This window comes from Thalia democratica, chromosome 3 (assembly GCF_965202585.1).
Source record: "Thalia democratica chromosome 3, ktThaDemo2.hap1.1, whole genome shotgun sequence".
NCBI lineage: Eukaryota > Metazoa > Chordata > Thaliacea > Salpida > Salpidae > Thalia > Thalia democratica.
This window is the reverse complement of record NC_139167.1, coordinates 95119628-95263806: the sequence shown is the minus strand read 5'-3', so window position 1 is coordinate 95263806 and position 144179 is coordinate 95119628. Positions and strand designations below refer to the sequence as shown.

At 24.1% G+C, this 144179-nt stretch overlaps 6 protein-coding genes across 6 annotated transcripts; 3 read left to right on the top strand and 3 right to left on the bottom strand.

Annotated features, from left to right (window-relative positions):
- Window positions 1–36164: 36164 nt before the first annotated feature.
- Window positions 36165–37325, top strand: LOC145831751 (oxidoreductase NAD-binding domain-containing protein 1-like). The gene has a single exon (XM_082939076.1). The coding sequence runs from the start codon at window positions 36188–36190 to the stop codon at window positions 36989–36991; it is 804 nt and encodes a 267-aa protein (XP_082795202.1). The 5' UTR covers window positions 36165–36187; the 3' UTR covers window positions 36992–37325.
- Window positions 37326–37770: 445 nt separating this feature from the next.
- On the top strand, window positions 37771–43335 carry LOC145831920 (tafazzin-like). The gene is made up of 4 exons (XM_082939274.1): window positions 37771–38047; window positions 38366–38535; window positions 40029–40157; window positions 42961–43335. Exons 1-4 carry the CDS (start codon window positions 37788–37790, stop codon window positions 43182–43184), a joined length of 783 nt encoding a protein of 260 aa, XP_082795400.1. The 5' UTR covers window positions 37771–37787; the 3' UTR covers window positions 43185–43335.
- Window positions 43336–45029: 1694 nt separating this feature from the next.
- On the top strand, window positions 45030–52536 carry LOC145831753 (gamma-soluble NSF attachment protein-like). Its single transcript, XM_082939078.1, has 7 exons — window positions 45030–45094; window positions 46280–46445; window positions 47626–47777; window positions 49990–50119; window positions 50417–50653; window positions 51114–51214; window positions 51843–52536. The coding sequence occupies exons 1-7, from the start codon at window positions 45049–45051 to the stop codon at window positions 51887–51889; spliced, it is 879 nt and encodes a 292-aa protein (XP_082795204.1). The 5' UTR covers window positions 45030–45048; the 3' UTR covers window positions 51890–52536.
- An 8208-nt stretch (window positions 52537–60744) lies between these two features.
- On the bottom strand, window positions 60745–93044 carry LOC145832057 (H(+)/Cl(-) exchange transporter 7-like). The gene is made up of 21 exons (XM_082939419.1): window positions 92917–93044; window positions 92496–92678; window positions 92167–92211; window positions 91800–91868; window positions 91272–91404; window positions 88315–88424; window positions 87794–87937; window positions 86570–86705; window positions 86113–86150; window positions 85854–85922; window positions 84910–85072; window positions 84222–84418; window positions 81137–81230; window positions 80007–80083; window positions 72157–72304; window positions 71381–71509; window positions 64740–64824; window positions 63400–63571; window positions 62485–62655; window positions 61467–61547; window positions 60745–60975 (listed from the first exon to the last, which is right to left on the bottom strand). Exons 1-21 carry the CDS (start codon window positions 93019–93021, stop codon window positions 60910–60912), a joined length of 2415 nt encoding a protein of 804 aa, XP_082795545.1. The 5' UTR covers window positions 93022–93044; the 3' UTR covers window positions 60745–60909.
- A 16403-nt stretch (window positions 93045–109447) lies between these two features.
- On the bottom strand, window positions 109448–116375 carry LOC145832655 (signal recognition particle subunit SRP54-like). Its single transcript, XM_082939957.1, has 12 exons — window positions 116298–116375; window positions 115901–116077; window positions 115501–115605; window positions 114871–114991; window positions 114352–114500; window positions 113753–113828; window positions 112998–113171; window positions 112220–112377; window positions 111304–111409; window positions 110761–110897; window positions 110229–110307; window positions 109448–109509 (listed from the first exon to the last, which is right to left on the bottom strand). The coding sequence occupies exons 1-12, from the start codon at window positions 116373–116375 to the stop codon at window positions 109448–109450; spliced, it is 1422 nt and encodes a 473-aa protein (XP_082796083.1).
- A 4789-nt stretch (window positions 116376–121164) lies between these two features.
- LOC145832654 (uncharacterized) lies at window positions 121165–141761 on the bottom strand. Its single transcript, XM_082939955.1, has 23 exons — window positions 141684–141761; window positions 141287–141463; window positions 140879–140983; window positions 140422–140542; window positions 139832–139980; window positions 138987–139062; window positions 138132–138305; window positions 137507–137664; window positions 136622–136727; window positions 136083–136219; window positions 135695–135773; window positions 135292–135328; window positions 134780–134858; window positions 129407–129530; window positions 127227–127694; window positions 125238–125389; window positions 124842–125045; window positions 124018–124132; window positions 123595–123674; window positions 123143–123247; window positions 122930–123065; window positions 122525–122720; window positions 121165–121679 (listed from the first exon to the last, which is right to left on the bottom strand). Exons 1-23 carry the CDS (start codon window positions 141759–141761, stop codon window positions 121490–121492), a joined length of 3246 nt encoding a protein of 1081 aa, XP_082796081.1. The 3' UTR covers window positions 121165–121489.
- Between the last annotated feature and the right edge of the window lie 2418 nt (window positions 141762–144179).

Sequence of the window (144179 nt, the reverse complement as noted above, 5' to 3'; positions counted from 1 at the left end):
AGATTAATTACATAGTTTTACAAATTATTTTATTAGAAAAAAAAAACAACTAAAGTAAGTTAAAAAATTGGTAATAAACATAACATAGTTTATTAAAGTTTCAAACTTTAAAGTTAATTTCTAGCACGTAAATATCGTTGTAATACATTTTCAAAGAAGTAATTAAACTTTATATTGAAATCAACAACGGTTATTTAAAACATTTATCAAGTGCATTACAAACTATTTACGGTTTAGAAGTTTAAATTTACGATTTTTTCAATTTTTTTTACGATTTTATCGCTTTTACATTTATAATTATTTGTTTTTATTAAATTTAGTTTTTTTTAAGAGTACATTGTGTATAAATAAAAAATTATAAAATTATTAAAATTGTTTTTAAACAAAACTAAATGCTTAAAAAAAAAAGCTTTAGGCCGTTTTATTTTTGAATGTAGTTATAAATAGGTATGTTGTAAGCTGAGGTTTACAGTTTTATATTTATAAGAGGAACGTAACTATAAGTTAGTAAAAAAAAACAAAACAATTAAAGGGTTAACCATTGGACTTTTTTTTAACTTTAAAAAAAAATTTATTTTAATGTTTTTTGTATAGTAACTAGATAAAAACATTTGAGTTTGTTTAAACTATATTTTATTATCTTAGAAAAAAAATATTTTATTTTAACCCACATTATCGTTTCTTGTAACTATAATTCTATTTCATAACTATTTTTAAACTATTTTTAAACTTTCAATGTGTAAGTTAATTTTATTATCTTACAAACTTTTAGTTATAGAACAAAATTATGTTTTTTTCCTTGTAATTAATTACGTTTAAAAACTTTCAATCAATTACTTGCAGCTTAAAAGTTAATATTTAAAAATTAAAAAGTTTAGTTAAACAATTCTTTTGAACTTACTTAATACTAGTATTTTTTTCATCTAAACTAAAATTTAGTTTTTAGTTGTATACATAAATTTCTCTAGCTACTTTTGTAAATAATTATTTTATCAAATTATTTGAAAAAGCGATTATTTTCTTGCTAACTTTTGTTAACATTTACTCTACTGTTGATTTATTTTCTTCAACTAAACATGACTCTAAAAATATTTCTAACAAATCAATGTTAAATTGTATTTAGAATTTTAATTTTTTTTAGATTTTTGATCTACATTTCATAACAGAGATTTGTTGTTTTGTTGTTGCAACAATTTAAAAATAATGTACCAAGTCTATAAAAAGGATTTTGAGAATAATACCAATCTCAAATTTGTTTATTGCAAATCGTAGTTCAAAGTTCAATTAGTTGTTTATAAAACTAATAAGTAAGGTCAACAACTAACATAATGGACTTTAAACTTGTTATTTTTACAAGTAGAAAATGTTTTCTATTTAGTTATAAGAGTTTAAAAACAAGATCACTAAACATAAAGTTACCACCAATTTAAATATAAAAGTTTGAAATTGTTTAGTTTTTAACTTAAGAATACCAATTCTTTAACTTTTTTTTTTTAATCTTCATTTAAGATAGTGATACAATTGGTTTTAATTAGATTACTGTAAAAAACTAAGTTTTATTTTTGAAGTCAAAATAACTTAAATCTCATTTAATGTTTTTAAAATTTAATTAAACCACTGAACAAAAGCCTTACTTAATTGTAAATATTCTAATAAGTAATATTTTATTATACGATTTGTAATTTGTTTTGCGTTTTAGATTAGATTTTTATAAATCAATCCCAAAAACAAATTATTGTAAATGATAATCATAAGGTCATTTATACTAAAAATTCAATTTAAAAAATATTTTTACGAAAAATATTTAAAACTCTTAACAAAATGTAACACAACACTAAATTTATTTACATGTTACTAGAAAAAAAAAAGTTTATGTGAAATCATCAAAATGTTTTATTAATTTGAATTTTACAACAAAATAATATTTTGTTAATAAAAACATAACAAGTTCTTAAATAAACGTAAATAGGACTATAATTATTAAAATAACTTAGTTAAATTATAAACAGAAAACACAGCATCTATAATTTAGTTAAAACTTTATAGACAAAATTTAATAAATTTTCTATAAAATACAACATATAACTTTACAAAATTCTATTAAAACGTTAACTGCAAAATTCATAAAAATATACAAATAAGCAACCAGGTAATAAATATTGTGAAAATTTGTTTCTATGGTCGTGTTTCAATAGTTTTACAAAAATTTCCGTCTAAATGTTATTAATAAAAAAAACAACTATAAAAAGTTTTCAGATTTCTAAACAATAAAACTTTAAACTAACAAAAGATTAGAGAAAATATGAATTTCAGTAATAAATAAAACAATTAATAACCTTATGCAATAAAGGCAAATTTTGTGATGTTCATCTTTTGCGTCATTGTCAAACAACCGCAAATATAGCATTACTTTATAGATATAAATAGAATTACAATTCAGAATTTGTTCATATAACTGAAAAAGAACATTATGTGTTTTTTTTATTATTTTAAATCAATGTGATTGTGGTTAGTAATTAATAATATTAGTTTATAGCAAAATGTAAACTGTACTTGTTGTAGCACATTTCTAGAATTTAAAGTTTTTTAACTTAAGTCTTCAAAATACTTATAATTTTCTATAAGCAGTAAACGTTTTGAAGAACGATTATGTTAGTTTAAGTATTAGTTTGTAACAAAACTAACTTAATAAAAAGAATATAATTTCAAAACATTTGTTTACGTCACTTGCATTAAACCGGAAATATAATATTTAACAAAAGTTATAAATACTTAACAAAATAAAAATAGTCACCCTCTTAACAAACATCATTGTGTGTTTTCCTTAAGTTTTGAAAACCACTACATTAGTGGTTGAAAATTAATGAACCCTTTTTTAATACTTCGTCAGTTAATTTTGTTTTCGAATATTAGTGTAGTTATAACTTTTTATTTGTCGTTAATGTGTTTGTTTTTTAAAATTCATTTTAATAAAAGTTTATTAAAAAGTTTAAATTCTTATCAATATTATATAACTGTAAAACTAGGTATAAGATTTTAAATATTGGTGTTTCACAAAGGTGTATTTTGATTATGAAAATAAATGACTATTTACGCAAAATTATACTTTTTAAAAGGTATTATGAAATTAAAGTTTTGAACAAATATATATTTTAGAGTTTACTTCAGCTGGACTCCGATTCTTTTTGTGTTTCTCTATTACAAACATTACCTTAACAATAGCATTAGTTAAAACAGTTTCTTAGTTTGTTAAATTTTTATGCATTTTAAGGTAATGAGGAAAAACACAAATGTTAAATATTAAATTGAAATTGTAGTAAAATATACAAACGTGTTTAAAAACAACAGTTAAACAATTTTATTTTGAACAATTATTTAATAAAAGAAGATTTCATGTTGACAATTTAAGTACTAAGTAATTTAACAAGTGTTTAAATGCTGTAAAAAATAAGTTTAACTCTAAAACTCTAAAATACTGAAGAAAAAAACAATTAGAATTGGTATTAAAAGAGAAATTATGTACAAATGTTTAACAAATTTAAGCCTTAAAGTTATATTGTATTTTTAATGAAGCAATTAAGCACTATTTTAAAATGAACAAAGTTCAGTACAAAAATTTTGATAAGTAACTTAAAAAAGTTTTTTATTTAAAAATCTAATTTTGGGTGTTTTAATTTTATATGCAAACCTGCTATATTACTTAATAGTACTATTTTTACAATTTAGTTCCACATAAAATACAATGTGTTTAAATACAAACTTGTAAATTTTTTTTGAAAGCTTATTGCAAATAAACTACTGCTGATATAATTCTCAAAAATGAAAACAACAGTTAAAAGCTTAGACTTTGATCTTGTTTACAACTTTAAGAAACATTTTTTACTTTAAAGTTAAGTTTTTATAGCAATACATTTTATTCAGAGGAAAATATTAAAAGTTAGAAAAAATTTCACTTCTGTTTACATAAATAGCAAGTATTCATAAACTTTATTGTTTACAATACATTTCAATAGTTGTAATTAAACTTAGTAAATAAATAATCAAAACTCAACATCTAAACTTTAAGAATGATAATTAAAACAATGACTAGTGATTTTCTGTTTTTTAGACAAAAGTTCAACGTAAATAATTCTAAGTTGAAGTTTTATAACTGATTCTTTTATTATAATTACTAAATATCTCAAACACTTTAATCAAAAGTGAGTAAAATTATCATGAATTTTTGAATAAAACGAAAGTCTTTTGTTTTTAGGTTTTTGATTAGGATAAAAACTAAATTTTTGATATTTTTATTGTGAATTTAGCATTTTAAATGATCCTAAATTTAATTCGGGAAATTAATATTCAGTTATATATATGTTTTACTTTTTGTTTTTTGTGAAATTGTTATACAAATAAAGTATATATATATATATATATCAAGAAGAATACTTTAAAACCTATATAAACAATTGATAAAGTATAAAAAGTCGTTCTATTTAGTATCGACTTACAACAAAGTGTACAAAATGTTACTTAAAAGTGTAGTATTACATCTAGAAAACTATGTATAAAAAAGTTATTTAAATTACAAAATTTGTTAGTATGTTGTTTATACAATCGACTACAGACTATAAGCGTATAACTCAATAAATAAAAGTTGTAATAGGTTAAGAAAATAACTAACTTCTAATTTTTTTATTTCTGTTTGAAAGTATATATAATTTTTAAAGAAAATTCTAAATTCCGAAAATCTGTTTTACCGATAAAATTTATAAATTTCTTGATAGTTATAAGTAAAACAGAGACAAATAAAAGTTTAAGTTTTCTAAAGGAGCATTAATATCTTTTTAACGTCATTATATTAAAACGCAAGCGTAGGATGTTTTCATAGTTATATTAATATATTAAATTTGTTCTAATTAAAAAAACTGTTTACAAATGTTTGACATTTTAACTTTGAAAACCATTGCAATAGTGGTTACTACCTGCTTTTTAAGTCGTGTCTTAAGAGTTCACAAGTTAGACTAAAAGTTAGAGGTAAAAATTAGTACTAAGTAGCTAAAATTTAAAAAAATTACTTTAATTTTTTTTCTATTTATTGTAAGTGTTTTAAAAAACTGCCGTATAGAAGTTAACAAAATGTATCAAAAATTTACATAATTTATATTAACTGACTTTAAATATTTTTTTGTAAAAATTTTTACAACTACAAAATAAAACGAAATTAGTAAGATCTCAATTTTTTCTAGGGTTTTCAATAATCCATTATAAAATTAGCGTTTCCAGGTTTTGTGATTTTTTTTAATACTTACGTTGACAGTTATCATTGAATTACTTCATAAATGATTACGTTGACAGTTATCATTGGATTTTTTATAAATAATCACGTTGACAGTTATTATTCGAATTATTTTTTAAACTTGTCTCAATTTAAAACTAAAATAATAGTTTACAATAATATTAAAGCTTTAGACGTTAAATTAGTATGTTTTTCAATCAGTATTTTGTATACAAAATTTAAAAAATTGTTGAAGTAATCTAACAATAAAAACCTGACATATTTTACATTCCTTAATACAAAAAATAAAGAAGACATAGTATTTTTTATTAAAAAATAATTTTCTTAAGTATAAAGAAGTATGTATATTTTGTACTGCAAATATTTTATTTTACTAAAAGCAATTTGATTCTATCAAAAAAAGAATAAAACTATAAAGGTTAAATGGTTATTTCATTAATTAATTTATTTAGCTTTAATTTAGAGCTTTTATAAATTTTAAAAACAGTGCTTTTTCGTCTAATATTAAATATTCGCATCGAGTTTACTAAATCTAAAGTAAAACATTTTATATTTTAAATAAAGTTCAAGTTAGTTTTAAAAATTAATCTTCGAATTTTTTTTTAATATACCTTTTAAACTTTCAGATGATAATAAAAAAACAAAATAGTTTTTCCAACACAATTCCCGCTATTTATTAACCACAAATTAAGTAGTCAAAATATTTTAATTAAATAAGTCGTTATTTTAATATAATCTCTATTTAAATAACTGCCACTTTGTATGCATTTGCAGAGTCATACAGTTTGTGATTTTAAACTAAAGACATCAAATAGATGTTTAGAAAAACATTATTTTCTAGTTTAAAATGCTTACTTTGCTTGAATATTTTTAAAATAGTAATCTGTAAGTTGTAGGAGAAAATATTATAAAATTCATAATGTAAAAATGCAGAGTCTGTTTGTTGTTTTACAAATATTATATTACTATGTTGACCACTCACTAAGAGTCTTAAATTACTATTACCTAAATACTTACTATATTTTAGTTGAAAACAGCTATGTTCTTATACATTTACAATTAATAACATTTACGAACTTAAGCAAATGACATAGTTTTTAAATGTGACTTTTTCTTATTTAACACGTTTCTCGTCTTAAAATCATAAAAGAATAATTAACAATAATTAACTTAAGCTTTTGAAACTTTGAAGGCAAATTGAACTATTTTTTTTAAATATTTTTTTTATAAGGATGTTATACACTTATCATATTATTAATTTCAATAAAAAAGTAAAAGTATTCTAAACTTTGTTTAGGTTAAAAACATTAGATAATTTCAATTATGTAAGCTAATAAAAATAATACAAACAATATTTTGAACATATTTTTATTGAAAGCAAATAATACTTAAATTAATCTAAAAGTTTTTAATAATAATTTAATTTAGGAAACAACTTTTGTTAGCTTAATTACGATAACTAAGGTTATTTTACAAACAATATTACTAAAAAAATACATTTTTACCAAAAGACAACTTATAAACTACTTATAAATTAAAAAATTTCTTTAAAAACAGCTTGCTGTTAACTACTGCATATATATTTAACTGAATAAAAAAGTTTTACAAATTTAGTTTTAATTTAGAAAATTTTGTTTTACTTTATAACTAAATTAGTGACAAATATAATAAAATTATTATAATTAAAATATTTGCCAACGTTATTTTTTTCTGTGATTTGTTTGTTTTTTTTTTAGACTAAAGTTTTTTAATACACTTTTAGAATAAAATGTTTGAAACTTACTTTAAAATATTTATAATTTTGTAAAACTTTATAAATTTATAATTCTTATAAGAAAAAACTAAGTTTCAACTGGAACTTTAATAAACTTTAAATTTATATATTTGAAAAAAAGGTTAAATGTAATAAATATAAAGTTGTTTTAAATACAAAGCAAAGGCATACAACATAGTAAACAGACTTAAATATACAACAAGTTTTCGTGTTTTTGTTTTACTTAATTTTGGTTAAATAAGAATATACTAAACTTCAAAGTAAAAATCACTAGTTAAAACTTATAACATTTTTTTTGAGTTATAAATTATTACTTAAAATTTTCTGAAACATTTTTTTTAACTTACTTAAAATAAGCATATTCAATTTTGTGAGACTATCTATGTAGTATGTTATCGTCAAAATTAAAACTTCAAATAACTGACATTATATACTGCTGTGTTGTTTTACAGACGGAAATTTGACACTCTGTATATAAGTTCAACATTTTTGTTTGAAAGTTCTATTGTATGTTTAATTAACTAATTAAATTTTCAATGACATAATCTTTTTAATTTAATTAAGTTACTAGCAGTTGTAAAATCTGTATAAGTTTGTAACTTTCACTGATTTAAACATTTGACATTGTCACAACTTGAAAAAAACTGCAATTTCTACAAAATAATGTTTTGTTTGAACATAGTAAAGGTTATAATCAGTTTATAGCAGTTCATAGTTCAAAGTCCAACAACAGATATCTAGATATGTTAAACAAAAACAAATATCAACCAAAAACAACAACTAAAATATTGGACTTTGAACTTGTTCGCGTTTCATGTAAAGAATGTTTATTAATAGGATACTAAAGCTTAAAAACAAAACAGTAAACATGAAGTTACTTCTAATTTAATTTGAATTTTGATTTTGAACTTTGTTTGTATTTTAGAACAAAATCGGTATTCAAAACTTCGAAACATTTAAGGTGAAGATTAGCTTAAAGTTTTGAAAAGTGTAGTAATTATATTTAAATAAATTAGGATTTTTTCTAAAAAATAAAATATAAGTATTTAACAAGTGTCTGAATACGTAAAAAGAAAAACCTAACCTGCTACAGTATGTTCAAGAGTGTAATTACTTTTGTCTTGTTTAAAAGTTACAGTTCGGTTCTTTAAAGGTTTTAGTTGATTTAACTTTGTCGCAAAATAAAAGCTTGAGACTGACACTTATGATTAAATAAAGAAATACTTTTAAAATACCGTTTCTAACTCTTAAAAATAATTTAGATAAAACGCTTTTAAATCAACTTCTGAAAATGACTTAACAAAAACTTCCTCATAAAATCAGATGATATAAATAATCGTGGGTAAATTAAACTTTGTTTTGTACGAAAAACATATATAACTCATAGTAAAATGTCTCTTACACTAGAATGGTATTAAACTTACTATAGAAAAAAAAATTCTTTTTACAAACATCAAACAGTTTTTTATTATTTTAAAATTTACAATAAATGAGTTTTATTTATAAAACATATAATACCTGTTAAGTTAACAAGGATGAAAATAAAAATCATAACTTTGCGAAATAACGTAGTCTAATAAAAAACTAAAACGTAAATAAAAATTAAAGCAGTTATAATTTGGAAACATCTTTTAAGACTAAATTTTAAAATTTTTCTATTAATTAATCAAACTTTTATGGCAGAAATTACCAATTGTAAAAAATATTAGAATAAACATTTGTTTCGATTTTCGTTTTTAAATAGTTTTACAAAAGTTTTTATTTTTTAGTTTAGATTTATATAAAAATAATTTATTGAAAGTTTAAAGCTTTTTGAACAAAAAGTATTAAAAATTACGTTTTATTGAAAAATAAATGCATGTTTTACGTAATAACTAAAAAATTAAAAACTTTATGCACATAATACAAAATTTATGATGTTTATGCTTTGACGTCATTAGCAAACGACCGCAAATATAGACTTTTATCAAAGTATTATTAAAAAGATTATGTGATAATTGATAAAACTTAAACTTATAAACTTAATTTCTGTTACTTTTTAAAATCATTACAATAGTGGTTTACCTTGAAAACATTATCATTAAATATTTTACCGTCTATACTCGTTATGAATCTTTAGTGTAACTATATATTTTCGATTTAATATATGAAGTTTATTTACTGATATTTACTTAAAATAGGTTTTTAAAAAAACTCTTAACATATTATATATTACCGTAGAACAAAGATAATAAACACGGCTCTTAGTACTAATATTTAAATGAAGTATTTATGTGTATGATACTTAATGTGTAATGTAAAAATTTTTATTTAAAAAAAATGCTTTTCATTAAGATAAAAATGTTTTGTAAATCTAAAGTTTTGAATAAAAACATTCTATTTTAAACTACCTATCATCTTGAATGTATCTTCATTCAACTTTCTGTACAACAGTATTTTCGTGGAATTTTTTAATTTTTAACTTTACCCTTAAAACCTTTTTTTTGAAATAAAAATTATAACTGCGTTTGTTTTGACTATATTGCATTATGTCTTCGGTATAAGCTTCTTACAAGCATTTGTTCATAAATAAATTATTATTTGAAACCGTTTCTAAGTTTTAGTTTTTTAAAACTGAATTATAATTCTTATGGATTTCAATCTAGACATTAAAATCACAAATGTTAAGTACATGATTTCAAATTGTTTTTAAAACCTTATAAAATATGTAGAAATAAAAAAAGTGATGTTTAGGTTATAACAGTAAAAAAGCTATAAATAGTAAGTTATTCTAATTAATTTTTAATAGTAAAAGTTTAAATTTTTTTATGTCATATATTGACGTCATTAGCATTAAATAGCAAGTATAAAGCTTTATCTAAACTACAAGTTTTTCTTAATTATTTATCAGTTTCAAAATTTAAGTATGTGAAACTTAATGTTATTATATTTTAAAGCCACATTAATAGTGGTATTATTTTAAATTTTTGTTAATTATCTTGTCATGGAACTTTAGTGTAATTACACTTTTTGATTTATGTATTTTATTTTTTGTTCATTTACCATTTAAGTTCATAAATGTTTGTAAATAAACGTTTACTATTATTAGTATATAGCAGTAAAGCAACTTACTAAATTTAAACTTTAAATATTCAAAAGAGATGTACTAAGATGCATCAAAAAAATGCTGACTTAACTTAAAAGTATTTTGGTATTTACTTTGTGTTTTTATTGATTACGTTTTACATTTTTAACTTTTTTTATATATATTTCAAACTACATTTCGACCTAGTGCACGTTATATTTTATCTTTTTTATTTAAATTATATTTTATCCTTTTGTAAAACACTATCTTCAGTGAAATTGCTTTTAAAAACTAAACTAAAGACTATAATTTTTTTTTAATTGTTTGTCAGTCTGTCTTTCATATAAGCTTCTTTCAAGCACCAACTTCGTAAATAAAAGCTGTTTAAAGCTGTTTTTAAAGTTTTAATTTTTTAGGCTTGTTTAAAGTTTTAAGGCTTTTCAAACTAGAAAAAAACACAAACTTTAAGTACACGGTTGCGGTTTGTGTTTGACATATGACAAAATATAAAGATAGAAAAAAGAAACTGTTTTTTTTTTTAAAGCAACAGTTAAAATGTTGTACTTGGAGCTTTTAAACATTTTAATAAAAAAAAAATTTTAGGTAATAGATAATACTCTTTTTTTTATTTAATTCAGCTTAACTAAAGAATTAGTCTTTGGATTTATTTGTTTTGAAATAGCATTTATTTTTTAGTAATATATCGCAAACTAGTTAAATAAATTTATGTGATATTTACTATAATTTCGACTTTAAAGCTCCATAAAATTGAAGAAAAAACAATTTTATAAGTAAGTTTAAAGGTAGATATAAACAAAAAAAAATCATTAAGATAAAAAGTAAGACTTAATTTTTTGCATATAAACATATTTGTAACATATTTTAAAATAAAACAAATATATACTAATTTAAAATAAACAAGTTAAGTATAAGAAGTTTAAGTCTGATAAAACGCATTAAAAGTAGGCTTATAGTTTAGAAGTTTTACTTTAGATTATTAAATTTTTATGCAAATTGATTTTTTGCTATAATTTTCTTGTAACTTACGTCAATTTAAAATACAGTGTGTTCAAATTCAATCTTTGAACGATTTTAGAGCTAATGTAAAATAACTACCTTGTGCATTTGTCTTGAATGTTTAAATAATTTAAATTTATTAAGTTCGTAATATAAAAATATGTACAGTAAATTTAAGTACAATAAGCTGGGGTTCAAAGTTTTATAAATTAGGGAGAAACATAATTGATATAATTATCAAAAATGAAAACATCAAATAAAAGGTCAGGCTTTGAACTTTATAAAAAATTTTAAAAACAACATTTTTTTACTTTAAAGTAATTTAAATTCTCAATTGGATAGAAATTAAAGCAATGTATTAAAAGTTAGTAAAAATACATTCTTTATTTAATAAATAGCTAATATTTTTTAAAATTATTGTTTACTATACAATACAGTAGTGTTTGTAGTATTTAAACTTAAAAAATAAATCATCAAAAGTTAACTAACAAACTTTAAGAATGTTTATTAAAACAATAACTAGTGATATTTTGGTTTAAAGATAGAAATCTAAGTTAAATGATTTAAAATTAAAAATTTCAAAATTAAAAACTCTCTTTAACAACTACTAAATATCTAAAACAGTTAAATTAAAAAGAATATAAATGTTGAATGTTTTAATAAAACACAAGTTTTTAATTTTATAATAAGTTTTCTGTATACCGTAATAATTAAATTTTTGAATGTAGCCACAAAACTTAACACTGATCTTAATTTTGAAAACTTTTGATCGGTTCAATACTTATATTTACTTCAAAAGTTTTTTGTAAAATTTTGATAAAATTAAATTATTTTAAAAAGAATGTTGTAAAACCTATATAAACAACACAAGTAAAAATACAAAAATGTTCAGTTTAGCTGCAATTTACAAAACAAAGTGTACAACAACTGCTCAAACGTGTAGCATGCTTTCTAGAAAAATATATACATAAACATTATGATAACTATTAAGTTGTCAGGTCGTTGTTTAAACAGTTGAATTCAGTTTATATATGTATCAGAAAAAATTTTATAAGCAAAAATCATTTAAGTCTATTACACTAAATTACAATAGTAAAAAAATAATTGAAGAAAGTTATAATAGATTAGTAAAAAATTATTACGAGATTTTTTTTGTTCAGGCTGTATATATCTAGAGTTTTAAAAAAAAACTAAAAGTTTTAAAAAACAATTTTACGGTTGAAATTTTTTGATAAACTAATAATTGTTACTAAAACAGACTTGAGTCAATGTTAAAATTTCTAAAAACGCATTAATATCTTTTTGACGTCATTAGACTAAAACCCCAAGCGTAGGCTATTTTCATAGTTATATTAGCATATAAAGTTTTGAGTTATCCGCATGAACCACTTGAATGCATATGTCATTTTCAAATTTGAAAACCACTGCAGTTGTGGTTTCTACGAAGTTAAATTTAGTTGTAACTTTTTAGGTTACAAATTAGAGTTACAAACTAGTAATAAATTGCAAAAATTTTTAAAAATGACTTTAATTTTTGCTGTTTATTTTGAATGTTTTCAAAAAAGTATAAACATAGAAATAAAAAAGTGTATTGAAAAATATTTACAGTTTATATTAACTATCTTTAGTTATCTCATCTTGTAAAAAACTTCAACAACTACAAAAATAAGGAATTAGTAAAAGTTTTGATTTTTTCGGTAGTTTTTAATAGTCCAGTATAATATTAGCTTTATCTATTTAGTGAACTTATCATTGATAGTTACGTTTTGAATTTTTGATAAATTTATCATATTTGAAATCATTCTTTGAACCATACAATAATCAGTTATCTTATCATGGCACTTTAGTGTAACTACGATATCATTTATTGTAATTATAATTTATTTTTTCAGTTTATCAACAGACTATTGAAGGAAATTTTCTTAGTAAAAAGTTAAAAATAAAAATTACTTCAAATAAAATACTGTTTAACTAAAGTTATAGTCTATGAATAATTAGTATTTTTTAAATATGTATTTCTGTTCACTAAAGTATCAAAAACTGCTGTAAAAAAGTTTTTTAAATGCTTTGACTATAATTTCTATTTTTTATTTTCAAAATACTGAAGAAAAACAAGTAAGTTTAAAAGCCAAAAAAATTAAATAATATAAATACTTAAACTTAAGTTTTACCATGTAAACATTATTATAACGTACTACACAATGAAACATAATACTTTATCATAAAGCAAATAAAATTAATTGAAAAAAGATTAGTTTTGTTAAGTTCATTAAAAATAGGCTTATAATTTTGAAACTTAACATAAATTTATCAAATTACCTTTTACACTACATAGTATTATAATTTTCTTATAATTTCAGTATGTATAAAACACAATGTGTTCAAAATATACTTACAACACTTTTGGAATTTATTGAACTTTTTTTAAATTGATGAAAAGTTAATATTTGATAAAACTATTTCGAATTTTATCAAAACATGTTGTAAGTATTGTAAGTTAAAGTTCAAAGTTTAATAATTAAGGAGTTACTTGAGTGCTAATTAGTAAAAACTAAAATATTAGTTAAGTATTTAGACTTTTAACTTGTTTACAATTTAAGTAAAATTGAACATCTTTTACATTAAAGCTAAATTTTAAAATCAATTCATTTTCTTCATAGTAATATCTAAAAATTATAAAAAAATAGACTTCTTTTAAAATATAGAGCCAGGTTAAAATAAACTGTTACTTGTTATCCATTTCAATAGTGTTTGTTGAACTTTAACTTAATAAGTAAATCATTAAAAGTAAAAAAAATATCTGAACATGTTTTTATTAAAATGATAGTTAATGATTTTTTTTTTTGTTTTTTAGTTTAGAATTTAAGCTAAACTTTTAAGAATGAAAGTTATTTTATTGTTTTCTTTCAATAACTAATAAAACTTTAAAACAATAAAATCTAAAGCGAGTGAAATCATGTTGAATTAGTAATCAATTTTAAGTAATTGCTTAATAGAATATCATTAAGTTAACTTAACTAAATATTTAAATTTACCATTCAATAAAAAGTACCAAGACTACTGACTGCTAATTTGGGTAGTGGCAATGTAATTAATTTATATAGTGATTGTTTTAGAACTGGGTGATACAAGTAAAATATTGTTGTATAAATTATATCACCGATATTAAAAGTTTATCAAAATGAATAGGGTAAACTGGTTAATTTAAAATTAGCGTGAAAAATTAACTGGGTGCTACCGAAATATTTGTATATAAACGGTTAAAAGTGTTTACATATTCTTAAACACTAGCGGCGCTAAAGAATGCAAATTGGGTTGATTTAGGGCTCAAGGATTCGAAATATCGTGCTGACCACTGGTTTAGATTACAACAAAAAAATCGGTGATTAGTAAATTATATTAAGTAATTTTAAATATTAAAAACTCAAACTTTTTTAATGATATACTGACGTCATCAGCATTAAACCGCAAGTATAAAGTTTTATCAAAACTACAAATTAAAGTTAATTTGTTGATTGGTTTCAAAATTTAAATATGTGAAATTTAATGTTATTTATATTTTAAAGCCATTTCAATAGTGGTTAAAAAATATTGTATTTAACTTTTTTTAATTGTCCTTTTATGGCACTTTAGCGTAATTATAACTTTTTTATTTCTATAAATCTTTTTTTGTTTATTACCATTTAAGTTAATAAATTTTTGTAAATAAACGTTACTTATTATAAGTATATAGCGGTAATACGATAAACAAATTTTTATTTTATTGTTTATAACAGTTGTACTAAGATTGATAAATAAAGTGCTGACTTATGCAATGTGTATTTTCTAGTTTACCATGTGTTTTCATTTATTGCGTTTTACAATTATTTATTTTTTTAATTCTATTTTGAACTACATTTCGACTTAGTGCATGATATATTTTTTCTATTTTTAACTGTTTTATTTGAATTATTTTTATATTTTGTACAACACTATCTTTAGTTAAACTGCTATCAAAAACTTAATAAAAAAAAAAGATTTTGCTATTAAGATTTTTATTTGTTTGTCAGTCTGTTTTTTATATAAGCTTCTTGCAAGCATTTGCTTCGTAAATAAAAACTGTTTAAAACCGCTTTTAAAGTTTTAATTTGTTAAGCTTGTTTAAGTTGTAAAACTTTTTAAACTAAAAAAAAACACAAGTTTTAGGTACATATTTGAGGTTTGTGTTTGACATCTAACAAAATATGCAGGAGAAAAAAAAACTGTTGCTTAAAAACAATAGTTAAAAGATTTGTACTTTAAACTTGAAAAAATTAAATGAAAGAATGTTTTTTTAGTAATAAGTTAAACCTAACATTTTTTTTTATAAAGTACAGTTTAACTTAGGCATTAGTTTTTTAATAAGTATGTTTTACAATATTTAATTTTTTATACCGAAATATCAACGACTGCTAAGGCAGTTTATATAAATTTATAATGATGTTTACTATAGTTTTATTTCAAAGTTTCAAAAAATTGAAAAAAAATTTTTGGCTTTAAAAAAAAAGTTTAGACTTAAATTTTTTTATATAAACATATTTATAAAATATTTTTCAATAAAAAATATACGTACTATTTTAAAATAAACAACTGCGTTTTGTTTTGACTGTGCGGTATTCTTTCTTCCGTAAAACTTCTTAAAAGCATTTGCTTCATAACTGAATTATTATTTAGAACCATTACTAAAATATAATTTTATTAAATTTGGTTTATAATTCTAATGCATTTTAAGCTAAACAACAAAATCACAAATGTTAAGTACATGATTGCAAATTGTTTTAAAATCTAGTTAAATATGTAGATGTAAAAAAGTATTCTTTAGATTACAACAATTAAAAATCGGTAAAAAGTAAGTTATACTAAGTAATTTTAAATATTGAAAACTCAAATTTTTTTTAATCATATACTGACGTCATTAGTATTAAATCGCAAGTATAAAGTTTTATCTAAACTACAAATTAATGTTAATATGTTAATGAGTTTCTAAATTTAAGTATGTGAAATTTAATGTTATTTAAACTTTAAAGCCACTGCAATAGTGGTTCGTAAATATAGTTTTTAAATTTTGTTAATTGTTTTGTCATGGCACTTTAGTGTAATTACAATTTTTTTATTTATATATTTTTTTTTTGTTTATTTACCATTTAAATTAATAATTGTTGTTAATAAACATTGATTATAATTAATAGATAGCGGTACAACAATTATCAAAATTCAAATAATTTAAATAGAATTACTAAGATGTATAAAAGAATACTGACTTAACCTATGAGTATTTTGAAATTACGATCAAAAAATTTTTTTAGGTTTTATTTTGAACTATATTTCGATTTAGTGCATGTTATATTCTATCTTATGTTATATTATTTATTTGAATTATATTTTATCTTTTGTACAATACTATCTTCAGTGAAACTGCTTTCAAAAACTAAACTAAAAAAAATGAATTTTGGATTTTTATTTTTCTAATTCTTTGTCAGTCTGTTTTTCATATAAGCTTCTTGCAAGCATCTGCTTCGTAAATAAAAACTTTTTAAAACCGTTTTTAAAGTTTTAATATTTTAAGTTTGTTTAAAGTTGTAAATATTTTTAAAGTAGAAAAAAAAAGTTAGTACATAATTGCAGTTTGTGTTTGACATATTAATGAATATGTAGAAAGAAAAAAAAACTGTTTTTTTCTTTAAAGCAACAGTAAAAATTTTGTACTTTGACCTTTTAATCAATTTAATAAAAGAACTTATTTTATTAGTAAGTTAACACTAAGTCTATTTTTATATAACTCAGTTTAACTAAAAAATTAGTTTTTGAATTCATATGTTTTTTCATTTTTATTTGTGTACTAATATATCAAAAATTGGTAAAGTAGTTAAATTAATTTTTTACTGATATTTGCTATAATTTTGACTCCAAAGCTTTGTATAAATAAAGAAAAAATACTTATAAGTAAATTTAAAAGCTAGGTATAAACAAATAAAACATTTTCTTTTAAATATAAAGTTCAGACTTAAGTTAATGCATATGAACATATTTATAACATATTTTAAAATAAAAAAATATAAACTACTTTAAAATAAACAAATTAAATAATAAAAAATTAATCTTTATTAAGTGCATTAAATAGAGGCTTATAGTTTAAAAATTTCACTTAAGATTTTTTAATTTTTATGCATATTACATTTTTAACTATAATTTTCTTATAACTTACGTCTATATAAAATACACTGTGTTCTAATTCAATCTTTTAACGCTTTTAAAGTTTATTTTTTGAGCTGATGTGAAATAAATATTTTCTGCAATTGTTTTGAATGTATTGAAAATAAGTTTAAGTACAGTTAGCTGCGGTTCAAAGTTTAATAACTTAGGTAGAAACATGAATGATATAATTAGTAAAAATGAAAACTACATTTAAAAAGTTAAACTTTGATCTTGTTTACAAATTTAAAATATTTTTTTTTTTACTTTAAATAACTTGAGTTCTCAAATCGATAGAAATTTAAGCAATATGTTAAAAGGTTAAAAAAGTACACTTTTTCTTAAATAAATAGCTAGTATTAATTAAAATTATTGTTTACTATACATTACAATAGTGTTTGTAGTAGTTAAACTTAAAAAGTAAATCATCAAAAGTTAACTAACAAACTTTACGAATGTTTAATTTAAACAATAATTAGTGAGTTTTAGTTTTTTAGACAAATATGTAAGGTAAATCATTTGAAAATAAACTTTAATAACTGATTCGTTTTAGTAATTATTAGATATCTAAAACAGTTAAACCAAAAGTGAATATAGGTTTGTTGAATGTTTGTTAGTCTTTTTTAAGAAACTATTAAGTTTTCTGATTACGAGAAAAATTATTTTTATTTTTATTTTATTTTGAATCTAGCCTTATTGAACCAAAGCTTTAATTTTAAAACTTATAACCAATTAAATACTTACTTTAAACATTTTTTGTTTAATTTTTCTTAATATATATTTAACAGAATGTTGTAAAATTTATATAAACAAACGATAAAAACACAAAGTCGTTCATTTTAAGAATAACTTACAACAAAGTAAGGTTTAAATGTTTAGTATGATATCTAGAAAACTATTTGAAAAAAAATTATTTGAATTATAAATATGTCAGGTTGTTGTTTATACAGTCGAACACAGTCTATAAGTGTATAAGGTAACAATATTGCGAGTAAAAATAATTCAACTTAACTTTAGTAAGTAGCAATTTTTAAAAGTAAATAAATAAAGGTTGTAATAAATTATACAAAATATATTTTCTAACTTTTTTTTTCCGTTTGTAAATATCTAATATTTTTACAGAAAAAATATAACTTTAGAAAATAAACTTTACGGTCAAAGTTTATAATTGATTAATAATTGTATCCAAAACAGACACAAATCAAGACTAAAAAGTTTTAAAAAAGTATTAATATCTTTTTGACGTCATTAGAATAAACCTTCAAGTTAAGCTGTTTTAATAGCTATATTAACATTTAAAATTATTTTTTTTAGCGGAGAACATAAATGTATTCGACGTTTTTAACTTTGAAAATCAATGCATTTGTTGTTTTTACATGTTTTTTCTTTAGTTGTAACTTGAGAGTAAATTAGAGCTAAAAATTAGTATTAAATTGCTAATGACTGAATTAAAATGACTTTAATTTTTGCTATATATGTTAATTATTTTCAAAAATATGTATACCTAGAAATAAAAAAGTGTCGAAAAATATGTATAACTTATACTAGCTGTGTTTAGTTTTCTTATCTTGTAAAAAACTTCAACAACAAAAAAAAATGAGTAATAAATTATTTATTTTTTTCTATAGTTTCCAATTGTGGATTATAACATTAGCTTTTTCCAAATTTTTTTAATTAATGATTACGTTGATGTTTATATTCTAAATCTTTAATAAATTTGTCTAATTATTTAGCTGATGTATTTAATTGAAATTTAGTTAGAGCTTTAGACCTTAAATTTGTATGTTCTTAAATTTATTTTGTTTATAAAATTTTGAAAAACCGTTGAAATAATTTAACAAGTTTTTTAATGATGTTAAATATAGTTTTAACCATTAAGTTTCAAAATAAAACTAAAAAATAATATAATTAAATATAAAAGACAAAATACAAACTATTATTAATTTATTTAAGTTTCGAGGTTAAAACTTAATTGCTAGCATGTAAACATGAATAAAATTATTACTTATTTATAATAATTTGGTACTGAAGCAGTTACAACCTTTCTAAAAGAATTAAAGTTCATTAAAAAAAATTATTAAATACATTTAAAAAATGTTTGTAGATTAGAAATTAGTACTTGGGTTATTCAACTTTAAATACTTATTTACTGTCTATAACACGAAATACTATATTCTCTTATATTTTAAGAGTAAACAAAATAAAAGTTGTTTAGATACAAGTTTATAACACTTTCAAAGTTTATCGAAATATGGTTTTAAACTTGTAAAAAATCAAATGAAATAGTTTTAAATGTTTTAAGTACAGTAAGCTGAAGTTCAAAGTTTAAAAACTTAGGGATAGAGATGATGATATAATTATTAAAATAAAAACAACAATTGTAAAATTAGACTTTGAACTTGTTTACAAATTTAAGTACGAAACCTTATTTTTTAATGTTATAAACTTTTCAAACCAACTTTTATTACTAGTATCAAGTACAAGTTTTGTAACACACACAGTACAACAAGTGTTGTACGTTATATATTTCAATAGTGATGTATAAGAATAAGTTAATGAGTAATACAACAACAGATATATTGTTTATCCTCTGAACTTGTTAATAGTTAAAACAGTGAATATTTTACGGTTATTTTTTTCGTTTCAAATTTTGTTATATATAAAAAGTTATTATAAATAATGCTATAAAAGATACATAAAGAACACGATATATAATTTTGAACTTTTTTTTTAGTAATAAAAGAATGGATTTAGAATTTAAATGTAATTTTAATACGTGAAATAAGATTTTCAGAAAAGTATAAAATATAGGGTTATCTAAAATTTAATTCTGTCAGGTTTTATATATAAAGTCGAGTACAAACCATAAATGTATTAAATAACAAGTTTGTAAGCAAAAATAATTTAGCTCTACTAAAATAAACTAAAATTTAAACATATAAATTCATAAATGTTCTAGTAAATTATTGGAAATGTCGTTATTAGTTTTTTTCAACTAGTTTATATCTACAGTTTTTACTGAAAACTTCTAATTTTTTAACGTTAGTTTACGAATAAAGTTTAAATAGTTGAAGTATTTTTTAGAAAAATTTTAGTTATTAATTGTAACTAAACAGAATCAACTCAATGTTAAAATCTAAATATTTATAATTATCTTTTTGGCGTCATTGTAATAATACTCCAAGTGTAGGCTGTTTTCATAGTTTTATAAGAGTATACAAGTTAAATTATTTAAAAAAAACAGTTTACAAATGTTTGACATTTTTAACTTTGAAAACCATTACAATAGTGGTTACTACTTGCTTTTTAAGTCGTGTCTTAAGAGTTCACAAAATGTAGTTAAAAATTAGAGCTAAAAACTAGTACTAAATTGCTAGAATTTTATAAAATAACTTTAACTTATGCTGATTATAAATGTTTTTAAAAATTGTCTGTATAGAAATTTTAAGAGTGTATGAAAATTTAATCAATTTTTATTAACTAACTTTAGATATTTTATTTGTAAAAGTTTTCTACAACTATAAAATAATACGGAACTAGTAAGATCTTAATTTTTTCTAGAGTTTTTAATAGTCCAGTATATTATTGGCATTTCCCATTTTCGTGAATTTTTCTTTAATGATTATTTTGACAGTTATTATTAGAACTATTATTTACATTTGTCTCATTTTAAAACTAAAATAATAGTTTAAAATTTAGTTAAAGCTTTAGACATTAAATTTGAATGTTTTTGTTTACTATTTTTTTGTTTACTAAATATCAAAAATCGTCGAAGTATTCTAACAACTTTTAAAACGCTGTTAAATACACATAATGATAGCATACTGCTACTATTTAAAAAACTTGACCAATATTAAAAGTTTAAACTGACTTCAATTACAACTGTTTGTACAACTAATTAATTTTTGTTTTAAACAAATACTTGGTTAATGATGCATAACGAGTAATTTAAGGGTATTGCCCGATTAGCGAAGTACATTTTGTGTTATGTAATTTACTTAACGAATATATGTGCAAAAAGAATACATTTTTACTTGAAAGGGTATTACCTGATTAGCGAAGTACAGTTTCGTGTTATGTTATGTACTTATAAAACGTTTATTTTATAAATAATATATTCATCGTTTATATATGTAATACTTTGAATTATTGCTTTTACGATAAATACCTGTTTCACAAACTAAGTAACAATAGTTTTATAGTTTGCTACAGCTAATTATATTAAAAAGCAGATATCGTTATTTTTATGAATTGTAAACATAATAAAAGTAACTATAAATTCTCGTTTTATTTTATTCTTGTAATAGGATATTGCTGATAAAAAAGCTTATTAAGTTATACAACAGAATTAGAAAATTTATTAATTACGATGACATGTTTTATGCAATAAAAACAAAAAGTACTCTTTATTTTAAAACAAAATTTTAAAATAAAACTTAGTTGACAACTGACAAGCCCTGTTAGCTGTAACTAAAAATAAAAAGTGAAAGATTAAGTCATGTACATTTATTTCAATAATGAACTTTTAGCTGCGGACGGTAATTTTTAGAGAATTAAAAGCAAAATTATTAAAAAGTACCTTAAAAATATAAATGTAAACACTTTATTAGTGACCATATAAATATCAAACAAGTGTAAAAATTAAATTTTCATAAAAAAACGTGAACTTATTTTACAGTCTGATTTAAAATACCACGTAAACACCTTTTACGTTTTAAATTCAGAGAAAACATTTTGGTAATCTTTTAATGTTAAATGTTTTTTTTTGTATTATTTGTTTTTATGCTATTTTGTTCGAAGTATTTTTGTTTTATAATATATCTTAAATATTCTTTTTAATTCTTGTATAACAATTGGTTATAAATTTATTGTCTGATTTAGAATAAGATGTAAATTTTTTTAATGTAAACTAATCTAGGTAAAGGTTAATTTTAAGTAAGCATGTGATTGGCGTTTTTTTAGTTATTTATTTGCTTACATTACTTCTAATTACTGAAAGAAAATAGATATAATAAGAGCTTATAAATCTTTTTAACTAATTGCTAAAAAAGAACACTTAAAGTTTCTTCAAACTCAATTAGTCAAACATAAATTGTGTTTAAAAATGGTTAAACCATTCAAAATTCAGTTACTTTTTTTAAGCATCAAAAATTGTTTTAGAAAACTAAATAAAATAATAACTTGATTATTGAGCTTTAAGTATTATTTGTATTTTAAACTTTTAATATTTAATATTTCGTAGTTTCTTAAATAGAACTTACGCAATAAAACTTTTGTGAGTTTTAACAACTTTAGTTAAAAAACAACTACGAAGTAACGTTTGTTACTATTTTTTAATTGAAACTTTTTAACAATTTAAAAATTTAAACGTTTATTGTTGACTATTTTGAGTGTGTTTTACTTATTCTTGCATAAATTTTACTTTTAGTCAAAAATATTAACAATAAAATTTTTATTTACATAATATATATATATACAATTGACAGTAAACAAGTATAATTTAAGGAAAAGTGTAAACATGTATTTGTTTAGTTTATTTGATTGCAAATAAAAATACGAAAAACAATCAGAACTGTAGTTTTGTGTTATTACCAAACTTAATTGAGTAATTGGATTAAATAAAATTATTGAGTATACATTAAAGAAAAAAATAAATATTAATTTTGTTTGTTTTGTCAAAAACGCTGTTTTTTTTTGGTCATCTGAAAAAACAGCGTTGTCAAAGTATTAATTAAGAATGTTTTTTTTTCGAATTAGAACATATATTTAATTTTTAAAAAGTATTAGTTATTTATTTTGAATCTGAAATTTTTTATTTGGAATATTTAAAATCGAATTTTTTTTTCAAAGACAAACATTAGTCTAAAATATAAAGTGTTAGTACATCAAAATTTATAAAGTGTAAAATAGATAAAAAGTTAGTAAATATTTAAATTAAATGCAACATTAGATCAAAATTGAAGAGAAAACAAAATATACATTTAAATAAAAAAATCTGTTGTTATAATATAAGATAAGTAGATCAATTATTTTAAGAGCATTTTGTAATCGATGAATTTTGTAAGTTGGCATTGACTAATTTGTAACCAATTTAACAGTCATATCATAATAAAAAAAATTTGATATGAGCTTTATTTTTTATATAAGAAAACTAGTCATTTATACTTTTAAAAATTGTATAACGTTTAATTCTTTCAAGATTAACCATAACAAAAGTAGAAACTTCATTACCTTCACTAAAATAACCATTTTCATTTATTGAATTAATTTCAACTACTTTACCATTTTTTATGTTATCAATATTAATCGCTCTACAACAAAACATTGAAAAAATATTTTTCTTTACAATAGTTGATTCAAAATCAACAACAAAACTATCATTTTGTAATAAATTAGATAGCATTTTCCCAATTTGATTACTTTCAGTTAAATTTTCATCACAATGTTCGTAATAACAATGAAAACTGTTATCATCTTTAAACAAAACAAAATTTTTGTAAGAGTTGTCGAAAATGATTACATTTAGTCGTTTGATGTGCTTTTCTTTATTAAAGGTAACACAATTTTTACAAAGTTCTTTAGGCTGAAATGAACTAGTTTTACCAAAAAAATAATCTTTAATAACATCTATGTTTTTTGTTACGAGTTTATCAATATCATCTCGTCTGTAACTTATGTCTGAAATGTTTAAAAATTCATATTTTTCAGAAAAATGCTCAGTTAAAGAACTAAAATATTGTTTTATAGGCACATTAGTGGCAAAGTAAAAATCACAAAAACCATTATTAAAAGTTGATTTTACGCGTTTTACAGTATCAAAGTCAATATGAGTACACGAACATAATCCAGTCAATACTTCGAACCTACTTTTTACTTTTTTAAGATTTTCTGGAAACGTATAGACCCCATATAAATTTCTATTTTTGAATTTACACAGAGCAACTTTTGTGAAAGTTGGGTCTATCATGAACACGGCTTGGTATTTGCGTTTTTTTGATGTAGACCTATAAGTTAATAAAATATTTAAGTACTAATAGCACTTACCTTAAAAACCTACTTTATTTAACTCTCATTATTTATTAATGCTAATTGTATTGTTAGCTAGCTTGAAATAATTGACCAAAATTCTAAGCCTAAGAACAAAAAAAAACTTACTTTTTAGCAAATTCTTCATAGCTATTTATTCCAAGTTCCGCCAAAAATTCTGAACTTTGCTTGATCATTCCTCGAAAGAATTCATCATTTTTGTTGATTTTTTTCCAAACTAACACTTCTTCATTGTTTAAATACCTAGTAAATTTGTAATTTTTGGTGTTAATCAAGTGTTTTCTCAAATCACTAGCATCTTTTACTTCATGTAAATAATCTTGCATGTATTTCCTCCATAAATATTTATAAGGAGGCTCGTAAGTCTCCTCCATTTATTTTAACTTAAATAATTTGGTTCTGGTAAAATATAGTATACAAGTTATAAGATTATTAAATGTGTTATTCAGTCTACTTTAACAGTTCAATTGATATTTACCTAAACATAGTTTAGTAAAACTATTAATTTTTTAAGTATATAATATACAAGAAAATTGATAAATATTATAGTAGTAGTTTTAAAACGGTAAAGGATATTTATTATTTATTCTTTTTTTTTACCCATTAAGTCATAAAACAACTTTTAAAATTACATTTATTGTTTATAAAACTAAAACTTTAAAAAACTGTTTTTTTTTTGCTATAAAAAAAACTGTTCGAAAATACAATATTGAACTTTAATTATTTTTAGTAAAAACTAATAAGTTCCGTAAAGCTGTATTAATTTTTTATCAATTATTTCACTGCTCTTTTGTCTAACATTTGTGACGAAATATAAAAAAATATAAAGCAGAATAATATATGCTTGTTTTTATTTAGTAGTACATTATATTTTTTTGCATATAACTAACTAGACGCTTGAATTTTAATATACTTCTTATTTCGTCACCCAATTAAATTGGCTAAAGTAAACAAATATTTTTTGTTGTTTAAAACTTTTAAAACTGTATTTCATTATCAATTTCATCTGGCTTAAAAAAACATTTATTTATAGTTATTTTTTTATTATATGTGTTTTTTTCAACAAAATTTAAATATATTATACCACTGATTGTTCTTATTTAACAAATACTTATTGGAAAACACATGTTAAGGAAGATAATAAAAAACATTTATCTTAATATATTCTTACAGTCTATTTCTGTTGAAAATAACTTTTTTAGAGTATTTTGTATTGTGTATAAAAGTTTTTTATTTACCTTTTAACATACAAGCTGCAACGAATCTTTTAAACATTATTTGTTAACAGTTGTCACTAATAAACATTTCTTAAGTAAACAATATAGAAACATCGAAGAAAACTTAATTAGAATTTCAAAAAAGATACTTATTACTTTCTATTATAATTTTCCATACATATATGTATAAAATAAGATTTTTAACGAGTTCTTCAGTGATAGTAGTTAACTTATATACAGCAAGTTTTAATAAAACTAAACACTTATAACGATAACTGAAGTAAATGATATAAACTTATATATTAACACATTCTAAAATCTAACAACAGACATAACTCAAAACTATATGTTTTAAGCACTGTTTTTTTTTTTCGTAAAATTAACTTCTTTAAATTGAATAATTAACTGAGAAGTTTTATTAAACTAAAACTGTTCACTACAATTTGTAAAAGATCTAAATTGTGTACTTACACAACTTAATTGATACATTACTGAAGTCAAAAAATAAAACTTATTAATTATTAATTTTGTTAAGAGCAATTTCAACATTTGAAATATTTGTTTGTAACATCTACCTATACTATTTGTACAACACTGATATAAATTATTTGATTGCTTTACTTGAAATATGACGAAAATCAAATAATATTAATCGAAGCTGCAGTAAAAAAATTTAGATTTTAAATGTTTCTCTTTTTGATTTATTTAACTTTTAAATTTTATTTCATTTTGTAAGTTTTAAGAAATATATTTCTTGATTTGTTAAACTGAACTAATAAAAACTTCTAATAACCCGATTAGTAAAACATAGACTTTGTTCAAAAAGGTTTTATCTTTTCTAAGATTTAATTTGATTTATTCAAGATTTTTTAAGTTCTGACAAAAGTAGATCAAAACTAGATTAAGAAGAGATCTTTTACTTGTTTAAGTATTTTCAGTTCGGCTTGTTCAAATATAAAGTATTTACATGCATTTAAAAGATTACTTGCTAATTTTTTTAATTATTTTTTTTACATCAAATATTCTTGTACAAGTTTTAATTTAAAATTAAAGTTAAAACTCTTAAAAACCCTTAAACAACGAAAATGATTAAGTTCAGAAGTAACTTATTAAACATGACCAAAGTAATGTTTTGCTTCAAATTAATTACATAACTAGCATTGAAGTATTTAATTTAATTACTATTAAAAAGTAATGTTTATAAACATTTAAACTCTCGATTCTTTAGAACTTGTTTTCTTTACCAAACAACACATCAAAACTGTAAAAAGTTTTTGAACGTGAAGTTTTTCATAGGTAAGTTTTATATAAAATTAGTTTAATTGTGATTATTTACACAACTACTCATAAGTTGTTTAAAGCATAATATTTGGTTGTTGATGTAAAGCAAACAAAATTATTTTTTATACGGTTTTACCCGATTTTCTTTTATTGTCAGTTTCTTATAAACTGCTGTACACTGCTCTTAAAAACTTTTATTCTAGTTTATTATAACTATCGTTTTAAATATTTAATATTTTACATATATTTCTTTTAATATAGATATACCTTTTATACTTTTCTAGCAAGGTACATCTTTTAAAAACTTGCAAGTGCTAGTGTAGTAAAAAGGCAAAAAAAAAAAACGAAATTATCAAATTTATTATTTGTTGTATATAAAAATGTTTAAGTTATAAATGTTTATAATATTGTATTCTGATAAGAGTATTTTGTTGATAAAAAAGCTCATCAGACTAGACAATAACAAATAATTATTTTACAAGTATGATGAATCAACTTTTACAATAAAAATAAGCGTTTTTATATTTTAAAACTAAATATTTCAAAAATCACAATTTTTAACTTGTAAACATTGCTGGCTGAAAATGTGTTTTGTAAAATAAACTGAAAGATTAAGTTCTATAAAATTTTCCATAATAATATTTTCTGTTGAGAACGGTAACTTTTCGGGAGTTAAAAGCAAAACTGAATAATAAAATTTAAAAAAATAATGTTTAGAATAGATATAAACACTTTGTTAGTGACTAAATGAAATTCGACGAAGTATAAAAATGTATTTAATTAAAAAATACTACATCTATCTTAACTAAAACAACATTGCATATAAAATATTAATAAACTTGCATTAAAAAAAATTAATGCCTCTTTATATTTAATTTTTAATACAACTATAGTAAAAACAATCGCTTAAAATTTTCAAAAGTTGTTTCAATGCAAAGTTGTCACAAAACTTTAAGTCATTTAAATTTGAAATAAGCAATTAAAAAAATATGATTTATTTAAGATTTAATGAGTAGAAAAGTTAATTTAAGTTTATTACATACCTTTTTAATACCAATTCAAAAAAGGTTAACTAAAAGTTTTGAAATTAAAGAAAAAGTTCTTAATTTACTTTATAAAAGTTAAACTCGTTTAATTTAAAAACTTTTAATACTTTACAGATATTCTTTATAAAAGAATTGCAATAAACAGAAGTAATCTACTAATCAAAAAAAATATATATGTAAAATTTTAAAGACAGTTAATTTATTTAAAAATAATTGTTTATAAAATATAAACTAAATTTTTTAAAGCTTTAAATATTATTTTATATTTAAATATTTTAAGCATTGGTTAAATTTGAAAATTTAAAAAGTGTTTAACATATTTCTAAACGAAATTTAGTTTTGTTTTTAATGCAGCTTTGGTTTTAGTGTTTTACTTTATAACTAAATAGTAATTAAGTTGTTAAGATAACGATGTAGAACCATGAAATCTTAAAATAAGTTAAATAAAACTCAGTACACTTATTTTACATCACTTCTAATAATATTTCTTATGCTTTCAATCTTGTTAAGAACGTCTTTAAAATTTAAATAAACTGTAAATAATACTATTATGAACTTTGGTATTCTTTTGAAGAGATTTTCAATGGTTTTTATGCAACTTTGGTTTTCACACAATTTAGTTTTACAAAGCTTTACTAAACAACAAAAGTTTATGAGATAAAATTCAAATGAGTTAAAAAAAAATATTAATCAAAATCTCTTTTTATATAATAAATAGTTGTACATTAGTTTTATATTTCAAGAAAATTCTTCAAACAAACTTTTTTTCTAAGTTCTGTTGAAAATCTAACTTATATAGGCTATATACCATTTAATAAACTTTTAACATCCTATTGTTTAATCTAGTAACATAACAAGTATTACAATTTTTGTTTTTATTCTATTATTTATCTAGTTCTGAAATTTATTATTGATTAAATGAAATAATATAAAGTTTAAGAATGTTACTAGTTACTGAGGATTACAAAAAAAAAGTTCACTGAAAACTAAAAAACGTAAAAAAAGTTATTAATTAAAAAATAAGTTCTATAATTACAACGAACGTATTAGCTGAGCTTCTATACTTTTTTATGTTTAAATTTTATTTTGTATTTAATTATTAGTTGCGTTAGTAAAACAATTTATGTTGAAGTGAAATAATTTTCGCAGTTTAAATTTCTTTAAGTTTAAATAAGGTGCTAATTAAAAATTTGAATACTATGTTTTACAACTGTTATAAAAAAATTGATCATAAACTGTATTTTGTAAGCTAAAATCTTTAATAGTCATTATATTAAATTATTTAGGTTTTAATACTTCTAAGATTTTAAAGCACTTATCTAGTGAAAAACATTTTATAAATAAACTTAATAAAATATAAGTTTTTCAAACACTTTAAAACTGTATTTCTTTTTAAAACAATTATCTATTATAAAGTCTCAATTTAGCTGAATTGCATTTTCAAATTTCTTCAACTAAAACAAAAAACCTTAAAAACTTTAAACTGTTTTTTTCTAAAATACGTCACTTATAAGAACTGTTGTTATTTAGATTAAAAGTAAAATCTGTTGGAAACAATATATATAAACTCTATTATAAGGTATACGTTGATATCATGAATAAAATAAAACTTAAATTTTAAATACGTACTAGTTTGTTATTGTTTAGTTAAATCTCTATTTTCGGTAGGATTTATAGAACAAGTTAAAACTTTGATAACTTTCATATAAACCTTTTTAATTAACTTTTATGTTTCGAAACATACTATTTTGTTTCTAAGTAAAAATAGATAAGTTTTTTAAATATAAAAAAATATAATCTAAATTTGAAACGTTTTTTTCTTAGCTTGTGATCGAAATACAATTTTTTAAACAAGCAACATTGCTTTTCTGTATTTAATTTAATTTAATTTGTTGTGTTTATCTTAGTTTAATTAATTTTTAGAGTTTTGTGAAACTTTAAAGTCAATACGTGTCAAGCATTCTTTAAAAAAATTCTTTTCCTTTGTCTTTACACTTTTTTCTAACTTAACAATGATCGTTGTAATTTTAACAAAAAATTATACAAATATAAAATTTAGAAACCAAAAATAAAACTTGTACTAATAACATACAATTCAACTTGCTTTTACAAAAAATTCCTATTAAAAATTTCTTTTATAATAAAGTGTTTTTTTAAATTATTGTTTAACTTTTTAACATATTTATATACTAAAACTATGATTATTTTTAATGTTTAAATGAAGTTTTACAGCGAAGTATAAGCATTTTATGAATATTAATTTGAATAAACCATGTGGTACTAATTTAAACTATTTTTATTTAAACTAATTAAAAAAATATAAAAAATTTTTTTAGAGCCCTTTTACTTATTTTAAGTTTAATAAAAAAATTGTATAAGTAATTAAAAAAAAGTATTTAAATAATCGGTATACATGGATAACAATTTTTTAAATAATTTTAGCTCATTATTAGTAATAACGTCAAATTTATTAACTGACTCGTTTTGAGTATTAAAACTTTTTTTAGAAAACAAATCTTTCTAAAAAGCTTACTTCTTTTAAGTGAATATTTTGTTTCAATTTATTTACAAAATAAATAAAAGTAAGAGTTAAACTTAATTTATCGATTTTACAATTGAAAAATAATAACCTACACGCATACAATAACTTAGTTAATTCTCTGCTGAAGTTGAACAACAAAATTTGTTAAACATTAGTGTGGTATTTGTGGGTATTTTTTTATTAGCATTACTTTATTGTCCAACTTTTTTTGATAAATTTACTACTAAGTTTTAATTTTCTTGCTTTATTTCTTTTAAACAATTGATTATAAATTTGATTTTTAATTTAAAATATTACATAAACCATATTCCATTAATGTATACTAGTCTAGATAGGATGACGTTTTAGGTAAATATCTAAAATAGCTGTTTTTTGCTTATTCATTTGCTAAGTTATAGTTTTGAAATACAATAAAGTTTATAATTTTTTATAAACTTCATCATATATACACAGTATATTTGAATATGAAATCCCTTATATAAGAAATATGAGGAGTTTCATGTCTAAATAATGATAATTTTAGTAAAATGTACATTGGTAATGTGACCCATGTCTTACAAAAAACAGTTTAGATAAAAAAAAAGAGTTAAACTTTTAGAATAGTCATAATTAAGTGTATAAATATAAATAAATTAAAATGTATAAATAAAATAATTTTTTTGCTACAGTTACCGTTAGAAAATTGAAGGATTTTGAAATTTACATTCGAAAATATTACTATATATTATTAAAATATTAGAAAATTGAATTGAAGAGCTACAACCCTTGAGAACACAGCAAACTTAAAATACTAAAAAAAAAAAAGAATTGTTTATTTTGGCTAAAACGTCCGTTAGAGTGAAAATTCCAAAAGAAAAAATTCTTCTATGGGGCCCCACTTAAAAATTCAAAACCAAATCCAATGTATTTTTTCTTTAAATTAAAGGCAAATGAGCGTTCTCTAGAAAAAAAAATCTTAGTTAGCTTTAAAGATAAATAATATAATTGTATCTTAAGTTTGGACATTTTTTAAAAATCGCAAAAATTCTAATCGAGCTAAGTTAATGCTCGTAAATTAGGGTTTGCAAATTATAAGGCATTAAATAGTATATGTAAGTCATCCGTTTGTTAACGACATGAAACATTCAAAATATTATCGTCAATCGTTTAATAATAATTTTTTTTTGCAAAACAGGGTTTCAATTTTTCTTTTAAAACAAATAGCTTATGAGTCCAAGTAAAGTTTCCTAATTTGTTTTAGGAGCTGTTGACGCTCGCTATTCTTGTGCAGTTTAATTTTGTTCGTGTTTTAACAGATTTTTTTAATTACCTTCGTTTTAACAACAAGCTTTTCTAATATACAAAGAAAGTGCAATTAAATTAACACAAACTACAAGGTTTTTTTTTTCTATAAAAAAATTAAATTTAGTTAGTTACTGAATTTTTTTTTGTTATATTAACAAAATGATAATGTTCGTAATTTTTTTATGCCACCAAAACCTAGTAGTAAATAAAATATTTAATAATCACAATATAATTTAAAAAAGCTCTTTACTTTTAAGTAAATTCAGCAATTGTTTTTAGTTAAGATAAAAAACTATAGTATTAAAAAGATGAAAAGAATTAAAAAATAAATTTAGAGTTTTCTTGTAGTTTTAGATAAGGCAATATATTTAAAAAGTTAAATATTAACTATTCTTCTGGTCAATTAACGTGTCCTTGTTTTAGATTAAAATTATCATAGTCTAACTTCATTTTTATAAAACTTATATATTTTAATCAGTCAAAAGAAGTATTACTTAAATCATGCATCAGTTACTATTACTAATGCGAAAGAATTAAACAGAAAATCATTATTCGACATTTTATTTAATTCAGTGTTTGATAAAGTTTTTATTTGAATAAAAAAACTCGCGAAATATAAAAAGTATTGTTTGAATTTTTTTTATCATTAGCAAAAGGCTTATCAAAAATAAAGTTTTCATAAGTTTGAAGAGTTGTTTAAAAATGATGCTATGATTAATTGTTATAGCTGGATAAAATTGTCATATTTTTCTTTTTTAGTTGTTTAAGTTCCTACTAATCGTTTCCAATGAAAAAATAAAAAAATAAAATTAGTTAAACACTATTTGCATAATATTGATTGTTGTAAAAGTAGCATAAAAAAATATATTTGTTTAAGTTGGTAATAGGGCGAAATTGTAAAATATGGTTATTTTTATGAATACCAACAAAACAGGGAATTGCCAAGATTGGAAATAGTAGTGTAGAATAGTAAATTAAATAATTGCAAACAGAATAACAAATAATAACAACTTAAATTGATTATGCTACTCATATGCATTTAGATTTATGTTATTGTATACAACTGCAATCGTTTTCAACTCTATATGAAAAGTTCACTTTTAATTTATCAAACTGATAATGTGTATAATGAGTTTTAATTCCAAAAAGAATCAAATTAGCTTGCAAGCTGGATCAAGGCCACCAAAAATATATATTAAGCCCATGACATATATTTTTAACTTAAATACATTAATTTTTTACAAAAAGCAAAAAAGTATTTTAGTGTATTTCTGATTGAAGAGAGTTTTGTTAAAAAAAAAACTTTTTAACCACTTTTTTTTTAACAATGTCTTGGTTTAAATTTTTCTACTTGGTAATTATAAAAGTTAGGACTTCATAACAAGAATTTTTTTTTTAGGTTAATAGCTAATTTTTTTCTAAAACATCATGTAGTTATGTATAATGTAATTATGAATAATTTAAAAAGAACTAATATTAACCTTTATTTACATTATCTGAAGTTCAAGTCAATCTGTTCAGTATTTATTTATAACACTCTAATTTTTCAAAACTAAACTTAAGCATAACCCTTAAGTTTTATTAAGAAGTTTATACATTTTTATAGAAAATAGTTCAGGGTTGCTACTCGGTCAGGAAATCAGGAAACGTCAGGAAAAATTAAAAAAAAAACGACAAAAGTCAGGAATAAATGGGGGGTTTTGAAAAAAGTCAGGAAAAGTCAGGAAGTTTGATAAAATTAAAATAAAAAAACAGGTTTTGTCAGTTTAAGTTTACAAAATTCCTTGTTTTCCAAAACCTTCAAATGGTTAAAATTAATTAAAAGTCCTTTAAAGTCTGAAAAAATTCCAAAATTTTCCTTTAAATTTACAAAAATATTTTATTTTATTTTCAACGCCTTCACCTGGTATAATTTAGTAAAATATCATTTATAAAACTGCAAACATCTCTATTAGCATACTGAACGAGTACCGTACTTGAACAAGCAGATTTTGTAAGCTTTTTAGTATTGATGATCTGTAGCAAGGACACTGATATAACTGATATATACACAAAAGTTTATCTAGCATAATTTTAGAATCAAAGTGTTTTTTGTTCAAATAATTCAGTTCTTTACAACTAAGCAGTTAGTTTAGTATTTTATGTAACAAGTTAATGTGTATACTTTACCTCTTTATAATTTTTCAAAGTTGTTAAAATTTATAAGTTAAGTTATAATAGAGGTATATGCCAAGATTAAATTTACTTATTGTTTGTATTTTTTGTAGAGTAACTTAAGTTTTTAAAGTAAATAAGAGTATATTTATTTGTTACAAATTTTATACTAAATGATAAGAGGAAATATTTAATACAACAGATATATAGTTTACTTTTTTATGTCTTTTTTTACAGTTAATTAAGTATATTCTTTTTTAATAGATTAAATAGTTCGGTTAGTATTTTATTAAACTAAGTGAACAATTTATATAATTAAAACTGATTTTAAAAAGTCAGGAAAATTTTGGTAAAAAGTCAGGAAAAGTCAGGAAATTTTTCTCAGCTTGGTCAGTGGCAACCATGATAATTTTAAAATGGGCTCTTACTTTATTTTTCATTAAACGGTAGTGCATGAAATAAATCATTTACATACATTTTTTATAATAAGAGCTTACAATTTTTTATTATATTTTTATAAGCTATGTAAACAAAAAAATTGGGTAATTTCCTAGGATGATGTTGCATCAATATTAAACTGAAAAAAGGTTATATTTATGTCTTTTTAAACTAAATTTTTAGGCTAAAAATATATATTTTACAAATACATAAATAAAATTTAACATGTTTATCATTAAATAATAAAACTTTATTTTTTAATCTCTTTTATTTGACAATGTAAAGTGATTATATCAATACAATAAATTATATTGATTATGGTATGGTAAAATAAAGTTGATTAAATATTTTAGTTTATCATAAATAAATTTAATTCTTAGTATGTATTTATATAGCTTGTTTAAAACAAAATATATTTAAATATTAAACATATTAGGCTTAAACCATTGATTTTTAGCCTACAATTATGGTTAAAAAAGACATCAAATATAATATATTTTCAGTTTGATATCGGTGTGACATCATCCTAGGTTACTACCAAAAATTGCTGGTAAATCTCACTAAATAAAAAAGAGCTACCTACCAATTTATTAAAATGTGTATTACTTCATTAAAGTTAAATTACAAAACAATCAATACAGATGTTTCTTTTGTTGTCTAAACTTAATATTTTTTAGTAGTAGAAAATCATCAGTCTAATCTTCTCTCTACCTTTTTTGAATGTAAACCAAGTAAGTTACATCAAATGTATTTCTACCTGCCTCTTTATAAAATTACATTAAACTAACCAAAATAAAAGCTATCTATTTTAATTGAAAAAAAGTCTATGCACTTGTATAACAAAATTGCAACAAGTCTTAGTTTTTATAATTTAATTAAAACCTATTTATCCAAATAATGCTGTATAAATTTAGTATTTGTAAGTTGAATAAGCACAAATATGATACGTTATGTTCACTTACACATTCAGAAAATAAAGTGATAATTCACATGCTCTACTAAAAAAACTCTTTTTTCAGTTTGCTAAAGTGTGTAAGTAACTTCTTTGATTTAAATATTTTAGTAAAACAGATAATATTATTATCAAAAAGTTTTAAATATTAACTCTTATTCTTTATTCACTCACTTAGAATGTTTTAGTTTTTTTTTAAGTTAGAAGAGCAACTTGAAAAAAAAATTTCAGTAGATCAGTGATTAGGTGAAGATGAGGTAAGTTAATTATCAAGTATAGCCACTGAAGTATGAAGAAGCAACTTGAATAAATTTATAAGATTAAGTAGATAAGTGATTAAGTGAATATAAGGTAAGTTAACCAACATTGCAAACTAAGAAGTTTAGCTACTGAATTATGAAGAAGTTTTAAATTCCATGCAGCTTGATGGCATAGGGGCCCTAATAACTCTCTGTGTTGAATGCCAAAAGATTGAAACCCAGTTGTCTACACAAACAGGAAACAGAATTAAGCAGGAAGAATGTGTGAAAAATTTAAAACTTAGCTTTCAAAGTAAAAAAACAGAGTTGTTGGTTTTTTGGCTTAGCATTTATTTTCATATGTTTTCACAGTTTTTGCAATAAAATTAAACATTTTAAATTTATTTAATACTAGTCTATTTGAATAATAATACTTGTTTATTTTAGTTGAAAGAAACATTAGAATAATGTATATATAGTATTTAAGTCTAATAGATTTATTTCATTTATCATAGTAAACAATTGATCAAAAAACTAGATAATTATTTTTATGTATAAAAAACAGACTGTTTTTAAGAAGAAACATATTTAATTAAACAAATAAAAATTTTTAGACAATCATATAAATAACAAACACCTAAATGACTACCAGTTTGAGAGTTTTAAGGCCACTGAAGGTCATTGACGTCAAGTCTCTCTCTCCCACTGTGAAGAAAATAACTTTCCGGCCCACAAACAAAAACCACCATGATGACTTGGCCTTCAAAGCGGGTCAATGGGTTGACATGAAAATCCCGCTTGTTGCAACAATCGGAGGTTTTAGCATCTGCAACTCACCCGAGGACTACAGAAGGAACAACAGGTTGGTGTTGGCGATCAAGACGAGCAACCACCCTCCTGCATTGTGGTGTAACACAGTGTGCAAGGTTGGAGATGAAGTTGACATGAGAGTTGGTGGTGATTGCTGTTACGAGCAACCAGAAAACCCAGAAGACTGCAGACCCATGTTGCTGGTTGGAGGTGGGATTGGTATAAACCCACTACTGTCAATGTTCATGCACAGAAAAGATTCAAAGTACCAAAACATGGCAATAAAAAACCCAACCATGACCCACCTTGTTTTGTCTTCTAGGACCAGAGAAGAACTGCTGTTTGAAAAAGAAATCAGATCAGTTTGTGAATCAGACCCCTCCTTCAGTTGTGACTTTCATATCACTCAAGAAGTAACCAAACAAGTTTTTGATAACTCAAAACCTAACATTAGGTATAAAACAAGAAGGGTAGGAACTCAAGATTTTGTGGAAGCCATTGGAAGAATTGGTGTGGATGGAATGCAACCAGACGCATACGTTTGCGGTCCGCCACAATTTAATGAGTGGGTTGCAAGTGAACTGGTTAGAGCTGGTTTGGACAAGAAAAGGGTACACTATGAGAAGTGGTGGTAAAATAATTATGATTGTTTTCTGATTATGATGGCATACACTAGCTGTGAACAACTTAAATAAGTTTCATAATAGGCAGTTTGATCATACGCGTTTTTTTTTGTATTATAATGATTAGGTTTTTGTTCAAGTAAAAATGTCTTTAAAGCTTTTATGTTAATATACTTGACTAGAATAGTTTCCTACAATCATTTATATCTTTGTTAAATAAAACTATGCATATTTTTTTTTAAACACACAATTTTGAAAGTAGCTTAATGTACTAAGAAAAAAACTGGTTAATGATCTATAGATTAAAAAAATAAAGTTTTACAACAAAAGTTATGTATAATCTAACATTTCGTTACACCTTCACATGTTAATTTTTTATGCATATTTAATGGTGTTTTTTGCATATTTTTTAACTAATATTTTAATACTTTTTTGCAAAATATATTATTTTAAACAAAATACATTATTAAGTTTATGAGTAAAAACAATAGTACTGTGCTAGTAAATATTCAATGTAATGTTATTAAAGTTTACTTATAAACTACAATTATCCTTTTATCTATAGTTTATAGAGCAGTTTTGCCTTTTTAGATATTTTTCAACTCTTGTATTTATATATTTTTTATAGTTTTTTAGAAAAATACTGTATAGATTATGTTATTCAATTTATAAGAACAAATTATTGTGCGGGTAAATTTATTTAAGTAATATTCAATTTATTTGTATCACAATTGTATTCCTACTATACATTAGTTGTTAAAACTATTATCAAAAATTTATAGAGCAATTTATTAAAACAAACATCCACATGTGCGATAAAAAAGACGAAGTTCCATGGCCGTTCTACAAGGAACCGGTGCCGCTTTGGTGGAGAGTGGCCAGCACGATTGAGATGAACATTGTCGGTTCTTTGTGCAAGTTCTGGTGCAAGTTCCTCACCAGAACCAAAGTGTACCACCCGGAGAGACTGACAAAACTGATTGAGGAAAACGACAGGCCCATCATCACCGTGGCCAACCACCACTCGAACGTCGACGACCCTCTCATATTTGGAATGCTCGGTTACAGGTATCTTTTACAGTTACAAGTATTTGTTATGATAATTTATGTACAAAAGTGTTATTATGTAGGTAAGACTAACATTGTAGAAGTGTAAGTTTTAAATGTTTGTTAAAATGAACATTTTTGAACTTTGTTATTCTAATAACTTAATTTCTTTTAGTTAAAAAATTCAGCACATTTTTTATTTCAAGGTAAGTTAAATATTACTTTGCTACATACCAATTAATTAATGCTTAGCTACTTAGTTTTAAAAAATCTATAAAATCAATGAATCCATCAACAAAGTGACATACAAGTTTTTCCATGTATCAAACGAAATCACAGACACATCAATGCTTCTAATATGAGGTGGTGTTTAGGTGCAAGCGATGTTCTCTTCACCAACAAGAGGCATTCCATATTCTTTGCATTGGGGCAAGTCATTCCAATCGACAGAAAAGCAACCAGGGATCAGATTGGAATGCAGTTTGCTTTGCAAAAACTAAACAACAATGGTTGGTACTTTTTGTTGTGTTTAGTGCATGGAAAACATTGTATAGTGTGCTAATATTAAGTTTAATTGCTAATCAGTTATTAAGTATTTTTAATTTACACCTCTTTTATTTTATATTTTTCTAAAACTGATATTTTTGTATGTCATTAACTTCTTACTTAATTTTAAAATATTCTAATTTTTTTTATAGGAAACTCCTCTCCATTACAAGTTCAAATAAAATTTAGTTATTCATGTTTTGATACCATGTAAAATGTGAATATTTTTAGCTCTAGCATACAAAAAAAAGTTTTGTTATGTAAAAAGTAGTTGTTTTGGTATAAGATAAATTGATTCTAGTTTGGGTTTTTTGTGCTTGAAAAGTTTTCAAATACATTTTTGTTAAAACTTTTATGGTCAGTTACTTTGATTTAAAAACTGTTGCCCTATACTTGAAAACAATAGACTTTCAGTTTAGTAAAACTAAATTATAATTTACCTCTTTATAAAACTGTAACAACAGAATAAGAAAATAAGTAGAATGGTTCATTTATTTTCAAAATATATTTGTGTTAATAATAAAAAAATTGTCTAAAAATACATACAAACAGAGCGTAACATAGTAATTTTATATAAAAGAATAAAAACTATATAAGCAAAAAAATTTAAAGGATTGGTGTCACAAAATTTAAAAAAATAATAAGGAATATTATTTAAAATCTAATCAAGTTTGTATCAACAAAATAAAATTGTAAAATAAAAATGATACATCATATACACATGCATTTGACATCCTTATTGAAATTATAAGCTCGAATAAATGATAAAAAGAATAAAAAAAAGGTTGGGTCCACATACATAATATACTAATTTAAACTTTTAACTATAATAATTTAAAATTTAGGATAGCTTTACGTAAATATACTAATTTTTATGATAGAACTTGTATACCAATTAAAAAGCAAATAAATAAATAAACATTAAGAAAAATTTAGGTTGGCTTCACATATTTCCAGATTTTAGAGTTGATTTGAAGTTAATTTTAATAATTCAAGATGTTAAAATATTTTTATTTATATTTTAATAAAAAATTAATTTAAACAAAAATATTATTAAACTTGTAAAATAAAAACAAAACATAATATACTTATGCATTTAAATTCTAATTGAAATAATAAGCTACAATGAAAACAAAAGGAATAACATATATAGGTTGGGTTCACATACTTTCAGAAGGAAGAGTTGATTTGATGTTAATTTTGATAGTTTTAGATTTATTATACTATAATAAAAAGTTAAAAAGTAATAAGGTTGGGTTTACTTAATTCCAGAAGGTAGAGTTGATTTCAAGTTAATTTTAGTAATTTTAAATGTACAATATTATTATCATTATTTAATAAAATGTTTACTTGAATAATAACATGCCTTTCCCAAAGGTAGAGTTGATTTTAATATATTTAAATTTTAAATTGTTATGTATTACAATAATATTAAAATTTAAATTAAAATATTCAGGATGGGTTCACATCTTTCCAGAAGGAAAAGTCGATTTGAAGTTGGAAAGTTTGAAATGGAAGACGGGAGTGGGAAACTTGATTGAGAAATGTGACAGAGTTCCGATTGTCGTTCCAATCTACCATCTAGGTGTGTTATATTAATAAGTTTTAAAATTTTAAGTATTTAAATACCATTTAAGAGAGATACACATTGTAAATTTATAAACTATGATATAGTATATTAATAACTTAATTATAGCATAGATTTATATATAAAAATTACTTGTGACGACATTTTGACTTTTTATTAGTTAGGTGTGTTATATTAATAAATTTTTGGTAATCATAATAATAAACACATCATTTCTATGCTATGTGTGTCTTATAAGTACTAAAATTTTTTATTAAAACTTACAATTTTAAGTAAATTTGATTGAAAATGTGATGAAATTCCTATTTTAGTTTCAATCTGTAATTAGGTGTGTAAAGTTGTTTTTTACATAATATCAAGGTTGCCAAAAAACCTGAAATCTTGGAAAAACCTGGAATTTGAGAGTTTAGGCTAAAGATATAAATTGGAATTAAAGAAATTTTTAACTACAATCATTAATTATACCTGGAACTTTAAACAATTTTTATATTTTAAGTAGTAAAATTTCGATGTGACACAAAAAATCTATCAAATAAATAAAAATTTCTGTCTTCATCAAGAATTTTTTATGCATGAATACATCTAAAGAAGCTTTAATATATCTTTTCTATGTTTTTTTACTATTTAACATAGTTTTTTTACTTTAAGCTTAATTTTAAACAAAAAAAAAACTTAAAACGTGTAATGTAAAAACCTTGAGATAGTTTCCCAAAAGCATTTGGCAACCCAGTAATACTCATTTTCTACATTTGAATATGACAAAGTTCATATCGTCCTTCTAATTTACTATTTATATAGATATATTAAGATGTTTTGCATAATACTTGTTCACCTCATTGAAATTAAATAAAGTTCCAACTGTTGTACCAATATATAATAAATTGAGTTAGTTTTTAGCAAGGAAAAACCTTTTTATACACATTATGTTAAGTTACATACTAAAGTTGTAATTAAGGTCATAGGGAGGGTAACACACTTTTTTTTCACAAAAATTAACTTTAGCTTTTATATGAAAGCTTTAAATACAAACTACAAGCCAGTTTTTTATAGAATTCAAAAATATCATTTACCTTTTGAGATATTTTATTTTTTGTAAAAAGTTTCCAATCCAAACGTATGGACCGCAAATTTTTTGGGATCAATTCTCTTTGAAATTTTAAAATTTACATTCATTTTTTAAGTAATCTTCTTCAAATTTTCAGGAAATGTTCCTTATATTAAAAGAAAAAAGTTTTGCTTGTGAATTTTAATAAATTAAAAAATGAAAATTTTATCACAAAAAAAAAAAAAAAAAAATTTTTTTTTAGACATATTTTTACAAATTTTTTTTTAATTTTAAAGTACCAGTTTTTTGTTATTGTATAAAGATTAAACTGTGAAAGTTTTAAGAAGATTGCTTGAAAATATAGGAGGAGATAGATTTAAAACAAGATAGTCTTTTTTCACAGTTTTAGTTTTCCCTTCTCATAGGGAACCTATTATGCGGCACGACTTTTACTGGTCATATCTCAAAAACTAATTTGAATTTTTTTAAATGGTAAAAATATCTTGAATCTTTGAAAAAAACTCTATAAAATAAGATCAGCTTGTAAAAAACATGGTAAACCCCCCTATGACCTTAATAAAGTGTAATAAAGATTTTTTTTTGAAAGGCTTTCTTAATATACATATTACTTAAATTTACATAGTTAAGTTTTATGTATACTAATTGTTAGTTTATACACAACAAGTATTTATTTTATATGAATGCATTATATTATGTTGAATGATAGGCCACCATTTATATTACACTAAGTTACTTGATTAGTTTATATATTTCATAATGAATGGTTAAGAAAATTATCATGTTTTAAAATAATGTATTCACAATAATTATAAAAAAATATAATAAAACTTATTTTTATAGAAATGCATGATATAATGTTTAGTGAGAAGCCTCATTTCTTTTGCATAATGATAAGTCACTTAGTTTGTTATTAAATATGCTTTTATGTATAGTTATTAATGAAGTATATATCCAGAATATTAGTTTTTAAAATTAAAACTTAAATAAACTTATTGTTATAGGTATGACATTTTGTTTATTTAGAGGCCCCCCTAACATTTATATTAAACTAAGTTACCCAATTTTTTTAGGGAATGGGTCTAAATTGCACAAACACAAAATTGTACGAGAAGACTAAATTGCACAAAGATACTTATGCATTAAGTCAAATTTGGACAAGGGCACAAATTGCACAAAGATGATTTTGCACGGGTCAACTTTGTACGAGTTACATTTTTGCACAAGAGTAAAAAAATTACAGACAAAATAAAAAAAAAACAGAAAAAAAACTAAAAAATTATTTAAGAAAAAAAAGTTACTGACCGAGGGTAAGTGTTAGAGATAACAGTGATGTAAAAAAAGATAAAAAAATAACTAATAAAAACTATCATAAAAAAAAATTATATAAAAAAAAAAGAAAGCTACCAACCGATGGTAAGGGTTAGGGGTAACGGTGATAATAAAAAAAAAGTAAATTTAAAAATATAATAGTAATTAAGGAAAAAAAAAAAATTTAACCTGTGCAAAATTGTCTCTATGCAATATTTTTTGCTCATGCAAAAATGGCCCTCTGTGTAACTTTATCCCCTCGTGCAAAAGTGTCTTTGTGCACCCGAGGAATTTTATCCCCTCGTGCATGCTACCCATTTTTTTAATATCCTATCTGTCAGTTATAATCATTACTAATATATTATATTATTGTGTGCAATATATTTTAAAGCTTTTCTTTTTCTAAAAATTCATTTATTTATATAGGTATGCACGACATTATGTTCAGTGAAAGGCCCCCTTACTACCTGAAACCTTTCAAAAGCCTGACGGTTGTAGTCGGTGAGGCGATCGATTTCACCGAATACTTGGACGAACTGCATAAAGAAAACAGAAGCAGTGAAGAGATACAGAAACTATTGACCGAGAAACTGCGTGAAGCCGTGGAGAAATTGAAGTTGGAAGCTGAAGTCATGAAAATAACTGATTAGTTAAAAAACAATAAGAATATTTAATATGAAGTCTAAAGTTTAAAATTCTTTTAAATTTTTTATTCTATGGCTGATAAAACTATTATAATTTTATAATATGTTACATACGTAAAGTATAGTTTATATAGACAGACATAAAAAAATTATCAATTGAGACTAATGACACTAATGGTTAAACAATAAGAATATTTAATATAAAGTCTAAAGTTTAGAGTTTAAATTTCTATGTATTTTATGGCTAATAAAAGCTAATGTAGTTTTATTATGTATCATATACATAAAGTAAGATTTATGTGAATATACATAAATAATGACAACTAGTACAAAATACATTAACAATTGATTTTTGTCATTTAAAGAAGCTGAAAAGTACTATTAAAATGATGACAAATACTGCTGTTTTTAGGTATTGCAATTTCGTTATTATTTGCACAACTTGTGTTTTGATAAAATCATAAAACAGTAGCTTACATGATTTATTTATGCAGTTTTTTTGTAAGCATTTGTGTAAGTTTTTGTAAACAATCTTTGTAAACACTTTTGACAAATTTTTAAGTTTGTGAATTTACAATTAGCCATAACTTGTCATTTTCTGTTATTTAATGCTGCTATTTGTTAACACTGTAACTTAATTTTTGTTAAATACTCAATTTTTTGTTTTTATATTGCATATACTTAAAATTGAAACGAAATGTTTTTACCATTTGAAAATGGGAATTTGGCAATTTAATTTTCTTATAACGTTTTATAGTTTCAAATAGTAGTTGTTGCCATAAGTTTTAATTTACTTGTTTTTATAAAAGAATTTTATTAATTCTTTAAAATTACTTTAGTTGCCTTTTCTAGCTGCACAGTTAATTTTTACATTATTAAGTAGCTTTATAAAGTTTAATTTTCAACTGTTTAGTTTTGTTACTCTATTTAAAATTAAATAAATTGTAACTAAAAATTCACAATACATTTTTATGCTGATTAGTGCATAGTTTAACAATGATTTAAGTATAAAGTATACATGTTTAACTTAACTGATTTAGTGTTCAGTAGAATGTGTTTATTGCTAAAAATGCATTTAATTTATTTATATTTAAAAAATATATAAACCAATTCCAGCATATATTGCCCTGAGTTAATTTTTTAGGATGTATTAATTCATAATTTTTAATACAATGTTTTAGTTCCTAACAACATAAGAACTTTTACCTTTACTTAAATCAATCAACAACAGAAAAATTTTAAACAGACAAACTTATAGCTGTTTAGACTGTTTTCAGCATGTATATACATGGTTGCCACTTTACCTGGAAACCTTGAAAAACCTGGAATTTGACATTTTAGGCAAAAATAACCTGGAAAAACCTGGAATTTGAGAAATTTTGAAAAAAACATGGAAAACCTTGAATTTTGAACAAAAAACCTGGAATTTTAAACAATTTTCACATGATCAGTAGTAAAATTTCGATTTGACTCAAAAAATATATCATATAAATAAGAAATTTTTGTCATTATCAAAATTTTTTATTATTATAAAACATATTTAAAGTAGCTTTACAGTATCTTTTCAATGTTTTTATACTATCTAACACAGTTTCTAACCTTAGACTTGACTTTAAACTAAAAATAGACCCACAAATGTGTTTTTTTTAAACCTGGAATGAATTTGGAAAACCTGGAATATTTTTTGAAAAAACAAGTGGCAACCCTGTATATAAAACATAAAAAATATCAAAAAAAAAAAAAATTTGGTTAGATCTTTTTTTTAGTTTTTCATTCACCAGTTTTTTTTTTTTGATTTTTAAAAACCTAAGTCTCATATATTTTTTTTACAGTTTATATTATTTCAGCTGATATATTAAAACAAACAAAAATGTCATCATCAAAGCTTGTTGAGGCAAACAAACAAATAGCAGAAGGTAAGAGATTTTATAATACTCATTGTATTTAAATTATTTGTAGTTTTTTCTTAACATTTCTATCAACTTTATTGTGACGATGACAAATATTTGACATATAACTCGTATTTGCATCATTGACAAGCGAAAATATTTAAGTATAATTTTTGGTTATAAATTAAGTATATCATTTATTGAAAAAATGTGTTTTATTTTAAAGGTGAAAAGTATCTGAAAACCCCTTTAAAGTATTTGAAAACATCGTTATTTAAATAGAGGGCAGATTATCATAATTATTTCATTTTAATAATATTTATTAATTGTGTTTTATTAAAGGTGAAAAATACTTAAAAACATCTTTATTCAAATGGATAGCTGATTAATTATATACATTTAACATTTAATTTTTATATGTTCATAAATTAGGTGAGAAGTTTTTGAAAACATCTCTGTTCAAATAGATAGCTGATAATTTATATACATTTTTCTTATCATATTAAACATTTGTTTTATACATTAACGAATTAGGTGAGAAGTTTTTGAAAACATCTCTATTCAAATAGATAGCTGATAATTTATATACATTTTTCTTATCATATTAAACATTTGTTTTATACATTAACGAATTAGGTGAGAAGTTTTTGAAAACATCTCTATTCAAATAGATAGCTGATTAATTATATACATATTTCCAATCATATTTAACATTTAATTTTTATACATTAACGAATTAGGTGAAAAGTTTTTGAAAACATCTTTGTTCAAGTGGAGGGCAGATTATTATAACTTTTTTATTTTAATGATATTTATTTTATTTTAAAGGTGAGAAGTTTTTGAAAACATCTTTATTTAAATGGATAGCATATTACAATATATATATTTAATTTCAATAATATATATTAATTGTTTTTTATTTAGGTGAGAAGTTTTTGAAAACATCTCTATTCAAATGGGTAGTTGATAAATTATATAATTTTTTCTTATAACATTTAACATTTAATTTTTATGTGTTTATAAATTAGGTGAGAAGTTTTTGAAAACATCGTTGTTCAAATGGAGGGCAGATTACAATATATGTTTAATTTCAATAATAATATAATTTATTATATAATAGGTGAAAAGTTCTTGAAAACTTCTTTGTTCAAATGGAGAGATTATGATAATTATTTAATTTGAAATGAAATTTATTAATTGTTTTTTATCTAGGTGAGAAGTTTTTGAAAACATCTTTGTTCAAATGGAGGGCAGATTATGACAGCGCGGCTCCGTGCTTCAGAAAAGCTGCAATCGCGTACAAGAACGCAGAAAAGTTTGAGAAAGCAGCAGAATTGTTCACAAAACAGGCAGAGTGCCACTACAAAGACGGTTCTAGGTTTGTATTTGTTTAAGATTACTTAATTTAAAACTGGTAGAAAGTTCTAAGAGTCTGCAGAATTATTCATTAAAGGTTCAGAATGCCATTACAAAGACGGATCTAGGTTTGTATTTTTATACATTTAATATTATTTAGTTTAAAATAACAAAAATATGATAAAGCAGAAATTATTTACAAAAAATTATAAAAATGGTTCTAAGTTAATAATATTGTTAATTTGTTACTTTTAATTAAAAAACTGCTTAGTTGTTCACTAAATAGGCAGAATGCTATTATAAAGACGGTTTTAGGTTTGTATTTGTATAATTAACATTGTATATTCTTAATATTTCACTGCAGGATTTTTCACTAAACAATCCGAACGCCATTACAAAGATGGTTATAGAGTAATTTTTATATATGTTTAATATTATTTAAGTATAGGGGAGGGGTTAAAGACTTATTAAGAAAAACTATATTAAGAAAACAGGGGGTCCATTTTTTTTAACTATTTTAATTTTAATAACATTGGATTATATATGAAAACACAAAATACAAACCAGTTTTTATAAAACAAAAAAAAAAACAGTTTTTTAGGTATAGACGTTTTTGTAAAATGTTTCTATACTAACTGCGTATTAACCACAATTTTTCATTGTCAATTTTCTTGAAAATCAAAAATTTCACCAAAATATATCTCTTCCTTATTTTTTGAGCTAGAGACCTCAAATTTTCAAGAAACATTCCTTTTATAATTTGAAGACTTTTAATATTGGGTTTAAAAACAAATTAAAAAAATAGTTTGGTAAAGAATAAATTACCAATATAAATATAAGTAATGGACTTAATTAAGAAATTTCAAGAACAATGGTTAAAAGTGAAGGAGAAGATAGATTTCAGTGAAATTTTTTTTTTGCGTTTTTGGTTTGCGCCTTTCACAAAGAACCTATTGAGCACACCAACTTTGATTGTTTATACCTTGAAAGTTATTTTGGATTTTGTCAAGCGGTAAAAAATGCCTATAGATTAGATTAGACTTCACAAAATAAGATCAACTTGTAAAAATTAAGGTGGACACCCCTCCCTATGGCCTTGATAACAAAGCTACAGTTGTTTTTTACAAAAAAAAACACAGTTTTTAAAGTATAACCGATTGAATTTCAAAAATTTCATACGTTCATACGTATAAATTTCACAGGTTTCACGCTGCCAAGGCTTACGAAGAAGCGGGACTGATGTCCATGAAAATGGGCAAATTGGACCAATTCAGCTCAAATTTCGACCACGCTTCTAACTTGTACCTTGAAGATGGCACTCCAGATACCGCTGCCATGTGTCTTGTTAGGGCAGGTTAGAATATGTTATTGTTAACATGTTAACAATAAGCCAGGGTTGCCCCTAAAAAGTGAAAATTTAGGAATTTCGCTTAGTTCATTTTTTGTAGGTGACAAATCTCATAAACAGACAGCACAAAAAATTAGCTTCCTAGCTACAAGCCTGTTAGAGTTAAACACTTTCAAAATTTTAATTTATATCATTATAATTAAAAAGGCGAAAAAAGACTGTTTCACTAAAAATATATTTTCTCCTACATATTTTGAGATATTATTTGAGATTTTTCGTGCTGTCTATTTATGTGATTTGCCACTTAAAAAAAAGAACTAAGCAAAATTCCAAAACTTTCATTTTTAAGGGGCAACAGACGCACCCTACTGTACAATGTACATGCATAAAAACAAATTATAATGAAAAATTTATTTTAACTATTTTACTTTTATCAGTAACTGTATTATGAGATAGTAAACAGTATTCTGTATTAATGAAATAGTATATTTTGTATAAAAGTATATGGTGAGTATATATAGAAATTCAAGTAGCTTGGTATTAATAATGTTGTAAGAATATTAACTATTTGTATGCTTGTCTCATCATTAATTTTTGCTTGCTACTTGGAACGTTATTAAACGTGAACAGAAAAAAAACATGGGTTTTAAGTATTTCTTATATTCTTTCTTTAGTTTTTTATATGGTTTCGCGTAATTTTCCCCGTCTTGTATAATATTAAAAACGTTTATGTTAAAATTCTTCTTTAAGTGTAAATTCACCTTTACCTAATTGATTTGTCTTACTTGGTTAATGCTGTAAAATAAGGTAGAGCTACAAAAAAAATTGGCATTAGTCGTATACTTTTCTAAACTGTTTAGGTATTATTTTTCTGCTCGAAGCCTTTTCCAAAATTCAACTTTTCCGCGGAAACCCTAATTTAATTTTACATAAAATGTTTAATAAAATACTTCCTGCAAAAAAACAAAAGAATTTTAGTGAAAACGAACTTTTTAGCAAAACTATATCATATATATAGTTAGAAATCATACCAATTGTAATAGTATCAAGACGAGTCAAACTCAAAGTGCGCCAGAGACAATAGGTTTTTTTTTTCAAATTTCCTTTTTAAATTTTGAAAGGCTTCGCGGAACCCCTTAGAGGCGTCGTGGAACCTCATTTCAGAAGCACTGATTTAAATAATAGAAGCATACTATTTGTAAATAAGTTATTTTATGTAATTTTTATACCTCTGCAGTTAGTATTATGCGTTTTGGTTTAAAAATAACTGGCAAAAACTCAAACTTTTGTAACCTGTTTTTATGTTTAAACTTGTATAGTTATTTGCCTTAAGTAAAAAAGAATGCTCAATTTACTGGGATGTAAAGAGCTTATTTAAATAGATTTATGCAAGTTGTATATTTTATTCGCGACCGGTTTCGGTGGCAAGAAACAGGACATTTGGCTTAAATTGAAAAAAAGTTTTTTAGAAAGTTCTGTATTCAACTTCGATAAATTTTTAGAATTTTTTTAGATAGTTCTTAAATCCGTTTAAATTTTGACTGTTATCTTAACTTAACACAAATTAGATTTTGAAATCTTCAGCGACTTTGAGTTTTATTAATGTTTTGTTGACTCTTGGCTTAAAACCACAATTTTAGACAATTCTTAATTTCATTTAGATAAATTTCAAGGTATAAATATTTCATTATTATTTTTTTTTTTTAAAAGCTCTGGATTCAGTTTTTTTATTTGACTTATAATATTAATATTAATCCAATCCGTTCTTTTTTAAACTACTACCAATTTTACCTAAATATACCCTGATATGCTTGAATTTTCGAATATGCAACATTTTTGTTTTTGTTTATATTCTTCACGCATGAATAAGTTTTTAAACAACAGTATAATTAACTAACATTGTTATGTGCAGTTTCATATTTTATTTTTGCTTGAAAAGGTCGCAATCTTTTGCTACTGAAACCGGTCGCGAATAAAATATACAATTTGCATAAATCTATTTATGTTTAAACTTGAAAAAAGGCAAAGTAGCTAATGAAATATTCATACTGTTTACATTAAAATGAATTTCTCCAAGTTAAAATGTACCAGACATACCTGACAGATTTAATATTTCTAAATGTTTTCCTTAATGGCCTTTTCTAGGGCATTGATATTGTTCAATCAAACAACAGATATTTATTATAAATACAAACAATTTAAATGATATTAATTAAAGGTAAAAACTTGGAAGAAAAGGAGCCAAGTTGGGCGCTAAAAATGTTCAATAAAGCTGCCGAAATATATTCAACTGACGAGTCAGAAGGTAGATTAAGAGAAGCTGTCAATGTTGTCGGAAGAATATCTAGGTATGAATATGTACATGATATTTACATTTTTAAGGTTATCTTGATACCGTTATTGTTTCAAGTTAGTGTAATTTGTTTTTAGAAATTGATTTTTTGCTGAAAAAGGGATAAAACTAAAAAGTAATAAGAATATAAGTGATAAAGAAGTTAAGAATAAATTGTAAAAAAAAAAGTCATAATGTTTTATTTAAATCGTTCAACAGGCCACTTACAAAGATTAAAAATAGTTTTTTTCAAACACGTCTTTAATCACCTAAAAAAAAAAACTATAAAATTAATAAAATTATTTCAACACAGACTCTTTACGAAGATGGGGAAGTTCAACGAAGCGTTGAAATCAATCGACCGTGAAATCGCCTTATACGGTCAATGCAACGGCGATCACGGGGCATCAAGCAGACTGCACTGCTGCAAGGTGCTGGTTTGTTGCAGTTTGGGGGATTTTGTGAGGGCGGAGAGGTGTTTGGATGAGGCGGAGTGCAACGCGGAGGACCACGGAGTTCTTTCAGAATTGTTGGATGCTGTTAGGAATAGGTGATTTTTTGTTTATGTATTAACTGTGCAGTTAGGAAAAGGTGTTATATATTTTTATTAATTATTGTTTTTATAATAAATAAAAACTGAAGACCACGGAGTTCTTTCAGGGTTACTTGATGTAGTTAGCAATAGGTGTGAAGTTTTATATATTTTTTACATTTATTATTATTATATTTAATGCTCAAGATTATATATTTAGATTTGAGCTAATTGCTTGATGCTGTTAGAAATACATAATAATGATTATTATTTAATCATCTATTTGTAACTACTAGGGGTTCTGAATATATTACTGGATGCAGTTAGAAAAAGGTGATTTTTATTTAATATTATTACAGACATGAAAAAACCTAAATATTACAAAAAGATTCCCTCTGTTTAAGTGTATGGATGTAGTATAATAAAAAAAACTTAAACAATTTTTATGTTATTGTGTGTAAAAATACTTGTTTTACAGAGATGAAGAAAAACTGAATGCAACAAAAAGGTTACCTCTTTTCAGATACATGGATGTTGTTTACGCAAGATTGGCCAGAGATCTATCAATTTCTAGCGGAGGTTATTTAATTTTTGTTGTAAAAATAAAAGTTTAAAATTAATATACATTTAATAAACGTATTTATTGTTAAGGCCATAGGGAGAGTAAAACACTTTTTTTTCGAAATTTGATCTTATTCTATATATTTTTTACTAAGCTACAAGATGCTTTTCACAGATTATAAAAATTCAATTAGTTTGCGCCTCCCATAAGGATCCTATTGCTGCCTCCGACTTTGACCGTCTATACCTCAAAAGTTATTTTGAATTTTTTAAATCTGTAAAAAGCATCTTGTAGCTTAGTAATAACTATACGAAATAAGATCAAATTTCGAAAAAAAAAGGTAACCCCCATATGCCCCTAAAACAGCAATCTCGCAAAGGTAATTATTCTTTTAAGAAGTTTTGTGCAGTTCAATATAAATTTGAATTTTTATATACGCTAAGTAATAACGATCTTATATATTTTTTTAATATTTTTAAGCTTCAATGTTTTATTTGCAATTCTAATGTTACATAGTTTTTTTAATTATTTAAAACTTTTGATAAATGTTTATTAGTTAGTATTGTTGTAATAATTTTAAGAGAAGTTTAATCTATTAACTTTCACTAACTATTTTTAATTTATCAACTTTCACTAATTTTTCAGGAGGAGATGACCCAAATCTAGAAGAAGGTGACGAAGATCTGTCATAAGTTTCATTGTAGGGGATTTTTTATGATTTTGTTTGGTCGTTTCTAACAAATAATGCATGAACACCTAGTTTATTACTAAAACTATCATTGTAATTGATTTTCTAAAATTTCATAAAAACATGATTGGATACTCAATTCATTATAACATGTTTGTGAAAAAGTTAACTATTTTTTAAAGAGGACATTAAAAATGAGATTTTCTTAAAGCTTTTGATTGTTACTGATTGTCTTATGTCGTAATGTATCAAATTTAAAATTATTTTCCTGATTTTTTTTTTGTCGGAAAACTTTATTAACCTTTAAATTTGGATTCATCGATTCGAGTGTCTATACTTTTAGAAAAAACTTAGTATTTTTGTCATGATTAAAGGCTTGTAATTTAAAAAAGATAAGTTAAATATTGATTTATGTTTCTTAAGCAAGTTTTTGTATACAGAAAAGTTTTTGGGTTTTGATTTATGTTCACTACTCGAGAGTGTAATTTAGAGCTTGTATTTTTTTATGTAGGATGTAAAAATATAAATTAACATTATTATTAAAATTAAAAACTAGATTTATACAAGTTTAATTTTCATTTACTTTTACATAGCTGAATTACTTGTACTTTCAAGTTAGACGCCCGAAAATTTGATTTGAGTATATTTAAGCTAACTGCTATATATATATATTTTAAATTACAAATCTAGGTTTGTAATTGTACTTAACTCTTTTACAATGGTTAGTATATCATAATTTTTTTTTAACTTCTTACTAAATATATACAGTTTCATTTCAAATAGTCTAAATTATAGTTTTAATATTATTTTGTTTTTTACTTCTGGTGATTTTAAGCAATGATGGTTAACTTATACTTTTCTACATTCTTTATTATAATTGTTAAATATAAACTTTTTTCGTTTACAGTTAATAGTAAGTTGATATTTTATTAATTTTTAACCAAGAAAGTTATTATATTATTTAATTGTCTTTAATAAAATTTAATTAACTTGAAGTAAAAATCAAGTCTTTTTTACAGTATTTAGTTATTGTTTCATCTTGAACACTTACAATATTATAGTAGTATGTTACTACATTTTATGATATATACTTATTTGAGTTTGTACTTGCTTAAACTTGTTCTTTCATATCTAAGTTTTGTTTTATTTTTATTTTCAAGGTGCAATTTGTATTAAGTTTTCGTTGCATAAATTGAAATAAACTCGTTTTTATTTATTACTAGTTTCGTTTAGTTTTTTGATTATATAAGTTACAATATAAAATATTTTATTAATAAAAGTTTTAGAAATAGTTATATGTGTTAAATTATTCATATTGCCTTGTTTAATTATTATTTGCTCCGTGAATGTATGGAAAAATTATTGATTTTCTATAGTAGAATTTTTCAGCAGTTTTTATGCTTATATATATCAAGGTTTAATATAAAAACGAATTTTAATGTTGATATTGTTGTTTTTCAATAATAGCTTTAGTTTAATTGGTTAATGATTTTAATATCAAGTATTATTTTTATTTTGAACTATACTTATAATAGCTTAAATATTTTTTTTACAAAACTTAATATACTGTTAGTAATAGTTCACTCGAAAACATTGAAACTTATACATTAAATACTATAATTTTAAGCAAACTTTACTAAATGAACTTTTATTTGTTGAAAACAAAAACTATTATGTTCCATATATTAACTCTAACAACGTAAAACATTTCATAAAAAGTATTTCTGTTTTACCATGACTCATGAATTTTTTAATTTGAGGTCTTGAAATTTATCTAAAACTCATGAGTTTAAAAATTTGAAAATAATACTTATTGAGATTTATTAAACTGGGGTTTAGCTTTTCCTGATAATAAAAAATGTTAATACAGCCTCAAGATGTCTAAAAACATATGGAAATTAACTTTAAGAACATTAATAACAACTATCTTGAAAGTTACTAAAAACAATGTAAATATACTTTTTGACTATGAAAAACAATTACTAAACAAAAAAAATAGTTTTCTGTTTTGCACAAAAACGCAAAGTTTCATATTTTTCTTACTTTGTTATAAAGAGTGTTTTGAAACTTGACTAACATAATCATATTTTGATAAATTACCATCAAGATTTAAGAAAATATAGTTTCAAATAGCATAGGTGACTTTTGAACATACAAATATATTTTAGAATAAATTAAGCTTTTAATAATTAAATCACTATACTGATTAAAAAACCAAAATTTTCTAATATTGTGTGCCGCTTTATCAAATCTTTAAAATAAAAAAAGTTTTGTATTTATAAAAAAAAATTTACGGCAAAAATTACTATAGTTTTATAGAAAGATTTCTTCATAAAAAAAAACGAGATATGAAAACTACTAAAACAATAATTAATTTTCAAAACGATTTTAAAACTAAATTACTCTTACCATAGATACCTTCAGGGTTAAGAAATCTCGTTGTTTTACTATACATTCTAAAATATATAAAGTAATTGATTTTTAATAAGTATTAATGCAAACAAATACAACTTAAGCCATAACTTTTAGCTTACTCTTACATATTATTAATGTTTATAAAAAGACTCTTAGTGTTAGAAATGTAATCTGTTTAACTATAACTTTTGTTTGTACTTGCTTGACAGGCATGTTTTAGTCGCAAACAGGGAAAATTTCGGGAATAAAAATCTTTGTGGGCCGCATTTGTAGTTTTAATTACAACGTATTTTTATGTTGTTTTCAATTCTTTACTGAAATATATCTATGCTTTTTTATTTTACTTTCAAAATTTTACATGTTTTATTAGACTTACAATAAAAACTGCTCGCGGGCCGCACTTTTACCTTTCATGATCTGCATGTGACCCGCGGGCCGCAGTTTGCCGATGCCTTGTTTAGAATAATTCAGAAGTAAGCTCGTGATAAATACAAAGTGCTTTGTTTTTCTGTGTTTTATTTGTTATCTACTAGGTAGAAACTCATAATCGTATCTGAGTATTTTTTATCAGATTTAAAAAAATTTGATTATATTAACATGAAGTTTTTTAAAGTTTTTTGAATAATTACTTACTGAAAGTGTTAGAAGTACCTTTTTTGAAGTTTTAATTCAATTTTATTTTAGATTTCATTTAGAAATAAATCACAGCATTAAGAGTTTTTAAAATTTGTTGTAAACTAAATATTCTTATTAAAGTTTGTGATTTTTTGTATAAGTCTTGCTAACACAATTTGTTAAAAACTTTTCGAATATAAAAAACAAAAAATAAATTAATTTAGTAGATCAAAAAATGCAAATCTATTAAACACATATAAAGCAATTTAGTTAACACAAATTAAAACTTTACTAAATGAAAACTCTCGTTTGAACATTTAAAAGTTTATTATTGAAATATCAAAAGGTAAAGAAAATGTAGCTATGTATTCATGCTTTTATGATTTAATTAATTGAAAAAAAAAAACACTATACTTGTAAATACTTAGTTTTAAATAACAGTTAGTTGAAACTTTTAAAAAGTTGAAATAGCAATTAATTATAAGGCTTTCAAAACTTGCTTTTATATACCGATGAAAAATTCTTAAGTATAAAATGAAACACAGCATTAACTTACCCATATTTTTTACGTATTTAAAAGCATATTTACAAAGTATAAGTTAGATAAATATCTAAAATAAGAAAATTGAAACTTAAAAGAGTTAAAAGTACTTTTATAAAGTTGTTTTAAATTTATTGTTGCACAAAAGTAAAGTAAACACAAAAACTTTTTAAAGTATTAAAATCTTTAAAACTAATAGTAATAACAATTTCTGTGGACATTTTTCATCGTTTTTTTGTAAGAAAGTATTTTGTTAAAGTTTTTATAATGAAGTTAAATGACTAAAAAAATAATATATTTAGTTTTTTGCTATGAGTTCACAGATAAAAGTTAATTGTTTCAAAAACTCTAATGACAAAAAACTACTAAACACGAATAATAGCTGAAACTCTAAATCATTTATAATTGTGTAATAGCTTTGAAAAATTTAACCGATTTGACATTTAACTACGCGTAGCATAAATTTGTATATTTTTCATGAAAAGTAGTTAGTTAATTTTCTTAAAAATGAGAACAAAACATCCTTGCATTAAACGAGATATGCTTTTAATTTTTGTGTTATACAATAGTTTTTAAAAAATCAAATTAAGGTTTTAACTATAAAAATATATGTAAACACTATTTAGATACCTTAGCCAGCCAAATTGTAACATTAAACAGAAACAATAACATAAAAAGTGAACAAAAAACTTAAATTTACTCAAAATTTTTTTTGTTTTTAAATGAATTGCTTTATTCAAAAACATAGTATTTTGATAAGGATAAGTGTAAAAAAATGTTCTATATATGTGAAAAATTTTGCTATTAAACAGCTAACTAATAAAAACAGCGTTTTAATTAGAACACATCACTAAAAACTGACTCAATACTTACAAAAATGTATAAGTGCAACAAAACCTTGTTTACAGTTTAAGTAATCTTAAAAATCTTAAAACTATAATGATACTCAGCTGTTAATTAACAATTGTTCGAAAATATTCTTGCGATTAAAGAACTACTAAAACGAACAGTAAGTACAAGTTAAAATTTAAACAAAATTTAATTTTTTCTTTGTTATGACATCTGTTACAAGCAAGTAAAATATTAATTAAATATTTACAAGAAAAAACAAGCTGAATCTTTTGACAAGCGTGAACAGAATCTACTTATACTTAAATAACTTGTGTTTTTACTGTTTTATATTATACGTAATAATTTTTTAACACAAACAATAAATTTTCAAAACTTTCATTCCAAGTGGCCTACGTCAATTAGACGTGAAACTTTACAGTGAAGATAGCAGTAGGTACTCTTGTTAAAGACATATTATTAGTTGGTTAAACATAGCAAGAATACTAATTGTTTATCAAGGGCATGATAATTGTGTCCTGGTAAAATGATGTTGTAAATATTTGTTGTACATTTAATATACTCATGTTACTCACTTCATCCGTTTGTTTAACTTATACTTTTTATAGTTACTAACTTTTGTTGGTTTTTAATAAGATACGTTATTCGTTGTTTACTTTGAAAGCTTACATGAAAAACTTCCATACCCATAATTATGTTTTATTAACGTATAATGTGTTGAAAAGTATCTATATATGTACTAAAATGCTGAATTGTTACAACTTTGCGCCTAGGTATTTATTCATGATTAAGTTGAATACAAATAAATTATGTTTTGTTCCTGCAAAGATTAGTCTGTTTGACTTTAAGTTTCAGAACAAATCGTTAACCTTTTTTTTACTTTTTTATTTATTTAAAGGTAGAAAAACATCAGAACTCACTCTCCCCTCTGCAACGATACACGTTTTCTGAAGGGCAAGCAAGTGAGTTTTGAGCTCATCACTTGTTGTTCTACCTGCCCTATTTTTAATTTTATCAAGAAAAATTTACCTTTTAATCAAAACCAAAACTAAATCTATCTATTAACAAAAAAAAGCAGAACTTTGAAATAAAAACCTGGTGACACGTCATTTGGTAAACTTTCACAAGGTTAAAATTTCAACACTAAAAATTACAAAGTGTGGGAAAATCATGAAGCTCAAATCCCCAAGTAAGTATCCTACGATGCTACAACAATAAGTACATCAATAATCCATCATCCAATCACTGCTACCAGTGTGAACTCACAACCAACTTGCAAACTAAAATAAACCAAAATCTAATTCAAAATACTAAGTTCTATAAAAAAACTAGAATAAAGAAATACTTTAAGTATGAAAAAATAGATACTGTTTGTGTTTGAAAATAAAAATACATGTTAAAAATAAAATCAATAAAATAATAAAAATTTTTATAATTATGTTAGTATTAACTTGACATAAAACTCAAAAACAATAAAAAACCATAAATTTGTTTAACTTTATACTTCTAATTTCTAATAAAAAATTAGATAAATAATATAAACTATCTTAAATTTAACACAGTAACAAAAAGATAACAACTAAAATATATTAACAATATTTTTTTTAATAATTTCAGTCATTTAATACAATTTCTCTTTCATTACAAGGACAATCATAAAATAAAAGACCCACACACCACAATCTGATGCCCAAATAACATAAATCAAATTTCAACACAAACAAAACATACATGTAGAAGCACTCTAGATCTACTTCTTTAAAAAACAATTTTTGTACCTTAACTTTAAACAATCTTTTTTAAAGTTTTTACAAGTTTCAGGGACACTAGATCAAAACTTGGGACCCAAATACCTTAAGTTTAGGCTAAGTCTCGTTTTAGGTCTTCCAGTTATAAAATTAATTTTCTTTAAAAATCTTGTATTGTGTGAGTGAACAGAGCTAGCTAGTGTAAATCTATTGTGCCCTACATCGAACCCTGTTATAGTATTACGCATCAATTTCTATATTGTTTATTGAAGGTCAAAAAAAGAGCGCTCAAAACATAATTTTTAACTTACTGGTACTGTAGAAACATTTAATACTGTAGAAATACACTTTTAAAAGAATCTTTTAAGCTCTACGTAACAACTTTTTTAAAGATGAATTACATAATAGCTTTAAATTAGTTTTGTTAACAATGTTTTCTGAGTAAGTTAATTAATTAGAAGTAGATTAACGCAACAAAAAAACAAATAATCTTTTTAAACCTTATCTAAAAATATACTATTCAAAAGTAAGTCACAAAACTTAGTAATTTTAAATAACAACCTTTAGAACAAACAATAACTATTTAATAATATTACTTGTTTTTTATACTACCTTTAGCTTATCAAATGCTATTTAACTGGAAGTTTAGTTAACTTTCATTTTAGAATATTAAAGTACACTTTCATTTGGTATAGTTCGTTAACTACATACTGAAAAATGAAACAACAAAATAGTTGAGTTTATATAACCTTACACAGCCATGGTTTATAAACTTACAGTTATGTTACTTGTAAAAGTACTAATTACTGCTAATCAATTTACAATTATTTTATATTTTTTAATTTTGAACTATCAGATTTTGAAATTATAAACACACAGGTTAGCAGCCTTTTTTAGCCAATTGTCCTATAAAAAGTTGCTCGCGGGCCGTTGTCCATTTCAAAAAATTTTAGTAAATAGTAAAAAATAATTTTACAAAATAAATATGAAACAGATTTTTGCGTGTCGGATTATTTTGTATAGAAGAATAAATAAAGCTTCTTCTATAATATTTTTTTTGTTTTATTTCTATATGGCAACTTTTCATAATATAATAGTTATAACTATAATTAACTGCAACTTTTAATTTAAACAAAGTTTATTATTAATGTTTGTCAAACATATAATTTTTAAACTTTTTTAGTGATTTAAGTTTTTTAGAACTATTTTTTAATCAATTTGGATACTATACAATAAACTCTACAAAGTAGCTTAAAAAAAATACTTCTATTTTTTTATTTGCTCTGTAATTAAAACAAACACTAGATGCTAGTACAAAAAATAAAAACTTTATTACGTATAAAAGGCATTTACTTTATTTAATAAGTATAATAAAGTTTTAATGAAATTTAAATAATAAAATAGTAACAATGAAATAAAACTAAAATGATTGAATAAGAAAATAAAAACTCGCAATAAAGAAGTATTGAAATAGAAAACAAATAAATACATACCGTATAAAACTTGAGTTTTGAAATATAGAACAAATTATATTTTACATCAAATGGCTAAAAGTGCATATAAATTATAAATGGTTCAACTCAAGTTTAGTTGGCTAAAACATAAAAAAATCAATAAAAAAACAAAAAAACTTTTATTATAAATAAATCTTAGCTTTGTATAAACAGTATCCTATTTTAAGTGAGCTAAAAACAAAAATGAAATAATTTCTGAAGTGATTTATGTTGGTTCTGTTAAACAAATATTTATATAGCATCATGTAATTAAAATGATGTCATTATTTAGTTAAATAAACAAATCGCTAGTATTTAATATTTTTGTTTATTTAAAGTTGATGCTATTTTAAACTTGTAATTATAGTTTCAAAAATTGGGTTGACCTTTCAACATTTAAATAAACAATAAATAAGCAACTCAATTTAAAAAAATAATAAAATAAACTTAAAGTAAACAAAAATACAAAAATTTTAAAAAGCAAATATACAAAAAAATTATAAGTTTTAGACATATTATTGAAAAACAAAATATATATATACAATATTAAATGGATTTAAACTGCTTTAGCCTGAAAAATAACAAAAAGATGTAAACTAAGAAGTTTTAAAACATTTATCAACATAAATATTGGCAATTGAAACACAAATTTTAAAATTAGTTCATTAATGTTAGGATTTCTGTATTTTTTGCATATAACTTGTTTTTGGAGTAAATGTATAAAATAGTTTAAAAAAAAACTTGTACCTTGAATAACTTATAAATATAAAATAGATTGAAAATTATTACAAATTCAAAACACTAAATAACAGGATTAATAATAGGATTTTTTGTGTAAAAACTATTCAATTGTTGAAAATATAATGTTTCTTTTATACAAACAACTTAATAACCATGTTTTTATCAATAAATTAAACACCCTTTTTGTAATGTAATGTGTTTTTAGTCTTATGAAAGCAGTTTAATAAAGCTTAATCACCTTTGAACAAAACTAAAAATAAAGATTTAAATATTATACCAAATTTAAAAGCAATAAAATAAAATTGTTAAAATATTAACAAAAAACAATAAAACAGTACAACGAAAAACATAAAAACCTGTTTCAAAGTTATAAATATTTTGAATTAAAACTGTTTTAACTTCCATGTTTAAATACTTATAGATATTTGAAAACCGATGGTATACTTTTCATGCTTAAAAATACCAAAACAATTAACTAATTTAATCAAACTGATGATGAGCTTTTATACATTAAGCCTTTTTTATTTTTTAATCAAATTTATGATTAATTTTGCCATAGTTAATTATATTATTGATTTAATCAAATTGATGATGTACTTTTCCATATTATTTTTTTGTTTATTTAATCAAATTGATGATGTACTTTTCCATACTTCCATAATTCGCTTCTCGTTATTACACCTACGGGCTATAAAAATATTTTTTAATTAAATTATTTTTTTTTGTAAAAGTTACAAAGTTTTTGCTCTTAAAAGTATTAACATATCGTTTAGATCTTTTATAATAAGTGGTTCTAAACTTTAAAAACTATTTCAATCGATTATAGAAAAATATGTTACTAAACAATTATTAACTTATATGTTAATTTTGAAAAGTTATAAGCTAATAGTGTTTTCAATTTAAAAAAATTAAAAATAAGCTTACGTAAGAAACATGTTATGATTAATTAAATTAACAAATTAAATTCAAAAATCAAGAATCATTAATTTGTAAGTTTAAGCAAATTAAATTCAAGGCTTATAAGAAATGTATGCAACATTAGAGCTCGCAGCTATTTTTTAACCCAAAAAAAACAAAATTATACTTATTATGATACAAAACACGTTATTTCTGAAAAATAAAAAAATATATAAGGCTTTAATTTGAGAAAGAAAGTTTTCTAATCAAACATAAACTTACTCTACAGTTATTGTCTAAAACGCATAAGTGCCTCAAACCAAGACTTCTAAATAGGAGATACACTTTTGACAAGGTTGATTTCTGAAAAATAATTAAACAATTTTCATTTTAAATAATTTTATCCAAAACTTCTAAACATAAAACGTAGTTTTGACAAACATTGACTTTCTTTTAAAGTACAATTTCGTAAATAGTAATCAAATTTAGTTTTATTTATTTCAAATAAATCCACAACTTCTTAACGAAGATACACTTTTGATAATGTTGACTTGTGAAAATAGTATAAAAAATAGTTAAAAATTACAATTTTACATTATAATATCATTTTCAAACAGTTTAATTAACCATATTGAACAAAAAATATCTATTAAAAAAGAATTATTTAACATGTATTTTTTCTAAGTTTTTTAGAGTCATAATCTCTATAAGAAAAATAAACAATTTTATACAGTTTTTAAAGGTTTTGTTTAACTACTTATTCTTTGCGTAGGGTAAATTAAACATAAGTAAAGTCAAAACTGATTATAAAAATATATAGTGAACAAAATATAAGTTTTATATTAATTTTTCAACTCATAAACAGTAAAATACTATTTTTACAGCACTATTATATTGATTGTTTCTATTTATAATATTTTGATATTTAACAACAAATTTTGATTAACGTATAAATTACAAAAATAATTTGGATATAAAAACAATATAAATGTTAAAAGTTTTTAAGTTTTCGCTTATAAATATAATACTTTAAAACTTTTTGTTTCAAAAACAGTGTATTGTTTAGGACTTATACAAGTTGTAAGATCGACATAAAAACTTAATTAAATTAATTAGATTACCAGATTATATGAATAGATGTGTTTATATAACATAATATCACCTCAAATACAAAGTGTAAAATATTTTCTAGTGTATCTTTAAGGTTGTATTTATATAATATTTTAAACTTCAAATACAGTATAACGGTACAATATTTTTAAATTTCATTTTAACTTTATATTTGTATAAAATAAATCACCTCAAACACAGTATAAGGGTTGGGATTAATGCAAGTCGTAAGATCCACATGAAGGTCTAATTCATCTTTGTAGATTTTGAAAGTAGACAACAAATTCCCGAATCTTGGATAATCATCTATAAAGTCTTTCAGTTGGAGTTTCAATGCTTCCGACTTTCTTTCTACAAAGTTCTGTGAAAATGTTTTTTTTTTTACACTTTTTTTTTAATTTAACTTGGAAACTTAATGTTTTCATTTAATCCAAACTACCGATTAAGGGAAATATAAAATAAATGGTTTTAATCGGAGATTTAATGCTTTTAATTTTCTTTTTACAATTTTCTTTTGAAAGTATTTTTTTAATAAAACAAAAAAATTATTGCTTTTTGATTTATGAGTGAAACTTAATTTAAGATAAATGTTTTAGCAACTTTTATTTAAAATATAATTTTTTTTAACAACTCGAAAAAAAAAGAATGCTAACATACTTATACATAATTTTTTTCCGATTACTAACAAAAACAAATAATTTTAACAAAAACAACAGACTTTAATTTGAGTGGGAGTCTTAGAGTTAAAAAAAATTCCTAACTTTTATATGTTATGTGTACAAAAAAGAAAGTATACTTTAAAAAATTCATAGAAATATTTATTTATATCTGTAAACAAATATGAAAATTACAAAAAAAAAAATGAAGTTTTAAGTTTTATTATCAAAACTACTTTAATATTGATACTAATTTTTGTTACTGTACTCCAATAATATTAATTTTAGGCTGGTTTTAAAGTTTTTTTAAGTCTTATAAATAGGAGGAAAAGAAAAAAAAATATTTTTTTAGTTTATAAAATATTTTCAGAAAACAAATAAATCCAACTTTTTTAGCTGAGGAGCATAACTTAATAAGCTTAATAATTTGTTTCCAAAACAAGTTTAACCTTTTTTTGAATGAGGAACATAACTTCGTACGGATTAATAAACCCGCTGAATTTATCGTTATCATCAATTATTGGAAAGCAATTGTGCAATTTATCGCTTTTTAATATTTCCACAATTTCTGATAGTTTCGTGTGTTTTCTCAAACAAACAGGTGGGAAACTCATAACATCTCTGAAAAAAATAAAAAATAAAAATTATAAGTTTTTGTTTATTTTGTAGGTTTTTCAAACACATAGTTGGGAAACGTATTACTTCTCTGTAAAAAAAAAAGTTTTAAAATTGATTAAATATAAACAGCTTAATGTTTGTTCACTAAATTTCACAGACATACAGTATAGAGAACTCAGTAATTTTTCAATTACAAAATTACTTATACAATTAAAACAAAATAATATTTGTTGCTAAACAAAACATAACACCTATGTAAAACTTAAATAGCATTATTGTTTCTTTTTTTCAAATTTTTTTTCAAGCTTAGTATGTACAATTTAAAGTTCATAAAGTAAAAGTTTGTAATTTTTATTGTGCTTTTAAAAATATACTTCATACAAAGTAACACTAGGGTTTATTGATTTAAAGTTAACAGTTTTTGAAATATATAATTAACATTAATTTTTAAATTACAGTAACTTACAACATCTAAAAAAAATAAAGAACATTAAAGTAACGAACATTTCAATCTGTTTTAAGTTTCTGATCAGACTACATTAAATGTACAAATCTATAAACTGAATGACAAAAGAATTATAACAGCCTTAAAAATAAATTGGAAATTGTCAGCAAAAATATTTCACAACAACTAAATTATTCTAGTGAAATATATTTAAGTAAGTTTTACCTTGTAAAATATGTTAAATTATGTTTTAATTACTTATATTCTATGGATAAAAAAAAGTTTTATTGTCTAAAAATTAATTAGTTTTATGATTAATCTTATTAAAAATAAACAAAAATGTATATACACTTGCTAAACAAAAAAATTACAACAAAAGGTTTTAATTTAGTTTTTATAATAAAAGTGTTTTTAAAATCAGAAGACATTTTACTGACATCAAAAAAAAATATTTCGTAATGTCTCATGACTTAATTAAAAAACCGCGGTGTAAGTAAAAGTGATTACACAAAACAAATTTCGTATTTAAATATTGCATATACACAAGCTTTTTTACAAAGTTAATGCATAAACAATATTTTTGTACAGTTCTTTTACACAATATATTAATAAAAAGTTAAATTATCAAAATTTTGTTTGCTTTTTTTTACCTGCATTATGCAATTTCGCAATGCATTAGAAACTTTAATTATTTAAGTAAATATTTAAAACTATTTATTATTTTACCTGCACTGTATTATTTTGCATTGTGGTTTTGAATCGACTTCTAACAATGGGATATTCATTATATGAATGTGTGTATCGTAAATACCTGAAATAAATATAACTATTTTTATTATTAGTATTCATCATATGAATGTGGGTATCATATATACCTAAAAAATGTTTTATTATTATTAGTGATGTTGTTTTATTTATGTGAATATCATATATACTTAAATATTTTAACTTTATTACAATATTCTTTATACGTATATGTGTATCATAAATACCTGAAATAAAAATTTATTATTAATATTCATCATATGTATGTGTGTATCGTATATAACTGAAAAAAATATTCTTATGTTTATTATCGATATTCATTTAATGTATTATAAATATCATTATTTGTATTATATGTATCATAAATAAATACCTGAAAAAAAATTGTTATTACTATTGTTGGTAATGTTGCTTTATTTATGTGAATATAATATATACTTTAAACTATTAACTTTGGTACAATATTCTTTATATGTATATCATAGATACCTGAAAAAATTGTTTACAATAATTATTAAGTGTTTGTATAGTAAATATCTAAAAGTTTTATTTTTATTTATAATATGTACTATATGTATATGAGTATCATGAATAGCAAAAAAGTATTATTTTATTGTTTATATTCATTGTATAAATAATTGTATTATAAATATCTAATAAAAATACGTAATTTAAACAATATATTTAATATCAATTGTTTAAATTAAATCTCTCAGCCATTTAGCTACTAATAAAACAGCAATTTTAGGTAATGAATATATAAATAGATCATATAAGATTTAAAAAAAAATAAATACAGATAAATACCTGTTTAAGTTAAGTCTCGCAACCATTTAGCTAATAAATATAACGGCCATGAAGGGCATAAAACGCTTTCTTATCAAATTTAGTCTTATTTTTTACATAACTAGATAAGTTTCTTGTTACTTTTTACCACTTGTTAAAGTTCAAAGTAGTGATGTACCGGACTCACTATCCGGGTCCGGGTCCGGCCGGATATTGCCATTTTTGTCTGATATCCGGATCCGGCCGGATTCTAATTTGAAAAAAAAGTCCGGATCCGGGTCCGGCCGGATCCTAACAGAGATCCGGCCGGACCCGGATCTAGTTAGTAAAAAAATGTATACTAAAAAGAATTTTTTAAAAACAAACCCTTTGTAAATTAATAAGAGTCATTTTCCTCAGTTAGAATTAAATACCTACTGTGATAGGCTTATTTGTACACGTGACTAATTTACATTTGTTTACACTCAAACTATGAAATAAACATTTCAGAAATGCAACTCTTTACATATGTTGCAAAATTGAAAACATTGGAATGAATACTTGTATTATTTATTGTTTAAAGCTGAGCTCAGAGAATATTTAGAGTTAATACGGTTGAATTTACGAGCCAATGAGAATCATATGACGAAATGTTTCAAACTCAATACTGATGCAACAAAACATCAGAGTATAAACATATAAACTGACAGGCAGTTTATATGTAAGCAGTTAGTTAGTTTGGTGTGCAGCTTGAAGCAACAAAATATCTTGAACTTTTTTATGAATACTTATTGTAAGTAGTGTTTTGTTTTAAAAGTGAATATTTCAACTGGTGTTTAATTGTTTAAATCAGGGTTTCCCAAAGTGGGCGATATCGCCCCCCTGGGGGCGATTTTAGTATTTCGGGGGGCGATAATTAGCAAGGGGGCGAAAGGGTGGGCGATAACTAGTAAGGGGGCGAAAAGGGGGCGATTCTAAAGTTTTGGGTTGTCATAAAATTTTTACTTTTTATTTTGCTATTTTACTAATTTTAGCTTGCTATTAAATATTTGACCCTGTGGTAAAACTTAAACAAAAAAGTTTATTGTGTTTATGTAAAGTATTGAGAAAAAATCAAGTACTTATGAATCCTGCTTTCAAGTTAATTACATATTTTCAATTATATATTTTTTTATTTAACACTTACATAGATCATAGACGATCGGAATTCTTTTCACTATTTTTTAACCTTACATATATGTAATTTAGGATCATAAGTGGTTTTTTAAAATCTATGTTTTCTATATTAACCATCACCTCATGATATTTCCAATTGTTTTTTGAAAAGTCATTAAGTAAGATTTAGAAATAAAACTATACAGGGTTGCCAATTTACCTAGAAAAACCTGGAATTTGACAATTTAGGCAAAAAAAATTTTTTAACCTGGAATTTTTAACAATTTCAACATATTAAGTAGTAAAATTTGGATTTGACACAAAAAAGCTATCATATAGATAAAAACATGGGTCCCTTCGTGGCAGATCTTTTTGAAGTAAACGACTCACAGGAAACCTTCTCTGACTTACAAACTGACCTTGAACTTAAAGTAATTTTTTCCAAAGAACGAAATGAAAGCTTTTGGACTCAACAAAAACTAAGGTAAAAGTATCCAATCATTTGAGAGGAATTTAGATTGTTGTGTATAGTTTTTCCTTCTAGCTATGTTGTTAAGAAAGCTTTCAGTTTAGTTATCAACATCTTGAGCAAAATATCTAATCTAGATATTTGTAAAGTAGCTGACTTGAGGCTTTATTTGACTGATTTAGAATCAGATTAGAAAAACTTGCAAGCATTCATGAACCTCATCCTTCGCATTATATTAGAATTCAGTAGCAGATATTATTTTATGAAGGTTTATTTATTTAATTGATCTTTTAAAATACTTCTTATTTAACCTGGTTTGTATAGTATTTAAGTAGTCTTTTTATATTAAATTTTTTTTTTAAGTTATTTATTCTATAACAGGTTTGCATAATGTCTAATAAATATTAGTTACGGTAGACTTCCTCTTGAGTTCGCACTTTTTACCCAAAAAAAGTGCAAACTTATACTTTCTCAAACTTAACTTAAATAAAGTCTATTACTAATTAAAAATTAATAAAACAGAAAATACTCAATATTTAATAGCTTATATAGATCTTTTTTTATATGAATGTTTGTTTTATGTTTTAGTTGATTTCATGTTCATTCATAACGTTATTGCATATAACATATTTAATTTTATCATTTTGAAAAAAAAATGGTAATAATTTTTGAGTTTACACTTTTTTATTTTGTTCAAAGTGCGAATTGAAGAGGAAGTCTACTGTATTTATAAAATGTTTTATGTTTTAAATATGTTAATAGCTTGATTTGACCTGGTTAATTTTGTAGTTTATATTTGTCGATTTACATTACATTAAAAGTTTTTATAGCATAGTGGTTAAAGTATTTGTTTAAAATAAATTTATTTGACATATTTTTGTTATTCCTTGTTTAATCTATAGAAATATAAAAACTTTGATAACCATTAAAGTTTTTATTTCAAAAATTATTTTTGGTTTTAAAAGAGTAAAGATTTGATGTCTCTATTTGAAATGACTTAAAATTTTCATTTAAAAGATATTTAAACTCAAATTTATTTTCTAACTTGATTTATTACTGTTAGAAAATCTATATATTAAATAATTTTAAACTATTAATACAACTTTTTTTGTTTTATTTAATTTTTATATATAAGCAATTAAAATATGTTGTTTATTTTAATAGTTGAACACTAGCTTTTAGTTTTTCACTACTTTCTTCTGGTAAGTTATTATAGGCTAATAACTAGAGAAAAAATAAAATTAAACAGTATTAAATAAGCAATCAAAAAGACTGCTACAGTTACAAAAGAAAGCTTAACAAAATTAAAAGATTTTTTTTATTGATTACTTTCTGTTCACAAAATTAACTGTAAAACATTTGATTTTTTTAAAATTTAAATGAAGAAAAAAAAAATTAAAATTAAGGTTTAGTTTCTTAAAGGTTATTTTAAGTCAAATACTATTTAATGGTATTCTACTACAAAACATATAGTTTAAAAAGTTTAGAATTAAATTTTTAATTTTTCAACTTACTCGCTTATAATATATCTCAGCATTGAAATTAATAATTTTACTGCATTAACAGAAGCTATTTATAAACCCACTTTTCAAGTGAGATAATCAACCAGTCGGTCAAACTTCCTAAAACTGGATCAGCAATAATGTTTTAATATCTATTTCATTATGTTTAAAAAAATCTGTTCATTCTTTTATAGTTTTTTAATCTCTGATATAGTTATTTTAGAATATACCTATTTAATATACCTAAAAAATAATTTAAGTATTTTGTGCGGCTTAAATAAGTAACTTAGTATTCACTCAAAATGTCCGAAATTCGTTAATTGAGAGATAGTTATAATGTCAGGTTTCAGTTAAGATTTCAGATGGTTAACTTACGGTCCAGATCCAATCAAATTTCGACCCGCAAAGTAACTTGGAACTACTTGTGCAAAATAAACAAAATTTAGTTTTTTGATGCTTATGATTTTGAAATATACTTTCAATTTGATTTTCAGTTACTTTAGTATTTCCTAGATCACAATAATAGTAAATCATAAATCATTTTATTACAATTTCGCTCGAGTTTTTTAGTTTTCTATATGTTATTTTTTTAAGTTATGCAGCCCGCAATTACATTTTTTAACGAGTTGAAACAAGAAAAGATTTTTAAGTAAATATGAATTGCTGACTACAAAAGTTGTCCACCACTACCCTAAAAGTTTCATTAGTTTTAAAACAATTCATATTTAAACAGGATTGATTACTTATTACACAAGGCTTTTTAATATTTAAGTATTTTAATACACTTTACTGGGCTTATAAGAAAACAACAGTACTTTATTTTCTTAAGCCCTGGAAACTACTTTAAACACAGCCCAAAAGTGCGTGTATAAGAAATACCAGACTAAATTACATTTCGAACATAACTTTTTTGGCTCAAAAGTTTGTACTTAAGAGAAAAACTACTTTTTAAAATCGTGGGGGCGATTATATGTCAAATTTCTGAAAAGGGGGCGATTTAGTAAATGAGTTTGGGAAACCCTGGTTTAAATATTTAAGCCAGGTTTATAGTTTAATAGTTTAACAAAAATTTTACAGTTTCTTGTTTACTAAAAGTTTTATTTAATTTTTAGTTTGTTGTTTTAAGTTTTTTGATATAGATTTAAATAGCTTCCAGTTTTTAAAGTGTTACCAAAGTAATTAATAATTTTGTATATGCCAGTATTTCTTGTTGTGTTTTATATAAAAGATTCATCACTCAAAATTGTTGTGTCTGATTATTGAAAGTAGTCTCAGTTAGAATTTAGTATTTGTTAGATATTAATTAAATAGGGTAGGATTTAATTATGATGGGTAGTACTTATAAGTTAAGTGTACCACAATTAGTCCACAACTTTACTACCAAATTGTCTACCTTTGCTAGCTGTTCTACTGATTATTAGATTAAAGTTTTTTAAAAACCTCATTCTGACTCAGGCTTGTTAATACCCACTCTAGCTAGTTTTATTGACTTAAACAGTGGCAACCCTGCTAGTTTGAAAATTTTTGGGAATTTCAGAAAATTTTGGACTGCCTCAGGCTAGTTTAGTTTTTTATAAAAACTCAGGCTAGTTTTCTTTTAGGTTTTGAATGAGTTTGAGCTGATCCAGTTTTCAATATTTTGTAATTTTCTAGTGTATTTTGTTCAAGAACTTTATTTCAGATTTTTAATGATAAATAACACCTAAATTTGTAAACCTTGTGGCTAGCTGTTCTACTTATTATTAGATTAAAGTTCTTTTTTTTCAGTTTTAAAAAACCTCATTCTGACTCAGGCTAGTTTATACTAATGATGTACCGGACTCACTATCCGGGTCCGGGTCCGGCCGGATATTGCCATTTTTGTCTGATATCCGGATCCGGCTGGATTCTAATTAAAAAAAAAGTCCGGATCCGGTTCCGGCCGGATTCTAATTTGAAAAAAAAGGTCCGGATCCGGTTCTGGCCGGATTCTAATTTGAAAAAAAAGTCCGGATCCGGTTCCGGCCGGATTCTAATTTGAACAAAAAGTCCGGATCCGGGTCCGGTACATCACTAGTTCAAAGTAACTTTTGAGGTATAAGCGATCAAAGTTAGAGCCTTCAATAGATTCTTTATGGGAAGCATAAACTTAAGGTCAAAAATAGACTACTTTACTAAAAATCTATCTCCTTCATTTTTTGAGCATTGTTTTAAATCTTTGTCAGGGTAATCTTCAATAAATTTTAAACAAGTTGTAGAAAATAGGTTTTTCTTATTTTTTTAGAAAAAAGTTATAAATAATAAACAAATAAAGTTAATTTTTATTCGAATTTTGGTCACCATTTTTTTTTTACTTTTTTTCAAAAATCCGCTTCCTACAAGTTGTTTGTAATATTGAAAACTACACTTCCTAAAAATTTGAATTTAATTGCTAAAAAATGTAGGAGGAGGTAAAACTTAGTAAGTTTTTCAAAATTCGCCTTGTTTTTAAGCAAAATTTAGAAAATTGGTTTCGAAATTTTTTGATTCCATACGGTTATATCGGAATTTTTTTTACAAAATTTGTTAGATCTCAAAAATTAATTGAAATTTTTTGATTTCATAAAAAGTATATTATAGTATATACTCTGAGCTTTGAAATAAGTGCTAATGTTTATTTTTATAAAAAAATGTTGGAACCCCTCTATTCCCTTAACGGAAGTCAACATATGTAAGTATATAAACAAATATACCTGCATTCATAAGATCTCCCAACCACTTAGCAACCAATAAAACGGCCATCAACGGTAACGAATATGTTATTGAACCAGTTGCTTCTACCAAGATTACTGCCAAACTAATCGTCATTCTAACTGTACCTCCTTATAAAATATTTTTAAATTAATCAGTTTTCTCAAAAATATTACCAAACAAAATTATAATTTTTAAGTATATCAAAGCAGTTTTAAGCTTAAGTTTCATAGTTTTTAATAGTTTAAATTATAAACATATTTTATTACAGTTAAGATTAAAAACTTTAAAACTAGAAATTAAGGTTTTAAACTTTCATATTATATAGCATAATACTAAAATAAATAAGTCAAAAATGGTATAAATATGTTTAAATTTAAACCAATCTTTTCTTCTCTAAGTAAATAATAATGTTAATTTCTAACAAGTTAATTTTAATATAACTAACTGTATTGTACAAAGAAAAAATCTAAAATGTTGTTTATTTATTTTATCAAGCCAATTCAATAGCAGCTAACAAATTTAGAAGTTCGTAGCTTTCAGTGAAATATCAAATGTACAAATAATATACAAAAATAATAACAAATATTATACATTTCTAACGGAAGATAGGATTAAGACATCTAATAAAAGTATTATTAAAAATATTAATAATAAAATTATATTTAAGTGGGCTGTAACTCAAATATACAAATAATAAATTAAAGTTTACATTTTTAATGAAAAAAAGGTTGAAAATGTTTAATAACAGTATTTAAATAAAAAAAAAAACTCTCACCTAACTGGGCCGCGGCCCCCATCAACGCGTACTTCGAAAGGTCCTTGGTCCACTCTTGGTCCGGGAAAAAATGGTTGAGACCGATTCCCACCAACCTGCCCCAGCAAGCCCCGGTGAGTAGGGTGGGCACAAACAACCCCGTGGGGACCTGAAGTATTGGTTGTTATGGTAACAAGAAGTATTGGTTGTTATTGTGATTATGTTAAGTATTGGTTGTTATTGTGATTATGTTAAGTATTGGTTGTTATTGTGATTATGTTAACTATTGGTTGTTATTGTGATTATGTTAAGTATTGGTTGTTATTGTGATTATGTTAAGTATTGGTTGTTATTGTGATAATGTTAAATATTGGTTGTCATTGTGATTATGTAAAGTATTGGTTGTTATTATGATTATGTTAAGTATTGGTTGTTATGGTGATTATGTTAAGTATTGGTTGTCATTGTGATTATGTTAAGTATTGGTTGTTATTGTGATAATGTTAAGTATTGGTTGTTATTGTGGTTATGTTAAGTATTGGTTGTTATTGTGAAAATGTTAAGTATTGGTTGTTATGTGATTATGTTAAGTATTGGTTGTTATTGTGATAATGTTAAGTTTTGGTTGTTATTGTGATTATGTTAAGTATTGGTTGTTATTGTGATTATGTTAAGTATTGGTTGTTATTGTGATTATGTTAAGTATTGGTTTTTATTGTGATTATGCTAAGTATTGGTTGTTATTGTGATTATGCTAAGTATTGGTTGTTATTGTGATTTTGTTAAGTATTGGTTGTTATTGTGATTATGTTAAGTATTGGTTGTTATTGTGACAATGTTAAGTATTGGTTGTTATTGTGATTATGTTAAGTATTGGTTGTTATTCTGATTATGTTAAGTATTGGTTGTTTTAGTGATTATGTTAAGTATTGCTTGTTATTGTGATTATGTTAAGTATTGGTTGTTATTGTGATTATGTTAAGTATTGGTTGTTATGGTGATTATGTCAAGTATTGGTTGTTATTGTGATTATGTTAAGTATTGGTTGTTATTGTGATTATGCTAAGTATTGGTTGTTATTGTGATTATGTTAAGTATTGGTTGTTATTGTGGTTATGTTAAGTATTGGTTGTTATTGTGATTATGTTAAGTATTGGTTGTTATTGTGATTATGTTAAGTATTGGTTTTTATTGTGATTATGCTAAGTATTGGTTGTTATTGTGATTATGCTAAGTATTGGTTGTTATTGTGATTTTGTTAAGTATTGGTTGTTATTGTGATTATGTTAAGTATTGGTTGTTATTGTGACAATGTTAAGTATTGGTTGTTATTGTGATTATGTTAAGTATTGGTTGTTATTCTGATTATGTTAAGTATTGGTTGTTTTAGTGATTATGTTAAGTATTGCTTGTTATTGTGATTATGTTAAGTATTGGTTGTTATTGTGATTATGTTAAGTATTGGTTGTTATGGTGATTATGTCAAGTATTGGTTGTTATTGTGATTATGCTAAGTATTGGTTGTTATTGTGATTATGTTAAGTATTGGTTGTTATTGTGGTTATGTTAAGTATTGGTTGTTATTGTGATTATGTTAAGTATTGGTTGTTATTGTGATTATGTTAAGTATTGGTTTTTATTGTGATTATGCTAAGTATTGGTTGTTATTGTGATTATGCTAAGTATTGGTTGTTATTGTGATTTTGTTAAGTATTGGTTGTTATTGTGATTATGTTAAGTATTGGTTGTTATTGTGACAATGTTAAGTATTGGTTGTTATTGTGATTATGTTAAGTATTGGTTGTTATTCTGATTATGTTAAGTATTGGTTGTTTTAGTGATTATGTTAAGTATTGCTTGTTATTGTGATTATGTTAAGTATTGGTTGTTATTGTGATTATGTTAAGTATTGGTTGTTATGGTGATTATGTCAAGTATTGGTTGTTATTGTGATTATGTTAAGTATTGGTTGTTATTGTGATTATGTTAAGTATTGGTTGTTATTGTGATAATGTTAAGTATTGGTTGTTATTTTGATTATGTTAAGTATTTGTTGTTATTGTGATAATGTTAAGTATTGGTTGGTATTGTTATTATGTTAAGTATTGGTTGTTATGTGATTATGTTAAGTATTGGTTGTTATTGTGATAATGTTAAGTTTTGGTTGTTATTGTGATTATGTTAAGTATTGGTTGTTGTTGTGGTTATGTTAAGTATTGGTTGTTATTGTGATAATGTTAAGTATTGGTTGTTATTGTGATTATGTTAAGTATTGGTTGTTATTGTGAATATGTTGAGTATTGGTTGTTATTGTGATAATGTTAAGTATTGGTTGTTATTGTGATTATGTTAAGTATTGGTTGTTATTGTGGTTATGTTAAGTATTGGTTGTTATAGTGATTATGCTAAGTATTGGTTGTTATTGTGATTATGTTAAGTATTGGTTGTTATTGTGATTATGTTAATTATTGGTTGTTATAGTGATTATATTAAGTATTGGTTGTTATTGTGATTATGTTAATTATTGGTTGTTATTGTGATTATATTAAGTATTGGTTGTTATTGTGATTATGTTAAGTATTGGTTGTTATTGTGATTATGTTAAGTATTAGTTGTTATTGTGATAATGTTGAGTATTGGTTGTTATTGTGATTATGTTAAGTATTAGTTGTTATTGTGATAATGTTGAGTATTGGTTGTTATTGTGATCATGTTAAGTATTGGTTGTTATTGTGATTATGTTAAGTATTGGTTATTATTGTGATTATGTTAAGTATTGGTTGTTATTGTGATTATGTTAAGTATTGGTTGTTGTTGTGATTATGCTAAGTATTGGTTGTTATTGTGATTATGTTAAGTATTGGTTGTTATTGTGATTATGTTGAGTATTGGTTGTTATTGTGATTATGCTAAGTATTGGTTGTTATTGTGATTATGTTAAGTATTGGTTGTTATTGTGATAATGTTAAGTATTGGTTGTTATTGTGATTATGTTAAGTATTGGTTGTTATTGTGATTATGATAAGTATTGGTTGTTATTGTGATTATGTTAAGTATTGGTTGTTATTGTGATTATGTTAAGTATTGTTTTTTATAGTGATTATATTAAGTATTGGTTATTATTGTGATTATATTGAGTATTGGTTGTTATTCTGATTATGTTAAGTATTGGTTGTTATTGTGATTATGTTAAGTATTGGTCCTTATTGTGATTATGTTAAGTATTGATTGTTGTTGTGATTATGTTGAGTATTGGTTGTTATTGTGATTATGTTAAGTATTGGTTGTTATTGTGATTTTGTTAAGTATTGGTTGTTATTGTGATAATGTTAAGTAACAGTTGTTATTGTGATTATGTTAAGTATTGGTTGTTATTGTGATTATGTTAAGTATTGGTTGTTATTGAGATTATGTTAAGTATTGGTTGTTATTGTGGTTATGTTAATTATTGGTTGTTATTGTGATTATGTTAAGTATTGGTTGTTATTGTGATTATGTTAAGTATTGGTTGTTATTGTAGTTATGTTAAGTATTGGTTGTTATTGTGATTATGCTAAGTATTGGTTGTTATTGTGATTATGTTAAGTATTGGTTGTTATTGTGATTATGTTAAGTATTGGTTGTTATTGTGATTTTGTTAAGTATTGGTTATTATTGTGATTATGTTAAGTATTGGTTGTTATTGTGATCATGTTAAGTATTGGTTGTTATTGTGATTATGTTAAGTATTGGTTGTTATTGTGATAATGTTAAGTATTGGTTGTTATTGTGGTTATGTTAAGTATTGGTTGTTATGGTGATTATGTTAAGTATTGGTTGTTATTGTGATTATGTTAAGTATTGGTTGTTATTGTGATTATGTTAAGTATTGGTTGTTATAGTGAATATGTTAAGTATTGGTTATTATTGTGATGATGTTAAGTATTGGTTGTTATTGTGATTATGTTAAGTATTGGTTGTTATTGTGATAATGTTAAGTATTGGTTGTTATTGTGATTATGTTAAGTATTGGTTGTTATTGTGATAATGTTAAGTATTGGTTGTTATTGTGATTATGTTAAGTATTGGCTGTTATTGTGATTATATTAAGTATTGGTTGTTATTGTGATTATGCTAAGTATTGGCTGTTATTGTGATAATGTTAAGTATTGGTTGTTATTGTGATTATGTTAAGTATTGGTTGTTATTTTTACAATGTTAAGTATTGGTTGTTATTGTTATTATATTAAGTATTGGTTGTTATTGTGATTATGTTAAGTATTTGTTGTTATTGTGATAATGTTAAGTATTGGTTGTTATTGTGATTATGTTAAGTATTGGTTGTTATTGTGATAATGTTAAGTATTGGTTGTTATTGTGATTATGCTAAGTATTGGTTGTTATTGTGATAATGTTAAGTATTGGTTGTTATTGTGATTATGTTAAGTATTGGTTGTTATTGTGATAATGTTAAGTATTAGTTGTTATTGTGATTATGCTAAGTATTGGTTTTTATTGTGATTATGTTAAGTATTGGTTGTTATTATGATTATGTTAAGTATTGGTTGTTATTGTGATTATGTTAAGTATTGGTTGTTATTATGTTGAGTATTGGTTGTTATTGAGACTATGTTAAGTATTGGTTGTTATTGTGATTATGTTAACTGTTGGTTGTTATTGAGACTATGTTAAGTATTGGTTGTTATTGAGATAATGTTAAGTATTGGTTGTTATTGTGATTATGTTAAGTATTGGTTGTTATTGTGATAATGTTAAGTATTGGTTGTTATTGTGATTATGTTAAGTATTGGTTGTAATTGTGGTTATGTTAAGTATTGGTTGTTATTGTGATAATGTTAAGTATTGGTTGTTATTGTGATTATGATAAGTATTGGTTGTTATTGTAATTATGTAAAGTATTGGTTGTAATTGTGATTATGTTAAGTATTGGTTGTTATTGTGATTATGTTAAGTATTGGTTGTTATTGTGATTATGTTAAGTATTGGTTGTTATTGTGGTTATGTTAAGTATTGGTTGTTATTGTGATTATGTTAAGTATTGGTTGTTATTGTGACTATGTTAAGTATTGGTTGACATTGTGATAATGTTAAGTATTGGTTGTTATTGTGATTATGTTAAGTATTGGTTGTTATTGTGATTATGTTAAGTATTGGTTGTTATTGCGATTATGTCAAGTATTGGTTGTTATTGTGATTATGTTAAGTATTGGTTGTTATTGTGATTATGTTAAGTATTGGTTGACATTGTGATAATGTTAAGTATTGGTTGTTATTGTGATTATGTTAAGTATTGGTTGTTATTGTGATTATGTTAAGTATTGGTTGTTATTGCGATTATGTCAAGTATTGGTTGTTGTTGTGATTATGTTAAGTATTGGTTGTTATTGTGGTCATGTTAAGTATTGGTTGTTATTGATTATGTTAAGTATTGGTTGTTATTGATTATGTTAAGTATTGGTTGTTATTGTGATTATGTTAAGTATTGGTTGTTATTGTGATTATGTTAAGTATTGGTTGTTATTGTGATTATGTTAAGTATTGGTTGTTGTTGTGATTATGTTAAGTATTGGTTGTTATTGTGATTATGTTAAGTATTGGTTGTTGTTGTGATTATGTTAAGTATTGGTTGTTATTGTGGTCATGTTAAGTATTGGTTGTTATTATTGTAATTTTGTTAAGTATTGGTTGTTATTGTGGTTATGTTAAGTATTGGTTGTTATGGTGATTATGTTGAGTATTGGTTGTTATTGTGATTATCTTCAGTATTGGTAGTTATTGTGATTATGTTGAGTATTAGTTATTATTGTGATTATGTTAAGTATTGGTTTTTATTGTGATTATGTTAAGTATTGTTTGTTATTATGATTATGTTAAGTATTGGTTGTTATTGTGATTATGTTAAGTATTGGTTGTTATGGTGATAATGCTAAGTATTGGTTGTTATTGTGATTATGTTAAGTATTGGTTGTTATTGTGATTATGTTAAGTATTGGTTATTATTGTAATTATGTTAAGTATTGGTTGTTATTGTGATTATGTTAAGTATTGGTTGTTATTGTGATTATGTTAAGTATTGGTTGTTACTGTGATTATGTTAAGTATTGGTTGTTATTGTGGTTATGTTAAGTATTGGTTGTTGTTGTGATTATGTTAAGTATTGGTTGTTATTGTGGTTATGTTAAGTATTGGTTGTAATTGTGATTATGTTAAGTATTGGTTGTTATTGTGATTATGTTAAGTATTGGTTGTTATTGTGATTATGTTAAGTATTGGTTGTTATAGTGATAATGTTAAGCATTGGTTGTTGTTGTGTTTATGTTAAGTATTGGTTGTTATTGTGATAATGTTAAGTATTGGTTGTTATTGTGATTATGTTAAGTATTGGTTGTTATTGTGATTATGTTTAGTATTGGTTGTTATTGTGATTATGTTAAGTATTGGTTATTATTGTAATTATGTTAAGTATTGGTTGTTATTGTGATTATGTTAAGCATTGGTTGTTGTTGTGTTTATGTTAAGTATTGGTTGTTATTGTGATAATGTTAAGTATTGGTTGTTATTGTGATTATGTTAAGTATTGGTTGTTATGGTGATAATGCTAAGTATTGGTTGTTATTGTGATTATGTTAAGTATTGGTTGTTATTGTGATTATGTTAAGTATTGGTTATTATTGTAATTATGTTAAGTATTGGTTGTTATTGTGATTATGTTAAGTATTGGTTGTTATTGTGATTATGTTAAGTATTGGTTGTTACTGTGATTATGTTAAGTATTGGTTGTTATTGTGGTTATGTTAAGTATTGGTTGTTGTTGTGATTATGTTAAGTATTGGTTGTTATTGTGGTTATGTTAAGTATTGGTTGTAATTGTGATTATGTTAAGTATTGGTTGTTATAGTGATAATGTTAAGTATTGGTTGTTATGGTGATTGTGTTAAGTATTGGTTGTTATTGTGATTATGTCAAGTATTGGTTGTTATTGTGATTATGTTAAGTATTGGTTGTTATTGTGATTATGTTTAGTATTGGTTGTTATAGTGATAATGTTAAGCATTGGTTCTTATAAGAGCTAGATAAAAAGAGTTCTTACGGGTACCTGAAATATCTTTATAGTAATTTCTAAGAATAACTAAATAATATTTTTATCTTTTAGATGTTCTTTAAACAACAAGAGTTCTACGCGTTGGATAATTTTATTTAACATTGTTTTTCACCTTTTCTGATAGAACTTATTTTTTTGATTTTATATTATGTAAAAAAAAACCTTTATAACAAACCATAAAAAAACAACTTGAGAAGTTTATGTAAAGTGTATATGTTCTTCAAAGAACAAAAGCTCACAATCAAAAAATACTTTACATAGTACATATTTAAAATCAACATAGTACTAGGTTTTTAAGTGATTTTTGTCGAATTCCAGGTTTTTTTCAAATTTTTTCAAATGATTCCAAGTTATTCCAGTTTTTTTTTCCTAAACTGTCAAACTTCAGCTTTTTAACGACCCATTATATACTTAAAATCAACATAGTGATATTGCAAAAACTATATTTACTAAACGCTTTAACTTGTATTGCTATGAGTTGTATTTTATTTACTCGTGTAGCTTAATTGTACAAAGCATTCTAAATAAAAATATATTTATTACTGGAAAACGTACAATTTACATATAGCTTTTTATTTTGTTTTCGCTTTAAGTTAGCCATAAGTCAAATACCAAAACAAAGTTTTTTTGTAAACTTTATAATCCTTGTACTTTACAAAACAAATTTTATGGTCAAAAAAAAGAGAACTTGCTACAAATATCTTTCAATACTATTTAAGATATACCAACATAAAAAATATAAAAAGATTTATTAATAACAAATACTTACTTTTAAACCGTAGGTCCAAACGGCCATACAGAAATAAACAATTGCAAAATATGATATTGTAGCTGGTCCATAAGCACCTACAAGTATGAAAGAAAAACTTAAAAATAAGTAATTTAAACATTATAAAAAAACAATTTCAAAATATGATATTGTTGTTGGTCCATATGCACCTATAAGTATGATAGAAAAACTTAAAAATAAGTAATTTAAACATTTGAAAATAAACGATTGCAAAATATTATAATGTAGTCGGTCCATAAGAACGTAACTAAAACATTAGAGTCAATTGATTTTTTTAAACATGTTTTTTTTATAAATTGTTGAAGGTTAATAGGCACATGCAAGTATTTAAAAGAAACACATATTTTATAACAAATTTAACAAAAAATAACCAATTATGTTCACAAAAAGTATATAAAAATACAGATAAATGAAAATTATACTGTTGAAATAATTATAGAAAACCTACAAATGTAGTATAAAATAATTATGAATCCTTGTAAAACAATTAAATTAACATTAAATGTATAAAATATAAATTAAATATAATTTAAATATATATTTATTAAATATATAATTAAATATATAATACATAATATTTAATGTATAAAATACCTGAGGCTATAAGTAGTTTTATTTTGTAAATAAAGTAATTACATTTGAAACCACATAAGCCTTACACGTAAAAATAAACAAGTTTTATATAAGTACTTGTAATTTATGAATATACACATAATATTAAAGTTTGTTTTATACACAGTATCACTATACAACCAGTTATAAACAATCTAGCCAAAAAAGTTACTGTATATAGAAAAATTATATTTCTACTATAAAATTTTTGATAGTTAATTAGGCAGATCAAAATAAAAAGTTAGTGCTTGATAAAAAATAAAATTAAAAGAGTACAAAAACTATTTTAAGAACAGCTAAAATTTATAGAACTCTTAGAAAATACTATTTTTAAATTGTTTAACTTAATTGTGATATATAAATTAATTCATTATCGTAAGGACTTAAATGCACACACTGTTTTTACATTTATTGAAAAATTATAAACTTTACCAATATAAAAGTTTTAATTTTATATTTGATTAAGTTTTTTTAAACTACAAACTTTCTAAAATTACCTTGCGGATCATGGAAAACACTTTTGAGAGCTTTTTCTGGAGTTGAGAAAAATAAAGTTGCCATTACATTGTATTGTCCGTCATGGCAATAAAACTGTAAAAAAATATAAATAAATAATAAATAAATATATTGATATTATCTATTTTTCTGGAGTTGAGAAAAATAAAATGGCCATGACATTGTATTGTCCGTCGTGGCAATAAAACTGTAAATATATAAATAAATAAAAAATAAACATTTTAATATTATCTATTTTTCTGGAGATGAAAAATAAAGTGGCCATAACATTGTATTGTCCATCGTAACAATAAAACTGTGAAAATATATAAATAAATAAAAAATAAATATATTAATATTATATTTTCTGGAGTTGAGAAAAATAAAGTTGCCATTACATTGTATTGTCCGTCATGGCAATAAAACTGTAAAATATATAAATAAATAATTAATAAACATATTAATATTATTTATTTTTCTGGAGATGAAAAATAAAGTGGCCATAACATTGTATTGTCCATCGTGACAATAAAACTGTGAAAATATATAAATAAATAAAAAATAAATATATTAATATTATATTTTCTGGAGTTGAGAAAAATAAAGTTGCCATTACATTGTATTGTCCGTCATGGCAATAAAACTGTAAAATATATAAATAAATAATAAATAAACATATTAATATTATCTATTTTTCTGGAGATGAAAAATAAAGTGGCCATAACATTGTATTGTCCATCGTGACAATAAAACTGTGAAAATATATAAATAAATAAAAAATAAATATATTATTATTATATTTTCTGGAGTTGAGAAAAATAAAGTTGCCATTACATTGTATTGTCCGTCGTGGCAATAAAACTGGAAAAATATATAAATAATAAATAAATATATTAATATCATCTTTTTTTCTGAAGTTAATAAAAATAAAGTGGCCATTACATTGTATTGACCATAATGCGAATAAAACTGTAAAATATATAATTAAAATTAATTAAATATTTTAGAGATATATTAAAAAAAAAATAAAAGTTATTATTGCATTATACGGTCAAGTGTCCATTGTGGCAATAAAGTTGTACAAATAAATAATAAACATAACATGTTTTATTTTTCTTCATTATGACACTTAAATTGTTCATTAAAAAAATTACAGTAACATAATTTATTGAAAAAGTATTAAAACTGCTTGTTTATTTATAAATTCATAATTTTGGAAATTTACTGTACGAAGTATTAAACCTTTTTATTTTTAAAAGCTTAAGGCATTTAAAAAATATTTTGTTTTAATCGTGACAATGTGTTTATTAAAATTGTCAACCATGAATTTCGGCATTCATTTGATTGACATAATCACATAATCACACGTATTAACCATGTTTTAAATTAAAATTATGATGTAAAGAGAAGAAAAGCCCTAAAAGTGTAAGTGTTTTTATAATATATGTAAATATATATAAAATGTGTTTTAATCGCTTACAAGTAAAATCTTCATAAGAATATATAAAACTCTATTGTTTTAAAACTTTAACAGTTTTTTTTTTTATCTTAGTTGAAAATACACATTTGCAAAATTTTGCTTTATAACTTAACCACAAAAATTAATTTCTCACTACAATTCCGGAAGTTTAAAAACTGCACATTTCAATTTTATCATTAATTTTAATTTTTATAAACATTGAGTAGCTTATAAAACTCAATAGAAAACTATTTAATTAGGAAAACTGTATAAGTGAAAACAAAACACTTTAAAACCGTTTAAAACTTAACCTTTTTTTTGAAGTTCAAATACTGTAAGTTTATATTTTATCATGAATTTTACTTTTTGAATGAACATTAGCTGCTTTAGAACATTCAGTATAAATATATTTATTTAGAAACAACAGATAAATTTAAAAAAAACTTAAAAATCATTTTAAAACCATTTGAAACTTATTCATTTTACATGTCTTAAACGTCATGATTTTTAATTAAAAACACGTTTTGGTAATAAATTTTTATAAACATAATAAACTTTGTAACACGTTTTTAATTTAAATTTAATGCTTAAAATAACAGTGACAGTCAAGTACATCTAAGTAGGTCATTTATTTTTACTTATAATTAAAAATAATCTAATAAACTAGTTTATTAGGATATCTTAATTTAAAAATGTTGAACAATTAAGTTTTAACTATTGGTTAAAAAAATTAAAACTTATTGTTCAACAATTAATTCAAATTAAAAAGTGCTTTATAAAAACTAGTTTTTTAATTTTAGTAGGTTCTTTAAACCTTTAAAGTTAAAAAACTGATAAGAAAAATTATATTTTTTTACGGTTCAACAAGTCTGTTAATAAAACAATGTTTCACTCGTTTATTAAAAAATGATGAGATTATAAGCTATAATAAATATGTAAATATTAATCTACTCAATAAGATTTAGATAACTGATTGTATCATTAGTAAACTATCTTTAGTAAATGAGTGAAGTATTACATCTAGCAGCAATAAACATTTATAAAACAAAATGAAACAAAAAAAAAATGCAAATAAGCATCCAGACCTTTACCAAAAGGTCTTTGTCAGCAGCAATAGACATCGAATAAATAAATTGAATTATAAGTATAATAAACAAACATATGTATTAATACTTAAGATTCAAACAAAAAAAAAAGTTAACTAGAAATAAGAAGTTTAAAAGGTTAGATCATATCAATTCGATCATCACTGATCAACTCCAGCAAACGGTTGCTTCATGATTGCATGTATAAACCGTTCGTAGACTGAAGACTGGAAGTTTTTGGATTAAAGCTGACTTATGAGGACGAAACTGGTATCAGTATACTGAAAGCTTGTGATCTGATGATCGAATTGATATGATCTAACCTTGTAAACTTGAGCTTGTCTCACGGCATACGAAAGTCTTTAATCTACAGCTTCGGTTCTGTATACTTTCGCAAATGTTTTTGTAGAAATAATAAACAGTTAAATACAAACTTGCAAGTAAGCGTCAGGGTCAATACCGAGCGGTCTGCACTCGGAACCGATGAACATGGACAGTAAATAAATAAAATAAATAAATAATAAATAAAAAACAAATACAAACTTGCAAGTAAGCGTCAGGGTCAATACCGAGCGGTCTGCACTCGGAACCGATGAACATGGACAGGAAAGCGACGCATCCGCACACCAGGTTCACTATCACCACCTCTATGACGTCATCACGCTTATGACGTATGTGCTTGTGACGAAACAAAGTTATCTGCTTGTTGATTGCCACGAACAAAACTCCGAACACCGAACCTGAGAGATGAATTTGTTTTGAATGTTTGTTGTTTGAACTTTTAAACTAAATGCAAGTTAAGAAATAATTTGATACTAACTAAGTACTAAATTGAAACTTGATATGTGAAAATGTATTTAAATTTTATTATTATTATTATTTATAAAACACAGCTACAAAGTACAACTCATCATTAAATTATGTTTATTTTTTAATTAATTTCAAATTTTTGAGCTTTAACTGTGCAACTTCGTTATTGTTGAAATTTTAGTTGTACAAATAGGGATTAAACTATCGATCAACCAATGCAAGCCACAATAATGAATAAAAATATAAGACCTTGATAAGACCAATTAAAATAAATAAGTTTAAACACTATTAATATTAATAATAAAATGAATACAAACCTATGCACGTCATGAGTCTGAATATAAAAAGTTCAAATCCCTCATAATAGTTATCACAAATTAATTAATTAATTAAAAATAAAAAAATATATATAACTACTTACCTATGCATGCCATGAATATGAAAATGAAAAGTTCGAATCCCTCATACGATCCTTTGAAAGCTCCGAAATTGAGAAGACCGGGATTGGCAAGGTCACCTGACGTTCCTTTGTATATTGACATCAAAACATTAAGAGTGTATGAAGATACAGTAGATGCTACAAACTGTAAATTATGTATCTTATTTTTATTTAGCTTTTACTTTGTATTGAGTTTTAGGTTGTAAACCTATCAGTTAATTCAAAAACTGTACCTACAGATTTGTTAGTCAATTAGATAAGAGAAATACAAGATTAAAATGCATAATGTAACTCACACAATTTCATTACAAGTTACAAACTACATTTTAAATTTCTTACAGTTATAACTGAGAAAAGTCAGTTTATTCATAAAAAAAATCATAATTATACTATCCTTTACAGAATAAGCTTATAATATTTTTATAAAAGTTTTAAAAATCTTAGTTTTTATAATGTATTCTAGAAACATTATTGTAACAATTTTGTAAATTTGTGTTATTACTCATGGTTCTCAAATTACAGGTAGATACTTTTAAAAAATGTTGATACTAATGTTCCTGTCTTTATTGAAACTAACAGTTCTCAATGTAACAGATAGATTCCAAAACTTCTTAATTTTTATTTACAATAATATATTTCAAACTAAAAGTTCTTTCCTTGTATATACAACAAGTTTTTGATATTTCTTATTGACATGTACTTTCAAACTTACAGTCCTCAAAGTAACAGGAAGGTTCCAAAAAAATTTCTATTTTTTTTTAAATGATATATTTCAAACTTACAGTCCTCAAGGTTACAGGAAGGTCTCAAAAACTTTTTAATTTTATATTTTAATAATTTATTTCAAACTTACAGTCCTCAAAGTAACAGGAAGGTTCCAAAAAAATTTCTATTTTATATTTTTTAATTACATATCTTAAACTTACAGTTCTTAGTGTAACTGGTAGATTCCAAAAACTTGCTGCTTCCTCCAAACTGAAAAGCACCCCGCCTACCTAGGAAAAAAATTTTATTTATGTCAACAAATACCTAAATATTTATAAAAATTTGTTTTGAAAGTCAGAAAGTGTTTATCAACGTTTAGATCAAAATAAGACTCATTTAAACAATACAACATCTATAATAAATGATTAAACATTTGATTGTTTTAAAAATGAAAAAATTAATGAAAGTATTTTAACTAACCGGAGCTCCGAAAGCTGCTGAAACTCCAGCGGCAGCACCTGTGAAAAAAAAAAAATTTTAAATAAGTATAATAATAACTGTTGTTACACATAATTAATATAAAAATACTGTAAAAATGTTCATTTACTTGTTGTTGTGCTTTATTGTTTATCAAAACAGTTTTCGCTCGTATTTTATTTTTTACACTTGGGGTTTGAATACTACATGAGCTTAAATAAACTCAAAAACACTTACAAATATATTAAAACGCACTAAGTATTAAACTTAAAGCTTCTGTATTTGTATGTATCTTATTAATTTGTCATTTTGAAACATCAAAGGTTCATATTTTTGCATTTTTCCAAAACTGCTTGAAAAATACTTTGATATAAAGAATTATGTACAAACATTAAATTAAATCAAAATCAAAACTGTTGCTCATATAAAAATCTGTTTCTCCTCATTACAACAAACAAACCAGCGCAGACGAAGTCCCTCTTTTCTCGATCGTTCCTGAAGAATTCGAAGAACGAAGTATTTATTTTGAACGCCAAGCTCCTCCCCTGGGAAATCCCCGCCGCCAAAACCGCACCCGCGTGGACCATGGGGCCTTCCTGGAAATTAAAAAAAAATGTTGAAAATTTAGAGTTTAATAATGAACTTATACAAAACTTATCTATTCCTTGGGTCCTTCTATAATCTATGGGTCTTTCCTTGATATTAAAAAATAATAATGTATGTATTCTAGTTTTACTTTTTCTAATATATCATATAATACATTCTATCTACTATTTGAGTTTCATATTGCTACTTGAAACTAATACTTAAATTACACTAAATTATTTATTACATATAAATGTTGATAAAACATTTATCATTTAAGCTCCTGTGTAGGCCATCAGTCCTTTCTATGAAAAATGTATATGTAAAATGAACTTATTATGTATTTTATCATATACTTTTGTCTGCTATTTTGTATATACGTTTTGGAACTTCTGCGTGCATCAAAATAGTTCCAAGGAAACAATTAAGAATTTTTTATAAGTTGTTGCGAGTTAAGTTGACCCTTCCTGAAAACTAAAAAGTCAGCATACATAGTAATTGCAGGCCCACCGTGGGAAAAACACAAGTACTGTTTATAAAATATTAAAAATGTATAAATCATACATTTTTCCTCTTGTGTGAACCATTTACCCTTCCTGAGGAAAATTTCAATTTTAGTTATTAACAAGGATAACAATCAGTTTCAACCAACATAGTTGCCATTTGGTCAAAACATTTTGTAGTCAATTGTAAACTTACATGTCAAAGCAAAGCTGTTATAAATGAATTTATAAACTTAATTAAAATCTTAAAATTCCAAATTTCTTGTACTTCATTTGTCTAGCTATATCAGGGTTTCTAAAAGTGGGCGATGTCAAACAAATAGGGATATTTTTTGGTTTCTACCAATTATGAAAATAAGTTTGGGAAACACTTAGTTAGACTATACCATGAAAAAATAAGAGTATAAATATTTATTTACAGCTATTGCTGCAAGACAAACTTAAATAATAGCTACAAACTTGTATATACAAGTCTAATATTGATCAAATATTTTTTTAAATATACTTTTCACTAGCTAATCCTCCGCACACAGTAGCAATAATCCTGAAAACTTTAGTTATAAAAATAATAAATAAAATATATGTAATTTACTAACTTTTCCACTAGCTAATCCTCCGCACACAGTAGCAATCACTCCGAAAACTTTTGTTATAAAAGCCCAAGCTCGCATAACTCCGGGAACTTTAACTCCGTTCAGAAACAATTTGATCTGAGGAATACCGCTACCGGCAGCTACTGGCTGTGAAATATTACATTAACAAAAAACATATATATTCATTTAATTTTAATTATTTATTATCAAATATAATACAATTCTTAAGCAATTTTGGAAGGAATACCACTACCAGCTGCTATGGGGTTGAAATAAACGTTAGTTTTACTTTTCAATATTTTGATGGAGAAAATTGATTTTAAAGCAATTAAAGAGTACATTCACTTTAATATTAAAACAGTTATGATTTATATACTTACTTTAATGAGATAAAATACATATCAGTTTATTTCGACTACAAAACTTTAAATTGAAACCATAAAATTATAACTTAGTTTTAATTGTTCATAAGCTAGTATACTTTTACACTGAAAGTCATAAACTAATGAATCGTATAAACTAACCGAAACATATACAGTCAAAAGTGCTGCCACTAAAATTAGTGAAGTGTTGAATAAAAGTAGCAATATCATTGGTTTGTACATACAAGACTCCCTGACACATTGTTCAATCACTGTAAAAATATTTTACTTATTTTAATAATTTATTATAAGCAATAACATTATTGGTTTGTACATAAAATATTATGTGACCTCAATAGGTTCTTTATGGAAGGTGCAAACCAGGGACGTAGCTTTGTAGGTTTCTGCAAATTTACAGAAACGTATACTTATGTGCAAAAAAACTTGCTTTTATTTCAGCTTGAAAAGACTCTGCTTTCTTAGCTTTTAGTATTCATTTACGCTTAGTTATGCAGTTCTGAGAGATAATTTTGACATATATGTACTCTTTAGCATTTTTAGTGTTGTAAAAAATTGAACGAATTAAATACATCCGAATTGTAACATTTAGGGCGTTAAAGCTTTATTTTGTCAAAAAGCTGCAATGCAAAATTGATTCTAAAGGAAGCTGTAGCTTCAAAAATCAAAATCATACAATTTTATGTTACAAAAATATGCATAACTTGTTGTTACTATTGACTACGTTAAATGTTTGATTTTCTAAACAGTATAAGTGTTTATGAGTTAAATGGTGATTTTTTATACTTATTTTTAATGAAGGGTAGGACTGTTTAACTTTTTATGGGTAGTTTTAAGTATTGGGTACTTTTAATTGCCTCAATTTTGCAAAAAAAAAAGTACCCAATATTTTGATAATTTCATTAACTTTACTTTGGGTAATTATTAAGGTTAAACTTTGTAAAAAAAATAAATTTGCTGTCTAGGCCTATGATAAATTCACTTTGTTTATTTTTCTAAATATAAAAATAAATGTATCTGAAATAAAACAATACTAAACATTTCACTATGTTAACAAAATTAAGGAAATATGATTTTCAATCTTGATATTTTTTGTGTAAGTTACAATTTTAAATTCAACCACAAATTAAGCTATTGACTTTAAAAATTTTTCTTTAATAGATTATTGATGACTTTAAGTTATCATATTTTATAAAAATTTCATTATTTTACATGTAGAAGTAGTTTAAAAATTACAGATTTCTTGATAATTTTTTTTAACACTAGATTTTTTCAAACTTTTTAATTTCAAAAGTTCAAGTTTTTTTCCAGTTTTTGTTTAAACTGTCAAGTTCCTGGATTCCAGGTGTTTTGGCAATTCTTCTCAAATTTTAAGGAAGTATTCCTTTCAATATTTAAAAAATAGTAAAAGATGACAATTAAAACCTACTTTACTCTCCTATTTTAATGTTTTATATAAAAAATTTGTTTTGGTATAAAAAATCTGTATAAAGATACTTGTAGTTTAAATTAAATTTCATAAAGTGACATCAACTTGTAATAAAAGTGATCTACACCCTCCCTGTACCCAAGGTGGCTCCTAAACTTTTTTTGAAACTTCTTTCAATTTTTCAAAATTTTATATATTTTTTTAAACTCAAGTCTTATTTACTTTTCTAGACAAAATAAGTTATCAGAATTTTAAGTCATTCTAGGATTTTATATGATATTCCAAGATTCCCATAAACATTTAGGTTTGATGGCCACCCTGTTAACTTTATTTCAAACTATAAAAAGGTAGCTTTTATTGAAGTACATTACTCATGTATAATTAGTTCAAAATTTTTTATGAATTAAATTCATCAATAAACAATAAAAGAAAAACTTTTTAAATCATCTTTTTTAATTTGTGTTTGAATTTAAAATTGTAACTTTATGTTAACAAAAAATATTACCATAATTTTGTTAACGTAGGGAAATGTTTAGTATTATTCTATTGTTTTATTTCAGATATGATTATTTTCATATTTTAGAAAATTAAAAAAGTGAATTTGTCCTAGGCTTAGACAGCAATTTTGTTTTTTTTTACAAGTTTAAGCTTCAAAACTACCCAAAGTAAAGTTAAATGACGTCATCAAAATATTTGGCACTTTTTTTTTTTGCAAATTTGCTGCAATTGAAAGTACCCAATATTTAAAACTACCTATAAAAATTCCTACCGTTTTATGAATGTTTTCTTGGTTTACACAAGTGGCAAGACATAAAGAGTCATAGGGGGTGTGAAGCAAATTAAACTGCCTTGTATACAGTTATCAGTCATACCTGAACATTCCATTTTTGATGTATTAACATAACTGCATTTTTTCAGATTGAATTCAATAACATAAGAGGAAGCTTAAATTGCTGTGTTCCCGCTAGGACGTTATCACAAGTTATTTCAGATGTTTTAATTTTTGCAGATTCGTAACTTTTTTGAGCTAGCTACGTCCCTGGTGCAAACTAAAAACACAAAAAATGACCATTTCACTAAAAATTTATCTCCTCCTTTATTTTTTAAGAAATTTTCTTCAAATTTTTACAGAAAAAGTATTAATAAATTTTAAAAAGATTGAATGGACAAATTTCTTTAATTTTGAATAATATTTTTTTATTAAAAACACCACCTATTTTATTTATATTACCACCTAAAGTTTTATTTTTAAGTACTTTTTAAATTTCAACATTTAAAGTCTTTTAAACTATAAAAGAAACATTTCCTGAAAGTTTGAGATCTCTAGCTCAAAAAATGAAGGAAAAGAAATATTTTTAAAGATTTTTTAAATTTCGAGAAAATTGACCCCAAAAAATTTACAGTCCATACATTAGTATCGGAAATTTTTTTAAAATTACAGTATATCAAAAATTAAATTCTATAAAAACTGGCTTATAGTTTGTACTTTAAGCTTTTATATAAGACCCAATGTCATTTTTAGTATAAAAACAAAAATGTCAAACCCCCCTTTGCCCTTAAATTAATTTAAATTTTTGGATAAAAATATACAAACTTTGAGCAATGTTTTAAATTTTCCAATTAATTCAGTTGCAAGGATATAAACATATTAAATTTAAATAAAAATACGAACTTGGAGCGATGACAATTGTTTTAAAACTTCCAATTAGTTCAATAGCAAGATTCACAATGACAGCAGTGACTCCGGTTGCCATCCCAATCAACAAACAAACGAACCACCGCTGCATTTCCTGAGAACTGAAACTCTGTAAAGTTGTTTAAATAAGTATAATAAATGCATTTAAAATTTTGAAGTTTAATTCTTTGTTCAACCATTACCATGTCTGTTTTTTTATTTGTTTATCCTGTTGAGTTATTTAAATAAACATCATAAATGTTCAAACCGGTTTTTTAAAGTTATAAACTCACAAAATTTTGTTTTTTGACAATTGTGTCTTTTTTTATACATATTTTTTAGCATATTTAGTGCTACAAATAAAAATTTTACTATTTCACTTAAATAGCTGAACCTCAAAAATTTAAGAAAAATTTTACATTACAGAAAATAAAAAATCAAAACGTGTAAACCACACAGTTTTATTACATTGATTATTTAGTTTGCACTAATTTTTGAGCAGACAAAAATTAAACAAATGCCAACTTGTTTAAAATAGAGACGTTCTATCTCATCTTGGTGCAGTTGATTTTCATTCGCATCATAGTTTAAACTCTATAAAGATATTAAGTTTGACTAACAACTACTAAAAAATTGACTGTAAGTAGTTTTTAATAAAATGTCAGTTAATCTAATAATTGCTTATATAAGAAAACTGATTAAACTGTTGTTAATATTTGTTTTTATTTTTTCAAATACTTTAGTGTTAATTCCCTTGATATACTAATCACAGGAAAAAATATACAACTTTGAAACATTTTATAAAAAAATTATATTTTAAACATAAGCTGTTACATTTTAAAAAATAAATAAATAAGGAGAAATTTAAAAAATAATAATAATGAAGACTAACTTGGCATGAGTCAGCATTATTCTTTCTTTTAATGTTTTCTAACACCTGAAAATAAAAAAAACAAAAATAATTTGAGAAAGTAGTAAAAAAATGTACAAAACATAAAAAACAAGTTTACATTTATTGAAAAACTAAATAAATTTTAATTAGACAAATAAAAAACAAAATCAGATTAACAAATCTTATTAAAGTTCTTTTAGGAGTCTAATAATAATTTGTATGATACTAACATAAATAAGTATTTTAAAATATATGCAAACATTTCAAATAAGTTTAATTATAAAATACTTTTTAAGCTTGTCATATATTTTTTTTTTACTTTTATTAACCTGTTCTGTAAGTTCCTCATCACAAATGCCTCTTTTCTCATGATTATTACTAGCAAAAAAGTCATTTTTAATATCATAATCATCTCTTGAAGAAAATACTCCATACTTGCTGATTGATTTGTTTTGCTTTCTTTTTGAAACTGGTGAGTTTTGGGCGGAACAAAATTTTCTGAACTTGTTATTCTGTTAAATGTTTATACAAAACTTACAAAATAAACTCTAAATTAAAAAAAAAACTATTATTGTTCTTTAAAAAACTGTACCATCTGCTAAAATAGATTTTTAGCAGCAATTTATATAAAATAAATAGTTAATTATTAGTCATTAGTACAAAAGATAGTTATATAATTTAAATATTAACAATTTTAAAATATTGTTTTTAAAATTGTATTTAATAACGATTTGATTAAAAAAAACTTACTGTATTATTTGGTCTAGGATCATAAGAAGAGGATATATTAGGTGTTTCATTTGGTGGTAATAAATAATCTTTTTCATCTACTACTTTGAATGGTTCTTCATCCATATTTTAATCAAAAAAAAAATAACTGAACATAAGTTTTTGGAGATATATTATTTTTAAATTATTAATTTAAAGCATTAAAAATTACTATATAGGTTTTTTACTCACATCTTGATTATTTTCAAAATATTTGTGACTAAATTTACTAATAAAATATATGTGTATTTTTTTTACTTTTTTTTCACTAAAAATTTATCTCCTTCATTTGAAAAGCAATATAATTAAAATACTCAGGAAATGTACTTTTAAAAATTACAAACAATTTGTAAGGAAGCAGATTTTTGAAAAAAGGCATAAAAAAGACTTATGACTAATTTTTTTTTAAGTCAACTTTTTTTGTTTGGTTTTCATAACTTTTTTTTTACAAAGAAATTTTTTACTTGTTTCTTACAAGTTGTTTAAAACTTACTAAAGATTACTATGAAAAAGTTTTAAAACAATTGCTCAAAAACAGAAGGATAGATTTTTAGTAAAATAGTCTATTTTTGGTCCCTCCCAGGAACCTATTGATGCTTTAACTTTGATTGCTTGTATCTCAAAAGTTACTTTGAATTTTAACAAGCAGTAAAAAGTAACACACACATAGCTTATCTTATTATGTTAAAGATAAAACTAAACTTGAAAAAAAAATTGTTTAAATTTCCAAGCTTTTTCCAAAATTTCTCATATTTAAGGGTTTTTTGCCTAAATTATAACATTCCAGGCTTTTTGACTAGCCTAATGTTAAAAAAAAGTTTATTTTTGTTTTATTTTGCTCATTTAAAAAACAACATTAAAGGGTAGGCAAAATTACACATAATAAAATTTACTTATTAGATCCTAAAGGCCTTTATTTTTGCAAAGGAAAAGAACTGTAAAGTATAATATTTGGTATTTTTATAATAAAAAATAAATTGTGATGATGTTAAGATTTTAATTTGTTTAGTTTTATCCAAATGATGTGCCAACAATATGATTTGATAATGAAAGAACAAAAAACAGTATAACTTAAAGTTTATAACAAATTATTGCAACTAAAGATTTTAGTTTTTTAAAAACTTATTTAAAGGGAAAAAACATAAGTCTCACTCTTCTTTTTACAATGATTTGCATTTTTTGAAAATTGAGTTATATTTTTTAGAAAGCCAATAAATAAACTTTATAAATAATAATATAATTTAGTGATGAACTTGTAGTTAAGTATTAGTTAAAGTATAATATTAAGTTATCTTAATCTTATTGTTGCTTAGTTCAGTTAAGGAAAGAATCTTTAAGTTTTGCAATAGTTTTTGTATAAGGGAGATTCCCTACTCGAGCTTCAAGAGAATAGTGTTAGTAAACAACTTGTTTTAGTCACATAATACAATTTGCATTAAAGTATTTTGCAAAAAAAAAAAGTTGTTAAAAATCAAACTATTTTTCGAAAAATCTTTAGACTTGAATGTTTTTGTTAGTGTCAGTTTATCAAAAACCAAAAATTAGGCGAAGTTAATATCGGTTTGTTTTAGAATATGGGAAATTGATAGAAATTTATACAGAACGTCAAATTACCATAAAAAAGTACAATTTTAAAGTAAATTTATTTTAGTGTATTATTATTTTAAGATTACTAACTATAAAAGGTATAAAAATAATTTATGCTATTGCTTTTAAACTTTGAGAAAAACTTTGAATAAAGTAAAAAATTAACACGTTGTGAAAAGTAAAAGATTTTCAAGTACTTTGAGAACTCAACAATTTTTATCTGCCAGTAATTTTTCAATAAAATTTATAAATTATAAACAATCGAAAAAAAAAAATAGTTATTATTATTATTAATACTATTTATTATAATTTTATTGTATTTAAGCTCAATTTTTTATTTAATTAGTCATTACTGTTCGACAAGATTTGTATAAAATTCTAAATCAAACGATGGTTTTAAAAATCTACAAGTTTATACAAATATAAATAATATACCATGGCTTCACACTTGCACAAGTAAAACAAACAAAACTTGTATTCAAAATTACATTTATTGTAAAATACCAATAAAAGCTTTGCTCGAAAAGTTTATAGTTTTAACTTTCTTTTGTTGTTCAACATGAATTTAAATTAATACTAAAATTTTGCTTTATATGTGTTCGCAGCGAAACATTTTTTTATTTTAGTTTAGTCAAATCTTGCTTTCAAACCAAAAAGTCTAACTACTATAAACATTTAGTTTAGCATTTTTTTTGTGCAGAATAATTTTTTAATAAATATGTTTATAGTTATTTGCCTTAACTAAAAAAGAATACTCAATTTACTGGGATGTAAAGAACTTATTTGAATTTTAATAAATATTTTTATTAATAAAATTATTAAACTTCAGTAATGTGTCATATTAACCAAAATATAGATAAATTGCTTCAATAATTAACACTTTTTTCAAAACAACATGTTTTAAACTAGCATAGCCTTTTTTGATCAAGTCTAAAATATGACCCAAGTTTTTTTTCCCTAGGGTCTTTTTTTCTTGATCAATACTAGAAAAAAAAAACCGAAATCTGAAAAAGTAAAAGTGGTGTCCCCAGATATAATTAATAGAACAACTACTTAAAAAAATTAAACGAATTTGTTCAGTTTGACATGCATTATTATAACAAAAGGTAAAAAAGCATTAACTTATTATTTTGATTAAACAAAATAACTTTTTTTATTTATGTCATCCATAACCCTTGGTTATTTTTTACTTACAGTTTATCAACTTAACCAAATAAAAAAAAATGACCAGAAAAGTTTGAACAATTAAAAATTATGACTCCAAAAAAATAACGACCATAGCTTTTATCAAGTAAAAATAAAGACCGCGGTGTCATTTTCGCACTTGATTCGTTTTTTTTTTCGACAATCGACGAACCTTAAACCAGAGTTGCCATTTGTTTTTGAATTTGCAAATTAATATTCATGTATTATAAAATATTAAATAATTTTCTTTAACATAGATAGTAGTAGACTAGATTAAACATAAAAGTTTTATTTTAGTTATTCAGAAAAGTTTAAAGGTCTAGAATTATAACTTGAATAGTCAATAATGTTTAATGATCAAATTTCTTTTTTCAAATTCAATAGAAGGTGTTATAGTCGACAAAATTTTAAGAAGGTCCTTTATCTAAAAAATATTAAATTTTGTACTGTTTTTATACATTGATTAAAGATTTTTTATTAAGTCTATGTTATTTTTTCATTAAAAAAAAGCTTAATATAGTTGAATTTTTTTTCTTAATAAAGTTTAATTGGAGCTTACACCATAGCCCAAAAAGTAGTAGATTAAATGAACTGTTTTAGATAACAATAATGTTTAAAACAGTTAATGTATTTTACTTTTAGGTAAACAGCCTTTAATGAGAAAACTGTAAGAAAGTTCTCTACGAAACAGAAAAAATGTTTTTCAGGTCAAAGTAAAAGAGCAATGAACAATAGAAGTAAACGTAAAACAAGAAGCTTAAGGTAAAAGAAACATTTTTGCAGACTTGAAAAAAAACTGTTTGTGGTAACCTTGGTTAGTTGAAAAAAAACATTTTGTTATCTCATTACTAATTCTTTATAACTATTTATGTAATCCAAGTTATACCAACTACTTATAGTATAACAGGGAATGGGTTAAAATTCCACGACGACAAATTTGCACGAGGGGACAAAATTATACGAGAGTAAAAAAAAAACAGAAAAAAATTTATAAAAACAGGAAAAAAAACTAAAAGATAAATTAGTGAAAAAAAAAAAAAAAAAAAACTGACCGAGGGTAAGGGTTAAGAATGATAGTAAAATAAAATGAGAAAAACAAAATTAATTAAAAAATAAAATAAATAACAAAATAAATAAAAAATTCAACCCGTGCAAAAGAGTCTATTTGTCCCCTCGTGCAAATTTGACAGCTACCCAGTAAAACATTAATATTTTTATGTGTTTACTATGAAAGTGAAGGGATTTGAACTTATACTCATATGAAAATAAGTGATTTTAAACTAAAACAACAAGTATTTAACTTACATGTAACTGAACCACATACTAAAATATAAAATTTGTTAATTTTTCTAATGTAAACTTTTATAAACATCTAATCTAATTTTTATTTACATTAGGTAAACAATGCAAGTAAAATTTTATGCAACTACTTATTGAAAAATACTTGAAAATTTCATTAGTGTTGTATACAAAACTATATTAACTAGTAAAATAAAATAATTAAGTTTTTTTTTTTTAATTTGTGCGTTTTATTTACTTAACAAATTTCAAAAAGGATTATTTTATTAAAAAGTTTAACATGAATCACTTTACATTTTAGCCTACTTTTAATCATAACTTTATTACAAAGTTTACTTAAGACAATTTGTTAAGAAAGTTTGAGTCAACTCAAAATTTTGTTACAAAACAATATTTCATTCGCTTAAGCTAAATCAAACGAGATCATTAGTTGAATAAAGTTTTATTCAAATCGTATAATTTAATTCTATTTCAATAAAAATTTATTTATTAAATGATGATCTCGTTTGATTTGGTCCAAGCGAGTGAAATATTGCTTTGTTAACTAAATTTTAAAATTGGTTATTCTCCTTATATTTAAGTTGAGAACTTTATTGTGATCTATAAAGTAAAAAGTACACAAGAAAATTTGAAATCAACTTCATTTTATTTAAAACGTTTAGCAATCAAAACCAACAAGTTTAAATAACAGTTATTAAAAGGAAAAAGCACTTTGAATTTATGTTGGAGCATTAAATTATGTAGTGTATTAAATTTTGTACTGTAATTTGGCAATATTATGATTATAATATAAGTTATATTAAAACTTTTCATTAAACTTACAATTAAGATAAACTAAATTTTTAGTTATCAATTTAAGTAAGTAAATAAACAGTAAGTTAAATTAAAACACAGACTTCAACAAATAGTTTTATTTTAAAAACAAACAAACAAAAATATTTTATAAAACTACAAACATACTTATATATACTAGATTCAAGTAAAAAATAGTTACATTTTATACATTATTTTTCTCATGGTAAATTTGCTAAAAAAAAAGTTTGTAAATTATGTCTATAAGTAATAATAAATACAAACAGCACCAAATTTTCGAGCATTCAAAAACTTTAGTGTGATATCACTAAAATGTTGTAATTTAATTATCTGAAAAACTTAAATAAAATATACACCTTTGTTTCAAAATAGTTACAACTAAAACATATAACAATTTTGTTTAAGAAAAAAAACACTCAAAAAACAAACAAGCTTTTAAATGAAACAATAACAATATTTCTAAATTAATCAAGCATTTTTGATCTAGCTGAGTATTAAAAAAGTGATTAAAAACAGCATTTTATATATATTTTAAGAGAGAAAGCTTAATTAATACTCATCTAATCTTAAAAATGTAGCTGCAAAAGTAAAACTATTTAAGTTTAACTAGAAATTCTAAAATAAACAAGTCATACTTAAATAAAGTTGAACTAATAGGCCACTTAATGCATATATAAAAATTATTTGCAGAGTTTAATATTTAAATGTTTGAGACTAAAATTTTACTTTATCAAGCTTTTAAGAAGAAAAAAAAAAGCAAAACAATGATTTTTTTAACTATCTAAAAACTTTAACTAGTGTTTAAAAGCCCATTAACATAAGTTATTTTAAATATATTACTACAAAATTACTTTATCTGTGAAGCCTAATTAAGTATGTATTAACATGAAACTAAGGTACACATTAACCTACAAGACAAAGTTTTAGCTACTTTTCATAACAAATACTTTTAAAACTATTGTTAGTGTTCTTCACAAAAATATATTTAACAGCAACCTTGTTTTATTGAGTTTTGTATATGCTACTAATTAAAAAATGGTTTACTAAAGGGAAATTTAACTGCTCATAAATAAATAAACTTATATTTATTTACATCTTTAGATAACAAACTTCCTATTAAACTCCTAAAAATATTGCTCAAGTATCAAACAAGATTGTTTTCAATTTTACACTCAACTATAAAACATTTTTTTTGTTTAAATAAAAATTGTGTATATAGAAAACCATTATATACTGAATAATTTTCTAATGTCTACAATTGAATTTTTAACAAATTTAACACTTAATTATCAACCAAATCCTAAAACAAAAGTTGTTCTAAATAATGAACTTATGTATACTAAAATATTCATTTACCTTCTAAAACCCAGTTTTGTTTCAATTATCAACAAGTGAAACATTTATGAACGATCCTCATAAAAGCTTTTGAGCAATTACTAACTGTCCCGACCACACTGAGAACAAAATCACTCCTTTTGACCTCTTCTATCTTAATCTGCTCACTGCTAGCTTTTGCCATAAAAATACTTGTACTTGTGACACTCTCAGTCTTCTTAACACACGACTTTACAATCTCAAAGTACTTTTCAGCCACAACAAATTTCAGCACAAACTCTTTCGAGTCAATCAGGCGGCCCAGCTTTGATCTGGCATCTCCAACATGCGTTTCCCAAGTCTGCAAATCCTGGCTTGCCAAGTAATCAGCCAATATCTTAGAAAGGCTGTAAACCGCTTTGCTACAGTGCTCAATCTTGCCACCGACTTTTAAAACGCATTCTTTTTGCGAGCCAAGAGTAGCGTTTATGAACCAAATGAAGTTGACTTTGCTCAAGCTTTGGATTTTTTTCACCATCGTGCCTTGTGGACCGATAAGCATTTTTGCAGAGTACCTTGGCACTAGCATTCTTACCACAACGTTTTCATCGTAGCTTATTGCCTCAGCAGTTGAATTGTCATTTTGAATAGAGTCAAAATATTCATGGTAGTGTGGATGAACATTATTTCCTTTTTTGTTTGGTGGCAGAATTTTATTTGGCTTAAAGGCTGGCTTTACTGGAGTGCTGGAGTCATAAAAGTCAGTGTCACGCAAAATAATATTCTGGCTGGTTTGTTTAACAGCTGATTTTCTACTTGATGAAACGCTTGAAACCGACTCGCATGCTATTTCTTTTGGCTGCAAAGATTCCTTGTTTTTTGCAATGCCTTCCTTGATTAGCACTTCTTTCAATTCAACTTTTTTACCATCTTTGTTGATGTGCAAATTTACTTTCAGGGGAGTGTTATAGTAATGATGATCGCTTTTTAACTTGGCAGACAGTTTTTGACCAGATACAATCTCATTGAAGCGGCTATTCTCCGTCAAAGTCCATTTGTTTTCCAATGTAGGGGACTTTATGTCTTCCAAGGAGCAAAGAACAGCTTGGAATGGAAGGTTTAAAAACTTGGGTTTGATTCTCATCATGTTCTCCAGATGAACAACTTCTTCTCTTCCATAGTCAACAAGGAAAACTTTCAACATAATACTAGAGAGTTCACTAATGACTTTGGAGCGGTAGTAAGTTTTGTCACTCTCACAGTAAGCAACACAGACGCAGTTCAAAGGAGGCAAGGCAGAAAACTTTTCAGAGCCGTACCACGCGTAAGACTCTTGCAATTTCCTGTGGAATTTCAAAAACTCACCATGAGACTTGTTCATGTGCACATAGAAGCTAGACGGACTTTGATCAACAGAACTACACGCAACAACTTCAACTTGGTCTTGGCTCTCATGCTTTGCAAAGCTCACTACAGAATTAAATATTGACATAACTTCATTTGCATTGTACTCTTTTAATGGAACAGAACCATCAAATATAGTGAGACCCTTCATGTCAAAGTGGACAACATCGTTGTGATCTCCACTCTCTGTTATGATCTTCTTGGAGCTAATGTTCATTTCTGAAAATTTTGAAAAAGTTGAGTCTAAAGACATGTCCATCAAAGACTGGCTAGGAGAGTAAGGAGTATTGACATCTTTAGAGGTACTGACATCTTTAAGAAGGCTGGCATCTCTAACTGTTGAGCCAATTGACATTTCCATCAAAGACTGACTTGGTGAATAAGGTTTATTGGCATCTTTAGAGGTTCTGACATCTTTAGAAGGACTAATACCTTTAGAACAGTTGACATTTCTAAGAGTACTGGAACTTTTTAAAGAACCATTAAGAGAGCTGTCACCATTCAAAGAATTTACACCATCTAAAGTACTGCCACTCTTAGAGTCAAATGTCATCTTTTTAGTGGTGCCAAACATTGAAACAGGGTTCGAGAAACTTGTCATTTCTTCAACCAGCCTTGCTATCTGCACTAACTTAGAGTTGCACTTCTGCAGAAACTTTGACGCTTTCTTTTCCCTCTGAATTGGATCAACTGAGGTGTCATCCAACAACATTTTGACGTGATTTTTTGAGTTTTCCAATGACTTGCTGATGTTATCAGTTACTATTTGCTGCATTGAAGTGTACTTCTTGTCAAAGTTTTTGAGCATTTCTTCTACTAACTGCTCGTTTTGCCTTTTCTCACCACTGTTCATGATTTAATAAACTACAGTCTGCAAAACGAAAGCTTTGTAGTTAAAGTAGTTACAAGCTGTTGTTCTTTGTTAAAACTAAACTTTAATAACATATATTCTTATGCAAAAACGCTAAGAAAAACAGTTCGAAAATAACAAAAAATAATAATCTTGATACTTCAAAAGTCTTGATACAATAAACTTTTATAATGTGGCTATGACATAATAAACTTGTCCGACATATTTTTATGTCTATTAAAATAATATTCAAAACTATTTTCAAATTAACATACTGATCTACAGAAATTTTTCTTTAACAATTAAAACTATCAATTTTTTAGTTTGTATTAAACATTTAACTCTTTTTTTATTAAGTTAGATATGTGTACAATATTATATTAAAAGTGAAATACAATATAGCAATTAAAAGTGAAACATAAAAATAAAACCAAGCTCTGGATTTAACGAGCAAGAATTGTGAATTTGATGATTTTTTAAGTTATATTTAATATAAAATATATATTATTTTAAAACTATATAATCATACCAAAGAGAAATTTTTTGTGTTAAGTAGTTTCTTTGTAAATTAAGAGTGAAGGAAATTTATGCTAGTATTCGTATTAAAAAATTATAAGCTACATTTCCATTTACTGTTAGCTAAATGTGTAGCAAAACCTAAGATAGCACTGAGTGGAAAAAAAAAAACTTTTTAGACAAACATTTAGTTTGTAAGGGACTAAAAATAAAACACTTTCTTGAACATCTTTCTACCTCTACAAAATTTATATAAAAAAAATTACTATGTATTTTTTTGGATATACAGTTTTGATTTTAGAAGCATATATTATGTAGTTGTATGTCTATTTAAAAGTTGATAAACCACCAACAAAAATCTGTATATTAAGTTTTTATCTTGAATGTAATGTAGAAATATATCAGGTTTGTCACTTTTCAAGTCAAAAAAGTTTTCAGTGACTAAAAACTGTCTGGAGTCATCCTGACTTACTTTTAAAGTTTTTTGCTTAGGCGGCAAACTACTATAACTCATGTTCATTTAAAAAAAAATTTTTTTAGCTTTGTTTACTAAAAAAAGTACTTGAGTTTTAACAAACAATTTTATATATAATTTAAGGACATCTAAACAATAAAATTTTTCTACTTTTTTTAAATACCTAAAACTATAAAATTTATTAAAACTTTATAATGCATATATAAACTTTTATATCCCTAAACTGCTTTTGTTAACAATAATTTAAGTTTAAGAGTTTAAAAAATTCAATTTATCATAAACATTACATTCGATTTTAACAAAATCTACACAGTTATTTCTAAGAGTAGTTAAAATCTAGCTACAAGAAAAATACAAAATAGGTATTTCAACATCAACAAAATTCAAGTTTGTGAATAAACTTGGTTGTATAAAATAAATAATAACAAAACTTGATCAACTAATAAATTTTATCCAAGATCTAAAAAACATATGCCCTAATTTTTGAAAAACATAAAATTATGTCAAGTTTTCAAAAGAAAATCAAACTATCCTAGTTCAGCTTGAGTTTAAAATTCATAAAGTCCTAATTTATTATGAGTGTTTTGCAAATCTGATAAATGTTAAAGCAAATATTAAACTGCACAATGTTTAAATTATTAACTTTAACAGGGAATATTTGTTTTCAAAATACTATCATGTTGTTTTTACCTTTGACTAATTAAAGGACTTCAAACAAATTTAATTTAAATTTCTAAAGTACTTTTACTCATTACTTAATTATACTAAAACTGTAGTTATACACTAGTATAAGGCCATAGGGGGGTTAGCCATGTTTTAACAAGTTAATCATACTTTATAGAGTTTTTTACAAGTTGATCTTATTTTATCGAGTTTTTTTTAAACTTCAAGATGCTTTTTATCGTTTTAAAAAATCAAACTATTTTTTGAGATATGACTAGTCAAAGTCAGGCCGCATAATAGGTTACCTATGGGAAAGGAAAACTAAAACAGCAAAAAGACTACTTTATTTAAAATCTATCTCCTCCTACATATTTTAAGCAATCTTCTTTAAACTTTCACAATCCAATCTTTACACAATAACAAAAAACTGTTACTTAGGACTTAAAAAAAATTATGTAGAAATATTTTTTTCAAAAAATAGATTTTTTTTAATTTATGTGATAAAACTTTTATTTTTTCTTTTAATATAAGAAACATTTTGTGAAAATTTGAAGAAGATTGCTTGAAAATGAAGGAGGAGATAAATTTTTAGTGAACTTTAAAAAATTTTGAGAAAATTGTGCCTGAAAAATTTACAGGTGGGTCTATGTTTGAGGGTCTATGGTCTAACGCTTGTATGGGACAGTTATTACAAAAAATAAAATATCTCAAAAGTTAGATGATATTTTTGAATTCTATAAAAAACTGGCTTGTAGTTTGTACTTAAAGCTTTCATTTAAAAACCAAAATCAATTTTTGTTATGAAAGTTTTTTATCTTCCCCTATGGCCATAACATATACTTATATACATTTCAATACTCTTATACTAGTGTATAACAAATGTTTATAGATAAAACAACTTATATTTTCATATGTAATAAACTAATAACAAACATTTCGTATATTACAACAACAAAGTAAAGATACAATTTTATTCCAAAAAATAAAAATTATATTTTAACTCTACAAAATCAGAATTTTCCAACAGTATTCAGATAAAAATAAAGTAGATCTGTAAAGAAAGTGAACTAAAAACTACTTTGAAAAAACTCACCATAGTAACTTGGATATTAACTGTACACTATATATGCAACTAGTTAATTTAAAAATAAAACTTTAACTGAAATGACTCAATCTAAACCTTTTTGCTGAAGTTTTAAAATAAAATATTTCTCTTATAACTTAATAATATTCTGATTTCAGTATTTTATCAGTACTACTAATAAAATACTGAAATTAAAATTTTATTAAGATCTAAGAAAAAGGTTAATCAATTACTTGAATTTTTAATTTTAATATTGATTCAAGTAATTGATAAAGTTCTATTTTTAAAATATCTTTAAACATTTATAATGCTACTAGATCTTTTCCTTAAAAAAACTAAATTAAAATTTAAAGGAGTCAGTTTTTAAATTTTTGAGCTTCTTTATTTAGTAACATTTTTTATAGTTTTAATTTTTTATTCAATGTTAATATATTTTAAAATTAAGGAAACAATAAATATTTTTATTTTGTAATTTATGTACTAACATTAAAAAAACTCAAATAACACTTTAAATTAAACAGTTTTAATCATACTAAACAAATTTTTGGTTTTGAATACTGAGATTAAAACTTCTAACAAATAATTAACTTCACCTTACAACCAACAACAATAGCATCCGAGACAGCCTACAACCAGTTTTGTTCTTATAGGACCCATCAGGCAGGCATGTTGTGGTCTAACCAAGCGGGCTCAAGTACAAAGTACTTAAGCAACCATTTGTGGGTTAAGTTAAAAAATTGACACAGCTTAATCTTATAAAACAGAAATTGTAACTTGTTAGTATTTCAGGGTTGGTATGCAAAATTTTATAGATAAAGATTGAAATGTTCCTTGACTTTGTTGGTCAGCACCTAAATGGGCTTATTATAACCAGATAAAACAATGTAGCCTGATACTTTTATCACTGAATGCTTATAAGTACATTTTTTAGTTTTTTCTATTTAAAACAACATTAGTAGATATGGTCTTTAGAAAATATTGTTAGAATTCAAGTTACATACATTTTACTTTTATAGTACTAGGTAACAAAGTTTTTGGCTACAAAAATCAAATACTCTCTATGAAAGAGAACCATAATTTAATAATGTATCAATTAAACTATTTTAAAATTTTATTTCAAGTATGAATCCTGAAGGTTTAAATTTATTGTCTTAAATAAAGTAGAAACAAAGGTAAAAAAAAACAATTTATCGTTAAGAAAGACGTTTAGATCTTTGAAATTTACACAAAAAAGACTTACAACTTTAATTGAAAAATTAAAGTTTTTAAAGCATTTGAAATGACAAAAACAGAAATTTTTAAGTAAGCATATATTTAATAAAAAGATGATTTTGTCAGAGAGTATGAATGTTGGTATTTGCCAACTGGGGAGTGAAAAAGAGTCTATCATTCAAATGAAGACGTAATGTTTATTTTAATTATATTTTTGTTTAATAAAACAGGGTTGCCACTTGTTTTTTCCAATTTTTTTTAGGTTTTCCAAATTTCTTCCAGATTTTTAAAAGTACGCACTTTTGGGTCTTTTTTAGTTTTTAGTAAAGTTTAAGGTAAGAAACTGTGTTAAACAGTAAAAAAAAAATTAAAAGATACCTTAGTTATGTTTTTTAATAAAAATATTTTTTGATGATGACAAAAGTTTTTGTTTACATGATAGATTTTTGAGTCAAATTGTAATTTTACTTCTGAACATGTGAAAATTGTTTAAATTCCAGGTTTTTTTTGATGATTTTTGTTCAAAACTACAGTTTTTTTAAATTTCTCCAATTCTAAGTTTTTCCAGGTTTATTTTTCCTAAATTGTCTAATTCCAGGTAAAGTGGCAACCCTGATAAAACTTGAAACATTGAAAGGCAGGTAATATTAAAAATATTGTTATTTTATTGGAAAACCTTGATAACTAATATTAGCAAAGGTTTTTATTTTGTATATGTGTTAATCACTGGGTCTTGTCTTAGAAGATACAACTCAGAGAACTTTTTATCCAAGTCATTTAGAATTCTAAGTAATTATGTACACATAGGGCCCAGCTATGGTTACACATTTTATTTATGAAAAATGTTAGATTTTAAGAAATATCCTTTCTACCAAATGAGATTGCTTTCTTTTTCAGCTAAAAAGCTTAAGTTTATTGGTGGATTGAAATCTTTATTTTAATGTTATCTTTTCAAACTAACTTTAAGAGTAACGTTTTTAAAACTAATATTCATTATAAGTGTAAAACCAGGTCCAAACATTTACATATGTAGGGTGCACGGCTACTTAAATTCGGACAAATTTTTTTATTTTTTTAAATAGTTTTTATAAGTTACTTTTTTTTTATTATCACTGTTACCCTCGATAGGTGCCTTTATTTTTTTTTTTTGTTTTAATAGTTTTTAGTAATTATTTTTTTATTACCATTATTACCCGTAACCCTTACCCTCGATCGGTAGCTTTAATTTTTTAATTTATCTATTAGTATTTTTTTCATAATAATTTTAATTAGTTTTTTTTTACTAAAACTGTTGCCAGTGATAGCTTTTTTTTATTAGTTTATCTTGTAGTAATTAGTTTATTATTTTGAAAATTTTTTTTTATCCTCGTGCAAAAATGACCTTTTTTCAAAACTGTCATTCGTGCAAAATTGTTACTCATGCAATTTTTACCCGTTCATATTTTAATTATATATGTTTCAATTTGAAGCTTAGATTATCTTGTTTGTAGTTTTTGTATCAATTTGATTTTGAGACAGAAAAAAAATGTTTTATTTTAAAAGATAAAAGCAGCTTTTTTCTGATTAGCTTAATAAAAAAAAACGAGATTTGAATCCACCCTAAGTTTTCTAAACACAGATTACTATAGGTCAACATTTTGACTTACTCAGTTGTTCTGCAGGCTAACTTTTTTTAGCCTAATTATTGGTAAATAAGCAATTTTATGCAGGCTAAGTTTTTCAAGACGAACAAAATTTATTAAAAAAGTAAACTTTTTAGTTTTAAGTTATTATCTAATAATAAAGCTTTCAAAAATAGGTTACTTTTTAAATATCTTAAGTTATGAAAATTAAATGAACTTAAATTTTTTAACGGCCGTTTAAAATTATTTATTACTACTAAAAGAAGAGGATAAAGTACATTTTTTGCAAAGTTTGATTCGCTCTAAAACTAATAACTCTTTAAAAACCTTATTCGAACTTTGCAGTAATGTTTTAAGAAACAAAAGAAACTTTAAACTTAAATTAGGGTTTGAAACAAATACATAGAAAAACTATAATTCGTTTTAATTAAAAACATTACAACTAAACATTTCTAATAAAGTTGGTTGTCATGGTATGTTTTAATATTAGCTATATACTTTTTAAAAAATCGTACCTATTTTTGATTAAAAACATTTAAACTTTATATTTGTCTTCTTTAAGGTCTCATTCTATGTATGTCTTTCTTATTTTTGTCATTTAGTGAAATTTTTGATAAAGTAGTTTTTCAACGAATATTTCATTGTTGAAAACAAATATATATACTATATTAATTTTGTTAGAAATGTTTAGTTTTAATGGTTTTAGTTAAAAAAATAGTGACTGTACGAGCAAGGGTTATTTTGGCTCGAATAGCTGTTTTTGCAATTAAAAAAAAAATCAGAACTTAAGATCCAAATATGGGTGCACGACTATTCAAATTCGGACAATTCAAATTCCGACAATTCAAATTCTTAAAAAGAAATTTAAACAGCCACAAGTAAAAAAGTAATGTGTATTTGACAAATATAAAAAATACATATCTAAGTCATATTAATACCTACAAGCCATTTAGTTCTTTTTGCAAATCATTAAATATTTTTAGAGATATGGCTTAAATAAAGCAAAAAACATAGTTATTCTTAGTAATTTTAAAATATCTTAAAAAGTATTTAAGATTTTTAAAAAAGGAAAAAGTGGTTTGTAGATATTAATAAGATCTACATATGTATTTTTTATTTTCCTCAAATTTGTATTATTTATAGAGATATAGTCATTTAAATATTTTTTTAAGAATTTGAATTGTCGGAATTTGAGTTGTCCGAATTTGAATTGCCATGTAACCTCCAAATATTAATCTTTAAATTTAACTTGGAACTTTCTTTTTTATTCTGAATAATGGTTTTTTGCCTTTAACTTAAAAAATATTCATTTGATTGGGGTTTAAATTTTTGATGGAGGCATCTTTAGAAATTTTACGTTTTTTCAATCTTTTACTTGTTTTGACTTTTGTCCAAAATAAAATGATTTTTTTAAGCTCATTTATTGAACTAAAAGAATTATTTTTTTTTTTCCTTTGAATTTTTTGTTATAAGATATGACATTTTTCCTTTAAACTTTTTGTTTCTAATATGTTCAAATTTATCATGGCTTTTACTGCGAGTATATATATATGTATATTTTGAAAAAAAAATTTAAACTAAGTTTTATATTGAGAAATTATTAACTTTTCCTATTTTTAATTTTTTATTATATGACGTATGCAAGTTTTACATAGATTCTTAGCATAGTTTACATTATTCGAGGGACTTCTTGCTCCAACGCTATAAATTTATCTAAAACTTGGATAGTTTTCATACAATAAAAAGAATAAAAAGTTGAAAAATTTATATTTTCTCAAAGTAATACATGTTTAAATAAGCACATTTAAATTAATAATTTTTTTCAAAAATTATTTATATGTGCTGTAAAGACATGATAAATTTGAACATTCTGGAAACAAGAATTTAAAAAAAAAATTTCATATTTTATAAAAAAAAATTTTTAAAGTAAATAATATTTGTTTAATAATTAATTTAGGTTAATAAGTTAAAAAACAAAAAAAAAATTTTGAGAAAAGCTCTATCGCTAACCAGGCTGTTCTACTTATACAATGTCAGGGGCCTGGTTTATAACTTAGGGTGCGCTTTAACTTGTATAAGAGATGTCCCCAAGATAACAATTAAACTATAATTTATAAAATGACTAATATGACATACTAACTACTTACTAAGGGTTTTATACGTAAGTTGCTTATACTACTGTTAAACGTACTTCGAGTCTGTAGTGATAAAATTTATTTGCAATAAAACTGCGAAACGAAAAGATGATGCAATACTGTACAACATAAAACCAATAAATCAAGTTATCAATTCTTTAAAAAGACTAAAATAAGTGAGTCCAAGAAGCTAAAAACTAAGTTTTCGTTTAAACTAAACTTATAAAGCAATATAAAAGCGAACTAAATTCGCTTAAACAAGATCGAAACCACTCATGAGCTAAGTGCAGCGAAAAGCCGCAATGGCTTAAAAAGCTCACTGCGAAACAGTAAAACTCTAAAAGGTATTTTTTTCTATTTGAACGTCGTAGAACCTGAGAGCTGCTTCATCAACTTTTGCATTCCGGCCATTCCACCTGAAATTTGTTGGTTTCAGTTATTTACTAATTAGTTTCCGTCCCTTTATCAAAAAATTTAAATTTGCTACATATGTCAGGATATTTTGCTTACTGTTTGGGAAACATTAATAAAACTTAAATAATTTTAATTGTAATAAGGCACTGCAGTTTAAAGTCAAAAAACGAGTTTCTGTTGTATGTTAGTCGTCGAATTGCAGATAAACGTGCTTTTCTAAGCCTAGCACTGCCAATAAAACTTATGATACTTAATTATTTTTTCATATTTTTTGTAAAATTTAGAAAAAAATGATTTATCGTAATTGCGTTATTAAAGTGCTCGTTATTTATTTTGTATAACATTTTGAATCTTTTTTTGTTCTTTAAGTAGCATAACAACATACGTTTAAGAATAAAATTTTTAAAGAAGTAAAACAGTATATGTTTTAAAATTTTAATCTGTTGTCAATGTATTTAAGTGGTATAATGGTATTAAACTGGATTTATTAAAATTAAAAAGAGTTATTATAGTCATTAAAAAAGTGCCTTTAGAAAATGAAGTCCATAGAAACTAAGAAAAATATCTTAAAACTAAGTCTTTTTCTATTTTTTAATAATTATTTTATTCCGAAAGTTTGTTTGAGAGTACTTTAAATTAGAAACTATAAAGACGTTTCTAACAATATTTTTATTTACTTCTTAAGTACTAGTAAATGTCGCTTATTTGTTGTAAAACTAACCAAAGTTTTGTGCAACGTTCGGCCCCATCTGTTTCATGAGTTGGGCCACTGGGTTTCCATTTCCTCCACACTTAAAGAGCTGTGAATAGTATGTACATTTTACTACATTTATAATATTTACTACATTTGCAAAAAAAAATAGTGAGACAACTTAAGACAGAATGTACAACTAAAGTCTGTATTTATCATAACTATCCTGTAATTTTGTCACTTATTCATAAAACACAATTTTTAACTTTACAAAACTGTGTAAAGTTTTGTTAAGAAAAATAAGCTCTAAACTATAATAAAATTATTTTTTTAGCTTTGAATAGTATATAAAACTAAAGTCAGGCTGTATTTAAATCATAACTGTTCTGTAATTTAAAGTTGCCATTTACACGTAAAAAACAACTTTTAACTTGACAAAACTCTGTAAAATTTTGCTGAGAAAAATAATAAACTAAAATAAAGTTAAACTTTTAATGCTACAACCCATGTCCATTAAGTTTTAACATAAAAAAGTGTCAAAGTTTCAATAAAAATTTCTGACCGGTGCAAATGTTTTTTGTTGGGCGAGAAGTTCCTGGACTGCGCCCGGAGGGACACCGGATCCCCTGGCGATTCTGTTGATGCGAGATGGACACCAAAACTTTGCTTTCTTCTTTTTATCTTCTACGTAATCCAGCTCTGTTATAATGAAATAATAAGTTATTATTGGTATAAATTAATATTTTTGTTTTTTTTATGAATAACTTAACATAAGCTGACTAAACATAAAATATTTGAAATTGAAATTTTATCTAAAGCTTTTTATCTATATCAATTAGTAACTTGGTTTATTGTACATATTTCTAAGTACATATATTGAGTAAAAATAGACAAAAAGTTATGCAGGGATAGTATTATTATTTCAAATGAACATTGCAGACTAATTGAAAATACCAACAACTGTTGATTAGTTATAAACCGCCTAGTTTTAAAAGTTGGAATCATTTAACAAAAAAGACATTTTCTAATAATAAAAAAATCTTTAAAACTACTATTTATAGTACAATGTAAGAGTTTAAAGAATTTCAGAATACACATTTACTACCTTTATCAGTCATACTGTCCATAATGACCATCATCCGTTTCATGTGTTTACCCGAATCCTTTCCACTTTCTTTCGGCATACACTTACTCAACCCGGGTAGCATGCTCTGTCGGTGTGTTATTATTATGATGATTAAAGATGATTAAAACATAAGCAGGTTTTAAAGCTGAGTCTCAGGCATTAAAAGAAAATTAGTATAATAAAAAAATTAAACAACGTTTTTCATTTCAGTAAAACTTTTGGTGTCATTTAAAGTTATTTCTAACGGCAAAAACCATTAAATAAACCTGAAAATAGCAATTTATTAATTGAAAACTGCAATAATATGATTATAAATATTAAGAAGTGCCCCAGTATGTTTTAATCTAAAGCTTGTAAATCAGCTATATAAAGAAAATTATCAGCTGTATTTTACTTAAATTTAATAAAAAATTGGTATCATAATAGTTTAATTAAATGCAGAAAAAGTAATATTAAAAGTGTTTGTTTATCCTCTAGTGCTTATACTATTATCAATAGAATAAACATTGCTTAAATCAATCAGTTATCACATATTTGATGCTATTATTTATATTATGTGACAACTAAAATAAATTTTATTACTTCTATAGAATGCAATTAAACGAACAGATAAAAGTTAGTTTGTTTTTGACACCATCAAAAACTTAATTTATGTTATTTATTATATAACAAAACAGTTTTTAGAGAAATTTAACTAATGTTTATTATAAATATGTTAGTGTATAGTAGTTTTTCAGTTTAAAGTTTTAAATTAAACAGTGAAAATAAAGTTCTAAAAGAACGATTCCATTAACCGACTATAAGTTAACCTAAAGGGTAATATTTTAGTATACAGTAATCTCTTCAGTTTAAAGCTTAAAATTAAACAGTAAAAAGAAAGTTTCTATCAACCGACCATAATCTCGCCTAAAGGTTCATTTTTAAGTTTTGCCAACACTTCGTACAAATCGCGCAGTGAGAATTGTTTGCCCTGCTTCAATTTGTTCGCCAAATCATCTTCGCCCAATTCAAGCTCGTTCACTCGCTCAATCAACCCTTCGATGTCACCCATGTCTGCAGTTTATAAATAAATGTTTGTTAATAAAATAATTAATTTATGGCAGACAGTTTTTTATTTCAATTTTCAAATTAAAAACTCAATTAAATAATTGAATAATTTAAAAAAAATGTAACTTGTCTGGTTTTCTTTATACGCTCAAGACATCGCGTACACTAACATTAAGATTTACAACTAACAATTAACAACAGCTATTACGTTGATTTACTTAAAAAATTAACAACAATACATTGAGTACAATGACATTAACGTTTCACAACTAGCAATTAAAAAAAGTTATTTAAACAATTTAAAATTTGAAAAAATTAAATTTTACTTGAACAATTAATAGAAAAATATTTAAGTATAATAAAATCGATGAACTGATTAATATTTGTAAAAAGTTCACAACTAACTGAGGAGTTTCTTGATGAAGGAGGTCGTAGATTAACTTTAACAATTAATAACAAGACATTAGGTATCATAAAAGAATGATGACGTACATAAATCGATGAACTGATTAATGTTTATAAAAAATTGATAACTAACTGAAAAGTTTCCTGAGTAATCATTTACAGTAATCATGTACATAAATCTATGAAATGATCAATATTTAAAAAAAGTCCACAAAACTAACTGAGGAGTTTCTTGATGAAGGAGGTCGTTTTGAACTGCTCCAATGCGTCCAACGCCTCCCCGGTACCGATGAAGGTCACGGGAGACTGGGTGGCGGCTACGGCTGACAACGCCCCGCCCCCTTTCGCGCTTCCGTCCATTTTCGTGATCACCACCGAACCGACCGGGACCATTTCTGTGTGAAAGTTTGTACTTTTAGAAATGATGATGCGTTTTGTTAGAATTTATTTTAATTTATTTTATTTAATAACGATTCACATATTACAAAATAATTTGAGAAACTTTTATATTATTATACTATTATTATTATATATATTGTATGAAACTTTGTGCTTTCAGCAATGATGATGTGTTTTTTTTAAGCTTTGTTTAAATATTTATCTGAAGTGTGTTTTTTTATACATGTCGTATCATACAGACAAGTAGATTACAGATAACGATTGACATATTAAAAAAATAAAAAAGAAACTTAAACATTCTTATATTGTTGTTGTATAGAAATTTGCATATGTAACTTATTTCTTTTTTTAAATTGAATTAGTTTATTGAAGTCAATAAGAGAAAGGAGCATACGCTTTAAAAACTTTTTTTTTTAATATTTCATATAATTTAAGGTAGTTAAAGTTTCGCATGCTCCATTTAGCACGAGTTTACATTTTAAAGTTTTTTAAATCAATTCGAGGCTTTTAAAAATTTTTAATTGTATCCATTAAAAAGGTAAGTGTGTTAATTTATTCTACGAAAAGTCAAACGAACGTTTAAAAGCACACGCTTGTCCTCGGCACGACTGTCCAATAGTTGCGTCCATAACGAACACCACGTGGTCTGGTTTCTGTTTACACAAGTTAATATTGTGAAATTCAATAAAGTCAAAAAGCGATTCAAAAACGAGTTCATTACATTTTTACTGTCAACTCTCAGACAAACATTATGATGGAACTAACTAGATGAATTATAATGATAAAATAATACGTAAATAATTTGTATTAGTTTCATACATTTCTTTAACAAATGAATGTAAAGCAAAACAAAATATATTACAAAAAAAATCGTTTTCACTCATTATTTCCATCTATTAGTATAACAATCAAACTTATAGAGAGACAATATAAAAAAATAAATAAGTTTATTGTTAATATATATTAAATAATGTTCATCAGATATACAATATATGACTCACTACGCTGTTATACACTTGCATATGAATATAAAGCAAAACAAAACATATTACAAAAAAAATAGTTTTCACTCATTTTCTCCATCTATTAACATAACAATCAAACTATAGAGAAATAGTATAAAAAAATTAATTTATTAACAAATACTATTCATTTGATATACAATATACGACTCACGACGCTGTTGTACACTTGCAGCATTTCTTCGAATAAATCTTCTTGCTGCTTGTGCCGGCCACTAGTGTCGACAATGACTATCTCGAAATCCTTGAACTTTTCCACGCCCTCCATCGCGATCTTGGCGGGATCAATGCAAAACTGATTACCTGATTGAAAATTTTATTTTTTCAGAAAAACTAAATAAACTGTAAAGAAATATAAAACAAGTTTTTGATGTTTTTATTGGTGTGAACTTTTATTTAAGTGTCACGATATTGCTAAGATATTTGTTAACTAAAATTTGTTTATTGCAGAAGTTTAGCTGCAAATAAGTGTTTTTGCAGATAAGTTAGTTAGCTAAACTTAATCAACTTTTTTTTGGATATAAACTTATATGTATTTGTGAATCAGGTATAAAAAACTTTCTACAAAGATTATATTAAATATTAAAATATAAATTAAATTATATAAAAATAGTAACAATAAAAGTAATTAATATAAGTTATATTAAATATTAAAAGTATATCAAAAAAAAACCGAAAAATGGAATCTTGGCTTTGGTTGCGTTCTGCTTGATTTGCTCGAAAGCTCCAGCGCGAAAAGTGTCGGCACAAACCAACGCCGTCTTCCAGCTCCTCTTCTTGTAGTAATACGCCATCTGGTGGAAATTAATAATATTTTATTTCAGTTGCGTTTCAATTTACCCGATAGTAGTCTTTGTTTTTATATCTTAAAAGATTAATTTTTGTGATTTAACGGTAATTAGTTATTTTTAATTTAGTTTCAACTTACCCGACAGCAGTTAATTTTTATATCTTAAAATGTTAAAATTTCGAAATCCTACGCATAAGACAACACGCAACCTAGTTTGCGGGAAGCAGCTTTGTGGTTATGTATAGTGAAAATTAATGTTTTGAAATAGTTTTAATAAATAATTAATATTAAGTGAGTATTATAATGGTGAATGCTAAAAAACAAATATACATAGTAAAAATTAGTGTTTTAAAAATAGTTCTAAAGCAATCAATTAATAACAAAGTATTATAATGGTGACTTCTTAAAAATAAATATACATAGTAAAAATTAATGTTTTATAAATTGTTTTTAAGGTAATCAATTAACATTTAAGTGATTATTTTAATGGTGACTGCTTAAAAATAACTAAACCTTTGAACACGTCGTGGTCTTACCGCTACCCTGAAGACCAACGAACATGATGACATTTTGTTTTCCTTTCACCGGTTTCCACGGTTCAACACCGGAATCGACGAGCTGCAAAATAAATAAAAGGTCTTATATATTTTTTTTTATAAAACAAACATATTAAGGAACTCAGTTTATAATTTTATAATTACATTTTGAATAAAACTAAGTAATTTAATTAAAAATTTTACCGAAATGGTCAGTACAGTACTTTTCAAGCTTTGATAAACTTTTTATTCTATTTATATTTAGTTGTTTATCTAGATATCTCCTCTATTTTAATGTTTTTATAAACTTTAAACAGTGGAACAAAAGAAAATTAAATTTAAATATTTTTTAAATAAAAATAAGTGAAGCAACTCACATCTACAAGTTGTTTAAAAACAGCGGACTGAATGATTCTTCTTTTGTTCAAACCCGCGCCAATTCTATCGAAATCTATTGATTTTCTGACATTCTCTCGAAGTTTCTGCACGAGCTTAACTTCAACGTCAGCTCGGAGAAGGGCTCTCGTTATTTCCTTCAATGTTTCGTTTAAAACCTGTTATATGAGTTTTGGTTTAACACTATATGTGTGTAGTTTAAAAGACACAAAGAAAAAAGTTATATGTGATAAAATAAATTAACTTTTTTGATTTGACATTAAGTTTTATACAATTTATGTATGTACGAAACTGTTTAAGCTAAGACTAATAATATCTAAACATAGTCGTATAAAGTCATGCTTGATATAACTTGTTTTGTTTTAATAAAAAAATTACCTCTTCATCGACAATGATGGCATTGTTCAACTTCTTGATGGCGTTCTTAATTGTTTTCCCAAGGTCAGATAAAACCATTTTAACGTCTTTTTGGATTATTCTTTTGTTTTTTAATTAAATCACTAAAAAAATTTTTTTTAGGTTACCTAACTTTAAGTTAATGCTGGATTTAAGTTTACTAATTTAGTTCGTTTTTAGTAGAAAGATCTACTAGATACCTTGAAGTTTTGGTTAAGAAAAACTTTAAGGAATTCGCGTATCAAATTTTTACGTAAAGTTATTTTTTGGAAAAGGTATACAGTTTATCTACCGGATACACTATTTAAGATCTGGCCAGATACAAATTTTATTTTTGAATAAGGACCCGGCCATAACAGGATCTTAAATGTTTCAAGTTTTATGGAGTTTTAATAAAGAACTAAATCTTATAAAATTTAGTTATCTTAATATTATTAAATAGCAAATTTTTTAGTAAATTTACTTTGTTGATAATATTAATGTTATTGTCAAAGTATTTTGTTTGAACTTTAGGAAAAAACCCTTGTAAAAAAATCTACCTATACAAAACATAAGTTTAAATGTTAAATATCAAGCTACTTATACGACTAAACATGAATTTTGTGACTTGTACCACGCAAAAGAAAGTAAATGTTCCAATGCTTTCAAACAGTGGTCGTCAAACTTAAAAATATCTGTGCTCATTAAACTGAAAAATAAAAGTTTTTTGAGCACAAATATCTAACTTTAGAGGGCCTCTTGTGGCTACGTAACCACTTGTAATTTACTTAACTAACTTTTAAAAACAAAAGATCTTTTTATTAAAATAGTAGTAAGATCCAAAAAACAAAAACATTGTTTTAAGTTTAATAAAAACTAAACATTGTTTTTAAATTTGAACAATTAAATTGATATTTATATAACAAACAGACAGAATATAATCAAACTAAAACATTATTTTTTAGGAAAAAAGGTTATAATTTCAGAAAACTAACCTTAAGTTAAAAAAGTGTCTAGGCTCACCTTACTATTAAAAAAAATCCTTACTAGTCTGACTTTTATTTACAATATCAAAAAACCTAATAATAATCTTTATTTTTTTGAAGAATGAAAGTATACAGAAATGTTAAAAGAAATAATAATATTTTTTTTTAATGTTTATTTAAAAAACTAAAAGTTATAAAATATTCAGTAACACTTGGACCAAATAATACTATTATTGATTGAAAATAATTTTTTTTAAAACACTGAAGTTAGACTCTAAAATTCACTGGATATTGAAACTATACTTGTTTTATAAAATTCTATTCTATTAGAGTACAAAACAAAAACTTTATGCTTTTATTTCTTTTTAAAATTCTGTGTTAAACTATTACATAAAATATTTCTTTTTGTTGTTTAAAAATTATGAAATGAAATATTTATTTATTAAAATTACATGAAACTAATGAACTAAACAACATTAAAAAAAAAAATTTGCAAAATATTTATATAAATAAGTAATAGATATCTTTTTTTTTAACAATGTGCAGGGTTTACTTTATTTTGATCAAAAATAACTTAAGAAAAATAAATTAAGTCCTGAGTGAACTTAAATTATATTTAGTTATCCTGATTTTTAGCTATTCTAAAAAAACAGAGTTGCCAAATGTTTTTGGCAAACATTTTCCAGGCTTTTAAAAGTTCACATTTTTGGGTCTAAATTTATTTTAAAGTTAAGTTTAATGTAAGAAACTGTGTTAGTTAGTAGAAAAACAATGAAAATATACTATTAAGCTACTTAAAATGTGTTTTTTAATAAAATAGCAATTTGATAATGACAATTTTTTTTATTTATATGATAGATTTTTTGTGTCTAATCAAAATTTTACTTAATAAAATGTTTAAAATTCAGGTTTTTTATGTGATTTTTTTTTTCAAAATCCTAGTTTTTTTTTTAAATTTCTCAAATTCCAGGTTATTTTAGCCTAAATTGTCAAACTCCAGGTAAAGTTGCAACCCTGTGAAAGTATGAATTTATTGAAAAACACTAAAGAGCTACTTAAAATGTGTTTTTCAATAGTAAAATAATTTGATGAGGACAAAAAAAGTTTTATCTACATTATAAACTTTTTATCAAAACTTTAAAACTTAAAATATTAACTTTGTTAAAAGTTCCAGGTGTTTCTAGATTTTTTTATTAATTTTTGTCAAAATTCCTGGTTTTTCTAAGTTTTTAGCCTAGATTGTAAAATTCTAGGTTTTTCCAGGGTTTGAGGTTTTTTTGGCAACCCTGAGAAAGCAAATTTTAACTTTTAATAAAAATTAATAAAAGTCAAGTTTTTTTAACAAAACATGTTATATAAAAAGTATTAAATTATTAAAACTAAATCAGCTTAATATTATTTAAAATCTATATTATTTGTTATTAATTTTTTTATAAAGAAATAAACTATCCTTAGTCAGCCTGAGTTTTTTTAATTATTCAAAATATTTTGAGTGTCTCAAAAGTGTGGCAGCCCTGAATGTGTACTAAATTTATTTTAAAAAACATGGTAAGATTCAAAACATGAACAATACAAATTTATTTATTTTAAAGTTAAAAGAACTATTATACATTTATACATTATAATTTTAAATAAATCATAAAAAGAATTAATAAAAACTTTTGTTTTTAAACTTTTAATTTATGTTAAATATGCTATCTAAATAACTTTTGCATAAAAATTTATTATTTTTGCATTAAATAAATTTTTTTCATTAGATGTTAATTTTTAAGAACAGTTAAATTTAATTAATGAAAAACTACCATTGTAGTTAATGTAAGTATTAAAAAAATATCTAAGAAATCTACAGATTGATTTTTCTTTAATTCTTAAATTTTATGTTATTATTATAAATAATTTAAAACTTTATAAAAATAGTCACACTGTTATTAAATTTTTTATAAAAAATCCCAAGAGTTTTCTTCTAGCTTCTAGAATTTTTCTTTAATTAGTATAAAACACCTTGTTTTTTTTTAGGTTTTTTTATTTACTTATCTTTTTAAATTCCAGGTGACCAAAATTAAATGGTCATTCTGTATAAAAAAAAAAACAGTATTTTTAGGACACATTTAAAATGTGGTTGCCTCTCTAAGTTTTTAAAAGAACACTATTTTATTATTAAAAAGTAACACTACTCAAAAAACTTTATATACTACAAGAAAACAGTATAAAAGTCTACTCTGGAATAACTGAAGCAGGTTGTGACTTAAATGCCTTCTTACTCCAACTGTTGAGAGTTTTACTCTCGTGCAAAAATGCAACTCGTCCAAAATTGGCTTCGTACAATTTTGGCTCCGTGTAATTTTGTGCACTCGTGCAATTTTGTTCTCGTGCAATTTAATAACCTCGTGCAATTTTTCTTCGTACAATTTATAACCTTTCCCATCTGGGGATATCATTATAATAGCGCGTTATAGTCAGTAACCAAAAATAGAAGAAGAGGAAGTTACTCCAACCAGACATGGTATAATCAAGATGGCAGTTAAATACAGCTGTTTTAATTGTAAACACGCGCTTTAAAGCTCTATAGTAAATTGAGAGAAATTTGGAGATATAAAAGAAAGTAAAGTGAAAAGTGAGTGGTACGCTGGAGCGCGCTCGAGTTATTCTCTTCATTTAAGAACTTTACAAATAGACGCAAAGTTTTAGCGCAAAAGTGAGAGAGCTAGAAGAAAAAAGAAATTTATAAGCCAAAATCGTACGCTTGAGTAATTCACTTAATTTTAAAACTTTAATAATGCATGTTAATTTTTTAAGTTTTAACTAACTTTCACGTCTTGTCTTATATTTCTTAAAGTCAAAATTTTTTTTTGTTCCTGCAAAAATTTTATTAAAGTGAAAAACTACATAAGTGTTTAATTTACAATTTACTTACTTATTTTAACATTTTTTTTTCTTATGAAAATTTTTATCAAAAATTAATTTGATTATATACCTTAAATTTTTATTAAATGAAAAAAAATAAGGTCAGTTTAACTGGTTTGTTAAAGATTTAAGCTTAATTTACTTTTTTAAACTAAATTAAAAATATTTTCTGCTATAAGTTTTATAACAATCTAATTATACTAAAGCTTTTGCAGTAAGAATATTCGCAGCTAAAAATGTTAACTTAGTGAAAAGATATTTTATTAGATAATAATGACTATGATATAAAGCAAAGACTGAAATTGTACATTTAAAGGAATTCATGTTAAACTACTTTAATTTGTTTCATAAAATAAAACTTTATTTAAGAGAAAAAAAATCTAAAAGGTTACTAGTATTACTTATTTCATTTATCTTTAAGTTTTAAACCATTTTCAATGTTTAATTTGTAAGTATAGTTAACTAAAAAGTAATTTATTTTTGTAAGTTGCTTATGTACTTCTAGGTTTATTCATTTAATTCAAGTTTCAAAGTTTGTGAAAAAATAAAAACTAGGATATATTGTAATTAAAAAGATTATACAAACCTTCGACACTACAAAATATTATACTAATACAAGCTATATACTCTACATACTTTTTTGATATATATATAAAGAGCTTGGATTAATTTTATATGTTTATTAATAAAAGAACAAGTGCATAACATAAGGGCAGTTTACAGCACTATGACTTAAACTAATTTGTATTGCAATAACTAGCAGTTATGGCAATTAAAAAAAAATCTATATTGGTAAATAAAGAAAATTGTTTAAAAAAAAAGCTGAATTGAAGTAAAAATGTTTTGTTTAAAAACCTAAAATTTTATATAAAAATTTTAAAAAATACAAAAGTTATTACGGAAATTTAAAATAACAATTTTAAGTATTAAAAAATACTTAATAAAAACTAAGAAAATGAGAAATTTTAAAGTTTGTTAGGCAAAAGAAATTTAGCATAATACTCATATGATAAAAAATTAGCGCGATTAACGGTTGGATTATTATTGAACTTATTATTGTTACTACAAAATATGTAAAAAAGTACAAATAGTCTAAGAAATTTTAGCAATTAATGTACAAAACTTTGTAAATAAACAAATTTGAAATTTTTGAATAAAATACAGTCACAACAAATTTAAACAGTAGAATGCTTTAACAGTCACTCAAGTAAAAGTGTTTTTAAAATAGTGAATTGACTTTAAATGAAAAGCATTTTTTTTTTTTAAATTAACTGCTTTTTAACACGCAAAAATTTTGTTGAAATTTTATATTACATTGTTTGCTGCAAACATTGTCAAATTTGAAGGTTTAAATTTGCTGTACTCTTCGTTTGTCAAGATTTCATTGACATCTTGGCTTCTTGGTTTGTACAAACTAGACTTACCAACTTCTTCTATCAATGTATCTGAAAGTGGAAATTTGTCACAGCATAACTCCATTCTTTTGCAGGTTGATCTGAGAAAAATAGAATTTATTATAATTTTGGGTAATAATTGGCTTAAGAATGTAAAAAGTAATTGTAGGAATTTTTTATTACTAATGTTTGAATTGAACCTTTGAATGAAAAAGAGTAATTTATAAACCATACATTGAGTTATAATTTTGTACTTTACCAATATTATATTTATGATAAAAATATTCAACAAACAGATTAACACTATACTTTACTTTATCTAAAAAGACAACAACATATATAATATTTAAATAATAAGCAAACGCCAAGCTTTTTAACCTTGTACAAATAGTTTTAATTAGAATAAAAAATTTAAAAAACTACCTAAACTAAAATTTGTTAAAAAAGTTCTAGTAACTTTTACTAGTGATATATATTATTGAATTTTACTGATAATATACCGATAAATTTAGCAAAAAAATGTTTCAATTCTTATTATGCATTTATTCTTCCCTTATATTTAAAATAAAAGAAAAAAAAATTATATAAAACAAATCGTTGTAATACAAAATATTAATTTAATTGGATTACATTAAAAAAAACAAGTTATTAATAGGGCCTTTATGTCTCCTATAATAAAATATGTTTTTTAAAAGTAAAAATCAAAATGATAAGGTTTGTTGAATAATAACAAAACAAAATTCAAAAATTTCTTGTTTCAAGGATCCGGGTACACAAAAAGACCTCTCGGTCATCGAGTTGCATACCCAACTTTAACTAAAATTAAATAATCTAAATAATGATTAAAAACTTTACAGTTTAAATTACAGATTAAAATTTCATTTCTATGAAATAAATAGGTTAAAATAAAAAGACATAAATCCAAATACATTAAATTTTTACTTACCTAATAATCATTAAGGAGTTTAACAAAATATGGCCCATATTAGTTTGTCTATTGTTTTTCGAGATATTCATCAAGGAAAAGTCTCGCTCGATTTGCGCGTTACTAAAAGGTATCGTTTGTAGTTTCATCATTAACTCCTTAAGTTCTTGGTATTCAACGCGAACACTGCTCCAAAAGTTAACGTTTGTTGATTTATCTGTTAAGAATAAACTGATAACTTTTTATGTACATAATCAATTGTAAGTGTACTCTTACAATAATAAATCATGTTTTTATTTTATCAGAACTTAGTTTTCGGTAGATTTACAATGTTTACTAAATTACAAAACTTGTTTAACATTAACACTGAAAATTTTAATTTATATTTAAGTAGTAGGTTACTATTGTTATTTTCCTTTAGCTAACCGATTCTTGTTTGATGACGTCCATGCAAACTTTTGTATTGAAGTGAGATAGTATCTCTGTGGTTTCCTTCAAACAATTTTTTAATTTTTGGATGTTCTAAAAACTTCTCAATATCCGGCATCCGTCTATTTAAGGCCTTTAAAAAATTATAAGTTTTAATGATATTTAAATAAGTTATTTTATTTTTTGAAGATATATTTAATACCAACTAACATCGTTTACAACTTCATACTGTGCCATAAATTCAAGATTTTGCAGCATTCTTTTTTCCAATTCAATTATAAACACTACAACAAAACTTTGAAAAATATTTTTTACCTGTATTAAAACAATTAATTAGAAAAATGTTGGAATTATAGGAAAATTAGTTACAGATTAGAACCGTAGCGTGTCATTAACAGAATTTTTTTTACGTGTAATACACAACATTAAGTAAATTACTTAAGTAAAGTATGAGAATTTACTGAAAAAAAAAAAAACGATTATGTAAAAAATAAACACAGTTATTATAATAACTTGTATTTTGACTTAAAATTTTTTCAAGTAAAGTAAAAACAATTTCAGAAATTATTCTCATTAAACAAATCCTATTTAAAAAAAATCAATTAAGTTTAGTTGTTAATAAACCCAATTGACTAAACAACGTGAATTTTAATTAGTTTAACCTCTGCCTTCTTACTAATGGATAAATTTGCATAAACTTCGTTTACTTCTACATGAAAGATAGGTTCTTCCAAAAGGTTAGCTACAAAAAAAATGTAAATTTTAGTAACTACAACTTAGTCTATATAGTAAAATAATAATTTAACAATTAATTTAATAAAAAAAATAAAATATTGATAATAATTACTTATATCGTTTACTCTGTATAAAATCCAATCTAAATTTGAATCTACTAAATCTTTAACAAAATGTTAGTAATGTTTTGTTATAAGAACGTTATTGTACGTTTGTTTGCGTTACTAATTAAAAAATAATGTTTATTTACGCCAAAATGTTGTAGATATAAAATCAAACGAAACTTTATTATTAATAGCCTAAAATAAAAAAATTATTCTTAGTTGCCTTGTGATCTAAATTAAGCTTACTTGAATTTGGTTGGTAAATGAGGTCTTTTAGATGCTGTATAAGTTTTGTTATTGCTAATCCAAACTTAAAAGTTTCTACTTTACTTTTTTGTAGAAGAATATTAACAGAATTTACCTGATGAATAAAAATAATTAATTATTACACTGTAAAAATTTAGTCTTGCTTTACATTTAATACTTACAGCTAAACTTGGCATGACTACAAAATAAGTAATTAAAAATAAACATTTAAAATGAAATTAGAATGATTGAAATAAGTTATGTTATAGTGCTTAGGGTGTTAATTCATTATTAAGCAGATAATAGGTCTTAGAAACTAACTTTCTCTAAAATTTTGCCCATAAATTTAAAAACAAAATTTAATCTATTGCTATTTAGCATTTTTCGAATACTTTCAGCATGTAAATCGTTTTTTCTTCTTTCTGGCTAATATACAAACAAATGTTATAGGTAAGAATAAAATTTTCGATAACAAACATCATTATAGTTAATAAACACTAATACTTATAAAACAAGGCTCATTAACAAAGAAAGTTTTGTTTAAAAAGATATATATTCTTATTAAATCTATGTTAATTAATTTGTGCTTTTAAACATTTATTATATATCTTCTGATTATATATTTGATTTAATAAAATGTTACCTTAGTAAACATATGATTACTAAGTTTCAGGGCAGATTGAATTTTAAATTTATAGATATTTGTAAAAATATAATTGTAAAAATGCTAAATAATTTAAAACAGGATTGTTTTAAGTTTTATACTAATAATTTTTCTAATTATTAAAGCGTCTTGAAGTTTATAGTAATAGTTTAATACCTACTTCATTAAAAAAAGCTTTGAGTACTTCCCAATTCAATAAAATTCTTTCAATGCATGGAAAGTGTGATATCCATCTAGTTTTGCTTAAGGCTTTAAATTTTAACGGAATTTTACCCGTCATACACACACCTAAATTTTCAAAGTCACTTCTTCTTGTGTTAGATAACTTGAAGTAGTTGAACGTTTTCTTAATAAGCTCCTCAACCTTATTTAATTTAAAAGTATACACACTTTTATTCAACAACAATGGTTTTTTTTAATACAACATATTAAAATATAATAAAATATCATAAATAAATATAAAAAAACAACTTCGTAACTTGAATAAATGCAGCTTACTAAAATTCTCATTCAACAATTGAATTAATAATTTATATAAAATAGTTTTAATACTTACTTCATTAGGTATTGTAGCTTTGGTTGCATTTAAACATGCATTTTGCAAAGCATGATTTGTACAGGATATTGTTATAAGCCTGGGATTATCTTTTTTCAGAATTTGTCCTACTCCATTCTTAACTCCTGTCATGGAAGCAGCTCCGTCTGTACCTAAAAATATATTTACTAAGTTAAAAAAAAAAAAATATTTTTCTTAAATTATAAGACCAGTTTGTGCTTAAATTTATACTTTTCTTAAACAATTGAATAAAATCAAATTAAGTCTATTAATAAAGATAGATCATTGTAAGATATTAAAACTAGTTTATAAAAGTTAGCAAGAATACACAGAGAATAGCTGAAATAAACAAAAATTAACTTACTATTAATATCTAAATTTAAAATTAAAAACTCGTTAGTAGTACATATTTAATAAATACATAACTAGAATACAAAAATGAAAAAAACAGTAACAGTTCATATATACTTACATATTGAAACTACATTTTTTAACTGAACATTATACATCTTTAAGACTCTTTTGAATGCGTTAGCAATAGATAACGCTGATTTATCTCTTCCAAGGTCTTCGAGGTGTAAAAATGTAGATACTGAAGTTTTCTTTATTTTGCTTAGATAACAAATACTAACACCTGTGATTCAAACATAAAGCTTTCTAATTCTTTTTGTTATAAGTTTAATAACTGTAAAATTTTGAATGAATAGAACTTATAATCTGTATACTTTGGAATAAAAAAAAATATAAATATTTTAAAATTATCTGTTGGTAACTACTACTCATGCTTTTTTAATTAGATATCTAAGAAAGTTAAAAAATACCAAATATAGTCGAACTTTTAAGTACATAAAATCTGTGAATTTAAAGGACTACCACTTTGTTCTAGTTAAACAACTGAAGGTAGTAGAACAAAAGTTTAAGAAAGTATAGCTTTAATTGTAATTACAACCGCTGTATATAAAAGGAAAACTGTTATAATTATTAGAACATAAACTGCTTCCGGTTAACCACTCGGTATTTTTAAAATTTTTTCCAGGTTTTCTAAATTTCTTCCACGTTTTTAAAATTACACATATTAAGGTTTGTTTAAAGTTAATAGTTAAGTTTAATGTTAAAACTGTATTAAAGAGTATAAAAACATGGAAAAGGTACACTAAAGCTGCTTTATAAATGGTTCATTAATAAAAAAAAATTGATGATGACAAAAAACTTTGAAAAATAGGGTATAATTTTCTATTCAAATCCAAATTTTATTACTATACAAGTAAAAATTATTGAAAATATCAGGTTTTTCAACGTCTTTTAAAGATTTATGTACAAAATTCCAGGTATTTTTATGCCTAAAATTTGAATTCCATGTTTTTCCTGGTTTCTAGGTGAAGTGGCAACCCTGCTCGTTAAAGCAACAAATTGCTAAGTTATTCATTATTTTCTTTATTAATTAAAATTTTTGCTGTTTAATAAATATTATAATAATTAAATCATTCTCCTTATTAGAAAAATAAAATCAACAATATTTTGACATATTTCTTAAACTATTAAATAAAAGTCAACACAAAAATCTAATATATGTTAGAAATGAAACTGACTTAGTTTACTAGAACGAGTTTACTGTATAATTATTAAAAAAAATCATAGTAATTCTAACTTTAATTTTATGTAAATTTTAATTTATTAACCTATTAAATTCTGTAAAATAAAAACTTTTTCCTTTAACTGTCATTAAACCTACTTACATCTGAGTAATCTAACAATGTCCAACTTATTGCATAACAAAATTTTTTCTTTTACAGCTAACGTGTTACAAGAAATAATCTATATTAAAAAAATAAAACAAAGAACAATGTGTTTAAAGATTATTTCATGTTTGAAATTTAAATTTAATAAGCTTTTTGTATTAAAATATTTTTATATTCAACAGAATGTATGTAAATAAATAACAAATTTAAACTTAATTAAACTAACAAAGCTTAAAAGTAATTTTCTTACCTAGAAAACTTTGTCCAGCAGTATCTGTACTCTCATCCAGATAGAAAGAACAATGCTTCACCATAAAATCAGTTATGATTAGTCTTCTGCAAATTGGTGCGAGAGTATTGCACAGAATCATTTTTGCTTTCCTCCTTTTAAGCGTTGCTGATTCGTGAGCTGTCCCAAGTGTCTTCATGACATCTATCTGGTGTTCGCCTGCTAGCAAGTTCCCGTGAAGAGCTTGTTGCAATGCTAACCGGACTTCTGTCTGGCGTACGTTTTCTTTAAGGAAATTGTTGAATTGCTGTTTAAAAGATTTTTCCATCCTAAACTGATTTATTGAGTTGTGGTTATTTGTGACTGGAGATGCGCGTTTATGTCGGTCAGAATAAGAATGAACTTTTAAGTTGCTCTTTTTTGCTTGTAGTTCTACATTGCACCACTTGCAATAAGCTTTAGTTTCACAATTTGTTGGAGCAATCCAATCTAATAAGTAAAACAGCATTACACATAGTTGACATAACAGATATAACTAATAAAACATTAAACACTATTTATATTTGTTTATAAATAAGTTGTGTATCAAATATTTATTTTATTAATAAGTGAACAATTGAGATTTCAATGATTTAACAAAAACGTTTCACAATAAACTAAACAGTTTAATAGATGTAATAGTGTTGCCTTGTATTTTCAAATTTTTTTCAAAGTATTCCAAAATTCTTACAGAATTTTAAAAGTTCACAATTTTAATCTTTATTTGGTCGAAAATTAGGTTCAAAGTAAGATACTGTGTTAAATAGTATGACAACATTAAAAAGATACTTTAAACTTACAATAAATGTGTTGGTAGATAAAAAATTTTAAATGAAGAAAAAAAATATTATTTATATTATAAATTTTTGTGTCAAATCGAAAATTTAACTACTGACAATGCTTAAAATGTTAAAATTTCCAGGTTTTTTTTTAATTTGAAGTTTTTCCGATTTTTTTTCAAAAATACAAACATTCCTGTTTTTTTTTTGGGTTAATTTGACAAATTATAGGCTTCCAGGTAAAGTGGCTAGCCTGATGTAAGCATCACAGTTCAACTTGAGCTAATTAAGTATGTATTTACTTTTAAAACGTGCTTTTTAAAGTTTTGTTTCACTACAAGATCAATAAATAACAAATTTTTTTTAATTTATTTATTCTCAATTAATAAAAGCTTTAGTTAAATCTATCTTATAAATCTAAGCTTACAAATGGGATAATAAATTTGCTTATAATAAAATTGTTATTTATATCACAACTTTTATCAAAAGTTTATATATAAATTTAATCAATGCAGTGAAATAATTCTTTTTTGAAATAAAAAAACTAAGTAGATCTGTCTAGTAATTAAATCAGTCAAAGCTAATCTTCTTAGCATTTATAAAATAGTAAATAAAAATTTTCTTTTTGTATTTGAAAGCAATATACTAAAAAATTTCATAAAGAATTCTTGATATTACCACAAACCATTTATCAGAAAAATGTTTTTAATATTCAAATAAATGTATTTTATGACAAAAATTAAATTTTTTTTTTTTGTTTAACAAACAAAAATCATGATAATTTGTAAGGTGTAAAACCAAAAAATTGTTGTAAATAAATAATTTGCCCATCTCACCGCCTTATGGCCTCTATGAACCATTTTACTTAAATAATAAAATTAGAAATTCAATTTTTGTCTATGAAGCAAACTTTGTTTTATACTAACAAATTTTGGTTTTAATTTTATAATAAAATTAACAGTTTAATTTGTGTGTTGTTATTATAAAATGTATTTTAAGTGTATTTATTTAAATAAAGTAGTCAAAGGTTAGTACTAAAGTAAAAAAAATGTCATGCTAAAGTATTGTAAATTATTAAATTATTAAAACAAAATGTTAATTTTTAGGTAAAAAGTGAATTGGAATTTTTGACTTTAGATGATAAAATTTTTTGTGCATTATTGAAATAAAATTACAAAAAATACTTTAAAAAATATTTAAAAATTATTTTTTTTTCAAAAAATACAATGGAAAAATTAATTTAATTCTATAAAAACATGAGAACTTTCCTTTATAATATTTAATAAAAAAGCTCAGTATTAAAAAAAAATTGTTGTTGAATTCAAAATTGAAATACTCAAATGTGTATTCTTAAATACTACAAATTGTTAGAGATAAAAAAACCTTTTAACTCATAAACAGATTCCCAAGATTTCTGGTACCTCATCTTTTTAGGTGGTGGAAAATCTAAAGTTGGTAAATCTTCTTGGTCTGGAATTTCATCTAAAATAATTTCAACGGTTGTTACCTACGAAAATGTAACTGCTAAAGTAATGTGTTTAGTGTGTAACTTAATAACTATTTGTAAATCCAAGAAAAAAAAACCATTAGAGACTTACCTTAACTACTACAGAATAGCATGGATGCCACAAGTCAAGCTGAGAAATTTTTTCTGACTTTTCCTGACTTTTTCCTGACATTTTACTAAAGTTTTCCTGACTTTTTTCAAGATTTTTCTGACTTTTTACTATAATTTTACTAAAAAAGGCATTGAAAATTAAGTAATTTTGTAAAATTTAAGGAAAATTTTGCAATTTTAGTCTGACTTTAAAGAATTTTTAATTAATTTTTCACTAATCGAAGGCTTTGAAATAAAAGGAAATAAATAAATTTGAACTGACAATATCTGAGGTTTTTATAAATTTTTTTCCTGACTTTTTCCTGAATTTTTTCAAAAACCCCCCATTTTGACCTGAATTTTCCTGACTTTTGTCATTTTTCTTAGTTTTTCCTGATTTCCTGAATTTTCCTGACTATGTGGCAACCCTGAGAATAGCCACTTGATTTTTATTTAAATTTTTTACATGATTTCAAAAAATCTTCAAAAATACACATTTTAGAGTCTAGCTTTAGTTTAAAGTTAAATTTATTGTAATAAACTGTTTGGAATAGTACAAGGTTGCCACTCATGTTTATAAATTTTTCCTGGTTTTTCAAATCTCTACAAGGCTTTTAAAATTACATGTATTTTGGTTTATTTTCAGTTTAAAGTTATGTCTAATATAAAAAACTGTGTTAAATAATAAAAAACATGGTATATGTACTATAAAGTTAATTAAAATGTGTATTATAACTAAAAAATTTTAATTGAAATCTTATTTATATGATAGTTTTTTTGTGTCAAGTTAAAATTGTACTACTTAACATGCTGAAATTGTTAAAAACTGAATGTTTTTCTAAGTCTTTGGTTAAAAATTTCTCAAATTCCAGGTTTTTTTTTGCCTTAGTTGTTAAGTATCAGGTTTCCAGGTAAAAACAGATTTCCAGGTAAAGTGGCAACCCTGATAGCATAAGCCATTGAAAAATACTTAAGTTTATTGAAAAGCGTTTTATGAAAAAAAGTTTTTTTTGCTGATAAAAAGAAACTTATTTATATGATAGATTTTTGAATCAAGTTAAATTTTATTACCGAACTATGTAAACTTGTTAAGAATTTCAGGTTTTTTAGGTTTATTGTTAAAAAATGTAGGTTTTTTTTAAATTATATCTAATTTCAGCTTTGCTAAGGTTTTAATTGCCTTAATTGTCAAAGTACAGAATTTTTAATTTCTAGGTAAAATAGCAACCCTATAGTTATTATCCACTCTTTAAACAATTTCCTGACTTTTTATTACAATTTTCCTGACTTTTCTAAATCAAATTACCAATTAAAACAAATAATATAATACACATTCAAACACTCGGAATTAATAAAGCCTTCAATTTTATATTTCAGTTTATCAATAATACTATTCTACAATAAACTATAAATAATTAAACTTAACCATGAAGTTCACCTCTTTTATAATTTATTTTAAAAATTTAAACAATTTTGAAAAAATTATAATGAGGTAAATTATAAACATAAACTTATTACCAAAAACACTAAACCTAGTGTTTAATTAGAATGAAATTATTTATTTACTTAAACAAAAAACAATTCAATTCTAACATATGCTAGATAAACAAACTTATGTGTATTATCATTGTTTTACTAAAAAATGCTACAGATTATCAAACTGCTTACAAAAACTGTTTGTTCTAGTAGGATAGTTTAAAAAAATTTTAATAGAAACATTTTGCAGTTTTATAAAGGATATTCATTTAATTTTATCAGATGAAGGCATTAAGTAATTTTGTAAAATTCTTGGAAATAATTTTAATCACACTTTGAAGAATTTAAATTAATTTTTTACCATTCAAAGACTTGTTTTTGAATATAAGGAATTCAGTGAATTTAAACTGACAAAATCTGGTATTTTTTAATATTTAGTCAAACTTCCTGACTGTTTAAAAAAAAAACCTTACTATTCTTGTTATTTATCTTTTTTTCTGCTTTTCCTGAGTTTTTTGACTTTTCCTGACCTTGTTTCAACTCTGCTTAATTTACAAAACTAGTTTTAAAAACCTTGAGTTGTACACTAAAACTTTCAAGTATAATATTTTTTTTAGATAAACTACCTAATTATAATAAAAAAAGACTCAATTAATTTGTCACATTAAAAATTTTAAATAGATTTAATCTAAGCAAATAGTAGTTTCAAGTTTGTAAACAAAAATAATAAATTATATTCAAATTACTTTTAAGTGAAATCTATGTCTTAATAAAATAATTTATAATGAATCTTAAAAAATTATAATAATCAAACTTTATTTTTAAGTTTAAAAATTCAAATAATTTGATAAAAGTAGGATATAAGAAAAAATAATTTGTCTATTGTATCTAATTTTTGGAAAAAAAAATCAAATAATAAATTAATTTAACATCGATTAGTTCCAAAGCTACAATGTTTTTAGTTTATTAACCATTTAAATAAGTGGAAGATACTTTTCTTTAATTTTTCTAACCAAACATTACCTACTACTACAAGGTTAAAAGGTAGTTATGATTAAATTAACAATAAAGTGAATAAAATTAACCTTATGAAAATAAAAAACATAAACTTACATTTAAAGCATTCATACTTATAAAAACAATATGCTTTTAAATATGTTGGTGTAATTGAATATATGAAACTTTTATGTTCTCAACTTGTAAAATACAGCTTTTGCTTTCATAAGAAATTTTAATTCTATTGCCATGCTTTTTATTTTTTATTCTACTGCGGGGATTTTGTGCTCTGCGATTTAGCATCTCTGGTGCGTACCTCTCAAAGTGCGTACCTTACCGATGTCTTTACTTTTTAAAAGGCACATTGAAGAAATTTGGACCTGGTAGTAAATATATAAAGAACGTCATATAAAATAAAAAAAAGTTCCTGCAAATAATGCTAAAAAGCGTGTGCCCCGATTCGTGTGTAAAACCAAATATATTGTTTTTTTATTGGAAAACCTTGAAAACAAATATTAGCAAAGGTTTTTATTTTATATATGTGTCAACCACTGGGTTTAATCTTAGAAGATACAACTCAGAGTAGATATTTATCTGAGTCATTTGGACTTCTAAGCAATTATGTACACATAAGACCCAGCTATGGTTACATATTTTATTTATGAAAAATGTTAGATTTTAATATATTTCCATAGAGTTTTCTACCAAATGAGAATGTTTTTTTTTTTGGGCTAAGTTTTTGAAGACTAATTTTATTGGTGGATTGAGATATGGATTGAGATATTGAGATTTTAATGTTATCTTTTCAAACTAACTTTAAGAGTAACGTTTTTCAAACTAATATTCATTATAAGTGTAAAACCAGGTCCAAAAATTAACATATGTAGGGTACACGAATACTCAAATTCGGACAAAAATATTATCTGTTTTTAAATAGTTTTTATAAGTTACTTTTTTTTTTATTATTAATGTTACCCCTTACCCTCGATCGGTAGCTTTATTTTAAAATTTATCTATTAAGTTTCTTTTTTATAATAATTTTAATTAGTTAATTTTTTTTACTAAAACTGTTGCCACTAAACTTTACCTTCGATAGATAGCTTTTTTTTATTAGTTTATCTTTTAGTAATTATTTTATTTATTTTAATTTAATTTTTTATCTTTATCCTCGTGCAAAAGTGACCTTTTTCCAAAATTGTCATTCGTGCAAAACTGTTACTCGTGCGATTTTGACCTGTTCCTATTTTATATATATTTGTTTCAATTTGAAGCTTAGCTTATCTTGTTTGTAGTGTTTGTATCAATTTAATATTGAGACAAAAGCAAAAATGTGTTTTTTTTTAAGGTAAAAGCCGGTTTGTTCTGATTACCTTAATAAAAAAAAAAAACAAGTTTTGAACCCACCCTGAGTTTTGTAAACATAGGTTAGTATAGGTTAATATTTTGACTTACTCAGTTGTTCTGCAGGCTAATTATTTTTAGCCTCATTATTGGTAAACAAGCTATTTTATGCAGGCTGATTTTAAGACCAACAAATTTTAACAAATAAACTTTTTCAGTTTTAAGTTATTATATAACAATAAGGCTTTCAAAAAATAGGTTGACTTTTTAAATATTTTAAGTTATGAAAACCAAATGAACTTAAGTTTTGTAACAGCCGTTTAAAATTAATTATTGTTACTAAAAGAAGAGGACAAAATACAATTTTTCAGAATTTATTAAACTAAGTGAGTTATTAAGGAATTATTTTCCCTTTGAACTTTTTTTTATAAGATCTGACATTTTTCCTTTAAATTTTTTGTTTCCAAAATGTTCAAACTTATCATGACTTTCAATGCAAATATATATTAAAAAAAAAAGAATTTTAAATTGCTTATGTAACTAAGATTTATATTTAGGTAATATTAATTTTTCCGATTTCTTTTATTTTTTTATTATATGACCTATGCAAGTTTTACATAAAGTTATAGCATAGTTTACATTATTCGAGGGACTTCTTGCTCAAATGCTCTGTACTTATTCAAAACTTGGATAGGTCACAGAATTAAAAAAATCAAAAATTAATATTTCCTTAAAATATAACTTACTTGAAGTTGCATAATATATTTTTTTATTTATACTTATTTGCAGTGAAGCCATGATAAATTTGAAGATTCTGGAAACAGAAAATTTAAAAGAAAAATTTCATATCTCATAAAAAAAAAATTTTAAGTAAAAAATTTTTCTTTAACAATTAATTTAATAAATCAAAAATCAAAAAAATATTATTATATTTTTAAAGAAAAGCTATATCGCTAACCAGGGTGTTCTACTTTAACAATGTTAGGGGCCTGGTTTATAACGCAACGTGCGCTTTAACTTGTACAAGAGATGTCTTCAAGAGAACGATTAAACTTTAGTTGATAAATCGACAAAAATGATAACTTACTATTTACTAAAGGTTTAATAAATAAATTAATTATACTACTATTAAACATAATTCTAGTGTGGTGTATTTGCAATAAAACTGCGAAACGAAAAGATGATAAAAAATTGTACAACATAAAACTAAGTGTTCGTTTAAACTCAACACATAAAGCAATATAAAAGCAAACTTAATTCGCTTAAATAAGATTGAAAACCTTTCATAAGCTAAGTGCAGCGAAAAGTCGCAATGGCTTAAAAAGCTCACTGCGAGACAGTAAAACTCTAGAAGGCATTTTTTCTATTTGAACGTCGTAGAACCTGTCAGCTGCTTCATCAACTTTTGCATTCCCGCCATTCCACCTGAAATTTGTTGATTTCAGTTAATTACTAATTACTATCCGTCCTTTTATCAAAAGTTTTAAGTTTCTTCATATGTTAGGATGTTTTGCTTACTGTTGCGAAAAAATTAAAGTGACTTAAACAATTTTAATTATTATAAGGCACTACTCTTTAAAGTCAAAAAACAAGTTTTTGTTTTATGTTAGTGTCGAATTGCTGATAAACGTGCTTTTCTAAGCCTTGCACTGCGAAATAAATCTTCATAACTAGAAGGAGCTATATTCTTTAGTACATAACTGGTTAGCACGATTTTAACGTATATCTTATGTAATACAGTAATTAAATTGAGAATAAAACTTACGGTACTCAAGAAACTTTTTCATAGTTATTGTAAAATTTAGGAATAAAAATTAATCGTAACTGTTGTTTAAGTGTTCACTATTTCAAAAATAACCTGTTATTTGCATAGCATTTTGAATCTTTTTTTCTATCTTTAAGTAGCGTAACAACATATGTTTAAGAATAAAAGTTTTAAAGAAGTAAAACAGTATATGTTTTAAAATTTTAATCTGCTGTCAATGTATTTAAGTGTTATAATGTAAATAAACTGGATTTTCTATAATTAAAAAGAGTTATTATAGTCATTATTTCAATGTCTTCCGAAAATAAAGTCCATAGAAACTAAGAAAGATATCTTATAACTAACATGTTTTCTACTTTTTTATAGTTAATTTTCTCCGAAAGTTTGTATGAGAGTACTTTAAATTTGAAACTATATAGACGTTTCTAACAATATTTTTATTTACTTATACACCCAGTACTAGTAAATGTCGCTTATTTAGTCTCGTAAAACTAACCAAAGTTTTGTGCAACGTTCGGGCCCATCTGTTTCATGAGTTGTGCCACTGGGTTTCCATTTCCTCCACACTTCATCAGCTGTGAATAGTATTCACATTTTACTACATTTATAATATTTACTACTTTTGCAAAAAATATACTAAGACAACTTAAGAAATCTGTGAATAGTATATACAACTCAAGTCAGGCTGTGTTTAAATCAAAACTGTTCTGTAATCTAAAGTCGCCATTTAAACATAAAAACAACTTTTAACTTGACAAAACTCTGTAAAATTTTGTTTGGAAAAATAATAAGCTAAAATAAAGTTACTTTTTTAATGCTACAACTTATTTTTTATAAAGTTTTCTTAGCCATAAAAAAGTGTCAAAATAATAAAACTTTCTGACCGGTGCAAATTTTTTTTGTTGACTAAGAAGTTCCTGGACTGCGCCCGGAGGGACCCCGGACCCCCTGGCGATTCTGTTTATGCGAGATGGACACCAAAACTTAACTTTCTTCTTTTTATCTTCTACGTAATCCAGCTCTGTCGATTATTTATAATGAAGAAATGAAGTTATCATTGTTATATTTTTTTTGATAAATAATTTAGCATAAGCTGACTAAATGTATACTATTGGAGTTTGAAATTTTATCTAAAGCATTTTACCTATATCAGTTAGTGACTTGGTTTATTTACATATTTCTATATTCATATATTAAGTAAAAATCGAAAATAATTTATGCTGAGCTAACATCAATATTTCAAATGAAAATTGCAGACTAATTAAAAGTCACCAACATTTGTTGATTAGTTATAATCGCCCAGTTTTAAAAGTTGCAAACATTTAACAAAAAAGATATTTTTTAATTAAAAAAAAAATCTCTAAAACTACTATGTATAGTATAGTGAAAGAGTTTAAAGCATTTCTGAACACACATTTACTACCTTCATCAGTCATACTGTCCATAATGACCATCATTCGTTTCAGGTGTTTACCCGAATCCTTTTCACTTTCTTTCGGCATAAACTTACTCAATCCGGGTAGCATTCCCTGTCGGTGTATTGTAGTTGAGTAAAATATAAAAAGGTTTTAAAGTTGAGTCTCAGACATTAAAAGAAAAAAAAATGCAAATATTTAAAAAACGTGTTTCATTTCAGTCAATTTTTTTTGTGTCATTTAAAGTTGTTTCTAACGGCAAAAACCATTAAATAAACCTGAAAATAGCAATTTATTAATTAAAAACTGCAATAATATGATAATAAATATTAAGAAGTGCCCCAGTATGTTTTCATCTAAAGTTTTTAGATAAACTATGTAAAGAAAACTACTAGCTGTATTTTACTTAATTTCAGTAAACAATTGGTATCATAATAGTTTAATTAATTGCAGAAAAAAGTATAATAAAAATTAAAAGTGTTTGTTTATCCTCTAGTACTTCTATTATTTTATCAATAAAATTAACATTGCTTAAATCAATCAGTTATCACATGTTTGATGCTATTATTTATATTAAGTTACAATATAAATTAAATTTATTACTTTTATAGAATGCAATTAAATGAACAGATAAAAGTTAGTTTGTTTTTGACAACATCAAAAACTTACTTTATGTTATTTATTATGTAATAAAACAGTTATCTTAAATGTTTTAGTATATAGTAGTTTTTTCACTTTAAAGTTTTAAATTAAACAAAAAAAATAAAGTTTCAAAAGAAAACTTCCATCAACCGACTATAAGTTAACCTAAAGGGTAATATTTTAGTATACAGTAATTTCTTCAGTTTAAAGCTTAAAATTAAACAGTAAAAATAAGGTTTCCATCAACCGACCATAATCTCGCCTAAAGGTTCATTTTTAAGTTTTGCAAACGTTTCGTACAAATCGCGCAGTGAGAATTGTTTGCCCTGCTTCAATTTGTTCGCCAAATCGTCTTCGCCCAATTCAAGCTCGTTCACTCGTTCAATCAGTCCTTCGATGTCACCCATGTCTGCAGTTTATAAATAAATATTTGCTAAACTAAAGCGTTAAACTAGTTTTTTTTTATAGAGCTGCGTAGATGTTTTAGGTCAGTTTGCTTTGCAATAAAATGCTAGGACTTTAAAGTAATTTTTATCTTAAGTAATTAAAAAAATTGAAACAAAATATTAACGCATGTTGAGTGTTAATAAAATTAGTAATTTATGGCAGACAGTTTCTTATTTCAATTTTCAAATTTAAAACTCAATAAAATAATTGAATAATTTAAAAAAATGTAACTTGTATGGTTTTCTTTATACGCTCAAGACATCGCGTACATTAACATTAACGTTTACAATTAACAATATAATCTATTAAAATACAGCTAAAAAGTTCACAACTAACTGAGGAGTTTCTTGATGAAGGAGGTCGTTTTGAACTGCTCGAATAAATAATAAAATATGTAATTTATTTAATAAAAAGTTCACAAAAACTAACTGAGAAGTTTCTTGATGAAGGAGGTCGTTTTGAACTGCTCGAATGCGTCCAACGTCTCCCCGGTACCGATGAAGGTCACGGGAGACTGGGTGGCGGCCACGGCTGACAACGCCCCGCCCCCTTTCGCGCTTCCGTCCATTTTCGTGATCACCACCGAACCGACCGGGACCATTTCTGTGTTGTAAGTTTGTACTTTTAGAAATGATAATATGTACGACTTGATAACCGAAAAGCTCCTTTGTATACCAAGTCCTTAGACTAAACTTTTTGAGCGTTTTTTTATCGTTCAATAAACAAAATTAATAATTTGTTTTGTTTGAGATTTGCTTAAATATTTATTTGAAGTGTGTTTTTTATATACATGTCGTATGATACAGGCAAGTAGATTACAGATAACGATTGACATATCAAAAAAAAAAAAGAAACTCAAACATTCTTATATTGTTGTTGTATAGAAATTTGCATATGTAACTTATTTCTATTCTAAAATTAAATTAATTTATTGAGGTCATAACAGAAAAAAGCATACGCAAAAAAAAAAATTCTAATGTTTAATTTTAACGATTTTGTTCTTTGATATAATTTAAGATAATTAAAGTATCGCTTACTCCACCCAACACCAGTTTACATCTTCAAGTTTCTAAATTTAGTTTGAGGCTTTTAAAAATAAAGTTAATTGTTTCTACTTTATTTAATTGTATCCACTAAAAAGGTGTTAAGTTATTCTACAAACAACTTAATTTAACTTAATGAAAATCAAACGAACGTTTAAAAGCGCACGCTTGTTTCTACTTAAAAGATTAAATTTAATTTATTCTACAGGCAATTTAATTTGAAAATAAAAATCAAACTAACGTTTAAAAGCGCACGCTTGTTCCCTGCACGACTGTCCAATAGTTGCGTCCATAACGAACACCACGTGGTCTGGTTTCTGTTTACACAAGTTAATGTTTTCAATAAATAACAAAAGTTATTTAAAAACGAGTTTATCACATTTTTACTGTCAACTCTCAGAAAATGAGTTTTGCAAAATTGAAAAAAAAGTCATAAAATTTAAGTTAAATTATAAAAAATGCTTTATATGTTGAAAGCAAGCAGTTTTAGTATGAGTAATGAGATAAGAACCTAAAGCAACGTTCAAACATTCTTCAATGCTATTATGAAACTTCTTAATGAAATCATTCTAACAAACAAAGTTATAAAAGCTTTTTAATATCAAAATATAACCTTGAAATATTTAATAGTAATTTTACAAACAAACATTATGATGGAACTGACGAGATAAGTTATAGTAATATAATAAAGCATATATAGTTTGTATTAGTTTCATACATTTGTATTACATATGAACATAAAGCAAAACAAACATATTACCAGAAAAAATAATTTTCACTCATTTTCTCCATCTATTAACATAATAATCAAACTTACAAAGAGACAATATAAAAAAAAAATTATTGTTAATACGTATTAAATACATCAAAACTTCTTACAAAATTCATTACATATGAATATAAAGCAAAACAAAATAAATTACAAAAGAAAAAAGAGTTTCCATTACTTATTTCCATCTATAACATAACAATCAAACTTGTAGAGAGACAATATAAAAAATATATGTTTATTGTTAATACGTATTAAATACTGTTCTTTAATATTATATATATATATATATTTATTTAATACAATATATGACTCACGACGCTGTTGTACACTTGCAGCATTTCTTCGAATAAACTTTCTTGCTGCTTGTGTCTGCCACTAGTGTCGACGATGACTATCTCGAAATCCTTAAACTTTTCCACGCCCTCCATTGCGATCTTGGCGGGATCGATGCAAAACTGATTACCTGAATAAAAATTTGACTTATTCAGAATAGAACTTTGTTTATTGCAGAAGTTTAGCAGAAGTTCTCTGAATTTCTAGATCTGAAATTAACTGTAAAAACTGAATTAATCTTAAATCTAAATCTGAAATTTAATGTAAATATACAACATGTATATAAGTTTATTGGTGTGAACTTTTATTAAGTGTCACGATATTGCTAAGATATCTATTTGTTTACTAAAGTTTGTTTATTGCAGAAACTTAGCTGCAAATAAATGTTTAAGTAGTCAAGTTAGTAAGTCAACTTATTTTTTTGGATATCAACTTATATGTATTTGTGTTTCAGGTATAAAAAAAACTTTCTACAAAAATTGTATTAAGTATAAAAATATAAATTAAACTATATAACAATAGTAATAATAAAAAAAATTAACATAAATTATAAAAATAAAAAGAAAAGTACCGAAAAATGGAATCTTTGCTTTGGTTGCGTTCTGCTTGATTTGCTCGAAAGCTCCAGCGCGAAAAGTGTCGGCACAAACCAACGCCGTCTTCCAGCTCCTCTTCTTGTAGTAGTACGCCATCTGGTGGTAAATAATTATTAACAATTTAAGTTACGTTTCAATTTACCCGACAGCACTTTTTCTTTTTATATCTTAAAAGGTTAAATTTTTGAAACCCTACGCATAAGACAACACACAGCCTAGTTTACGGGAAAGCAGCTTTGTAATTACGCATAAAAAAAATTATTTAAAAAAATAGTTTTAAATCAAAAAATTAATAAAAAAATAATAATTCTAATGGAGACTGGTTAAAAATAAATATACATAGTAAAAATTAGTGTTTTAAAAATAGTTTTAAAGCAATTAATTAACATTAAAATAAGTATTCTAATAGTGACTGCTTTTTAACAACTAAACCTTTGAACACGTCGTAGTCTTACCACTACCCTGAAGACCAACGAACATGATGACATTTTGTTTTCCTTTCGTCGGTTGCCACGGCTCAACACCGGAATCAACAAGCTGTAAAATCAAAAAAAAAACGTCTTATTTTTTTTGTAAAACAAACATATTAAGGAACTCGGTAAAAAAATTTGAAATTATCATTTGAATAAAACTAAGATTAGTTCAATTAGAAATTGATTCGTTATCTAAATGGTCAGTACTCAGTACTCGTCAAACTTTGATAAACTTTTCATTTTATTTTAATTATGTTTTTTATACGAGATGTCTCCTATATTTTAATGTTTTAATAAACTTATACAGTGGAACATATACAGGTTATATTTAAATAATTTTTAATTAAAAATAAGTGAATCAACTCACATCTACAAGTTGTTTAAAAACTGCGGACTGAATGATTCTTCTTTTATTCAAACCCGCGCCAATTCTATCGAAATCTATTGATTTTCTGACATTCTCTCGAAGCTTCTGCACGAGCTTCACTTCAACATCAGCTCGAAGAAGGGCTCTCGTTATTTCCTTCAATGTTTCGTTTAAAACCTGTTGTATAAGTATTGGTTTAATACTATTTATGTGTAGTTTAAAAGATGTAAAGAAAAACGTTATATGTAATAAAATAAATTAACTTTTTTGATTGGACTAAAAGTTTTATACAATTTATGTATGTACGAAACTGTTTAACCCAAGCCTAATAATATTTAAAAATAGTCGTATAAAGTCATGCTTGATATAACTTGTTTTGTTTTAATAAACAAATTACCTCTTCATCGACAATGATGGCGTTGTTCAACTTCTTGATGGCGTTCTTAATTGTTTTCCCAAGTTCAGATAAAACCATTTTGATGTCTTTCTGGATTATTCTTTTGTTTTTTAATTAAATCACTAAAAATTTTTTTTTAGGTTACCTAACTTTAAGTTAATGCTGGATTTAAGTTTACTAATTTAGTTCGTTTTTAGTAGAAAAATCTACTAGATTCCTTGAAGTTTTGATTACGAAAAACTTTATGGAATTCGCGTATCAAATTTTTACGTAAAAGTTATTTTATGGAAAAGGTATATAGTTTATCTACCGGATACACTATTTAAGATTTTGCAAGATACAGATTTTATTTTTAAATAAGGACCCGGCCATAATAGTATCTTAAATGTTTCAAGTTTTATGTAGTTTTAATATAGAACAAAATCTTATAAAATTTAATTATCTTAAAATTATTAAATAGCAATTTTTTTAGTACATATACTTTGTTGATAACAACAATGTTATTGTCGAAGTATTTTGTTTGAACTTTAAGAAAAAACGTTGTAAAAAATCTACCTATCAAAAACATAAGTTTAAATGTTAAATTTCAAGCTACTTATACTACTAAACATGAATTTTGTACCTTGTACCACGCAAAAAAATAAATGTTCCAATGCTTTCAAATAGAGGTCGTTTAAAAAAAATTCTGTGTCAAACTGAAAAAAAAAAATCTCTGCGCTCCAACATCTAACTTTATAGTGCCTCTTGTGGCTACGTAACCACTTTTAATTGACTTAATTAATTTTTAAGACAAAGGATCTTTTTATCAAAATAGTAGTAAGACCCAAAAACTAAAAGAAAACATTGTTTTAAGTTAAATAACTACTAAACATTGTTTTTAAATTTGAACAACTAGAATGTGGTTGATTTAACAACAGACAGAATATAAACAAGTTAAAAAATTAGTTTTAAAGCAACAAAGGTTATAATTTCAGACTAGGCTTAAGTTAAAATAAATCTCTAGGCTTACCTAGATATTAAAAAAATCCTTACTAGTCTGACTTTTATTTTCAGTATCAAAAATCCTAAAAATAACCTTTGTTGTTTAATCAAAGAATGAAATTAACAAAAAAAAAAAGAAATAATAATAAACTTAATTTTTTTAAATGTTTTTAGTTAAAAACTGAAAGCTATAAAATATTAAGTAACACTGGGACAAAATAATAATATTATTATTTAAAAATAAATCTTGTTTAAAACACTAAATATAGATTTTAAATTTCACAGGACATTGAAATTGTACTTGTTTTTTGAAATTCTTTTCTATTATAGTACTAAACAAAAATTTATGCTTTCATTTCTTTTGTAAAATTCTATACTAAACTGTTACTTGAAATAATTATTTATATTGTTAAAAAATCATAAAATGAAATATTTATTCATTAAAATTACATGAAACTAATAAGTTGAACAACATTTAAAAACAATAAGTTTTGTAAAATATTTATATACATAAGTAATAGACATCTTTTTTAACAATGTGCAGGGTTGACTTTATTTTGATCAAAAAAACTGTCCTAAGTGAACTTAATTTGTATTCAGTGACCTGATTTTTAGTTATTCTTAAAAAAACAGAGTTTTTTGGCAAACATTTCCAGGTTTTAAAAAGTACACATTTTTAAGCCTACATTTATTTTAAAGTTAAGTTTAAAGTAAGAAACTGTTGAATAGTATAAAAATAATAAAAAGATACTTTTAAGCTACTTAAAATGTGTTTCCTAATAAAAAAAAAGTTTGATGATGACAAAAGTTTTTTATCCATATGAAGATTTTTTGTGTCTAATGAAAATTTTACTATATAAAGTGTTAAAAACTCCAGTTTTTTTTCTGTAATTTTTGTTCAAAATTCCAGTTTTTTTTTCAAAACTTCTCAAATTCCAGGTTTTTTTAGTCTAAATTGTCAAATTCCAGGTAAAGTGGCAACCCTGTGATAGTATAAATTTATTGAAATATACTATAAAGCTACTTTAAATGTGTTTTTCAATAGTAAAATAATTTGATGAAAACAGAATTTTTTTTATCTACATTATAAACTTTTTATCAAAACTTTAAAACTTAAAATATTAACTTTTTTAAAAATTCTAGGTGTTTCTAGTTTTTTTTAGTAATTTTTGTTAAAATTCCTGGCTTTTAAAAGATTTTAGCCTAAATTGTCAAATTCTAGATTTTTCCAGGGTTTGAGGTATTTTGGTAACCTTGGGAAAGCAAATTTTAACTTTTAATAAGAGTTAATAAATGTCAAGTTTTTTAACAAAACATGTTATTTAAAAAAGTATTAAACTATTAAAACTAAATAAGCTAAATTTTATTTAAAATCTATAAAATCTGTTCTGAGATTTTTTATAAAGAAATAAACTATCTTTAGTCAGCCTGAGTTTTTTAATAAATTCAAAATGTTCTGAGTGTCTCAAGTGTGTGGCAGCCCTGAATGTGTACTAAATTTATTTTAAAAATATG

Excerpts from the sequence above, each read along its gene's own strand:
- LOC145831751 (XM_082939076.1), top strand. The coding sequence starts at position 36,188 with ATGACTACCAGTTTGAGAGTTTTAAGGCCACTGAAGGTCATTGACGTC.
- LOC145831920 (XM_082939274.1), top strand. The coding sequence starts at position 37,788 with ATGTGCGATAAAAAAGACGAAGTTCCATGGCCGTTCTACAAGGAACCG. Across the intron at positions 38,536-40,028 it reads GCAAAAACTAAACAACAATG|GATGGGTTCACATCTTTCCA; the intron begins GTTGGTACTTTT and ends TAAAATATTCAG. Across the intron at positions 40,158-42,960 it reads CGTTCCAATCTACCATCTAG|GTATGCACGACATTATGTTC; the intron begins GTGTGTTATATT and ends TTATTTATATAG.
- LOC145831753 (XM_082939078.1), top strand. The coding sequence starts at position 45,049 with ATGTCATCATCAAAGCTTGTTGAGGCAAACAAACAAATAGCAGAAG. Across the intron at positions 45,095-46,279 it reads AAACAAACAAATAGCAGAAG|GTGAGAAGTTTTTGAAAACA; the intron begins GTAAGAGATTTT and ends TTTTTTATCTAG. Across the intron at positions 50,120-50,416 it reads GTTGTCGGAAGAATATCTAG|ACTCTTTACGAAGATGGGGA; the intron begins GTATGAATATGT and ends ATTTCAACACAG.
- LOC145832057 (XM_082939419.1), bottom strand. The coding sequence starts at position 93,021 with ATGGATGAAGAACCATTCAAAGTAGTAGATGAAAAAGATTATTTATTA. Across the intron at positions 92,212-92,495 it reads ATGAGGAACTTACAGAACAG|GTGTTAGAAAACATTAAAAG; the intron begins GTTAATAAAAGT and ends TTTTATTTTCAG. Across the intron at positions 64,825-71,380 it reads GGGAGATCTTATGAATGCAG|GTATTTACGATACACACATT; the intron begins GTATATTTGTTT and ends TATTTATTTCAG.
- LOC145832655 (XM_082939957.1), bottom strand. The coding sequence starts at position 116,375 with ATGGTTTTATCTGACCTTGGGAAAACAATTAAGAACGCCATCAAGAAG. Across the intron at positions 113,172-113,752 it reads ACAAGCGTGTGCTTTTAAAC|AAATGGTCCCGGTCGGTTCG; the intron begins GTTCGTTTGACT and ends ACTTTCACACAG. Across the intron at positions 110,898-111,303 it reads GGACAGTATGACTGATAAAG|AGCTGGATTACGTAGAAGAT; the intron begins GTAGTAAATGTG and ends TCATTATAACAG.
- LOC145832654 (XM_082939955.1), bottom strand. The coding sequence starts at position 141,761 with ATGGTTTTATCTGAACTTGGGAAAACAATTAAGAACGCCATCAAGAAG. Across the intron at positions 137,665-138,131 it reads CTTCATCAAGAAACTTCTCA|ACATGGGTGACATCGAAGGA; the intron begins GTTAGTTTTTGT and ends TATAAACTGCAG. Across the intron at positions 125,046-125,237 it reads AAGCTACAATACCTAATGAA|GTTGAGGAGCTTATTAAGAA; the intron begins GTAAGTATTAAA and ends AAATTAAATAAG.